The sequence below is a fragment of the Pinus tabuliformis genome, chromosome 7 (genome assembly GCF_031772625.1).
Source record: "Pinus tabuliformis cultivar Carrire ecotype Pingquan chromosome 7, CPIR1, whole genome shotgun sequence".
Classification (NCBI taxonomy): Eukaryota; Viridiplantae; Streptophyta; class Pinopsida; order Pinales; family Pinaceae; genus Pinus; species Pinus tabuliformis.
The window spans coordinates 1,308,976,923-1,309,121,101 of NC_142293.1; the positions used below are offsets into that span (position 1 = coordinate 1,308,976,923).

The 144,179-nt window shown below is 35.5% G+C and overlaps 1 protein-coding gene across 1 annotated transcript; it reads left to right on the top strand.

Moving 5' to 3' along the window:
- The first annotated feature begins 5,396 nt into the window (after nt 1–5,396).
- On the top strand, nt 5,397–83,180 carry LOC149252345 (UDP-glycosyltransferase 91B1-like). Its single transcript, XM_089454124.1, has 3 exons — nt 5,397–5,523; nt 81,408–82,529; nt 83,005–83,180. The coding sequence occupies exons 1-2, from the start codon at nt 5,397–5,399 to the stop codon at nt 82,502–82,504; spliced, it is 1,224 nt and encodes a 407-aa protein (XP_089310250.1). The 3' UTR covers nt 82,505–82,529; nt 83,005–83,180.
- Nucleotides 83,181–144,179: the final 60,999 nt, after the last annotated feature.

Below are 144,179 nucleotides of genomic sequence, written 5' to 3' on the forward strand. Positions count from 1 at the left end.
CATAGGACAATTTTATGTTGAAGTTTCACTTCGGTGTGCCATGATTGTAATTTGGGGTTTTCTCTTTTGGATGATGTTATTACTGATGTAAATGGTGACTAGGCATGTAAATAGGATGGATAGTAGTTACTGGAAGGTAGATTCATTAGACCAAAAGCTATCCTGAGGACAAATGAATCAGTTTCCTCCCTTTTAGAGGTAAGTTGTTAGGTTGCCTAGATTCTAGTTTCTTGTTTAGTTTTTGATGGATTAGTTCCTCATCTTAGGGATTCAACCCCTGAGGATGGGAAGAGGTTGAATTAATGTCTTATCTTCTTCTTCTTTCTCATTGCAAAGGGTTGGACTCAGTTGGATGCTTATGCTTTGAGTAGACATCATTTTGCATCAGTTTTCAGCAAGAGATTAATGAAAAGTTGCAGCTATTTCTTTGGGATCTGCATGGTATGATGTTCAGTTCAGTTTTATCTATTATGATCATATGTTAAAAAAAAAAAATGTACTTCATCAATCATATCATTTCTTTTAAGTGGATGTTTTCAAGTTGATAGGCAAAACCCATAATATGTATGCTCTATTTTGGGAAAATATTCACAGTTTATGGTTTCTTCAGTTTAGGAAGAATCCATGTTGCTTACATTCTCTTTCTAACTCCTCATCTATCTTGAATCAACTCATCCATCAAACCCTAGACTGTTGAGCCTTGTGCCTACCTTGCCCCATTGAACACCCTACAATTTTGACCTAATTTCCTTGCCCTAACTGTTTGGCTCCTCCTAGTCCAGCAAAACCCTTCAAAATCAAATCAAACCTTGTGCTACTATACCTAGCCTAATATTAATTTCTAGATCCAGTTAATTTGGCTGAGATCCTTATGGAGAGATCCCTCTCCTAGCCTAGTAGGGCTAGCTACTTAGCTAAGTGTGGTTTGTGGTTACCTTGGCATTGCCTTCCTTCAGCCTGAGGTTCAATCCAAGTGATAACATAGTGGCGACCATACTGGAGAATGAAAGATAAAAAGTTAATCACCCCAGTAAGATGTTTTATTTGAATTCTTAAGCTTGTGGATGATGAGTTTTAGAATCTAATCATAGGCTGAATTGGAATGTTGAATTGGAATCTAATTTTAAATTTCAAAATTAGACATTCTGGCTTCCCGAAAGTACATCGGATCCAATCCAGATCTGAATCCTCTGACCATTGTCAATGATCCTCATAAAATTGGGTGAAAATATAAGAAATCTAAGGAGAAATCTAGTGTAGCTGGAGAACAATCAAGTGAGGATTTCATTCCTCAAGTTAATTCACTCTCGAGAAGGTTAGACACTTTGCAAGACATTGAGTTTGATATTAATTTTGAGTAGAGTTTATTTCCCAATAAATCTTTAAGTTGGATTGATCAGACAATTGTTGGTTCCTTTATATCTCTTTATAACCCTGTTGACAACTTGTTTTCACACAATAAATCAGGGTCACAACTTATTCACACTCTTGATCATTTGCAGAACCTCTCTTCAAACTTAAACACTTGGGTGCAAAATAAGATTCATAGACCATCTTTCGATTTTTGAAATACTTCTTTTGCATCTACTACCACTCAAACTATCTCTCATCCTCCGCCTTCTTCTTCATATATTGTTCACACCACTCAAGCTATCGTTAATCCCCCTTTGATTATACTGAATATCCCAATCCTTGTTTTAAATCCACCACCTCCCCCACCTCCAGTTATGGCTGCCTGATATGCACCCCTTGTTTTTCCTCAAAATCCTGGTGCCATGCCCCCTGATTACCAAACCAAAATACCTTTCTTTGACGACACCCAAACTATTATAGCTCAACATCACATAGACAAGATGAATGATTTCTTTGACCTCCATGAAGTTGAAATTGAAGATGTGATGATGAGGTTGTTTGTACAAATTTTTGGAGGAGAAGTTTGGAAATGGTTCAGAGCCCTACCAGCAGCTTCTATCACTAATCTACCTGCCCTTCAGAGGCAGTTTCTAGATCGGTGGGAGGTAAAGAAGAATCCCCTTCAGATTTTGTCTGAATATGAGAACATCAAAAGAAATGTTGGTGAGAGTGTGCAAGACTATTGTGTGAGATTTAATGCAATATATAATGCTATCCCTGCAAATATCAAACCACCAGATGGATTTGATGTCGATATGGCATATCAGTTGCGTTAACATGATCCTACAACTCTAGAAGACATGCAAAAGAATGTTGTGAGTGTAGAGGCCAACTTGTTGGCCAAAAGAGCAAGAATGAGATCATAGAAGAGAGTGATTGTGAAAGAAGAAGCGTCTACTTCAGATGTAAAAATGGATACATTGATTCAAACAATGGAAAGTATGGTTGACTGATTGTCCATCACAAACAAACCTGAACCGTAGATTCGGAACCCAAACTTTAGAGGGCAGCAACAACCCCAATTCTGAATCAAGAAAAGAGAGAAAAATCCACTGGAACAACCAACACAACAACAACAGTAGATCAAAACTCCTTTACAGCAAAATTATGTTCAAGGAGTGGAAGAAGAAGAGGAGGAAGATCTGGTAATTGAAACATATCACTTCTTCACTTCAAATGGTATGCCTATATTTCTGATCAAAGATGAGGAGTATGCAGAAAGTTCCTACATTCTAAAGGATGAGGACTACATCTTAGCAAATGATGTTGTTTTGGAGGTCGAATCTGATGATTATCAGCGTGGTTACATGAGTGCTTTGAGCGCACAGCAAAGACAATATCCTTTGAGGAGCAGAGATGTACCAGTCAATCCTATTCAGAAGAGCAAGGATGTTCATTCAAATAATGATCTCTCAAACAATTAGAAAAAAGGAAAGGAGCATGCCGATCAGAATCCTAGCAAGGTAAATCAACCATCAACAAGTACAGCTGCAAAAGAGAAAGTTAATCAGAAAAAGGATAGTGCAACGAAGGAGCAAACAGATAAGAGGGAAATCGCTGTCAAAGAGGTAGAAAAAGTCACATATTTTAATTTAGAAAGTGAAATTACTAAATTAAAAGTGTCCATTCCTTTGACCGAACTTGTTAATAATAGCCATTACAAACACCATGTGTCTAGAATACTGCAAATTGATCCTTTGTCCGACATGGTGAATGTTGAGGATGATCACCCTGAACTTATTTTTGGTCTAGCTATAGAAGGTCATCTAGAAGATAGTGAAGTCCTGCCATTTTATTTCTGTCTTAGATTGCACGAGTATATTCTTCATAATGCTATGCTTGATTCTGAAGCTTCCCACAATTTGATGCCCAAGGCTATCATGGAAAAGTTGGGCCTAGATATCACCTGAAAATATCATGATTTGTACTTATTTGATTCTGGTATAGTTCGCTGCATTGGTCTCATCAAAGATTTGGTGGTTTCCTTAGATCAAATCCCAGCTAAGAATGTCTTTATGGACGTGGTAGTAGCTGATATACCACCTCGATTTGGTATGTTGTTGTCTAGATCGTGCGGAGCCAAACTCAAAGGCACTTTACAACTTGACTTCTCTTATGCTACAATCCCTGTCTTCGGTCAATTGAGGAAGTCGTACCAGGAAAAGAAGATGAAATATATGATCACTAGTAAAGAGAACCCCATAAATCATCCGATAAATGTTGTACATACAGATTTAGAGTCTTTTGTTTTCTACGCTAATAGTGAATTGAATGATGTAGATATTCAGCTTGTAGAAGTAGATGATGTACCATAAATTTCTGAAGGTTTTAGAGCAGTTCTTAATAAGGAAAAGAAAAAAGTGGCAATTCCTTCTGAGTAGTCTCCGCGGGAGCAGAAAGGTAGTGAAGAACAAAAAAATGAAGCAACTAGCAAAGGTAAGATCGAAACAAAAGCAGAATTCCAACATCTAGAAGACAAAGATGGCCTTTGGAGCATGGACTTCGATGGTGCTTTGGCTAAAGATGGTGCAGGTATTGGAATTTGGATTTGAAGTCATGTTTTTCGGCCAGACAAAGTTCCAAGTAATGTTAGAGTGTGTTCCTATAAATTAGCTTTCGATTTCTCTAACAATGAAGCGGAGTATGAGGCATTGATTATAGGTCTAAAGATTTTGAAGAAGTTGCGAAAAGGATTTCTGTTTATAGTGATTCAGAGCTAGTGATTAAACAAGTCAAAGGAGAATATCAGGCGAAGCATCCGCGGATAAGAGCTTATAGGAACGTAGTCCTGGATATCTTGAAAATGTTTTCAGAATACACATTGACAGCAGTGCCGAGAAGTCAAAACATCATTGCTGATTCACTTGCTACAGCAGCGAGCAATTTGAAAATTCCAATGAATTCTAGAAATAAATTTGAAATTCATGTCAAACATAGGCCTATTGTTCCTGATAATTTGAGATATTGGCAAGTTTTCTGGGATGAAAATGAAATTAATTCCTTTTCGTAGAATGAAGGGAAGTTTAATAATTCTTTCATTGATGATGTTAGTGATTCTAATGAACAAGACATTGAGGTAAATCAGATGGATGTTTTACAGCTGAAGGATAATCTTAAATTCCTAGATGTCTTATACCTTTAGAGGAGTTTTTTGAAACAGATGATGTGACGAGAAAACCAACCTTGGTTGCTACTGACAAAGGAGTTGAAGATGTAAACATTGGGATAGCGAACCAGCCCAAGATTGTTAAGTTATCAAAAACATTATCCCCTGAGTCAAAGCCTAAGTATGTTAAGTTTCTTTCTGAATTTCTGATTTGTTTGCGTGGGATTACTCAGATTTGAAAGTATATGACAAGAACATCATTCAACACACCATTTCTATCAATCTAGATCAAAAACCCTTTAGACAAAAGTTGAGGACGATCAACCCAAATCTGCTACCATCCATCAAGAAAGAGGTAAATAGATTGTTTAAAGCTGGTACCATTATTCCAATTAGATTCTCTGATTGGGTTTCAAATTTAGTCCCGGTATGAAAAAAGACCGGGGAGATAAGGCTGTGCATTGATTTTTGGAACCTAAATAAAGTATCCCTGAAAGATAATTATCCTCTTCCTAAGATGGACCACATTCTGCAAAGAGTAGTTGGAGCATCACGGATGTCACTACTAGATGGCTACTTAGATTACAATCATATTTTGGTGCATGAAAAAGACCAAGACAAAACTACCTTCACAACACCATGGGGGACTTTTCAGTATGCAAAGATGCCATTTGGGCTGAAGAATGTCGAGGCCACTTTTCAGTGGGCCATGGATATAGATTTCTCTAACAAGAAGGATGTTTTCTTAGTGGTTTATTTATATGACTTGACAGTATTTTCTGGTTCTGATGATGAGCATTTACACCACCTGAAGATTGTTTTTCAGAAATGCAGGGAGTTAGGGATTTCTTCAAATCCAAAGAAAAGTCTTTTTACCATGGAGGAAGGTAAACTCCTCGGTCATATAATTTCCAAATATGGTATCCGCATTAATCCTTCTAGGGTGGAGGCAATTCAGCAAATAGACTTTCCACGCAACAAAAAGGAGATCCAATCTTTCAACGGTAAGATGAACTTCTTACGCAGATTTATACCAAATTTGGCTGCGAATTTGCATGAGTTAACTAATATGTTGAAGAAGGAAAGCATTTTGAAATGGACCGAGGATGCCATGAAATCTTTCAACTTGTTAAAACTTACTTTGACCACAGCCCCTGTTTTGATCAGTCCCGATTATACTTATGATTTTATTATATTTTCATTTTCATCTGAGCAAACTTTGGTTGTAGTGTTGATGCAAAATAAGGATCAGGTCGAGCATCCCATTGCATTTTTCAGTCGGACTACCAGAGATGCTACTCTTCGCTATAACATCATTGAGAAACAAGCTTTGGCTCTTATAAAGGCATTAAAGGATTTGAGTTTACATTCTGCATTCACATACCATAGAATATGTTCCTAACGCGGTTGTCAAAGATGTCCTCATGCAAACTAATCCGGAAGGAAGAAGAGGTAAGTGGATAGCAACAATGTTAGAGTACGATCTTGAGATTAAGCCCACAAAACTGATCAAAGGTCAAGGCTTGGTAAAACTCATGGCCGAGTCAAATCTTCATGCTTTGAATATAAATCTTATTGCAACAATGTAAAATGTTGAAGATGGTAGCACACTCATTCAAGTATCAGAGATGTTTCTCAACTCACCTTGGTATTCTGATATAGTATATGTTCTTCAACATATTTCTCCTCCTCCTGGAATGTCGAAAAGTAAAGGTAGATCACTAAAGATGAAGTTTGCAAATTTCTGCATTTTAGAAAGTGATCTCTATTGAAAATATCTGGGAGGGGTTCTTCTTAATTTTTTGGTTGAAAATGAAGCTCAGCAAGTAATGAATGATTTCATAGAGGAGATTGTGGGGGTTACTTGTTTTGGAAAACAACAGTTAATAAAATCTTTAGAGCAGGTTATTATTGGCCAACTTTGTTTTCAGATTTATATAAAACAATCATGAGCTGCCACAAATGTCAAGTTTTTCAGGGAAAAAGGAAGTTGCTTCCTCTTCCTTTGAAGCCATTTGTAGTCAATGCACCTTTCCAGCAGTGGGGCTTGATTTCATAGGATAAATTCATCCTACATCATCAGCACAACACAGATGGATTTTGACAGCTAGCAATTACTTCACCAAATGGATCGAAGCCATTCCGATAAGGAAAGCTATGGACATGGTGATCATTCAGTTTTTAGAGTCCAATATCTTGTCTTGTTTTGGTTTCTCTCATAAGATTATTACAGATAATGTAGCGGTGTTTAATTCGAAGAAAATGGTTGAGTTTTGCAACAAATACAACATCACATTGGGTCATTCCATGGCATACTACCCACAGGGCAATGGACTAGTTGAGTTTTCAAATAAATCCTTGGTAAACATTATAAAGAAGATGTTGGAGGAAAATAAAAATAATTGGCATCAAAATCTTGTCAATTCTTTGTGGGTCGATAGAGTGAGCAGTAAGAAATCAATAGGTATGTCTCCTTTTGAATTGGTTTATGGTACTGATATAGTGTTTCCTACATCCGTTGCAGTCCCGATCATGAGATTACGGCAAGAAGTCGGCAGTGAAGAAGATGATATTCAGCACCGGATCAATCAAATGATTCACCTTCAACAAACAAGGGAATAGGTTTCTCAAAACACTTTCTAGCTACAAGAGAAGATAAAGAAAATTTATGATCGCAAAACCAAGGCAGAAAAGTTTCAGTTGGAAGATGTAGTGCTGTGATGGGATGCACGAAATGAAGAAAAAGGGAAACATGGTAAGTTTGACAATATGTGGAAAGGACCTTATAAAATCTCAGCCTATCGAGGATAGAATGCATTTTTATTAAAGGAAATGGATGGTCAAGAATGCTCAGGAGGACCAGTCAATGGTAGGCTCCTGAAACACTATTATTTTTTATGCAGCTTGCTGAAGTTGTTTCACTGTCATTGTATATACGAGTTTGCTTCCTTGCAAGATTTTAAGTACAATTTCATTTGAGCTTGGGGCCCAAAGTGAAGGCTATAAAACTTAAATGCTTTGTGCTTTGTTTAGTTGGTTAGTATAGAGTCAATTTTGAGTTAATTTTCAGTTTGTATCGAGTCATTTTTCAAAAATTTCAAAAAGATTTCAGTCTTTCATTTGTTTGACCATATTGGCCCAATCAGCTAGGCACTTGGTCTATGGTGTTCTTGACACATCCAAGGATCTACCATCCCCAATAAGGCCAATGTTAGTGTCAATATATGCATACTTCCATCAGGGATCAAATCTACTCTTTGCATTTTCATTTTAGGTGTCTCTTATTGAATTTTTTATCATTCCATTAGGTCATGCCAAAGTGGTCCACTGATGGTTGTCTTCTTCTCAAAAAAAATAAATTTTCCCTCATGAGGTACATTTGCTGACCCATCTCCATGTTGCATTTAGTTATAGTTTCATTGATGTTACTTTTAGAGTCAAGGCAGTTATGTTTCCATTAGGTCTTAGGTTTCATTTCAAAGGTCTTTCCATTAGGTCTTAAGGTCCATTTCCAAGGTCAAAATCATAGTTTCAAGTGTAAATAAAGGGCAACAAAGGTATGAGGAAGACCACTAAACAAAGAGTGATTGGTGGTAATTCATGGTTATTGTACAAAGATCTTATTTTATAGATGTAATTTTCATCTCAAAAACATGTTTTTGAGATGAAAACAGAGTATTTTAGTTGATTCATATTTTTTTTTATGTAATTCAAATCATTTCATGTAATAAGTGTTCCCATAAGCTGCCCAATCTTTTCTCCTTTATACAAGAAAATGAAGCCATTGAAGAAATCAGTTCAATCAAAGCATCATCCACCTCAGAAGAAACAAAGAAAGAAAAGCATTAAACAGAGATTTGAAGACAAAGTAAAAGTTCCAAAAAACATTATAAAATGGGTTTTTTTTAAGGAAAAATCAAAATCACCCTCTATATAAGATTTCAAAATCCTTTTTCAAAATTCATCATATTCATTTGACAAAGAGAGAGAAGAGAGTTGAAGGAGAGAAGGAAGCGAATTGGTGGTTGAGCAAAGTGGAGGCATTGCGCATAGACCACGGAGCATTGCACACAGGGAAAATATCAGAGGCATTGTGCATCGACCAAGGAGCATTGCGCACAGGGAAAATATCGGAGGTGTTTCGCATAGACCAGGGAGTGATACACATAGGGCAGATTGTGGAGGCGTTGTGCATATATCAGGGAGTGTTGCACATACAGACAAAGCGTTGTGCATAGAGCCTGTGTGGCAATGCATTTTTGCACGGCGTTATGCATACAGCCAGAGAACTGTGCACCTGTACAAGGTGTTGCGCATAGGGCCAACAAACACCATGACTACCCTAAAAACCATCTAAATCACTCTTTTTCTACCTAGAGCCTCTAAGCAAGTAAGTACACTCCTTGAACCATCCTCCCAGCACTCATTTCACGATTTTGAAGTTTGTTTGCTATTTAAATTTTCAAACCCTAGGTTGTCTAAAAACCCTCCCTGCTAGCCCTATTCCCTCTACCCTAATCCCCCAAAAAAAATTCCTACACCTATCCCCTATACCCTAATCCCCCAAACAAAATCCCTACACCTATCCCCTATACCCTAATCCCCAAAACAAAATCCTTAAACCCCTATTTACTAAACAGTCCCTACCAAAAAATACCCTCCTTCTCACTCTCACATCATACATATCTCATCCTACATCACACAAACTCCTCTCCCCTTCCCCTATCCCTATTCACCATAACTCACTTCTTGATTACCTTCTCTAGGGTTTCTAAAGTTTCAAATTCAAAAGACATGGATAAAGAGGATAGAGATTATGAGGAGGAAAACAGTGGCAGTGAAAGCATGGGAGATGAACCTCAGCATCAGAGAAAACCACATAAGGGAGGAAAAATTATCAGAGAGGAACCATCAAACATCAGAGAGTTACAAGCTTCTCATATAACTGTCTCTTGTTTTAGGCATCTAGGGTGTTATGAGTTTTGTGAGCAGGTACAAAGAGTTCAACATCATCCTGAACTGACCAGGCTTTTTGTAGTCAATCTCCATGATAACAAGGTAACTCTTGCCGAGGTGACATTTATAGTTTCATCCTCCATCATTGTTGATGCTACAAGGATTCCAAATGTGGGGGAAAATGGTATAAAGCACAATATTTGGATGAGCACTACTATGAGCCATACATTAAACCCAGGTACAGGAATGAAAAGAAGAGGACCTTTCCTTTCAGGTTCCTTGACAACAAGTATGCCCCTATGATGAGGATCATTATGAAGTATTTTACATGTGAGGGCAGATTTTCCAGATTGTACACCTATCATATTAGGCTTCTTATGCACTTCACAAGAGTGAAAATGATGAACATCCTGTATTTCTTATTCAGGAACATTGAGAAGATGGCCTACATTGTATAGAAAAAGCCATACCCCCAACAAATGAATAGTATTTATCACTATTCCTTGATTAAGATGATTGTGCTACATCATCTCAACCTCCTCAACATCTCCTGGGATACATTTATTGCCAATGACATCTTCAATGGTCCTCAGATTCCTCCACTAGTGCCCCAAGAAGCAAAAAGGCCTTCTAGCAGTGCCAAAGTAAAGAAAAGTGAGAAGGCTAAAGAGACTAAAGTTGTTGAGAAGCCAAAAACCTACAAAACATATCAGAGAGGGGCTAGAAAGTTGTTTGTAGTGGATAGGCAAGTGTTTACTCCACTTGATGTGGAAGGGGCCTTGCCTTCTTCATCAGCTCATAGGCAAATGCTTGCTCCACAAACTGTGGAAGGGGCTTTGCCTTCTTCATCAACACAACAGGTACAACAGGTGCAGCAGGTGCATAAAGGGAAAGAAAAGATGTTGGAGGAAAGCCTCAATGATGAAGAGGAAAGGGAATTTGATTTGATGGAACATGATGGATCAGAACAGCCACACATTCATCATGGCATTGAGATAGTCGACTTGGAGGCTCAAGATGAGGCAACAAATGAAAATATAACCATAAGGGAAAAAGATGCACAGATCCAAGCACTGATGGACAACTTGGCGAGAGCTAAGTATGTCATTTCATACCTTGAGCAAGAGAACAAGTAGCTAAGTGACAAACAAGTCCTCATGGAGCTAGAACTTCTCAAAGAAAAGAAGCAAGGTGACAAAGGCAAGTTAGTAATGCAAGAGGAAGAAACCCCAGCCACCTTGACTAAAAAACAAAGGCTTGAAAAGGAGATTGAGGAGGATTGAGAAACATGGCTTGATAGGGTGAATTTTCATTTGGAGAAGCTACTAAAAAGGGCCAACAGGGACAATCAAATCATTAGGCACATGGCTTGCCATTACAGGACCTGGAACAAGATTTGCAACATAATAGTCAAGCAAATGAAGACAAGGCTAAAACAAGCACTCAAAGGCAAAATGGAGGGTGATAGGCTTAGGTTGCTTTTTGAAGACTCCTTGGCTAACCCAAACACTTGATGGTGGTTTTCTCCACAAATTTTGAGTAAGTTTCGAGAATTTTTTCCTTTTTGAAGAATTTTGCAATTTTTGACTCAGAAAAATTTCCTCTATGCAGCGCTGCGCTTTTTCTAGGGGCATCCAAATAGGAAATGGTCTGAAATTTTGGATTCAAAATGATGAGTACATGCACCCTGTGCATTTTCTAAGCTTTTGGAGCAAAACTGGTAAACCAAAAGGTCAAAAAAAACCATAAAAAAATGACCTTTCTGCCCATGGCATTGCACACAGAAAAAGTCTTGGGAGAATCCATTTTGGAGGGGTCAAATCAACTTGAAATGGGGAACTAAAGGCATATTTGGAAATTAGATAGGACAAGATTTCTAATGAGCTATCATGAGCTCAATTTGGACACAGGGAAGACCTCCAAAAGGGTCCTGCAAAAAGTGTTGCGCATAGAGCTTGGGCACTGCGCATAGGACAATTTTATGCTGAATTTTCACTTCATTGTGCCATGATTGTAATTTGGGATTTTCTCTCATGGATGATGTTATTAATGATGTAAATGGTGACTCGGCATGTAAAATAGGATGGATAGTAGTTTCTGGAAGGTAGATTCATTAGACCAAAAGTTATCTTGAGGAAAAATGAATCAGTTACCTCCCTTTTAGAGGCAAGTTGTTAGGTTACCTAGATTCTAGTTTCTTGTTCAATTTTTGATGGATTAGTTCCTCATATTATGGATTCGACCACTGAGGATGGGAGGAGTTTGAATTAATGTCTTTATCTTCTTCTTCTTTCTCATTGTAAAGGGTTGGACTTAGTTGGATGCTTATGCTTTGAGTAGACATCATTTTGTATCAGTTTTCAGGAGGAGATTAATGAAAAGTTGCAGCTATTTCTTTGGGATCCATGTGGTATGATGTTCAGTTTAGTTTTCTCTATTGTGATCATATGTTAAAATATTTTTTGTACTTCATCAATTATTTCATTGCTTTTAAGAGGATGTTTTCAAGTTTATAGGAAGAACCCATAATATTTATGCTTTGTTTTGGGAAAATATTCACAGTTTATGTTTTTTTCAGTTTAGGAAGAATCCATGTTGCTTACATGCTCTTTCTAACTCCTCACCTGTTTTGAATCACCTCACCCATCAAACCCTAGAGTGCTGAGCCTTGTGCCTACCTTGCCCCATCGAACACCTTGCAATTTTGACCTAATTTCCTTGCCCTAATTGTTTGGCTCCTTCTGATCCAGCAAAACCCTTCAAAATCAAATCAAATCTTGTGCTACTATACCTAGCCTAATATTAGTTTCTAGATCCAGTCAATTTGGCTGAGATCCTTACGAAGAGAGCCTTCTCTTGGCCTAGTAGGGCTAGCTACTTGGCTAAGCGTGGTTTGTAGTTACCCTGGCATTGCCTTCCTTCAGCCTGAGGTTCAATCCAGGTGATAACATAAGAGATTCTCTTGTCTTTTACGAATATACTACCTTTTTTTTCCTTTTAGTTAGGGCTTCGTATATTTTTATCTTGCTAATTTTAAGAGATTCGTCAACAGCTTCCTTAATTTCTTTCCTCATACTTTTACAATCTTTGTCATACCATGGGTTGGTTTTGCTATTTCTTTCATTACTTGAAACTTCAATTGAGAACTTGTTAATACAATATGAGAGGGTTGTAGTAAAATTATGATAGAGGTCTTTTATGTTGTCTATACTAGATAAAGGAAGAAAATTAGTTTTTAATTCATTTAGAAAGGGATCATTTTTATTTCTATCAAAGATCAAGTTCTTTTGGCTATAAGGATTATCTTCTATGGTATCTCTATACATGACAAAATTGAGAGTTCTAAGTGAAGGCCTATGATCAGAGTCAAGCTCATGATCATTTAAGATGTCAAAATTTATTATTTCATTGTATAAAGGGAGATCGGAAATAACATAGTCTACCACATTGCTACCAAGCCCAGGGATGCAGGTCATCTGGCTAGAATTGGGCCACTTCTTTAGACCATTGCAAATTATGAGATCTTGAGCACTACAGAGCTTGACTAACTCTGACCCAAACAAATTCTCCCCGAGGTCTTCAGAGCTCCTTTTGTACCAGCTAGCCAAAGTAAGGTCTTCGTCTAACCAAAGAGGATTAGGGTTGAATGATTTCTTAGAAGAATAGATTGGTTGCTTGAAGTTCAAGCATTAAAGTCACCCATTAAAAGGATATTACCTTCATTGGTTAGGCTAGAAATATCATTCTCTAAATCATTGTAAGGACTATTTTTATCTAGATTCTTTTTCTTATAGAAGTTATAATTGGTGGTGGGAAATAACAGATTTCTATGTAGGTATTTTTATCATTAATGTCAATAATCTCTATCCATCTTTATTGGTTGTAAGGGTCGTTTTTATAAATACTAGCATGGGGGGTGTCACACGGAATAAGTCGATCTTGCAGACAAGATAGACCTTCCTAGAATCTAAAGAAGACCTAATGACAAGAAAACCAACCAGACACTCTCTTTCTCTAAATATGTTTTTACAAACAATGGCAAACAAGTGTTTTTAGGGCCTACCTTAGGTCCAATGCAAGTTTGTGGATGCCCTCGCTCCTTCGATCCAAATGAGCTCCTTTGTCACGAATCTGCAAACATAAACAAGGCAAACAAATTAAATAGCACCTGAAAAGCCAATTGCATAAAACATATTTAACATGAAAGTCAAGGAGTCCATGAAACAAATAACATGAGATACTTGTTGAGAAAAATGAGTTTGATTGTATTAATTCAAAAGAAGAAGAACTTTACAACCTTTGCCTTGACGCTGTACAAGCTTCTCCCAGGGTCCAGCAAGAAGTCTCCTCTACTTTGACAAGTTTCACTCACTCCCCAATGAAATCAAAAAGGTATGTGATCTCTCCTCTTAAGCTCAACTAGGAAGTCTTGATTTCACCAGCATGTACCCTCAAAAATGTTCAGATTCTAACCTCTTTGGCAACCAGCCCAATGCCTGTATTTATAGTGCAATGGAGGGAGGTTACTAGGTCCTTCTTCAAAGGGATAAAGCCCTCCTTCAAAGGGATAGCTCCTCTCATCAAGGGATTAGCTCCTTCTCTTTTGGGATGCATGAACCACCTCAGAGCGAACAATCCACGTCAAAATTCCTTCTAGAAACCTATAGAATTAACCCAAAGTGAGTTTTTTAAGATAAAACTTGCGCCTTTTGACTTTCACAGGGGTCCGCACCTACACCGTTAGGGACAGAGCGGGCAGGTCCACAGTTTTTGTAAATAGAAGGTGCGGGACCGCAGGTGACAGTGAGAGAAAGTGCGGAACCAGAGTTACATTGATTTTTAATGTCTTTCTCCCATTTTCAAAGCTTGACTTGAAGAGCTGAGGTCTGAGACTTGCTTAGGAGGACAGTACAAGTGATGATAGACCCATACTGACTGCAAATAATCATGGTGACGATATTTTTGTGTAACAGATTGCCCCTTAAAGTGCGAAGTCTGTAGTAGATGAGGATTTCATTGATCATTTAGGAAGAGTGAAGTACTTTATCATTTCGAGGATCATCTTATGGAGAGCCCGGTTGGAACCTATAAAAACATTCAATGCAAGATATATATATGAGATCATATCATCGCTGAGGTAGGCATTCCCATACTCAGATCAAAACTGACTAGAAAAACTAACTACTGCTCTGATATAGGAATGATCTTGTAAAACATCACAAGTATAGACTCAGGTGGACACAGTATGGATGCAGCCATCTATTTATGAATAGTCCATTATATAATGAATACAAAATTCCTCGCAGCCTGGATTGTGGAAACTAGATCCAGGGTCTTCATTTCTACTTCCCGAAACAGTACGATTCTATCCATGCGAATGAATGTGTTGATGTCGAACATGGTAGAAACCACTTGATTACCAGTCAATGATGTAAACTGTTAACAAGTGTGAGAGAAACCACCAATGATGTCAATGGCTCTCAAAGTACCCAGTACAATCCATGAGATGTGAATAAATGTGTTGATGTCGAACATGTCACGGAATCCTTTGATCGAAAGTCAATGATGTAAATTGTCGTCAAAGGCGAGAAACCTGCCATTGAGGCATGCAGATCTCAAGGTACTGACGATTTCTAGATCATCTTTCTAGATAATGAGCTGATGTCGATAGAAAGCGATCCGTCGTAGGCAAGCCCACAACACGAAATCATAGATTAAGTTGAAGAAATTTAGTTGCAAAGACTGACTCAGGGATGGTCAAGATGGATGACAGATATTTTGCAGATGAATGGCTTATTGGCAGTGACCTCTTGAACACATAACGACATGACAGATGGTTTGGTGACAATTGACCCAAAGTTAATACCCAAAAACCGGCTGAAGACTTTCAATGTGGTTTGATCAACTGTTAGGCAAAGGATTTCCCAACCCAGGTGAAAAAGTGTCATGTTCAAGAGTGGTTTACAAAGTATGACAAACAGACTCATTTTTCTCTCTTTTCCCCCACCATTTCTGGCAAGTACCTCTTTATTTTTGACAAGCTTGAGGAGGATAACATTTGCTTGATTATAAGCTCATCCTTCGGATGAGTCCAACTTAGTTTAAATTCGAACCCTAAGAAGGAGTGGTTCGTTCCTGTTTGTAATTGAATAGGTCCTTTACTGTGAAATTTTAACGAGTCCAGTATAGGAGAAACTCGGCGTTTTTCAATTTTAGAGAGTCTGAAAAAACTTAAGAAGACTCCAAGGTTGACCTTTTTCGTAAATTTGTGTCTCCCAAGCCCAAAAAAGTATAAAATAATACTTGAGAGAACCGCTTGATCTTTTACGACCAAGGAGTACTTTTCGTCATTAGTGCCCTTGATCCGAAAAAGTAAAAAAGCGATCAATGACACGTCGTTTTATAACCGATATTGAATTTGAAACGACAAAAATCCGGCAATCTTTTCATGTTTTTACGGTCGAAAAAGAGTTGTAAGTGGACCGTCTTTTAATTCCGTTTTAACGAGTTTAAAAGAAACACTCGGCAATCTTTTCATGTTTTAGGAGTCAGAAAAGAGCTTAAAGATGACTCTAAATGTTTTTCGTCGAAAATGATAGATTTCACTTGAATAATCCGTTATCCTGCACAAAAGCACAAACATTACTCATACCTGTTTGAAATGGATAAAAATGTCGCAAAAATACCTTTTCAAAGTGAAACATAAACAAATTTGCAATTTATTTACTCAAAAAACTTATAAAAAGGGCCTTTGTCAATTCATTTTTACCGTTTGAGTTTTGGGTGAGAAAATAGTGCTTTTGCTCAAAAAACTTCCCGTGAAGATTGCGGAAAATCCAACCATCGGAATCAAGCGCCGTCTTCTTCAGGTAATCCACATCATCCTACTCTTCATTTTTAACGTTTTCAATTTTTGTTTTAGTCATTCATTTTCATTTTTGGGAGGGTTTTTAGGCATAAAACCCACGCGCGGGGGCCCGCAGGTTCACCACTGCTGGCCTGCGGACCCCGACTTTTTCTCCATTGGGAAAAAGCTCGGGGTCCGCACCTTCCATGTAGACAAAGTGCGGTCCCACGCACTGTGTCTAACCCAGAGGGTGCGGTCCCCGTCACAAGGGTTTTTAACCCAAAAATTCTCAAAAATGGACCAATCAAAATGATTTCTAGCAATTTAATTTATCCTTATGTTTGATGCAGAGAGTACATCATGCTAGATTGGCGTGAAAGAGAGCATGAGGACGTGGATGCCGCCGCATGGAATCATCAGCCTTCACTTGATGCTTTGAGGGCATGCGGCTTGTACAAATTCTGGGCCATTCCTGGCATGAGGGCTCAGGTGGATTTCTTACAGTGGATGGTTGACAGATGGAGCATACAGGACCAGTGTTTCTTCATTGGCGTTTCTTGACTGGTTTGCCTAAGAGAGGCGAAGACTTGACTCTGTTTGGGGCTAGGGCAGGTGGCCAGTCTGTCAATAGCCTCAGGCTAGAGTACTGCAACAGCCAGGCTAGAGACAAAGGGATAGACATAAAGACCATATCCCGTCCTAAGCTCATGGTGATTGTGTTCACTGTCACCAGACTTTGCGGAGCTGCCGCATTACATATTGCCATCGGATCCCAGATGCGTATGGCAGTTGATTGCTTCCGAGGCACCATCTTCAACTGGTGCGATGCTGTGTTGGCCAATGTGAAAGGCCAACTGACCAGGGCCAAGAACGGACGACTAAAGACCTTTGGTTATGGGGCTTTAGTCATGAGTTTTGGCCTGGAGAGGGTTCCTATGTTGATCCCACAGCACCTTACTGTTGGAGCTGGGCTTCCTCGAGAGCCCAAACTGATGCGATGGGTTGCAGTTATGGCCCGTCACCCGGACGAGAGGACAGAGGTTGCTCGATTCAAACCTGAGTATTTCCAATGGCTGGAAAACCAGGTCTTTTCTATTCAGGACTTCCCTTACGCTGGGATAGATTTTCGTGGTGACCCAGACATGGTTCTTCCACCAGGAGAGCAGTGGGATGAGTCAGGTAAAATCCTTTTCAACATTTTTTCTATTTTAATTTTTTTTGTTATTTTTCCATTGTCTCAAAACTGATAGCAAAAGTTTCAAATGCAGATGTGGGTCCACAGCGACCAGCCGCTCTCCGGCCTTACGAGAGGAAGCAACCAGTTGCACCCGCGCCAGCCCCACAGGACGAATCAGCAGAGGTTTTGGCCGAGTTGGAGGGTCATCTCGAGCGCTTGACAGGAGATATTCCGGAGACCACTATAGATGACATTCCTCGTCGACTTCAGCGCTATGTGATTGGGGTCCCGGGACCTTTTAGGAGGTTCCTTTGCAAGGTGGCCCGTGCAGTGGTTTCTTATAGAGATCATCACCAGTGATAGGATGATCGCCTATTGTGGGCACATGTGACATTTTTGTTTTTTGTACTTATCATTTTTGCCGATCATAAGGTGTTTTTCAACCTATGATCGAGGACGATGTATTTTTTGACACACCCTTATATATATATCATTATTACTGGCTTATCTTGTAAATCATGTTATGGAATGGTTTTAAATTTACATGTATGATTGTTGCAAATGTCTATTTAACATTCGAGAAGCAATTGCATCTGCTAATGTATTTAAAGATCTTGGAATATGCTGATATTCAATATAATCAAATTCACGTTCCAAGAGACGCACTCTCAAAAATAATCTTAATAACACTGGATTTCTAATGGCATATACTCTATTAAGCTGTAATACAACGAGTTCAGAATCTAACCTCACTATCAAACTCAAAATCCCAAATGAAATAGATTCAGATAATAACTCAATCACTGCACTATACTCGGCAATGTTGTTCGTTGTTTGACCGAGGCTTACCCCATGCATAGATACCTACTCGTCAGAGGGCGAATAGATAACCCAAGCTGCGGAAGAGATGTTCTGTGTATTACGACAAGCACCATCAACGAAACCAATGTATGTTTGGAGAGGCATCGACATCTGCAATATCAAGAGTAAAACCAAGATAAGCAGGAATAATGACGAAAAAACACTCTCTAAGCTAAGCACACTGTTTAAACTAAAACACACCAGCTAGAAAGAAAAACTATCCTAACTAAAAATCTCCATACCCATCCGTTAAGCATAATACCTCTTCAAGTAAAGACCATTTCTGGGTTTACCCAAAGAGTCCCCGTCAAAGTCTACCAATTCATAGGCCCCTTTGGCTAGCTTTCGCTTGACAACATAGGGACCATGCCACATAGGAACGAATTTTCCAGCGCCTAATTTATCATTAGCTTGATCGTAAACTAAGACTAGATCTCCTTCCGAAAAATTTCGAGGGGTCACATTTCGATCATACTGAGCTTTCATTCGTTTTGCGTGAGTCTCGATCGCCAATGCAGCATCACGTCGATTCTCATCTAATTGAGCCAAGTATAACAAACGCTTTTCCTCTTTGGAAGTGGCTGGAAGTAACTCGATGGCCATTTGCAGTGACGGGATTTCGCATTCAATGGGTAACACAGCTTCCAAACCATAGACTAGTTGGAAAGGAGTGAACCCTGTTGATGTTTTTACTGAAGTTCGGTATGCCCAAAGCGCTGAAAATAGCATGTTGTGCCAATTCGACCGATGAATCCCAATGATTCGTCGGATCATGATAACTAAAACTTTGTTGATGGATTCAACCAGACCATTTGCTTGTGGATAATAAGGGGTTGAACTATCGTGACGTAAACCAAGCTGGCCTGTAAGTTCGGTCATCATAACGTTTCGAAAATGGTGCCCATGATCAGTGATTATCGCTTGCGGGACACCAAACCTAGCAATTATATGATTGAACACGAAAATTGCAGCTGTCTTGCCGTCTGCCTCAAATGTAGGCATCGCCTCGGCCCACTTGGTAAAATAATCTACCGCAAGGATGATATACGCATGCCCCCCGGCCGAGTGAGGGTTACATGTAATAAAATCGATACCCCATTTGGCAAAAGGACCAACGGCAATTATAGGGTGGAGAGGAGCAGGTGGAGCGCGCATCTTTCGATCAAAAATTTGGCAGTTATGGCATTTTCAGACCGCCGTAATACAATCTTTAAATAAAGACGGCCAAAAGTAGCCAGTGCGCAATATCTTTTGGGCTGTGGCAAACCCAGACATATGACCACCACACGCTCCAGAGTGACAGTCATTTAGAACCCTTTCAGCTTCCTCGTGAGTTAAGCAACGCCGAAAAACAAAGTCCGCCCCACGGCGATAAAGAGTATCTCCAATAATCCTGAATTGTTGGGACTGGAATCGAATTTTTCGACGTTCTGACCTTGAAATTTCTGGCCGAAAGGATTGGGTCTGGAGATAAACGATGATATCCCCATACCACGGATCTAAAGTGCTGATTAGAAACAAGGATTCGTCCGCAATGGGTTCCTCCGCCACAGTTTCCGTGTCAGCACGCGGGAAGTCACACATTAACTCCGCAAAAACTAAAGATTTCTTAGACTTGGATTTCTCAAATTCCAAGTCGAACTCCTGCAGGATAACGATCCATTTAGAGTACTTGCCCCCTAGCAATTGCTTGGTCAAAATGTAGATCATAGTGTTGCAATCCGAAATTACAGTAGTTTTACGTAGTAAAATGTAGTGACGAAAACGTTGGACAGCTTGAACAGCTGCCAATGCCAATTTCTCCACATGTGAGTACTTTAGCTCAGTTGGATTTAAAGTTCGACTAAGGTAATATATCACATGTTCAGTTCCGAATTCATCTTCCTGAACTAAGACCATTCCAATGGTGGAATGAGAGGCGGCGAGATACAAGAAGTAATCCTGGTTGTAGTTGGGAGGATGCAACAACGGTGCATGGGTCAACACGTGTTTGAGTGCATCAAAAGATTTCTGAGCTATCTCATCCCAATAGAATGGAGTATTTTGCTTCAACAACCGGGTAAAACCCTTTGTAACCTCGGCGTAGTTAGGAATGAATCGTCGTAAAAAGTTTGCTTTCCCCTGCAAACTTTGGAGTTGGCGAAGACTCGAAGGAGGAGGCAATTTGATGATAGCTTCGACCTTCGAGGGATCGACGCGAATGCCGGCTTTCGAAACTACAAACCCCAGCAATCGACCTGTTTCTATACAGAAGACACATTTGTGTGGGTTCAACCGAATCCGATAATGCCTACACCTCATACAAATTGCTCGTAAATGGACGAGGTGATCAGCTCGATGTAATGAATGAGTGGGCAACTCATCGAGATACGGTTGCACAATGTGCTTGATGTCATGAAACGCATAAGACATTGCCCTTTGAAAAGTTGCTACGGAATTCTTGAGCCCAAAAGGTAACTTGCAATAAGCAAATGTCCCCCATGGACAAATGAAAGCCGTTTTTGGTTGATCGGCAGGTAGAATATTGATTTGATTGTATCCGGAAAAACCATCCATGAAGGAGAATATTTCGCTGCCGGCACAATCATCAATGATTTGATCGATATAGGGTGTTGGGTAATTGTCCTTTGGACAGGCTCGATTAATGTCCCTATAATCGATGCATATTCTTATTGTTCCCTGTTTTTTGTTAACCGGAACAATATTCGATACCCAATCCGTTAACGGGATCGGATAAATGAAACCTGCTTTCAATAGTTTCTCAACTTCTGCTTTAATTGCAGCAGCTTTTCGTGGGTGAATCTGACGCAAACATTGCCGGACGGGTTTAGCGTCTGGGTAAGTCTTGATCTCATGAACAAAAATCGCGGGATCAATCCCTAGCATTTCCTCATAGGACCAGGCAAACACGTCGCGGAATTCTTGAAATAGGGCCTTATATAGTTGAATTTCGTCATCTGTACACGAGGCACCTATATGAATGTTCTCAACAATTCCGGGCTTAACCGAAATGTCAATAGGAATATTTCGAGAGATGTTTCCCAAATTTAACTCTGAATCGGGATGTTTCATTGGATTCTGAGGTTCCTTGACATATTCAGTTGTAAAAATTGATGAGAAATCATTTTCAAAACAATCATTCTCGGGTAAAAACGAAGATCTGTGATGGAGATCTTCCCATGGTAAATCATCTACACATAGGATTTCACGAATTTTCTCGTCAGAGTGAACAAGTTCAGAAAACGTGATTAAATCCGAGTTTGATGTGAAAAGTGATTCCTCACGGACCACATTCATGAAGTCATTTTTGGTTGAAGATGGGTCGGCAAATGACTGCACGGCTTCATAAGCAATTTCATATGGACTCAAAGGCATGGCATTACCAAATGAGTCTATCTCAGATTCAGAAGGAACGATCCAAGGATCATCATAAACAATGGTGTCTGATGTAATCATATGAATGGTTGCAAATGAAGACGATGCGTTGATCGGAGGAAAAGGAAAAGTTCCCAGTAAACCGGCATCTTTAACTAGTCCTACTCCAACATCCTTATATGGGATAGTCGTTTTACCGACATGCTGAATACTCTCAGAAGAGGCTGGGTCGGATGAAAAGTAAGCCAGCTGGTCTATTGTTACGATCTTTCCATTATGTGGGAACTTTATTACTCGAAAGACCGATGAAACGACCGCTGTCATAGCGTAAGACCAACTTCGACCCAAGAGAAGGTTGTAATCCAGAGGGGCATCAACCACCTCCACATCTAGACTAACGGTTTTTCCTTCAACCCCTATAGGCAAATCCTGTAGAATGCCAAAAGGATGAAACCCACGGCCATCAAAGGCCTTTAGAATCGTCGGGGATTGATTTAGCGAAGGAGAACCAAGCGATCTCCAACACTGTATCGACATAATACACGTTGAAGCTCCCTCATCAATTACAGTCTGATGAATAGGCCTGTTTTTGACTATCACTGGAATCTGGAAAGCCATTTGATGGGGCAAACGCGGTGTACTATTTTCTAGATCGAAAATCATTAGGTTCGAGTCCTGAACGTCAACAGCTACTATAGCCGACAGAAGTAATTTACGTTGTGCTGGACATGATTGCAGCACTTCCAAAGCCGACATTGCTGAGGGTGAAACAGCTAAATCCTCAACAATGTTATAATTCTGAGCCGCTCTCGCATGTGGATTGAAAGCTGACTTTCGAAGTATACCCTTGGCGGGCGGTTTGATTACCAAGTCTGGATTAGGTTTCTCGATCTGTAGTGGATCGGAACCGGGAGCTGAGGTTGATGGATTAGAATGAGAAGATTCTGCTTCTTTACCATCAACAGGACTTTTTCTACCATAATCTTGCGATCGAGTCGCAATCCTAACATGGGACATCATTAGAATGGGTTCTTCATTGGCACTCGAGGACGAACCTATCATCTTACTGTCTTGAGTCGGAAAAGGATCCTTCAAAACAGCAGGAGTTTGGGAACCCTTGACAATCTTCGCAACCTCTGCACGATGAGGGCAGTCTCTTGTAAAATGTTCATCGTCACAAATGAGACAAGGATAACGAGGTTTGCGTTTTTCATCATTGGATTCCGCCTTTTTAGGTTTCTCCTTTGAATTTTTGTCCGTTTTATTCTTCTTCTTTCCTTTCTTCTTCCCACCGGATTTTGATTTGGCTGTAGATGACTCTACAACGTGAATATCGGCGGAGATCTCTGCAGAAGAATCTCCTGTTGGGGAATCAGGCAAGGTTATGATAGGAGAAGATTTCTTCTTACTTTTAGTGTTAACCGTACCAATCATACCATCGGCGGCATGAGATCCCGAAGGAGCTGCAGTGATTTGATTTTGCTTGGGAAGATCGGGGATGTTTTCGTGTAACGTACCTGACTGAGTATAGACCAAGTCAAGGTACTGTGCTTGAGCAATCACTTGCTCCTCAGTAACAACTCCGACTTTAGCTACATCTTCAGTGATCTTTGGCAACAAAGATTTTACAAACCACTCGGCCAAGATCTGATCCGGAATAAATACCTTCACTAAACGTTGTCGACGTCTCCACTCATGAATATGATCTGAAATGTAAGTGGATGTCGATTGCTTTAACGAAGTTAACAATTCCGTGCCATTGTCATATCGGACTGGCAACTGAAAATGAGTTAAAAACGAGGTTGCTAACTGACTAAAATTATAAAAAGTGCCTCGCGGTAACTCAATGTACCACCTGGCTGCGAGACCAATTAGAGTGCGCTGGAAAAGTCTAAGATGATTGAATCATCTGAAATGGAGTTAGACGCACACCAGAGGTGGTAAGTCATCACATGGTTCGACGGGTCCTCTCCTGATTTACCTTCAAACTTGGGAATGTCACTGGGCAACTTATTCGGCATTGGCGGCCAAAATGGAAGATAATTAATGGGATCGTTCGTTAGGCGCGACAAGTCAGGTAAGTCCAAAGTTGCGATAAACGGTAACTGCCGATTAGGATCCCTAAAACTCTGGGTCATGAGACCAGCCCCAGGAGGAGGATATCCAGGATAACTAGGAATAGGAATTGCGTTTGGGATATTGTATCCTCCCGAAAAACCAGGATTAACCGGACCGTACTGGGGTTGTTGAGGTTGTTGATAAGTGTACCCAGGATACGGTTGATACTGATAGACTGGCTGTTGCACAGCAGGACCGAATTGGTACTGTCCCTGGTACGGTTGATAAGTAAATTGTGGTTGACTTGTGACAACCGTACTTGAACCAGGTTGTCCTACAGGCATCTGAACCGAAGTTTGAATCGTAGATCCAGACGGTGGTAAAGATATCTGAGGAGTAGATACAGGAACAGTAGAAACCAGAGCTGTCGATACTCCAGAAGTAGGTGGGGTAGATTGAACAGATGTTGCGGCAGTTGTAGCAGTCGTTTGAGGTGGAGTACGAGGTGTACTAGGCCCAGGCTGAGAAACTACCGAAGGTACAGAAGTTTGAATGTTAGACTGGACTGGTTGCTGGGGTGAACCAGAAACTAAGGGTTGTCCAATTTGAGATGACAACTGTACACTTGGCTGCAACACCTGTTGAGTTTGCGATGGATCCCACACTATATTCATTCCGGGGTACTGACCCATAACAGGTTGAGAATACTGAGGACCATAACCAGGTTGAGGGTAGGATTGATAATTGAAAGGTACATTTCCCGTTCCTTGAACATACGTTTGACCGGAGGGTGGTTGGAAACCTTGGTTCGAGTACTAACCTTGGGGTTGATACCCTTGAGGCACGTACTGATACTGGGGTTGACCTTGAGGTATAAATTGATACTGAGGTTGACCTTGGGGTACATATTGAGTCTGGGGTTGACCTTGAGGACCGTACTGTCCCATAGGTATGTACTGTCCTTGAGGTTGCCCCCCAGATGCAAATTGTGTACCTTGAGGTTGCCCCCCAGGCGTTAATTGAGGCTGCCCCCAAGCGGTAACTGGTCACCTTGAGGTTGAGGATTGGGAATAGAACCTAACATCATAAGAATGTCTTCTACGCTCAATGGCTTAGTACCATTGTTTCCAGTTAATAACCCTTGCTCAATGGGTTGAGGAGATGCTCCCGAAAAAGTACCAGAAAGGGACTGATACCCGGAGGGAACAGAAGGACCGCCGTACAAAAAGGATTCGAGCGATTGAGTAAACATGGATGACTGTCCTAACATATTTACGGGAGTATAAAAAACCTCTAGGTGTTGGGTGATAAGGAGTGTGAGGTGGTGAAAAACGTAACCCTGAGTTTTCTAAGAAATTAGTCAAAGAAAGATACCAAGAACTGCTCCTAGGTGGACTGTAAAAAATTGATTCACGCTCCCTCAGCTCAATAACAGGTTGATTTTCAGGGATAGGGATGCCTACTTCTTCTTCCGGAGCAAGTTCTTCAATAGCAATAAGTCTAGAAGGAAGATCTTGGGTGATTACTCTTTCTACCCTAGGTGAACCAGGACCACTAGAAGTCAGAGAAACAAACCCCGATGTCGGAGTAGCAGCAAATTCACTTTCAGGCTCGGATATTTCAGGTTCCTCACCTATATCACTAGTAGATGAAAAGCTACCAGTAACTTCGGAAACAGACACTGACTGTGGATTATAATCTGCCACTAACGGTTGAAAATCAGGATGTACTATCAAAGAAGATTCTCCTTCTTCAGGTGACCCAACTCTACTGTCTCTAGGAGTTACGAGGACTTTCAAGCCTTCAATCTGGCTCGGTACTTCCTCAGGAGGTTGGCCCCGAAGTCTACGGGACTTCCTCAGTAACTCAGCCACGTTTACAAACTCAGGAGACTGGCCCCGAAGTCTACGGGACTGCCTTGGTAATTCAGCCACAGTTAAAGACTTTTAACTACTTCACATGCAAACAAAGTAAAATCTCAATGAAAACCACCTAAAGTCTCTAAAGAACCAAACAAATTTGAATCACACGCCTAAAGAATCTAGGAGATCAAACACACACAAACAGTAACTTTCCGTACTGAAAACACTAGTTGGTGATGAAATCCAACGTCGCAGAGTTCAATACAGAAATGGCGGTTGGAACAGTTACCCCGGCAACCTGCTTAATGAATAGACTAGCACAAGTTCCTCCACTTAACCGTCTCGAGTGAAGAGAACCCCCCAGAAAATCCAAGTGAGTCTAGCCGACGTCTGCTCCAGGTACAGTGGGATCTTCCCACCACTGTCACCTCAGGAAGAGTCCTAAAGAATATGGCCACTAAGGTTACCAACTGAGACAAATATACCTGGGGGAACAGTCTACGATCCGATACGCACGCAAGGGCAGAGTAGCAAGCTCAATCCCCTTGAAGGCTCCTTGACATAATCCAAGGTTTACCAACAAGTGACCTCAGGCTCCTCGACAATGGTTAATCTGAGGTTTACCGTTTTTAATACGTGAATATCTGGCGTCGTTCCCAATGAGGAAGGATTGATTCCCACACTGGTTCGGACACAATCTCGTGCTTCTCCTTTAAGAGGAGCTTTCCCAGAGCATAAATGCAACAATTGGATTTCTTCCCTACCACAAGATACAGCTACTTGTTTGTTTTTACTGTCTTGGAGAGTTAATTACTCTCCTACTCCAAGACACTAGCCTAAGCTAAGTTGGTGTATCAGAGCCCTAGAAATAAAAAGTTACTAGATGAATTTTACTTTAAGCGTTAATTTTTATTGGTTTTTGTTTAAGTCAAAAGGTGCGGAGATGAAACTCGTGGTATGAAGACTCGACTCAAAATCACTAAAAATGCACCTAAGATGATTTAAACAATATTTTTCTCTTCGATGAACTTCTAAACTAAGAAAGAGTTTGAGAATGCAAATACTTTGTAAACACAAATCTTTCTCAATCAAACAAATTAAAAGAAGAGCTTTTGTCCTTTTCCAATGCACTCAAAACGAGACAACTAGTTATTTCACAAAAATTTCCCTTTTTCGTTTCAAAGCACTCAGTCACTACAAAACAAACTTTTTCCAAAAGAGATTTTTATATTTTCTTATAAAACACTCAAAACTAATGAAAATGACTAACTTTGAGATCTATAAATTATAAAAACCTATTTGAAGTCAAAGCCTACTAAATGTCTTTTTTAAGGATGTTTTACTTAGCTAGATGTAATTTGAAGTCAAAGCCTACTAAATGTCTTTTTTAAGGATGTTTTACTTAGCTAGATGTAAGCTAAGGACCAATTTATGCAGAATCACAAATAAGTCAAGAACAACCAATTTTGTTTTCTTTTTTAAAATGAAAATCCAAACTTTTAAATACAAGCTTTTCGAAGTTTTGTAAAGATAAAACTCAAAGCGGATTCCTCAACAAGGGGAGATTTCATAAATGGTCAGACTCATAAGAAGGCTGGTAGACACTAAGGTGATCTGAAGTCCCTACAGCTTCTAAGCTTAGAGCCACTACACAACCAAAATGAAAAACAAACCCAACAAGCAAAACTCCTAGGAATTTCACCTAAAACCCTAACACTAACGAAATCAACCTAAGGAAAGCTTCTGACAAGTTATATGTAGGTCTGGGCAGTGGATAACAATTTCTAAACACAAACTAAGCTGACTAACAAAGGAAATCTTAGGTTTTTCAAAATTTTGACAGGGTCCGCAGGCTCACAGTTGACACAGGTGCGGTCCCGCTCTGTGCTAAAAGCCAAGCTGCGGGTAGGTACGCACTGTGTCAAAGGGTTAGGGTGCGGTCCTCTCCCAAAGCTATGAAAAACGAAAAATAACCCTGGATCTACAAACTCTACCCAATTTTACACACAACAAGTCAAAAACAGAAACAAAAACATAGTTTCTCAAGTCAAAGTAAAAACAAGGAAAACAATCAAGTCCCCAGCGGAGTCGCCATTTTGTCACACGGAATAAGTCGATCTTGCAGACAAGATAGACCTTCCTAGAATCTAAAGAAGACCTAATGAAAAGCAAACCAACCAGACACTATCTTTCTCTAAATATGATTTTACTAACAATGGCAAACAAGTGTTTTTAGGGCCTACCTTAGGTCCAACGCAAGTTTGTGGATGCCCTCACTCCTTCGATCCAAATGAGCTCCTTTGTCGCGAATCTGCAAACACAAACAAGGCAAACAAATTAAATAGCACCTGAAAAGCCAATTGCATAAAATATATTTAACATGAAAGTCAAGGAGTCCATGAAACAAATAACATGAGATACTTGTTGAGAAAAATGAGTTTGATTGTATTAATTCAAAAGAAGAAGAACTTTTCAACCTTTGCCTTGACGCTGTAAAAGCTCCTCACAGGGTCCAACAAGAAGTCTCCTCTACTTTGACAAGTTTCACTCACTCCCCAATGAAGCCAAAAAGGTATGTGATCTCTCCTCTTAAGCTCAACTAGGAAGTCTTGATTTCACCAGCATTTACCCTTAAAAATGTTCAGCTTCTAACCTCTTTGGCAACCAGCCCAATGCCTGTATTTATAGTGCAATGGAGGGAGGTTACTAGGTCCTTCTTCAAAGGGATAAAGCCCTCCTTCAAAGGGATAGCTCCTCTCATCAAGGGATTAGCTCCTTCTCTTTTGGGATGCATGAACCACCTCAGAGCGAACAATCCACGTCAAAATTCCTTCTAGAAACCTCTAGAATTAACCCAAAGTGAGTTTTTTAAGATAAAACTTGCGCCTTTTGACTTTCACAGGGGTCCGCACCTACACCGTTAGGGACAGAGCGGGCAGGTCCGCAGTTTATGTAAACAGAAGGTGCAGGACCGCAGGTGACAGTGAGAGAAAGTGCGGAACCAGAGTTACATTGATTTTTAATTTCTTTCTCCCATTTTCAAAGCTTGACTTGAAGAGCTGAGGTCTGATACTTGCTTAGGAGGACAGTACAAGTGATGATAAACCCATACTGACTGCAAATAATCATGGTGACGATATTTTTGTGTAACAGGGGAGATGTTCTTCTTAATGTAACAAGCTATACCTCCAATGCCTCTACGGGAGGATCCCTTGTTCTAGGTAGACCATAGTGCAAAGCCATATATGTTAGGGACCTTAGATTCTCCATGCTCCTAAGTTTCAACAAACAATATAATATCAACATAATTTGAGATCCAACTTAGCTTGGGGCCTTTGTTCCATGGAAAGCCCTGACAGTTCCAAGAAAGAATCTGGAGCATGTTGAATTGTTATTTATAACTATCTTTTTTGTTTCTATCTCGAATAACGGCTTTTCTATTTCTTATTATTGCCCATTTTCCTTCCTTCCTAGCTTCCTTTATCTTTTGAATCTCATTTCTTAATTTTGCTTGATCTTCTGGAATGAGATCTTCATTTATAAATATTTGTGTTTGTTAGGTCCCTATAATACTAGTAATTCCCCCATTACTATTGTTGTTGTATCCCTTATTGTTATTGTTGTGCCCCTATTGCCCCCATATTGTTATTATTGTGCCCCATAGAATCCCTCTATTGTTATTTTTGTGCCTTTATATTATTATTGTTAGGTCGGCTTGGTTATATTGTGACCCCTTAGACTCTTATATATAGAAAGGAGGTTTTGTCATTTGAATCATCCAATAATTGTTCATTTGTGTAATGTAAAGGAGGTTTCCCCCTCGAAGAGGCTGAATTCTAAGGCGTTGATCTATCTTTTCTATCTTTTTGTGAGTTGGTTTCATAACATTTGGTATTATAGCTTTGGATTCTAGGGTTTTGCTGCTCCAAATAGGGCATCGTGGAATTTTCACTATAACTTTTTTCTATGATGTTTCAGAAGCTAAAAGAACACCCATTTGAGACAATATCGTGCTGAACCTCAGGTCCGAATTTCAGATTTTGTCTCGCTATATTTTCAGATATATGATCTGAGGAAGTTAGGGTTTTTGCAAGATCCAGAATTTCATCTAAAACAGGTCATCATGGAATTGTCGCTATACCACTTTTGCTATGAAGTTTCAGAAGCTAAACAAAAAACCCATTTGAGAAGAAATTGGTCTGAACCTCGGCTCTGAATTTCAGATCCTATCCCGCTACATTTTCGGAGATATAATCTGAGGAAGTTAGGGTTTTTGCAGACCCTTGAATTACATTCCAAACAGGTCACCTTAGGAAAATCATCATAACTTTCACTCTGAGAATGAGATTCAATTTTCGTAAGAAGTTACAGAAAGAGGACGGACTATAGTTTTTTTTGGTATCATTTTCAGAACCTAAGGTTGAAACAGTGACCCACAGCATGTCATACAAGTTCGTTGTACTGAACTAGTCTATACATAGGTCATCGTGGGAGATTTGGCATAACTCTTCATTGGAGAATCGAATCTTGATCAGAATTGCAGGGTTAGAAATACTAGTTAGAGGGTTACCACAAGAAGAAATATCAAACCTGGGAGATCCAAAATTACAGAGATACATCAGATTCAATATCGAGCTCCTACAAAGTGAAAAAAGGTGTGTAGTTTTTTTTTTAATTTTTGCATAATCTTGGTTTGAAAAATTAGTTTGAAGGAATTCAAAGGGCATAGTGAAGCATTATTATCCGTAATTGATGCCCCAAAGAAATAAAATGGAAACACCTAGTAAGCAACTGAAAGCTCTAGCATGACTCATGAAGAAGAGGAAGAAATGCAACATGATATATCAAAATTACGAGACCAAGTGCAACAAATTTCACTCGCACAAAGAGTAACAGAAAATAAGATGGATGGTTTAAAGAAAGACATATAGGCTAAGGTGGATGGTTTAAAGAAAGACGTGGAAGCTAAGATGGATGGTTTAAAGAAATGCGTAGAAGCTAAGATGATTGACGTGGAAGCTAAGATGGACAGCGTGGAAGCTAAGATGGACAGCGTGGAAGCTAAGATGGATGGTGTTGAAGCTAAGATGGATGGCGTGGAAGCTAAGGTGGATGATTTAAAGAAAGGCACGGAAGATTTGAAGACAGATTTAACAAAGTTTCTACAAAAAATTCTTACTAATGGCAAAAGGGTAGTAAAGGAAAATCATGATGAGAACAAAATAAATGTTAATCCTAATTTCATAGACTCTAGCATTGGATCAAAGAACCACCATGTTCCAAAGATCGATATGAGGAAGTTTGATGGCAAGGATCTTGGAACATGGATACTACAGATGGAGCAATTTTTCTCTCCATAATGTGCAAAACACATAAAAGGTATTCATTGCAACTTTATATTTGGAACCCAATCAGTTTGTATGGTATCGATGGCTTTTCTCTCGTAAACAAATTGTCACTTGGGCTATTTCTACAGATGAAATGATAGCACATTATGAGGATACAAAAAGCAACACTTTTGTTAGCCAATTTCTAAATCTCAAACAAAAGAGTTCAATGATGCAGCACATTAAGGACTTCCAAAAATTGAATATAAGTGTAAAAGACATTCCAGAGGAGCATAGGATCGATGTGTTCAGAGGGAATTTAAAAGATAACATCCAACATGAGGTTCGCCTTTGGGAACCAGATTCATTGGAGAAGGCATTCAGGTTGGCAAGAAAAATTATGGCAACAAGGAAGCCTACCACTCACAATCATAAAGATGGAAGTGTTGCTACCCCTAGCCATCCACAACCTACAAGGTTAACACCACAACAATTGGAAGAAAAAAGAGCAAAAGGGATTTGTTACAGTTGGGATAGCAAATACACTAAAGGTCATAAGTGTTCCGAGAAGAAATTATTTACATTGTGAAGAGGAGGAAGAAAAGGAACAAGAAACATCAAAAGAAGAGGATATACACCAGGAAAAAACCCTAGAAAAAGAAGAAATGAATCCGACCATATCTTGTAATGCATTGGCTGGAATTACCACTCCTCAAACTATCAAGATAGAAGGGCATATCAAAAAGAAAAAGGTAATAATGTTGATTGATTCTGGAAGTACCCATAATTTTATTCATTGTAAGACAGCCAAGGAATTGAATTGCTTCTTATATCCAGCACCAAAGTGTCAAGTGATGGTTGGAAGTGGAGGAACCATAAATTGCTCAGGAAAGTGCCATAATATCAAGCTATCCATGGGAGAATATGTATTGAATAGCCCAATGCTTTCCATTCCAATGGGTGGTGTTGATGTTGTACTAGGAGTCCAATGGCTACAATAGCTTTTAATTTTCAAGAAATTATCTTCAGAAGCAAAGGAAGTTGAATTAAGGGGTATTGCAGGGAAACTGGGAAAGATAATCAGCTGTAACGGAATGACAAAGCTTCTAAAGAAAGAACAATGAGGCATAATGGCACAATTATGTTCACTAGAGGTTCCCACATCGAAATCATCAATTTCTCCAGATCTCCAAAAAGTCTTGGACAATCATTCCAAGGTATTTGAGGCTGCCAAAGGCCTCCCACCTATTTGTGATCATGATCATGCTATCAATTTGATTCCAGGAAGTGTTCCTCCAAACATCAGGCCTTACAGATATCCCTACATCCAAAAGAGTGAAATTGAATGTATGGTCATAGAAATTCTAGAGGCTGGTATAATTCAACCTAGTCAAAGTTATTTCTCTGCTCTAGTAGTATTAGTTCACAAGAAGGATGGATCATGGTGCATGTGTCCAAATTATAGGGAGCTCAACAAGCTCACTATTAAAGATAAATTTCCCATTACTGTCATTGATGAATTATTGGATGAATTGCATGGATCAATTTACTTCACCAAGTTGGATCTTCGTTCAGGATATCATCAAATCAGAATGAAGATTGAATACATTCCAAAAACAACATTTAGAACTCATGAGGGTCATTATGAATTTTTGGTCATGCCTTTTGGCCTTACGAATGCACCTTCTACATTTCAAGGTTTGATGAATTCCATTTTCAGACCCTTCCTTAGAAATTTTGTGTTAGTATTTTTTGATGATATACTAATCTACAGCAAGTCTTGGAAGGATCATGTCCAACATGTTGACATGGTGCTCAAACTATTGGAGGAGAAACAATTATATGAAAAAATATCCAAATGTTTCTTTGGAGTACAAGAGGTGGAATATCTAGGTCATATTGTATCTCATGAAGGTGTTAAGGTAGACCCTAGCAAAATTAAAACCATTAAGGAATGGAAAATCCCCACATCCATAAAGCATCTATGAGGATTTCTCGGGTTGACAGGGTATTATCGCAAGTTTGTTAAGAATTATGGGAGAATAGAAACACCTCTAACAACATTATTGAAGAAAGATACATTTTCATGGACTCCAGAAGCAACAAAGGCCTTTGAACATCTTAAAGAGGCAATGTGCCAAGCACCAATCTTAGCTACATCGGACTTCACAAAAACCTTTACTGTAGAATGTGATGCCTCAGGAAATGGAATTGGTGTTATTTTAATGCAAGAAAAAAGACCCATTGATTTTGAAAGTCATCCAATCAAAGGAAATTATTTACACAAATCTATTTATGAGAAGGAAATGTTGGCAATACTACATGCACTTAAGAAATGGTGACCCTACCTAATGGGAAGACACTTCAAGGTAAAAACAGTTCATGATAGTCTTAAATACTTTTTAGAACAAATATTATCTTCAGAAGAGTAGCAAAAATGGGTCACAAAGATGTTGGGTTATGAATTTGAAATCATCTACAAAAAAGGGAAGCAAAACGTTGTGGCAGATGCACTCTCAAGAAAGGATGAGGATGTGGAAGCATTTCTTTGCGCCATTTCTATTATCCAACCAGATTGGATAAACGAAGCAAGGGATGAATGGAAGAATGACGAGGGAGTGTGGGCACTCATTCAAAAGATACAACAAGATCCTAGTACATCTGATACATTTAGCTGGAAAAATGATTCATTATGGTACAAGGATCGGTTATACCTATGTAAGAATTCCCAACTCAAACAAAATATTCTTAGGGAGTTGCACACCTCTCCCTTAGGAGGGCACTGAAGATTTCTAAAAACATACCACAGGGTTAAGAAGGATTTTTTTTGGGATGGCCTTAAATCAGATATTCAAAAGTTTGTGGCAGAATGTTTGGTTTACCAACAAAATAAAGTTGAAACAATTAAGACCTCGGGGCTATTACAACCTTTATACATTCCAAGCCAACGTTGGGAGGAGGTAGTTGAATTTGCAAGCTATTTTTTTCCCAAATTTTTTTATATTTTTCATTGTATATGTCTAGTGTAGATCCATTTTAGCTTCGGACCGAGAGGGATCAAATCTCTTTTCACTCTAAGAGAGATGTTTTCACCTTAAGAAATATTTGATTCCTTCGTCTTTGCATTTGGACGTAGATCCAGAGTTAAGATGGATTTAGATCAGTTTAATTATTAATTATAGTCCTAGTTATAATAAAAAAAAATTACGGAGTAAAAATGTTAAAGAGGACATCAAAACATCTCTACCATGGGAGGGGAATTCAATAATTATGGATAAACCTATAGGCCCATGGAAAAATTGCAAGTGGAGAAAGAGGTGTGGAGTTTCTGACTAGAGTGAGGCATAGTTTTGACGAAGAGTGAATGGGCTCTTGACAATGTTAGGCTCTGATATCCTTGTCAAAATGAAAAATAAGATTAAATGATAACCATGAGATTTTTATTCACATGGTGTATATTTTTTAAGTACAGAGACCGTCGTCATGATAATCCCTTTAAAGGCAAACAACTATCCATCAAATATGTTATTTTAGATGAGATGTTCTTTTCTTAATATGATACCCATATGAAGGAGGAGGAGTTGGTGGATTATGCATTGGAGGAGTGGGTTTCTTACAAATTTGGGCTAGCACAAGAATTTTATCCATTAAAATTTGGAACTTAGATGGAAAGGTCACCATGCCTCGATTTTCAAGTCAACCTAGATCCATTACAAATATCCACAAAATACCTAAAGAAAACATGCTCTGATACCAATATGATCGATCGTGGATATTCGATTGGATAGCTCGTCACAACAAATCTGAATGAAAAAAGTTGAGAATGAAAAAATAAAATATCACACACACATTTCACACAAGAGTTTCTCTAGGTAACCCTCTCAGGAGAAAACCCCAGCTAGAAGGTGAGGTCGCTCTGCTCTCTTTATTTGGAAATATAGTTGCGAGTACAAAGAAGTATGGCCTGTGTCCTGTGGGTTTCTACAGTGCTCAAGTATTCTCTTTGTGCTCTACCTCCTATCCCTTTTGGATATTTTTGGTCAACTATGGAACAAATGCACTTGAAAGAAATAGAATCCCTTTTCCTCCTAGTGGCCCGGTCATAATTCAACCTGATCGCCTCCTATTGGTTAGGTTTGACTACCTCAATTCTTAGAAAAGGTTACAATATAGACTCTTCTAGAGTCCTCTACATCGTAATCACATGGATAGCTCCTTTTCCATGAATAAGAGGGGCTAACATGGCATCCTCTCAAATTAATAGGAAGGTGAAATTCTGAGTGGCATAACTTTTGCATACAGACTCTACTTGACATGATTCTTACACTGTTGAAAAGGCCTCTATGTGTATAATAGTATGAAAATGTATGGCGCTAAAGCAATAATGTCTTACCCACAAAAAACATCATTTGATGCCTCAAAACGTTATCATAATTTTCAGACCTTGTTTTGCCAAATTGGGTCCCCTACGTAAAAACGGTCCCATCAACTTATTCCTCTACTTTTTCCACAATGAAAGCTTCGAGATGGATGAAAAACAATATAATGATCCAATCTGGATCAGTTTTAGTGGTCAATCTGATGACGATTGTAGCTTGAGAAATTGTGCCAAATAGTGTTGAGGATGATTGCATGTTATGCTTGACTATTTGAGGTTCTCAATGGAGATGGGGATGTTATATTAGACAGAGGATGGAGACTTAGAGATGGGTTTCCACATTGGTCCTTCAGGTGGTCTCTTCCAAATTTTTCTAAGTGGAGTGTTTCCAAGGATGGAAACAATTTTGATTTGGGGAGGATGTCAAGCCCTCGCACCCATGGTCTCATCACTGGTGAGCACCATGCTAAGATCACATGGCATGGGCACACATGGAGTCATCAATTTAAACTGCATTCCGTGCAAACAACCTAAGTTTCAGGTTCTTACCAATGTGTGATGTGGTGGGACAATTCAGTATGGTTGTGTAATGGGGTGGAACAACCAATGGATGCATTGGGATGATTATGTAATTGCAGGATAATGTGTTATTGGGGTTTAGGTGGGACGACGATATGAGTCACCTCAAACACACATGTGACCAAATTCATGAACCGAGGTCGACCAAATGAGCGCTTGATTATGATGAGATATCGATTAATGAGATAAACAAAGTGTTAGCTTGAGAGTCAAAATGGTGTGAGCCATGTGCCAAATGTTTGAAACAAAACAACATGAGCATTTGGTTCACTAGCACAACTCTTTTTTAGATGATAGGCATGGTGTATTTCAGAATAGACCTTCCACAATTTGCATTCTTTAAAATATAAAAAATTATGATTGGTCTAGATTTAATAATGTGAAAATATTCTTAGTCGTATGCATGATTCAACGAATGAATCGAAATGTTTCCAAATAAATTTTTAGTTTCAAATCACCTTACCTTTACAAATTGGTAGAAAAAGAATTTTGAAATATATGGAATGTTCTCCTAATACTGACTATGAAATATACTAGCACAACCACATTAATAAATGTGGTTTATATATTTTGATAGGTGTATATCAATCACATCCACAACCACATTAGTAAATGTGGTTGATATATGCTGATAGGCGTGTATGATAGAGATTAAATATTAATATTGATATTGATAATAATAATAATAATAATAATTGTTGTTGTTGTTATTATTATTATTATTATTAATATAATAATTTAGAAAAATTATAATAATATTATAATATTATTATAATACAATAATAATAATATTATTAGTATTTAATATATTAAATCTTGAGATTAATATTATAAACTCTAATATACTATTATACATATTAAGCTTTATAATCATAATTTTAATATAATAATAATATATACTCTTAGTATTTAGTTTTATTGTATTATAATCACAATAATAATTAATATTATTATATTATAATTATCATATATAGGAATAATGTTATAAACCCTTTCATTAATATTATAAACCCCAAGATTATAAACCCTCGGATTAATATAACAAACCATACATTTAATATATTAAACCCTAGGATTATAAACTCTAAGATTAATATTATAAACCTTAATATTAATATTAAACCCTATAGTTAATATTATAAGCCCTAGGATTATAAACCCTCGGATTAATATTAAACCTTTATATTATAAATTATAAATCTAATATTAAACCCTAATATCATAAATCTAATATTAGGAACCCTAATATTATAAATCATAATATTGAACCTCAATTTCGTAATGTCGCAATGTGATATTGAATAAATTGCAAAGTAATGAAACATTGAGACAATGTCTCTCAAATTCATTGTCACATTAAGACAATGTTTATCGTAATGTGATGTTTAATACATTAATATTATAAACCCTAAAATAATATTATTTATCCTAGGATTGAAACTATAAACCCTAGTATTATAAACCCTATGATTATTAATCCTAGGATTGATATTACAAACCCTAGGATTGATATTATAAACCCTAGGATATAAAACCTTAGGATTAACATTATTTTGTTATTGTTGGATGACCCATAAGGTTTGAACCAAGAACCTCGGGGGACATAACTCCTCACTATCAAGGCGATTTCTGATCGAGCTACCCCATGGTCTCTAGGATTAAATATATAAACCCTAAGATTAATATTATAGACCCTAATATTAAATCCTAATAATATAAATCATAATATTAAACCCTAATATTATAAATTATAAACCAATATTAAACCCTAACATTAGAAACCTTAATATTAAACGTCAAATTTTTAATGTTGCTATGCGAGATTAAATAAATTGCAATGTAATGTAACATTGAGACAATGATTGTGTGATTGATTGTCACATTGAGACAAGGTTTATCACAATGTGACATTGGATAAATTAATATTATAAACCCTGGGATCAATATTATAAACTCTATGGTTAATATTATAAACCCTGGGATTAATATTAAACCCTAGGATTAATATTACAAAACCTAGGATTGATATTACAAAACCTAGGATTGATATTATACCCTTGGATTGATATTATAAACCTTAGGAATAACATCATAAAGCCTAGGACTTTAAACCCTAGGATTAATATCATAAATCCTATGATTAAGATTATAAACCCTAGGATTAATATTATAAACCTTAAGTTAATATATTAAACCCAAGGATTACAAAAACTAAGATTAATATTATAAACCCTAAGTTTAATATATAAAGCCCTAAGTTTAATATAAACCCTAATATTATAAACCCAATATTAAATCCTAATATTAAACTCCATTTTTGTAATCTTGTAATGCGATGTTGAATAAAATGCAATGTATTGTAACATTGCAACAATGATTGTTGGATTGATTGTCACATTGAGATAATATTTGTCACAATGTGATTTTGGATAGTTTTTTGTACCATTCCAATGTCACAATATTAAACCCTAATGTTAAACCAAATATTATAAACTCTAACATTTTAAAACCTAATATTTTAAGCTCTAAGATTAATATATTAAACCCTAGGTTTAATATATTGAACTCTAGGATTCTAAAACCTAATATTAATATTATAAACCCTAGGATTGATATTATGTACCCTTAAATTAATATTATAAACCCTAAGATCCATATTAAACTTTAGGATTACAAATCGTAGGATTAATATTTTAAAACCTAAGATTAATAGTACACACCCTAAGATTATTAACCCTAGGATTATTATTATAAAACCTAGGAATAGTATTATAGACACTAAGGTTAATATTATAAACCCCACGATTAATAGTAAACCCTAGGATTAATATTACAAACCATAAGATTAATATTAAACCCTAATATTATAAACTCAGTATTTAACCCTGAGATTAATATTATAAACCTTGGAACTAATATTAAACCCTAGGATTGATATTACAAACCCTAAAATTAATATTATAAACCCTGGGATTAATATTGTAAACTCTAGGATTTTAAACTATAGGATTAATGTAGTAAACCCTATGATCAAGATTATAAACCCTTGTATTAATATACTAAACCTAGTATTAATATTACAAACAAAAAGTTAATAAATTAAACCTAAGGACTATAAATCATAAGCTTAATACTATAAACCCTAAGATTATAACCCCTAAGCTTAATATATTAAACTCTAAGCTTAATATAAACCCTAATATTAGACCCTAATGTTATAAACCCAATATTAAGCCAAAATATTATAAACCCTAACTTTAAACCTCAATTTTGTAATGTCACAATATGACGTTAAATAAATTGCAATGTAATGTAACATTTTGAGAATAATTGTTGGATTGATTGTCATGTTGAGACAATATTTGTCACAATGCAACGTTGGATAGATTTTTATGTACCATTTGAATATCACAATATTGATCCCTAATATTAAACCAAATATTATAAACTCTAGCATTATAAAACCCAATATTCTAAACCCTAAGATTAATATATTAAACCCTAGGTTTAATACATTAAACCCTAGAATTAAAAACCCTAAAACAAAAACTACACCCTATGATTAATATTATAAACCATAGGATTAATATTAAACGCTATGATTAATATTAAATGCTAGGATTTTAAACCCTAGGATTAATATTATAAAACCTAGGATTAATATTATAAACCCTACAGTTGATATTATAAACCCTAGAATTAATTTTATACAAACCCTAAGATTAATATTACAAACCCTAAGATTAATATTAAACTCTAAGATTGATATTATAAACAATAGGATTAAAAACCCTAAAATTGGCATTATAAACCCTAATATTAATATTATAAAACCGCAAAATTAATATTACCAACCCTAGGATTATAAACCGTAGGATTAATATTATAAACTCTAGGATTATAAACCCTGAGATTTACCATCATCTCATATATTAAAGCCTATGATTTACCATTATTTGATAGCACAATCACATTAGTAAATGTGGTTGATATACGCCAATAGACAACATTTTCCATCTTTTATATGTCAATAAGTTTATGAAAATAGAGTAATAACCATATATCAACCACATTTATATTAGGATTAATATTAAAGATAATATAATTTATTATTATATTAAAATAATATGAATTATTTCAATAATAATATTATTAATAATACATCTTTTTATTAATATAACATGTATTTTACTATTATCAATATCAATATTATTTTAATAACATCAATATATATTAATAATATAATTTAAAGTTAATAATATAAATATTTTATTAATGTTTTAATAATGTTATATATATCTTAATATATTAAATATTATTAATTATTAATTATTAATAAACTAATTATAAAAACCTAATATTATCAACCTAAAATTTTAAACATAATATTATAAAATATATAAATGAAATACCCTCCAATATGCCTCAATCATGGGACGACTTAGATATTTGATTCTCTATTTATCATGGAAAACCAAATAAACCGTGAGATTTTCGTTGTACTCATTTTACACGTTGTTGAAGGCGTGCACATCGTTTGGGTTCAATGTGGATGTGCCAAATCTTAACTGCGCTCATGTAATTTACTAGGCTATGAGCAGAATTATGAGGAAGCATAAGCCCTGGTATTCTGCAGAATATCGACAATTTCTTTTCTTTGAATTCCCTTCCCTTTATGTACCAATTCCCAAACAACATTTATATGTATGGGTATGAAGTATAATAAAAATAAATTTATGTGGGACTCATTTGGAATAGTGTGTGATAAAACAAATCCACACATGAATTCCAAAAAAGTCGTAATAGTTAACTAATTCTATTGATCATGAATGAAAGGGTCTTAGTAACTAGGTCACTAAATTGATAGGAGATGAATACCAAAGAGGTAATATAAGTATCTTCTAAGAGCAACTAAATGCATATTCCAAAATGAAACCTACAAAAATAATACTAGAATAATAATCTTTAAATCTTAACCAAATCAAATAACCTTGAAATAACATAAGAATTAGATATTTTCTGGAATGAAAATAGATGAAATAGGGATGGCCAAAATTTTCTCATTTTGATAAAAACTAAGGTAGAAGGTTATTGAGGTTGAGCTTTCATTTTCAAGGTAAAGATTCATGGATCGAAACAGTTTATGGATTGAATATATGTGAGTTTCTTTATAAGAAAATTGTTTCTCTATGACAAACAAAACTATGGAACTATGCTCAGTACTAAGAAAGTACAAACAACAATTTTAGGGTGTTGTTAGGGTTAACTATTGGCTTTAGATGTAAACATTGTACAGGATGAAGAAGGTGCAATTTTATCACAACCACTTACAAGATGATGTCATATTTGTAAAAGAAAAATAAATTAAAAAAGATATAAACATCCATAATATAGATTTTTCTCGACTAGTTTAATCAATTTGAATGTACTGTTTAAAGATGAAGTTAACTTTGAAATCTCTGCATGAAATCAAGCTTAGTACTCATCTCCTTGTGCTAACAACTTCTATAAAAAAAAATGTCAAACAAGAAAACTCATCATCCTCTTAGTATTCGTATTCCAGTTAAATCAAATATGAACAAGGGAAAATATTTCAAAACCTTTACCATATCACAAGTCTTAGGGAGGACTCAAGGTGACATTGCCAAGAAGTTTCCATGCTCTACTAAGAATGCTTTCTTCATTTCACCAATAAATTACTAAGAGGAAACAACAATAATGAAATAACTAAGAACAATGTAACATGAATATTAAATTGAGGAGACAAATCTATGTCTAAGATCTAGAATTAGAAGAATGCCAAGATAGATGTGAGTAGTCCCAAATCTAGAACGATATTTGAAGTTTAAAACCTAAGTAATTGCAAGCATTGGGTTCTAGTTCAACCAGAGAAATTCTCAACAAAGTGTAGGGTAAGAATAATATCATTGTTTTTTCCTCTTGCCGCTATACTTGAAAATTGGAAACTAATTACTTGCAACCAAATGAAACTATTTCCAATTGGCTTAAGGGCTTTTATCTCAATTTAATATATTATTCTTTGGTTTAAAACTGAAAAATTGTATGCATGCCTAAGGATATTCTCTTGAAATCAAATCTTTTCCATTCATTTATTAAAAATCAAAATTTCGCAAACCCACATCCATAAACTAAAATAATTATTGCTATAAGCTTAACTATTAACCTAGATAAACATGGTTGTAGAAGATAAAGAGATTAAATTTAAATAAAATCCTTAACTTTTCGAGTTACGAAGCCTTGGGTATCAATCAGTGCCTCTACATGGGTGATATGTTTCAATTCACATTATGTCTACAACCAATATGGGTGATATGCTTGAATTCATAGCAATATGTTTGAATTCACATTATGCCTACAACCAAAGTGGGTAATATGTTTGAATTCACATTATGCCTACTATTAGCATAGATCCATTTTAACCATGGATCTAACATGAGCCAGGAGGATTCAAATTTCTTCAGATGAAAACTTATTTTAGAGTGCAAAAAAGTAATGTGTTAAATTTTATTGTTTAAATTATATTTTTGAATGTTATAGAAATTACATAACATGTGCTTTGACCCATTTTATCAGCACGCATTACTAGTTTTTTGTTATTAATATATTTTCAATATACATCAATATTAATTCATAATAAAATATTTTTTCATAACCCACATTAGATATTTTATTTTATACAACATTAAAATATCTCTTTTATCATTTTTTTCTATATATAAATATATATGAAGTTGATATCATGTGTTAAAATATTTTTGGAAAGTATGAAGTTTAAACATCTTACTCATTACTTGACATTAAATTATATTAAGTCATATGACAAAGAATTAAATAGGCATAGTATATATATATATTGGACATTGTTTTTCTATTTAGAAAATATTTTATTTTTATTTTAAAGAAAACTAATATACTTACACATAATTTTCATAATAAACTATAAAATGAACTTCTCAACTCAATAATCCCCACTAATTTAAATTCACGCGATTAGTTTAAATTCACATGATGGTTACAATAATCTCCCCTAACATTACAATAATCTCCCCTAACATTACATAGCCAAGCCACTATCAATGTATAGGAATTCGAATGGACTTTTTGCTAATCCAAATCGACGTTTTTCTAATATTATGGTTAGGAATTCGAATGGACATTTTCCTAATTCTAATGGACTGTTTTCTAATATTGTGGTTAAGAAAATCTCGAAAATCCTGTGCCTCATTGAATCTGCTTCTCCTTTCTGTGCCGCATTGAATTTCTTGGCGTTAATGTGGGTTTTATAAGAATGTGGGGATAATTTTGATTCCTGCTCATAATCCACTGCGTTTTTCCATCCACCAGAATGTAGGTGCCAGTGGTTCCCGTGGCCTATCATGTTACAACTCTATCTCGTGGTTCCCGTGGACTTTCTTCTACCTTTAATTAATTCAATTATGAAGTTTAATGTTAATTTAGTATATATGATTACCGCGATCGGTATCCCTCTCACACCAACCCCGGGCTTGGCTGTTATTTTCTACTTTAATTTATTTTATAATTGCTACAGTATTAATTATTTTCATTTGTTGCGTTGTTTCACGATTCCCTGCAGTTATTTGGTTCAATAAGTTTTAAAAATCACACTAAAAATAATTTTTTATCATTGTGATTAGTCAACATTTTAATATAAATATGGTTGGTTAACTTTTATTTAAATTTAAACTTTAATTACTGCATTTATAATTTTATCTATTTTCTAAAACACTACCAACTCTTCTTATGAGCTCTTTGTTTCTTGAGACTCTGGCTTTTTGGACTTTGTCATCTCTCTTGCAGTTACTTGATTCAGTCATCGAAAAGTCTAAAAAAATCACACTAAAAACAGTTTTTTATCATTGTGATTAATCCACTGTTTAATATAAATATGGTTAGTTAACTTTTATTTAAATTTAGACTTTGATTACTGCATTTATAATTCTATCTATTTTCTAAAAACGATCAACTCCTCTTATGAACTCTTTGTTTCTTGAAACTCTGGCTTCTTGGACTTTGTCATCTCTCTTGCAGTTACTTGATTCAGTTAAAAGTCTAAAAATCACACTAAAAATAATTTTTTATCATTGCAATTAATCAACGCTTTAATATAAATATGGTTCGTTAACTTTTATTTAAATTTAAACTTTGATTACTGCATTTATAATTTTATCTATTTTCTAAAAAACTACGGACTCTTCTTATGAGCTCTTTGTTTCTTGAAACTCTGGTTTGTTGGACTTTGTCATCACTCTTGCAGTTACTTAATTCAGTCATCTAAAAAATCTAAAAAATCACATTAAAAACAATCTTTTTATCATTATAATAAATGCTTTAATATAAATATCATCAGTTAACCTTTATTTAATTTTAAACTTTGATTACTGCATTTATAATTCCATCTCTTTTCTAAAAAACGGCCAACTCCTCTTATCAGCTCTTTGTTTCTTGAAACTCTGGCTTCTTGGACTTTGTCATCTCTCTTCCTCTTCATGCGATGTCTCCCCCTCTACTGCTATCAGCGAGTCTGTTGTCGACAAAGGGCATGTGGTAGTATCTACCTTCAGGATTTCAACGAAATAGGGTACGGTTTAGGTTTTAACAAGGGCTTGATTTTAGTTATCGAGCTAGGGTTTGCAATGATGGGTGGTTGTGTCAACTTTTGGCAAGCAAACAGCAACGGATTTCGAATAAATATAAGGCACCCCAACATTATAGCAGAGAGGAAAAAATTCATTGATTTTATGTTATCTCTAAACTATCATCTTTTCACTTTATATTATGCATACTACTATGGTAATTTTTTGCAGATACATATTTCATATAATAGAACATGCCATATTATGTGTTTTTTTGGCGGCCATAATATTTACTTTAAGTGGCCAGCCCGATCAACTATGTATTGTATTATTGTATTGTGGTAATAATGAAGTCATATATATATTATTTTATTTGGATGGTCAAAAGTGGTGGGTAAAAAGATAAAAAAAAATTGCAGATGTAGCTTTTGAATAATGTTTTTGATAGTGGAAATTGATTCAGCGCCATTAAAAATATCCAAAACACTTAAAATTATAAATTTTGACAAATTTTATTTAGATTTACAAAAATCCCTGTCGGATTTTTTCAAAATATAACTAGAATTTCCATAACTTTTGGAGAAAAAAAACATAATTATTAAACTTGTATAACATAATTATCTCTGGATCACCCCATTAATTTATGTTTTTATTGTAGTGCACGGTTTTTTCCGTTTATGATTTTATACTCGTATTAATACTTGAATTCCTGCATAACACAACATCATATCAAAGGGTGCTTCATATCCAATCTTTGTTATTTCATTTATGTTAATAAATTCATAATTTGAGTGGTAGTTCAATTTTTTTTCTATCAGTGTTATTTTATTTATACTAATAAATTATAATTTGAATGTTTTATAAATTTATTATATTTTAATATTGAAATAATTTTAATTATAATTTTAGTAAAAAATAATGCTTTTTTAATTTTTTGGTTATTGATTTTTATTGTGATGATGATGGTGGTGGGTAAAGTCCACTAAGACCAAATTTTGATCTATTGGACCTAAACAAACAAATTATTTAGTTTGATTTAAAATTTTATTCCTATGCTCAAAAAGCTTGGAAAGAAGCCTCCCGAGCTCACTATAATTTTGACATTATAAAAGGCTAGGAAGGTCAGTATTGCAACAAAGATTATGAAACTTAGATCTAATGTGGTTGTAAACGGGGCACTCTAAGAGGAAGTGATTTTCATCCTCGATGTTCATATTCTCACAGAGATGGCAGATCCTGTCCATCCATGGTGTTTTAGGATGCCCAACGACCCGTTTCACTATGGATCTCATGAGAGTTCATTATAATCTTGGCTATATTAATTTTCTTCTTTGAGCTAGTTAAAACAGAGAGATACTTTTGATCTTCTAGGGTGGAATTGATGACCTCCTTATAATATCTTAATTTTCATTTAGCTGCTAAATCTTTCTCACACCACATTTTTTTTTTGAATTTAGAAGTAACAATATTTTTAATGTTATTAATGTTTTGCAATGCAACATTCTCGTTAATCTCCCAATGGTTTAACCAAGCCCTGGTGTCTTTATACCAACCTCGTTTGAGCCTTAGGTGGTTTTGGATGGAATTTAAAGCTAGCTTAAGATGTCTTTGGTCTCCTATGTTATTGAGTTTGTGCTTGTACAACAGAAGCCTAGTCATAGCTAGGCTCTCGATAGGGGAAAGACCCACTTCTATAAGGAGAATAGGATAGGGTGTATTGCTTTTAATTTTGAGGTTATACATTATAAAACGCTTCTAGATTTGCTCAATCTTTCTCCAGGATTCTCTAGAGATGCTACAACCCCAAACCTCACATCCATATAAGATAACAGGAGTGACTAAAGTTTCAAAGAGGAACTTCTTTCTATCCCACATTACGAGGTTTGTCATTTTACAATTATTTTCAAGACCAAAATAAGCTTTCCACCCTCCATTAATCCTTTTCTCAATGCTATAGTTCCAGTTGAGATTGTGATGAATATCAATTCCTAGGTACTCGTAAGAAGACACTTCCTCCAAGTTACTATTGTCATACATAAAATTAGTGTAAGTGTCCTTCTTGGATTTGATAATCATAACTTTTGTTTTGTCAGTGTTGACATTCATACCCATGGTAGAGAAGAAATCCTTAAGAATTCTAAGTTTCTTATCAAGATCAAAAGGGCACCCTGCGAGAAGAACAATATCGTCAGCATAGAGAATAAGGATGATGACTATCCTAGCTAAGATTGTGCCAACACAGCCTTCTTCCTCTAAATAACCTTCTAGCTTATCGATGTAAATGCCAAATAGGGTATGGAGAGGGGGAAACCTTGTTTAACTCTGATATTACACTTAATATCTTTCAACCACCCCTCATTGCTCTTTAACTTGGCAATTACATTCTCGTATAACCTTATAACGGCAGCTCTCAACTCGAAAGGAACCTTTAGCTCTTCTAATCTATTACATAGTTTGTTTCTAGGAACCGTATCGAAAGCCTTTCTAAAGTCCACAAAGCAACAAAAGAGATTGGATTTATCATTGCGGCATTCCTCCAAAATTATCCTAAGCGTAACGAGGTGGTCCGTTGTTGAGTGTTTCCTTCTAAAACCCTCTCGGCCTTTAACCCACTTACCTTCAATTTCAATCCATATGCTCAACTTCATTTCCAAAATAATACCATATAACTTGGCTAAGAGAGGGTTGATCATAATTGTCTAATAATTAGAGGGGTTATTTGTATCCCCACTTTTAAAAATAGGGATAATGAGGCTCTGAGTCCATAGTTTAGGGAACCCTTGCTTGACTGCTTGATTGAAAAGCTTGTGGATGTGGGGCATGAGGACAGGACCTCCGATTTTTAAAATTTTTGCCTGGTAACCTTCAATGTCCTTAGCTTTTCCATTTGTCAGGCATTTAACCCCAATATCAATGTCTTCTAATGAGAAAAATTCTTTCGTTGTGAGCAAGGTTTCAAAGTCCATGACATTTGGAGATTCATAAAGCTTTTTAAGATAGGAATTCCAATAGTGTAAAACAATTTTATTATTATCTTTAGTTTTTCTAGTTAGAATCTCCCTCTAGAATTTCTTAGGAGCTACCTTAGAGAGGTGTAAGATGTTAGTGTCAGTATATGCATACTTCCATTAAGGTTCAAATCTTCTCTTTTCATTGTCATTTTAGGTGTCTCATACTGAATTTTTGATCATTCCACTAGGCCAAGCCAAAATGGTCCACTGATGGTTGTCTTCTTTTTAGAAAATCAAATTTTCCCTCGTGATGTACATTTGTTGACCCATCTCCATGTTGCATTCAATTATGGTTTCAGTTATGTTATTTTTAGAGTCAAGGAAGTTATGTTTCCATTAGGTCTTAGGGTTCACTTCCAAGGTCTTTCCATTAGGTCTTAGGGTCCATTTCCAAGGTCAAAAGCATAGTTTTAAGTGTAAATAAAGGGCAGCAAAGGTATGAGGAAGACCAATAAACAAAGAGTGATTGGTGGTAAGTCATGGTTATTGTACAAAGATCTTATTTTACTGATGTAATTTTCATCTCAAAAATATGTTTTTGAGATGAAAACAAAGTATTTTAGTTTATTCATATTTCTTTTACGTAATTCAAATCATTTCATGTAATAAGTGTTCCCATAAGCTGCCCAAGCATTTCTCCTTGCTGCAATAAAATGAAGCCATTGAAGAAATCAATTTAATCAAAGCATCATCCACCTGAAAAAAAACAAAGAAAGAAAAGCATTAAACAGAGATTTGAAGACAAAGTAAAAGTTCCAAAAAACATTATAAAGTGGGTTTTTTCTAAGGAAAAATCAAAATCACCCTCTATATAAGATTTCAAAATCCTTTTTCTAAATTCATCATATTCATTTGACAAAGAGAGAGAAGAGAGTTGAAAGATAGAAGGAAGCGAATTGGTGGCTGAGCAAAGTGGAGGCATTGTGCATAGACCAGGGAGCATTGCGCACAGGGGAAAATATTGGAGGCGCTGCACATAGACCAGGGAGTGTTGCACATAGGGAAAATATTTGAGGCATTGTGCATAGACCAGGGAGCGTTGTGCACAGGGCAGATTGTGGAGGTGTTGCGCATAGAGCAGGGAGCGTTGCGCATAGAGCATGTCTGCCAGTGCATTTTGCACAACGTTGCGCATACAACTAGAGCGTTGCGCACCTTTACAAGGTGCTACGCATAGGGCCAACAAACACCAATACTACCCTAACAACCATCTAAATCACTCTTTTGCTACCTAGAGCCTCTAAGCAAGTACACTCCTTGAACCATCCTCTCAGCATTCATTTCACAATTTTGAAGTTTTTTTGCTATTTAAATTTTCAAACCCTAGGTTGTCTAAAAACCCTCCCTGCTTACCCTATCCCCTATACCCTAATCCCCCAAACAAAATTCCTTCACCTATCCCCTATACCCTAATCCCCCACATAAAATCCCTACACCTATCCCCTATACCCTAATCCCCAAAACAAAATCCTTAAACCCCTATTTACTAAACAGTCCCTACCAAAAAATATCTTCCTTCTCACTCTCACATCATACATATCTCATCCTACATTGCACAAACTCCTATCCCCTTCCCCTATCCCTATTCACCATAACTCACTTCTTGATTACCTTCTCTAGGGTTTCTAAAGTTTCAAATTTAAAAGACATGGATGAGGATAGAAATTATGAGGAGGAGGAAAACAGTGGCAGTGAAAGCATGGGAGATGAACCTCAACATCAGAGAAAACAACATAAGGGAGGCAGAATTATCATAGAGGAACCATCAAACATCAGAGAGTTACAGGGTTCTCATATAACTTTCTCTTGTTTTAGGCATCTAGGGTGTTATGAGTTTTGTGAGCAGGTACAAAGAGTTCAACATCATCCTGAGCTGACCAGGATTTTTGTAGCCAATCTCCGTGATAACAAGGTAACTCTTGCCGGGGTGACATTTACAATTTCATCCTCCATCATTGCTGATGCTACAAGGATTCCGAATGTGGGGGAAAAATGGTATAAAGCACAAGATTTGGATGAGCACTACTATGAGCCATACATTCAACCCAGGTGTAGGAATGAGAAGAAGAGGACATTTCCTTTCAGGTTCCTTGACGAAAAGTATGCCCCTATGATGAGGATCATTATGAAGTATTTTACATGTGAGGGCAGATTTTCCAGATTGTACACCTATCATATTAGGCTTCTTATGCACTTCACAAGAGTGAAAATGATGAACATCCCATATTTCTTATTCAGGAACATTGAGAAGATGGCCTACATTGTACAGAAAAAGCCATACCCCCAGCAAATGAATAGTATTTATCACTATTCCTTGATTAAGATGATTGTGCTACATCATCTCAACCTCCTCAACATCTCTTGGGATACATTTATTTCCAATGACATCTTCAATGGTCCTCAGATTTCTCCACCAGTTCCTCAAGAAGCAGAAAGGCCTTCCAGCAGTGCCAAAGTAAAGAAAAGTGAGAAGGCTAAAGAGACTAAAGTTCTTGAGAAGCCAAAAACCTACAAAACATGTCAGATAGGGGCTATAAAGTTGTTTGTAGCAACTATGCAAGTGTTTATGAAAGTTGTTTGCAGCAGATATGCAAGTGTTTACTCCACTGGATGTGGAAGGGGCTTGCCTTATTCATCATCTCATAGGCAAATTCTTGCTCCACAAACTGTGGAAGGGGCTTTGCCTTCTTCATCAACACAATAGGTACAACAAGTGCAGTAGGTGCATAAAGGAAAAGAAAATATGTTGGAGGAAAGCCTCAATGATGAAGAGAAAAGGGAATTTGATTTGATTGAACATGATGTATCAAAACAGCCACACATTCATCATGGCACTGAGATAGTCAACTTGGAGGCTCAAGATGAGGCAACAAATGAAAATATAACCATAAGGGAATAAGATGCACAGATCCAAGCACTGATGGACAACTTGGCGAGAGCTAAGTATGTCATTTCATACCTTAAGCAAGAGAACAAGCAGCTAAGTGACAAACAAGTCCTCATGGAGCTAGAACTTCTCAAAGCAAAGAGGCAAGGTGACAAAGGCAAGTCAGCAATGCAAGAGGAAGAAACCCCAGCCACGTTGACTACAAAACAAAGGCTTGAAAAGAAGATTGAGGAGGATATAGAAACATGGCTTGACAAGGTTAATTTGCAATTGGAGAAGCTGCTACAAAGGGCCAATAGGGACAATCAAATCATTAGGCACATGGCTCACCATTACAGGACCCGGAACAAGATTTGCAACATAGGAGTCAACCAAATGAAGACAAGGCTAAAACAAGCACTCAAAGGAAAAAAGGAGGGTGATAGGCTTAGGTTGCTTGTTGAAGCTTCCTTGGCTAACCCAGACACTTGATGGTGGTGTTCTCCACAAATTTTGAGTAAGTTTTGAGAATTTTTTCCTTTTTGAAGAATTTTGCAATTTTTGACTTAGAAAAATTGGCTCTATGCACAGTGCCACTAGCGCTGTGCTTTTCCTAGGGGCATCCAAATAGGAAATGGTCAGCATTTTTGGATTCACAATGATGAGTACATGCACCCTGTGCATTTTCTAAGCTTTTGGAGCAAAACTGGTCAACCAAAAGGTCAAAAAACACCAAAAAAATGACCTTTCTGCCCATGGCGTTGCGCACAGAAGCAGTCTTGGGAGAATCCGTTTTTGAGGGGTCAAATCAACTCCAAATGGGAAAATAAAGGCATATTTGGAAAGTAGACAGGACAGGATTTCTAATGAGATAGAATGAGCTCAATTTGGACACCGGTAAGACCTCCAAATGGTCCTACAAAAAGTGCTGCATATAGAGCTTGGGTGTTGCGCATAGGACAATTTTATGTTGAATTTTCACTTCAGTGTGCCATGACTGTAATTTGGGGTTTTCTCTTTTGGATGATGTTATTACTGATGTAAATGGTGACTAGGCATGTAAATAGGATGGATAGTAGTTACTGGAAGGTAGATTCATTAGACCAAAAGCTATCCTGAGGACAAATGAATCAGTTTCCTCCCATTTAGAGGTAAGTTGTTAGGTTGCCCAGATTCTAGTTTCTTGTTTAGTTTTTGATGGATTAGTTCCTCATCTTAGGGATTCAACCCTTGAGGATGGGAGGAGGTTGAATTAATGTCTTATCTTCTTCTTCTTTCTCATTGCAAAGGGTTGGACTCAGTTGGATGCTTATGCTTTGAGTAGACATCATTTTGCATCAGTTTTCAGCAAGAGATTAATGAAAAGTTGCAGCTATTTCTTTGGGATCTGCGTGGTATGATGTTCAGTTTAGTTTTATCTATTGTGATCATATGTTAAAAAAAAAATTGTACTTCATCAATCATATCATTTCTTTTAAGTGGATGTTTTCAAGTTGATAGGCAAAACCCATAATATGTATGCTCTATTTTGGGAAAATATTCACAGTTTATGGTTTCTTCAGTTTAGGAAGAATCCATGTTGCTTACATTCTCTTTCTAACTCCTCACCTATCTTGAATCAACTCATCCATCAAACCCTAGACTCTTGAGCCTTGTGCCTACCTTGCCCCATTGAACACCCTACAATTTTGACCTAATTTCCTTGCCCTAACTGTTTGGCTCCTCCTAGTCCAGCAAAACACTTCAAAATCAAATCAAACCTTGTGCTACTATACCTAGCCTAATATCAATTTCTAGATCCAGTTAATTTGGCTGAGATCCTTACGGAGAGATCCCTCTCCTAGCCTAGTAGGGCTAGCTACTTAGCTAAGTGCGGTGTGTGGTTACTCTGGCATTGCCTTCCTTCAGCCTAAGGTTCAATCCAAGTGATAACATAGTGGCGACCATACTGGAGAACGAAAGATAAAAATTTAATCACCCCAGTAAGATGTTTTTAAGCTTGTGGATGATGACTTTTAGAATTTAATCATAGGCTAAATTGGAATGTTGTAAAGCAATATCTTAAATTTCAAAATTAGACATTCTAGCTTCCCGAAAGTACACCGGATCCAATCTAGATCCAAATCCTCTGACCATTGTCAATGATCCTCATAAAACTGGGTGAAAATATAAGAAATCTGTGGAGAAATCTAGTGTAGCTGGAGAACAATCAAGTGAGGATTTCATTCCTCAAGTTAATTCACTCCCGGGAAGGTTAGACACTTTGCAAGACATTGAGTTTGATATTAATTTTGAGTAGAGTTTATTTCGCAATAAATCTTTAAGTTGGATTGATCAGACAGTTGTTGGTTCCTCTATATCTCTTTATAACCCTGTTGAAGACTTGTTTTCACGCAATAAATCAGGGTCACAACTTATTCACACTCTTGATCATTTGCAAAACCTCTCTTCAAACTTAAACACTCGGGTGCAAAATAAGATTCATAGACCATATTTCGATTTTTGAAATACTTATTTTGCATCTACTACCACTTAAACTATCTCTCATCCTCCGCCTTCTTCTTCATATATTGTTCACACCACTCAAGCTATCATTAATCCCCCTTTGATTATACTGAATATCCCAATCCTTGTTTTAAATCCACCACCTCCCCCACCTCCAGTTATGGCTGCCCGATATGCACCCCTTGTTTTTCCTCAAAATCCTAGTGCCATGCCCCCTGATTACCAAACCAAAATAACTTTCTTTGACGACACCCAAACTATTATAGCTCAACAACACATAAACAAGATGAATGATTTCTTTGACCTCCATGAAGTTGAAATTGAAGATGTGATGATGCAGTTGTTTGTACAAATTTTTGGAGGAGAAGTTCAGAAATGGTTCAAAGCCCTACCAGCAGCTTCTATCACTAATCTACCTGCCCTTCAGAGGCAGTTTCTAGATCAGTGGGAGGTAAAGAAGAATCCCCTTCAAATTTTGTCCGAATATGAGAACATCAAAATAAATGTTGGTGAGAGTGTGCAAGACTATTGTGTGAGATTTAATGCAATATATAATGCTATCCCTACAAATATCAAACCACCAGATGGATTTGATGTTGATATGGCATATCAGTTGCGTGAACATGATCCTACAACTCTAGAAGACATGCAAAAGAATGTTGTGAGTGTAGAGGCCAACTTGTTGGCCAAAAGAGCAAGAATGAGATCATAGAAGAGAGTGATTGTGAAAGAAGAAGCATCTACTTCAGATGTAAAAATGGATACATTGATTCGAACAATGGAAAGTATGGTTGACTGATTGTCCATCACAAACAAACCTGAACCGTAGATTCGGAACCCAATCTTTAGAGGGCAGCAACAACCCCAATTCTGAATCAAGCAAAGAGAGAAAAATCCATTGGAACAACCAACGCAACAACAACAGTAGATCAAAACTCCCTTACAGCAAAATTATGTTTAAGGAGTGGAAGAAGAAGAGGAGGAAGATCTGGTAATTGAAACATATCACTTCTTCACTTCAAATGGTATGCCTATATTTCTGATCAAAGATGAGGAGTATGCAGAAAGTTCCTACATTCTAAAGGATGAGGACTACATCTTAGCAAATGATGTTGTTTTGGAGGTTGAATCTAATGATTATCAGCGTGGTTACATGAGTGCTTTGAGCGCACATCAAAGACAATATCCTTTGAGGAGCAGAGATGTACCAGTCAGTCCTATTCAGAAGAGGAAGGATGTTCATTCAAAGAATGATCTCTCAAACAATCAGAAAAAAGGAAAGGAGCATGCCGATCAGAATCCTAGCAAGGTAAATCAGCCATCAACAAGTACAGCTGCAAAAGAGAAAGATAATCAGAAAAAGGATAGTGCAACGAAGGAGCAAACAGATAAGAGGGAAATCGGTGTCAAAGAGGTAGAAAAAGTCACATCTTTTAATTTAGAAAGTGAAATTACTAAATTAAAAGTGTCCATTCCTTTGACCGAGCTTGTTAATAATAGCCATTACAAAAACCATGTGTCTAGAATATTGTAAATCGATCCTTTGTCCGACATGGTGAATGTTGAGGATGATCACCCTGAACTTATTTTTGGTCTAGCTCTAGAAGGTCATCTAGAAGATAGCGAAGTCCCGCCATTTTATTTCTGTCTTAGATTGCATGAGTATATTCTTCATAATGCTATGCTTGATTCCGAAGCTTCCCACAATTTGATGCCCAAGGCTATCATGGAAAAGTTGGGCCTAGATATCACCTGAAAATATCATGATTTGTACTTTTTTGATTCTGGTATAGTTCACTGCATTGGTCTCATCAAAGATTTGGTGGTTTCCATAGATCAAATCCCAGCTAAGAATGTCTTTATGGACGTGGTAGTAGCTGATATACCACCTCGATTTGGTATGTTGTTGTCTAGATCGTGCGGAGCCAAACTCAAAGGCACTTTACAACTTGACTTCTCTTATGCTACAATCCCTGTTTTCGGTCAATTGAGGAAGTCGTACCAGGAAAAGAAGATGATATATATGATCACTAGTAAAGAGAACCCCATAAATCATCCGATAAATGTTGTACATACAGATTTAGAGTCTTTTGTTTTGTACGCTAATAGTGAATTGAATGATGTAGATATTTAGCTTGTAGAAGTAGATGATGTACCATAAATTTCTGAAGGTTTTAGAGCAGTTCTTAATAAGGAAAAGAAAAAAGTGGCAATTCCTTCTGAGTAGTCTCTGCAGGAGCAGAAAGGTAGTGAAGAACAAAAAAATGAAGCAACTAGCAAAGGTAAGATCGAAACAAAAGCAGAATTCCAACATCTGGAAGACAAAGATGGCCTTTGGAGCATGGACTTCGATGGTGCTTTGGGTAAAGATGGTGCAAGTATTGGAATTTGGATTTGAAGTCATGTTTTTCAGCCAGACAAAGTTCCAAGTAATGTTAGAGTGTGTTCCTATAAATTAGCTTTCGATTTCTCTAACAATGAAGTGGAGTATGAGGCATTGATTATAGGTCTAAAGATTTTGAAGAAGTTGGGTGCGAAAAGGATTTCTGTTTATGGTGATTCAAAGCTAGTGATTAAACAAGTCAAAGGAGAATATCAGGCGAAGCAACTGCGGATAAGAGCTTATAGGAACGTAGTCCTGGATATCTTGAAAATGTTTTCAAAATACACATTGATAGCAGTGCCAAGAAGTCAAAAGATCATTGCTGATTCACTTGCTACAGCAGTGAGCAATTTGAAAATTCCAATGAATTCTAGCAATAAATTTGAAATTCATGTCAAACATAGGCCTATTATTCCTGGTAATTTGAGATATTGGCAAGTTTTCTAGGATGAAAATGAAATTAATTCCTTTTCGTAGAATGAAGGGAAGTTTAATAATTCTTTCATTGATGATGTTAGTGATTCTAATGAATAAGACATTGAGGTAAATCAGATGGATGTTTTACAGCTGAAGGATAATGTTATTCCTAGATGTCTTATACCTTTAGAGGAGTTGTTTGATCAAGATGATGTGGCGAGAAAACCAACCTTGGTTGCTACTGACAAAGGAGTTGAAGATGTAAACATTGGGATAGCGGACCAGCCCAAGATTGCTAAGTTATCAAAAACATTATCTCCTGAGTCAAAGCCTAAGTATGTTAAGTTTCTTTCTAAATTCTCTGATTTGTTTGCGTGGGATTACTCAGATTTGAAAGTATATGACAAGAACATCATTCAGCACACCATTTCTATCAATCCAGATCAAAAACCCTTTAGACAAAAGTTGAGGAGGATCAACCCAAATCTGCTACCATCCATAAAGAAAGAGGTAAATAGATTGTTTAAAGCTGATACCATTGTTCCAATTAGATTCTCTGATTGGGTTTCAAATTTAGTCCCGGTACGAAAAAAGACCAGGGAGATAAGGCTGTGCATTGATTTTTGGAACCTAAATAAAGTATCCCTGAAAGATAATTATCCTCTTCCTAAGATGGACCACATTCTGCAAAGAGCAGTTGGAGCATCACGGATGTCACTACTAGATGGCTACTTAGATTACAATCAGATTTTGGTGCATGAAAAAGACCAAGACAAAACTGCCTTCACAACACCATGGGGGACTTTTCAGTATGCAAAGATGCCATTTGGGCTGAAGAATGTCGGGGCCACTTTTCAGTGGGCCATGGATATAGATTTCTCTAACAAGAAGGATGTTTTCTTAGTGGTTTACTTATGTGACTTGACAGTATTTTCTGGTTCTAATGATGAGCATTTACACCACCTGAAGATTGTTTTTCAGAAATGCAGGGAGTTAGGGATTTCTTCAAATCCAAAGAAGAGTCTTTTTACCATGGAGGAAGGTAAACTCCTCGGTCATATAATTTCCAAAGATGGTATTCGCATTAATCCTTCTAGGGTGGAGGCAATTCAACAAATAGACTTTCCACGCAACAAAAAGGAGATCCAATCTTTCAACGGTAAGATGAACTTCTTACGCAGATTTATACCAAATTTGGCTGAGAATTTGCATGAGTTAACTAATATGTTGAAGAAGGAAAGCATTTTGAAATGGACCGAGGATGCCATGAAATCTTTCAACTTGGTAAAACTTGCTTTGACCACAGCCCCTGTTTTGATCAGTCCCGATTATACTCATGATTTTATTATATTTTCATTTTCATCTGAGCACACTTTTGTTGTAGTGTTGATGCAAAAGAAGGATCAGGTGGAGCATCCCATTGCATTTTTCAGTCGGACTACCAGAGATGCTACTCTTCACTATAACATCATTGAGAAACAAGCTTTGGCTCTTATAAAGGCATTGAAGGATTTTCGAGTTTACATTCTGCATTCACATACCATAGCATATGTTCCTAACGCGGTTGTCAAAGATGTCCTCATGAAAACTAATCTGGAAGGAAGAAGAGGTAAGTGGATAGCAACAATGTTAGAGTATGATCTTGAGATTAAGCCCATGAAACTGATCAAAGGTCAAGGCTTGGTAAAACTCATGGCCGAGTCGAATCTTCATGCTCTGAATATAAATCTTATTGCAACAATGTCAAATGATGAATATGGTAGCACACTCATTCAAGTATCAGAGATGTTTCTCAACTCACCTTGGTATTCTGATATAGTATATGTTCTTCAACATATTTCTCCTCCTCCTGGAATGTCGAAAAGTAAAGGTAGATCACTAAAGATGAAGTTTGCAAAATTCTGCATTTTAGATAGTGATCTCTATTGAAAATATCTGGGAGGGGTTCTTCTTAATTTTTTGGTTGAAAATGAAGCTCAGCAGGTAATGAATGATTTCATAGAGGAGATTGTGGGGGTTACTTGTTTTGGAAAACAACAATTAATAAAATCTTGAGAGCAGGGTATTATTGGCCAACTTTGTTTTCAGATTTATATAAAACAATCATGAGCTGCCACAAATGTCAAGTTTTTTAGGGAAAAAGGAAGTTGCTTCCTCTTCCTTTGAAGCCATTTGTAGTCAATGCACCTTTCCAGCAGTGGGGCTTGATTTCATAGGATAAATTCATCCTACATCATCAGCACAACATAGATGGATTTTGACAGCTAGCAATTACTTCACCAAATGGATCGAAGCCATTCCGATAAGGCAAGCTATGGACACGGTGATCATTCAGTTTTTAGAGTCCAATATCTTGTCTCGTTTTGGTTTCCCTCACAAGATTATTACAGATAATGTAGCGCGTTTAATTCGAAGAAAATGGTTGAGTTTTGCAACAAATACAACATCACATTAGGTCATTCCATGGCATACTACCCACAGGGCAATGGACTAGTTGAGTTTTCAAATAAATCCTTGGTAAACATTATAAGGAAGATTTTGGAGGAAAATAAAAATAATTGGCATCAAAATCTTGTCAATTCTTTGTGGGTCGACAGAGTGAGAAGTAAGAAATCAATAGGTATGTCTCTTTTTGAATTGGTTTATGGTACTGATACAGTGTTTCCTACATCCGTTGCAGTCCCAATCATGAGATTACGGCAAGAAGTCGGCAGTGAAGAAGATGATATTCATCACCGGATCAATCAAATGATTCACCTTCAACAAACAAGGGAATAGGTTCCTCAAAACACTTTCCAGCTACAAGAGAAGATAAAGAAAATTTATGACCGCAAAACCAAGGCAGAAAAGTTTAAGTTGGAAGATGTAGTGCTGCGATGGGATGCACGAAATGAAGAAAAAGGGAAACATGGTAAGTTTGACAATATGTGGAAAGGACCTTATAAAATCTCAGCCTATCGAGGATAGAATGCATTTTTATTAAAGGAAATGGATGGTCAAGAATGCTCAGGAGGACCAGTGAATGGTAGGCTCCTGAAACACTATTATTTTTTATGCGGCTTGCTGAATTTGTTTCACTGTCATTGTATATACGAGTTTGCTTCCTTGCAAGATTTTAAGTACAATGTCATTTGAGCTTGGGGCCCAAAGTGAAGGCTATAAAACTTAAATGCTTTGTGCTTTGCTTAGTTGGTTCAGTCTAGAGTCAATTTTGAGTTAATTTTCAGTTTGTATCGAGTCATTTTTCAAAAATTTCAAAAAGATTTCAGTCTTTCATTTGTTTGACCGTATTGGCCCAATCAACTAGGCACTTGGTCTATGGTGTTATTGACACGTCCAAGGATCTACCATCCCCAATAAGGCCAATGTTAGTGTCAATATATGCATACTTCCATCAGGGATCAAATCTACTCTTTGCATTTTCATTTTAGGTGTCTCTTATTGAATTTTTTATCATTCCATTAGGTCATGCCAAAATGGTCCATTGATGGTTGTTTTCTTCTCAGAAAAAATAAATTTTCCCTCATGAGGTACATTTGCTGACCCATCTCCATGTTGCATTTAGTTATAGTTTCAGTTATGTTATTTTTAGAGTCAAGGCAGTTATGTTTCCATTAGGTCTTAGGTTTCATTTCCAAGGTCTTTCCATTAGGTCTTAAGGTCCATTTCCAAGGTCAAAAGCATAGTTTCAAGTGCAAATAAAGGGCAACAAAGGTATGAGGAAGACCACTAAACAAAGAGTGATTGGTGGTAATTCATGGTTATTGTACAAAGATCTTATTTTATAGATGTAATTTTCATCTCAAAAACAGGTTTTTGAGATGAAAACAGAGTATTTTAGTTAATTCATATTCTTTTTTATGTAATTCAAATCATTTCATGTAATAAGTGTTCCCATAAGCTGCCCAATCTTTTCTCCTTTCTACAAGAAAATGAAGCCATTGAAGAGATCAGTTCAATCAAAGCATTATCCACCTGAGAAGAAACAAAGAAAGAAAAGCATTAAACAGAGATTTGAAGACAAAGTAAAAGTTCCAAAAAACATTATAAAATGGGTTTTTTCTAAGGAAAAATCAAAATCACCCTCTATATAAGATTTCAAAATCCTTTTTCAAAATTCATCATATTCATTTGACAAAGAGAGAGAAGAGAGTTGAAGGAGAGAAGGAAGCGAATTGGTGGTTGAGCAAAGTGGAGGCATTGCGCATAGACCACAGAGCATTGCACACAGGGAAAATATCAGAGGCATTGTGCATAGACCAAGGAGCATTGCACACAGGGCAAATATCGGAGGTGTTGCGCATAGACCAGGGAGTGCTACACATAGGGCATATTTTGGAGGCGTTGTGCATATATCAGGGACTGTTGCACATACAGACAAAGTGTTGCGCATACAGCCTGCGTGGCAATGCATTTTTGCATGGCGTTGTGCATACAGCCAGAGAACTGCGCACCTGTACAAGGTGTTGCGCATAGGGCCAACAAACACCATGACTACCCTAACAACCATCTAAATCACTCTTTTGCAACCTAAAGCCTCTAAGCAGGTAAGTACACTCCTTGAACCATCCTCCCAGCACTCATTTCACGATTTTGAAGTTTGTTTGCTATTTAAATTTTCAAACCCTAGGTTGTCTAAAAACCCTCCCTGCTAACCCTATCCCCTCTACCCTAATCCCCCAAAAAAACTTCCTTCACCTATCCCCTATACCCTAATCCCCCACACAAAATCCCTACACCTATCCCCTATACCCTAATCCCCAAAACAAAATCCTTAAACCCCTATTTACTAAATAGTCCCTACCAAAAAATATCCTCCTTCTCACTCTCACATCATACATATCTCATCCTACATCGTACAAACTCCTATCCCCTTCCTTTATCCCTATTCACCATAACTCACTTCTTGATTACCTTCTCTAGGGTTTCTAAAGTTTCAAATTCAAAAGACATGGATAAAGAGGATAGAAATTTTGAGGAGGAGGAAAATAGTGGTAGTGAAAGCATGGGAGATGAATCTCAGCATCAGAGAAAACCACATAAGGGAGGAAAAATTATCAGAGAGGAACCATCAAACATCAGAGAGTTACAAGCTTCTCATATAACTGTCTCTTGTTTTAGGCATCTAGGGTGTTATGAGTTTTGTGAGTAGGTACAAAGAGTTCAACATCATCCTGAACTGACCAGGGTTTTTGTAGTCAATCTCCATGATAACAAGGTAACTCTTGTCGAGGTGACATTTACAGTTTCATCCTCCATCATTGTTGATGCTACAAGGATTCCAAATGTGGGGGAAAATGGTATAAAGCACAATATTTGGATCAGCACTACTATGACATACATTAAACCCAGGTACAGAAATGAAAAGAAGAGTACCTTTCCTTTCAGGTTCCTTGACAACAAGTGTGCCCCTATGATGAGGATCATTATGAAGTATTTTACTTGTGAGGGTAGATTTTCCAGATTGTACACCTATCATATTAGGCTTCTTATGCACTTCACAAGAGTGAAAATGATGAACATCCTATATTTCTTATTCATGAACATTGAGAAGATGGCCTACATTGTACAGAAAAAGCCATACCCCCAGCAGATGAATAGTATTTATCACTATTCCTTGATTAAGATGATTGTGCTACATCATCTTAACCTCATCAACATCTCCTGGGATACATTTATTGTCAATTACATCTTCAATGGTCCTCAGATTCCTCCACTAGTGCCCCAAGAAGCAAAAAGGCCTTCCAGCAGTGCCAAAGTAAAGAAAAGTGAGAAGGCTAAAGAGACTAAAGTTGTTGAGAAGCCAAAAACCTACAAAACATATCAGAGAGGGGCTAGAAAGTTGTTTGTAGTGGATAGGCAAGTGTTTACTCCACTTGATGTGGAAGGGGCCTTGCCTTCTTCATTAGCTCATAGGCAAATGCTTGCTCCACAAACTATGGAAGGGGCTTTGCCTTCTTCATCAACACAACAGGTACAACAGGTGCATAAAGGGAAAGAAAAGATGTTGGAGGAAAGCCTCAATGATGAAGAGGAAAGGGAATTTGATTTGATGGAACATGATGGATCAGAACAGCCACACATTCATCATGGAATTGAGATATTCGACTTGGAGGCTCAAGATGAGGCAAAAAATGAAAATATAACCATAAGGGAAAAAGATGCACAGATCCAAGCACTGATGGACAACTTGGCGAGAGCTAAGTATGTCATTTCATACCTTGAGCAAGAGAACAAGTAGCTAAGTGACAAACAAGTCCTCATGGAGCTAGAACTTCTCAAAGAAAATATTCAAGGTGACAAAGGCAAGTTAGTAATGCAAGAGGAAGAAACCCCAGCCACCTTGACTACAAAACAAAGGCTTGAAAAGGAGATTGAGGAGGATAGAGAAACATGGCTTGATAGGGTCAATTTTCATTTGGAGAAGCTACTAAAAAGGGCCAACAGGGACAATCAAATCATTAGGCACATGGCTTGCCATTACAGGACCCGGAACAAGATTTGCAACATAAGAGTCAAGCAAATGAAGACAAGGCTAAAACAAGCACTCAAAGGCAAAAAGGAGGGTGATAGGCTTAGGTTGCTTGTTGAAGCTTCCTTGGCTAACCCAAACACTTGATGGTGGTTTTATCCACAAATTTTGAGTAAGTTTTGAGAATTTTCTCCTTTTTGAAGAATTTTGCAATTTTTTACTCAGAAAAATTTCCTCTAGTGGCACTGCGATTTTTCTAGGGGCATCCAAATAGGAAATGGTCTGAATTTTTGGATTCAAAATGATGAGTACATGCACCCTGTGCATTTTCTAATCTTTTGGAGCAAAACTGGTAAACCAAAAGGTCAAAAAAAAACCATAAAAAATGACCTTTCTGCCCATGGCGCTGCGCACAGAAAAGTTGCAGCTATTTCTTTGGGATCCATGTGGTATGATGTTCTGTTCAGTTTTCTCTATTGTGATCATATGTTAAAATATTTTTTTACTTCATCAATTATTTCATTGCTTTTAAGAGGATGTTTTCAAGTTTATAGGAAGAACCCATAATATTTATGCTTTGTTTTGGGAAAATATTCACAGTTTATGTTTTTTTCAGTTTAGGAAGAATCCATGTTGCTTACATGCTCTTTCTAACTCCTCACCTGTCTTGAATCACCTCACCCATCAAACCCTAGAGTGCTGAGCCTTGTGCCTACCTTGCCCCATCGAACACCTTGCAATTTTGACCTAATTTCCTTGCCCTAATTGTTTGGCTCCTTTTGATCCAACAAAACCCTTCAAAATCAAATCAAATCTTGTGCTACTATACCTAGCCTAATATCAGTTTCTAGATCTAGTCAATTTGGCTGAGATCCTTACGAAGAGAGCCCTCTCTTGGCCTAGTAGGGCTAGCTACTTGGCTAAGCGTGGTTTGTGGTTACCCTAGCATTGCCTTCCTTCAGCTTGAGGTTCAATCCAGGTGATAACATAAGAGATTCTCTTGTCTTTTACGAATATACTACCTTTTTTTTCCTTTTAGTTAGGGCTTTGTATATTTTTATCTTGCCAATTTTAAGAGATTCATTAACAGCTTCCTTAATTTCTTTCCTCGTACTTTTACAATCTTTGTCATACCATGGGTTGGTTTTGCTATTTCTTTTATTACTTGAAACTTCAATTGAGAACTTGTTAATAGAATATGATAGGGTTGTAGTAAAATTATGATAGAGGTCTTTTATGTTGTCTATACTAGATAAAGGAAGCAAATTAGTTTTTAATTCATTTAGAAAGGGATCGTTTTTATTTCTATCAAAGATCAAGTTCTTTTGGCTATAAGGATTATCTTCTATGGGATCTCTATACATGACAAAATTGAGAGTTATAAGTGAAGGCCTATGATCAGAGTCAAGCTCATGATCATTTAAGATGTCAAAATTTACTATTTCATTGTATAAAGGGAGATCGGAAATAACATAGTCTACCACGTTGCTACCAAGCCCATGGATGCAGGTCATCTGGCTAGAATTGGGCCACTTCTTTAGACCATTGCAAATTATGAGATCTTGAGCACTATAGAGCTTGACTAACTCCGACCCAAACAAATTCTCCCCGAGGTCTTCAGAGCTCCTTTTGTACCGGCTAGCCAAAGTAAGGTCTTCGTCTAACCAAAGAGGATTAGGGTTGAATGATTTCTTAGAAGAATAGATTGGTTGCTTGAAGTTCAAGCATTAAAGTCACCCATTAAAGGGATATTACCTTCATTGCTTAGGCTAGAAATATCATTCTCTAAACCATTGTAAGGACTATTTTTATCTAGATTCTTTTTCTTATAGAAGTTATATTGGTGGTGGGAAATAACAGATTTCTATGTAGGTATTTTTATCATTAATGTCAATAATCTCTATCCAACTTTATTGGTTGTAAGGGTCGTTTTTATAAATCCTAGAATGGGGGGAGATGTTCTTCTTAATGTAACAATCTATACCTCCAATGCCTCTACGGGAGGATCCCTTGTTCTAGGTAGACCATAGTGCAAAGCCATATATGTTAGGGACCTGAGATTCTCCATGCTCCTAAGTTTCAACAAACAATATAATATCAACATAATTTGAGATCCAACTTAGCTTGGGGCCTTTGTTCCATGGAAAGCCCCGACAGTTCCAAGAAAGAATCTGGAGCATGTTGAATTGTTATTTATAACTATCTTTTTTGTTTCTATCTCGAATAACGGCTTTTCTATTTCTGATTATTGCCCATTTTCCTTCCTTCCTAGCTTCCTTTATCTTTTGAATCTCATTTCTTAATTTTGCTTGATCTTCTGGAATGAGATCTTCATTTATAAATATTCGTGTTTGTTAGGTCCCTATAATACTAGTAATTCCCCCATTACTATTGTTGTTGTATCCCTTATTGTTATTGTTGTGCCCCTATTGCCCCCATATTGTTATTATTGTGCCCCATAAAATCCCTCTATTGTTATTTTTGTGCCTTTATATTATTATTGTTAGGTCGGCTTGGTTATATTGTGACCCCTTAGACTCTTATATATAGAAAGGAGGTTTTGTCATTTGAATCATCCAATAATTGTTCATTTATGTAATGTAAAGGAGGTTTCCCCCTCGAAGAGGCTGAATTCTAAGGCGTTGATCTATCTTTTCTATCTTTTTGTGAGCTGGTTTCATAACATTTGGTATTAGAGCTTTGGATTCTAGGGTTTCGCTGCTCCAAATAGGGCATCGTGGAATTTTCACACTAACTTTTTTCTGTGATGTTTCAGAAGCTAAAAGAACACCCATTTGAGACAATATCGTGCTGAACCTCGGGTCCAAATTTCAGATTTTGTCTCGCTATATTTTTGGATATATGATCTGAGGAAGTTAGGGTTTTTGCAAGATCCAGAATTTCATCTAAAACAGGTCATCATGGAATTGTCGCTATACCACTTTTGCTACGAAGTTTCAGAAGCTAAACAAAAAACCCATTTGAGAAGAAATCGATCTGAACCTCAGCTCCGAATTTCAGATCCTATCCCGCTACATTTTCGGAGATATAATCTGAGGAAGTTAGGGTTTTTGCAGACCCTTGAATTACATTCCAAACAGGTCACCTTGGGAAAATCATCATAACTTTCACTCTGAGAATGAGATTCAATTTTCGTAAGAAGTTACAAAAAGAGGACAGACTATAGTTTTTTTGGGTATCATTTTCAGAACCTAAGGTTGAAACAGTGACCCACAGCATGTCATACAAGTTCGTTGTACTGAACTAGTCTATACAGAGGTCATCGTGGGAGATTTGGCATAACTCTTCATTGGAGAATCGAATCTTGATCAGACTTGCAGGGTTAGAAATACTAGTTAGAGGGTTACCACAAGAAGAAATATCAAACCTGGGAGATCCAAAATTACAGAGATACATCAGATTCAATATCGAGCTCCTACAAAGTGAAAAAAGGTGTGTAGTTTTTTTTTTATTTTTGCATAAGCTTGCTTTGAAAAATTAGTTTGAAGGAATTCAAAGGGCATAGTGAAGCATTATTATCAGTAATTGATGCCCCAAAGAAATAAAATGGAAACACCTAGTAAGCAACCTGAAAGCTCTAGCATGACTCATGAAGAAGAGGAAGAAATGCAACATGATATATCAAAATTACGAGACCAAGTGCAACAAATTTCACTCGCACAAAGAGTAACAGAAAATAAGATGGATGGTTTAAAGAAAGACGTATAGGCTAAGGTGGATGGTTTAAAGAAAGACGTGGAAGCTAAGATGGATGGTTTAAAGAAATGTGTATAAGCTAAGATGATTGACGTGGAAGCTAAGATGGACGGCGTGGAAGCTAAGATGGATGGTGTTGAAGCTAAGATGGATGGCATGGAAGCTAAGGTGGATGATTTAAAGAAAGGCACGGAAGATTTGAAGACAGATTTAACAAAGTTTCTACAAGAAATTCTTACTAATGGCGAAAGGGTAGTAAAGGAAAATCATGATGAGGACAAAATAAATGTTAATCCTAATTTCATAGACTCTAGCGTTGGATCAAAGAACCACCATGTTCCAAAGATTGATATGAGGAAGTTTGATGGCAAGGATCTTGGAACATGGATACTACAGATGGAGCAATTTTTCTATCTCTATAATGTGCAAAACACCTAAAAGGTACTCATTGCAACTTTATATTTGGAACCAAATCAGTTTGTATGGTATCGATGGCTTTTCTCTCGTAAACAAATTGTCACTTGGGCTATTTTTACGGATGAAATGATAGCACATTATGAGGATACAAAAAGCAACACTTTTTTTAGCCAATTTCTAAATCTCAAACAAAAGAGTTCAATGATGCAGCACATTGAGGACTTCCAAAAATTGAATATAAGGGTAAAAGATATTCCAGAGGAGCATAGGATCGATGTGTTCAGAGGGACTTTAAAAGATAACATCCAACATGAGGTTTGCCTTTGGGAACCAGATTCATTGGAGAAGGCATTCAGGTTGGCAAGAAAAATTATGGCAACAAGGAAGCCTACCACTCACAATCATAAAGATGGAAGTGTTGTTGCCCCTAGCCATCCACAACCAACAAGGTTAACACCACAACAATTGGAAGAAAAAAGAGCAAAAGGACTTTGTTACAGTTGGGATAGCAAATACACTAAAGGTCATAAGTGTTTCGAGAAGAAATTATTTTACATAGATTGTGAAGAGGAGGAAGAAAAGGAACAAGAAACATCAAAAGAAGAGGATATACACCAGGAAAATACCCTAGCAAAAGAAGAAATGAATCCGACCATATCTTGTAATGCATTGGCTGGAATTACCACTTCTCAAACTATCAAGATAGAAGGGCATATCAAGAAGAAAAAGGTAATAATGTTGATTGATTTTGGAAGTACCCATAATTTTATTCATTGTAAGATAGCCAAGGAATTGAATTGCTTCTTATATCCAGCACCAAAGTGTCAAGTGATGGTTGGAAGTGGAGGAACCATAAATTGCTCAGGAAAGTGCCATAATATCAAGCTATCCATGGGAGAATATGTATTGAATAGCCCAATGCTTTCCATTCCAATGGGTGGTGTTGATGTTGTACTAGGAGTCCAATGGCTACAATCCTTGGGTACAATAGCTTTTAATTTTCAAGAAATTTTCATGAAATTCTCTTCAGAAGGAAAGGAAGTTGAATTAAGGGGTATTGCAGGGAAACCGGGAAAGATAATCAGCTCTAACGGAATGAAAAAGCTTCTAAAGAAAGAACAATGAGGCATAATTGCACAATTATGTTCACTAGAGGTTCCCACATCGAAATCATCCATTTCTCCAGATCTCCAAAAAGTCTTGGACAATCATTCCAAGGTATTTGAGACTCCCAAAGGCCTCCCACCTATTCGTGATCATGATCATGCTATTAATTTGATTCCAGGAAGTGTTCCTCCAAACATCAGGCCTTACAGATATCCCTATGTCCAAAAGAGTGAAATTGAATGTATGGTTGTAGAAATGCTAGAGGCTGGTATAATTCAACCTAGTCAAAGTTATTTCTCTGCTCTAGTAGTATTGGTTCACAAGAAGGATGGATCATGGTGCATGTGTCCAGATTATAGGGAGCTCAACAAGCTCACTATTAAAGATAAATTTCCCATTACTGTCATTGATGAATTATTGGATGAATTGCATGGATCAATTTACTTCACCAAGTTGGATCTTCGTTCAGGATATCATCAAATCAGAATGAAGATTGAATACATTCCAAAAACAACATTTAGAACTCATGAGGGTCATTATGAATTTTTGGTCATGCCTTTTGGCCTTACTAATGCACCTTCTACATTTCAAGGTTTGATGAATTCCATTTTCAGACCCTTCCTTAGAAATTTTGTGTTAGTATTTTTTGATGATATACTAATCTACAACAAGTCTTGGAAGGATCATGTCCAACATGTTGACATGGTGCTCAAACTATTGGAGGAGAAACAATTATATGCAAAAATATCCAAATGTTTCTTTGGAGTACAAGAGGTGGAATATCTAGGTCATATTGTATCTCATGAAGGTGTTAAGGTAGACCCTAGCAAAATTAAAACCATTAAGGAATGGAAAATCTCCACATCCATAAAGCATCTACGAGGATTTCTCGGGTTGACAGGGTATTATCGCAAGTTTGTTAAGAATTATGGGAGAATAGCAACACCTCTAACAACATTATTGAAGAAAGATACATTTTCATGGACTCCAGAAGCAACAAAGGCCTTTGAACATCTTAAAGAGGCAATGTGCCAAGCACCAGTCTTAGCTACATCGGACTTCACAAAAACCTTTATTGTAGAATGTGATGCCTCAGGAAATGGAATTGGTGCTATTTTAATGCAAGAAAAAAGACCCATTGATTTCGAAAGTCATTCAATCAAAGGAAATTATTTACACAAATCTATTTATGAGAAGGAAATGTTGGCAATACTACATGCACTTAATAAATGGTGACCCTACCTAATGGGAAGACACTTCAAGGTAAAAACAGATCATGATAGTCTTAAATACCTTTTAGAACAAATATTATCTTCAGAAGAGTAGCAAAAATGGGTCACAAAGATGTTGGGTTATGAATTTGAAATCATCTACAAATAAGGGAAGCAAAACGTTGTGGCAAATGCACTCTCAAGAAAGGATGAGGATGTGGAAGCATTTCTTTGCGCCATTTCTATTATCCAACCAGATTGGATAAACGAAGCAAGGGCTGAATGGAAGAATGACGAGGGAGTGTGGGCACTCATTCAAAAGATACAACAAGATCCTAGTACATCTGATACATTTAGCTGGAAAAATGATTCATTATGGTACAAGGATCGGTTATACCTATGTAAGAATTCCCAACTCAAACAAAATATTCTTAGGGAGTTGCACACCTCTCCCTTAGGAGGGCACTCAAGATTTCTAAAAACATACCACAAGGTTAAGAAGGATTTTTTTTGGGATGGCCTTAAATCAGATATTCAAAAGTTTGTGGTAGAATGTTTGGTTTACCAACAAAATAAATTTGAAACAATTAATACCCTAGGGCTATTACAACCTTTCTACATTCCAAGCCAACGTTGGGAGGAGGTAGTTGAATTTGCAAGCTATTTTTTTCCCAATTTTGTTTATATTTTTCATTGTATATGTCTAGTTTAGATCCATTTTAACTTCGGACCGAGAGGGATCAAATATCTTTTCACTCTAAGAGAGATGTTTTCACCTTAAGAAATATTTGATTCCTTCGTCTTTGCATTTGGACGTAGATCCAAAGTTAAGATGGATTTAGATCAGTTTAATTATTAATTGTAGTCCTAGTTATAATATAAAAGAAATTACAGATTCAAAATGTTAAAGAGGACATCAAAACATCTCTACCATGGGAGGGGAATTCAATAATTATGGATAAACCTATAGGCCCATGGAAAAATTGCAAGTGGAGAAAGAGGTGTGGAGTTTCTGACTAGAGTGAGGCATAGTTTTGACGAAGAGTGAATGGGCTCTAGACAATGTTAGGCTCTGATATCCTTGTCAAAATGAAAAATAAGATTAAACGATAACCATGAGATTTTTATTCACATGGTGTATAGTTTTTTAATTACAGAGACCGTCGTCATGATAATCCCTTTAAAGGCAGACAACTACCCATCAAATATGTTATTTTAGATGAGATGTTGTTTTCTTAATATCATACCCATATGAAGGAGGAGGAGTTGGTGGATTATGCATTGGAGGAGTGGGTTTCTTACAAATTTGGGCTAGCACAAGAATTTTATCCATTTAAATTTGGAACTTAGATGGAAAGGTCACCATGCCTCGATTTTCAAGTCAACCTAGATCCATTACAAATATCCACAAAATACCTAAAGAAAACATGCTCTGATACCAATATGATCGATAACCTGTCGTGGATATTCGACTGGATAGCTCGTCACAACAAATCTGAATGAAAAAAGTTGAGAATGAAAAAATAAAATATCACACACACATTTCATACAAGAGTTTCTCTAGGTAACCCTCTCAAGAGAAAACCCCAGCTAGAAGGTGAGGTTGCTCTGCTCTCTTTATTTGGAAATATGGTTGCGAGTACAAAGAAGTATGGCCTGTGTCCTGTGGGTTTCTACAATGCTCAAGTATTCTCTGTGTGCTCTACCTCCTATCCCTTTTGGATATTTTTGGTCAACTATGGAACAAATGCACTTGAAAGAGATAGAATCCCTTTTCCTCCTAGTGGCCCGGTCATAATACAACCTGATCGCCTCCTATTGGTTAGGTTTGACTACCTCAATTTTTAGAAAAAGTTACAATATAGACTCTTCTAGAGTCCTCTACATCGTAATCACATGGATAGCTCCTTTTCCATGAATAAGAGGGGCTAACATGGCATCCTCTCAAATTATGGTGGTGAAAATAGGAAGGTGAAATTCTGAGTGGCATAACTTTTGCATACAGACTCTACTTGACATGATTCTTGCACCGTTGAAAAGGCCTCTATGTGTATAATAGCATGAAAATGTATGGCGCTAAAGCAATAATGTCTTACCCCCAAAAACATCATTTGATGCCTCAAAACGTTATCAGAATTTTTAGACCTTGTCTTGCCAAATTGGGTCCCCTACGTAAAAACGGTCCCATCAGCTTATTCCTCTACTTTTTCCACAATGAAAGCTTCAAGATGGATGAAAAACAATATAATGATCCAATCTGGATCAGTTTTAGTGGTGAGTCTGATGACAATTGTAGCTTGAGAAATTGTGCCAAATAGTGTTGAGGATGATTGCATGTTATGATTGACTATTTGAGGTTCTCAATGGAGATGGGGATGCTATATTAGATAGAGGATGGAGACTTAGAGATAGGTTTCCACATTGGTCCTTCAGGTGGTCTCTTCCAAATTTTTCTAAGTGGAGTGTTTCCAAGGATGGAAAAAATTTTGATTTGGGGAGGATGTCAGGCCCTCGCACCCATGGTCTCATCACTGGTGAGCACCATGCTAAGATCACATGGCACGGGCACACATGGAGTCATCAATTTAAACTGCATTCCATGCAAACAACCTAAGTTTCAGGTTCTTACCAATGTGTGATGTGGTGGGACAATTCAGTATGGTCGTGTAATGGGGTGGAACAACCAATGGATGCATTGGGATGATTATGTAATTGCAGGATAATGTGTTATTGGGGTTTAGGTGGGACGACTATATGAGTCACCTCAAACACACATGTGACCAAATTCATGAACCGAGGGCGACCAAATGAGCACTTGATTATGATGAGATATCGATTAATGAGATAAACAAAGTGTTAGCTTGAGAGTCAAAATGGTGTGAGCCATGTGTCAAATGTTTGAAACAAAACAACATGAGAATTTGGTTCACTAGCACGACTCTTTTTTAGATGATAGGCGTGGTGTATTTCAGAATAGACCTTCCACAATTTGCATTCTTTAAAATAAAAAAAATTATGATTGGTCTAGATTTAATAATGTGAAAATATTCTTAGCTGTATGCATGATTCAACGAACGAATTGAAATGTTTCCAAATAAATTTTTAGTTTCAAATCACCTTACCTTTACAAATTGGTAGAAAAAGAATTTTGAAATATATGGAATGTTCTCCTAATACTGACTATGAAATATACTAGCACAACCACATTAATAAATGTGGTTTATATATTTTGATAGGTGTATATCAATCACATCCACAACCACATTAGTAAATGTGGTTGATATATGTTGATAGGCGTGTATGATAGAGATTAAATATTAATATTAATATTGATAATAATAATAATAATACTAATAATTGTTGTTGTTATTATTATTATTATTATTATTATTATAATTTAGAAAAATTATAATTATATTATAATATTATGATAATATTATTATAATACAATAATAATATTAATATTAGTATTTAATATATTAAATCTTGAGATTAATATTATAAACTCTAATATACTATTATACATTTTAAGCTTTATAATCATAATTTTAATATAATAATAATATATACTCTTAGTATTTAGTATTATTGTATTATAATCACAATAATAATTAATATTATTATATTATAATTATCATATATAGGAATAATGTTATAAACCCTTGCATTAATATTATAAACCCCAAGGTTATAAACCCTCGGATTAATATAACAAACCATACATTTAATATATTAAATCCTAGGATTATAAACTCTAAGATTAATATTATAAACCTTAATATTAATATTAAACCCTATAGTTAATATTATAAGCCCTAGGATTATAAACCCTCAGATTAATATTAAACCTTTATATTATAAATTATAAATCTAATATTAAACCCTAATATCATAAATCTAATATTAGGAACCCTAATATTATAAATCATAATATTGAACCTCAATTTCGTAATATCGCAATGTGATATTGAATAAATTGCAAAGTAATGAAACATTGAGACAATGTCTCTCAAATTCATTGTCACATTAAGACAATGTTTGTCATAATGTGATGTTTAATGCATTAATATTATAAACCCTAAAATTAATATTATTTATCCTAGGATTGAAACTATAAACCCTAGTATTATAAACCCTATGATTATTAATCATAGGATTGATATTACAAACCCTAGGATTGATATTATAAACCCTAGGATTAAAAACCTTAGGATTAACATTATTTTGTTATTGTTGGATGACCCATAAGGTTTGAACCCAGAACCTCGAGGGACATAACTCCTCACTATAAGGTGATTTCTGATCGAGCTACCCCATGGTCTCTAGGATTAAATATATAAACCCTAAGATTAATATTATAGACCCTAATATTAAATCCTAATAATATAAATCATAATATTAAACCCTTATATTATAAATTATAAACCAATATTAAACCCTAATATTAGAAACCCTAACATTAGAAACCCTAACATTAGAAACCTTAATATTAAACCTCAAATTTTTAATGTTGCTATGCGACATTAAATAAATTGCAATGTAATGTAACATTGAGACAATGATTGTGTGATTGATTGTCACATTGAGACAAGGTTTATCACAATGTGACATTGGATAAATTAATATTATAAACCCTAGGATCAATATTATAAACTCTATGGTTAATATTATAAACTCTGGGATTAATATTAAACTCTAGGATTAATATTACAAAACCTAGGATTGATATTATACCCTTGGATTGATATTATAAACCTTAGGAATAACATCATAAAGCCTAGGACTTTAAACCCTAGAATTAATATCATAAATCCTATGATTAAGATTATAAACCCTAGGATTAATATTATAAACCTTCAGTTAATATATTAAACCCAAGGATTAAAAAAACTAAGATTAATATTATAAACCCTAAGTTTAATATATAAAGCCCTAAGTTTAATATAAACCCTAATATTATAAACCCAATATTAAATCCTAATATTAAACTCCATTTTTGTAATCTTGTGATGCAATGTTGAATAAAATGCAATGTATTGTAACATTGCAACAATGATTGTTGGATTGATTGTCACATTGAGATAATATTTGTCACAATGTGATTTTGGGTAGTTTTTTGTATCATTCCAATGTCACAATATTAAACCCTAATGTTAAAGCAAATATTATAAACTCTAACATTTTAAAACCTAATATTTTAAGCTCTAAGTTAATATATTAAACCCTAGGTTTAATATATTGAACTCTAGGATTCTAAAACCTAATATTAATATTATAAATCCTAGGATTGATATTATGTACCCTTAAATTAATATTATAAACCCTAAGATCAATATTAAACTTTAGGATTATGAATTGTAGGATTAATATTTTAAAACCTAAGATTAATAGTACAAACCCTAAGATTATTAACCCTAGGATTATTATTATAAAACCTAGGAATAGTATTATAGACACTAAGGTTAATATTATAAACCCCACGATTAATAGTAAACCCTAGGATTAATATTACAAACCATAAGATTAATATTAAACCCTAATATTATAAACTCAGTATTTAACCCAGAGATTAATATTATAAACCTTGGGACTAATATTAAACCCTAGGATTGATATTACAAACCCTAAAATTAATATTATAAACCCTGGGATTAATATTGTAAACTCTAGGATTTTAAACTATAGGATTAATGTAGTGAACCCTATGATTAAGATTATAAACCCTTGGATTAATATACTAAACCTAGTATTAATATTATAAACAAAAAGTTAATAAATTAAAACTAAGGACTATAAATCATAAGCTTAATACTATAAACCCTAAGATTATAACCCCTAAGTTTAATATATTAAACTCTAAGCTTAATATAAACCCTAATATTAGACCCTAATGTTATAAACCCAATATTAAGCCAAAATATTATAAACCCTAACTTTAAACCTCAATTTTGTAATGTCACAATATGACGTTAAATAAATTGCAATGTAATGTAACATTGTGAGAATAATTGTTGGATTGATTGTCATGTTGAGACAATATTTGTCACAATGCAACGTTGGATAGATTTTTATGTACCATTTGAATATCACAATATTGATCCCTAATATTAAACCAAATATTATAAACTCTAGCATTATAAAACCCAATATTCTAAACCCTAAGATTAATATATTAAACCCTAGGTTTAATATATTAAACCCTAGAAATATAAACTCTAAAATAAAAACTACACCCTATGATTAATATTATAAACCATAGGATTAATATTAAACGCTATGATTAATATTAAATGCTAGGATTTTAAACCCTAGGATTAATATTATAAAACCTAGGATTAATATTATAAACCCTACAGTTGATATTATAAACCCTAGAATTAATTTTATACAAACCCTAAGATTAATATTACAAACCCTAAGATTAATATTAAACTCTAAGATTGATATTATAAACAATAGGATTAAAAACCCTAAAATTGGCATTATAAACCCTAATATTAATATTATAAAACCGCAAAATTAATATTATCAACCCTAGGATTATAAACCGTAGGATTAATATTATAAACTCTAGGATTATAAACCCTGAGATTTACCATCATCTCATATATTAAATCCTATGATTTACCATTATTTCCTAGCACAATCACATTAGTAAGTGTGGTTGATATACGCCGATAGACAACATTTCCATCTTTTATATGTCAATAAGCTTATGAAAATAGAGTAATAACCATATATCAACCACATTTATATCAGGATTAATATTAATGATAATATAATTTATTATTATATTAGGATAATATGAATTATTTCAATAATAATATTATTATATATAATTATTACATTAATATTATTAATAATACATCTTTTTATTAATATAACATGTATTTTACTATTATCAATATCAATATTATTTTAATAACATTAATATTTATTGATAATATAATTTAAAGTTAATAATATAAATATTTTATTAATGTTTTAATAATCTTATATATATCTTAATATTATATCATTATGTCGTAATGTTATATTAATAATATATTAAATATTATTAACTATTAATTATTAATAAACTAATTATAAAAACCTAATATTATAAAAATTAATATTATCAACCTAAAAGTTTAAACATAATATTATGAAATATATAAATGAAATACCCTCCAATATGCCTCAATCATGGGACGACTTAGATATTTGATTCTCTATTTATCATGGAAAACCAAATAAACCGTGAGGTTTTCTTTGTACTCATTTTACATGTTGTTGACTCGTTGCTTTCAAATCAGAGGAGCATTACTTTAGAATGTGGAGGCGTGCACATCGTTTGGGTTCAATGTGGATGTGCCAAATCTTAACTGCGCTCATGTAATTTACTAGGCTATGAGCAGGATTATGAGGAAGCATAAGCCCTGGTATTCTGCAGAATATCGACAATTTCTTTTCTTTGAATTCCCTTCCCTTTATGTACCAATTCCCAAACAACATTTATATGTATGGGTATGAAGTATAATAAAAATAAATTTCTGTGGGACTCATTTGGAATAGTCTATTGATCATGAATGAAAGGGTCTTAGTAACTAGGTCACAAAATTGATAGGAGATGAATACCAAATTTGCGTATTATTATGCAAATAATGGAAAGAGAGGTAATATAAGTACCTTCTCAGAGCAACTAAATGCATATTCCAAAATGAAATCTACAAAAATAATACTAGAATAATAATCTTTAAATCTTAACCAAATCAAATAACCTTGAAATAACATAAGAATTAGATATTTTCTGGAATGAAAATAGATGAAATAGGGACGGCCAAAATTTTCTCATTTTGATAAAAACTAAGGTAGAAGGTTATTGAGGTCGAGCTTTCATTTTCAATGTAAAGATTCATGGATCGAAACAGCTCATGGATTGAATATATGTGAGTTTCTTTATTAGGAAATTGTTTCTCTATGACAAACAAAACTCTGGAACTATGCTCAGTACCAAGAAAGTACAAACAACAATTTTAGGGTGTTGTTAGGGTTAACTATTGGCTTTAGATGTAAACATTGAACACGATGAAGAAGGTGCAATTTTATCACAACCACTTACAAGATGATGTCATATTTGTAAAAGAAAAAAATAAATTAAAAGAGATATAAACATCCATAATATAGATTTTTCTCGACTAGTTTAATCAATTTGAATGTATTGTTTAAAGATGAAGTTAACTTTGAAATCTCTGCATGAAATCAAGCTTCGTACTCATCTCCTTGTGTTAACAAATTCTATAAAAAAAAAAATGTCAAAGAAGAAAACTCGTCATCCTCTTAGTATTCTTATTCCAGTTAAATCAAATATGATCCTCTTAGTATTCTTATTCCAGTTAAATCAAATATGAACAAGGGAAAACATTTCAAAACCTTTACCATATCACAAGTCTTAGGGAGGACTCAAGGTGACATTGCCAAGAAGTTTCCATGCTCTACTAAGAATGCTTTCTTCATTTCACCAATAAATTACTAAGAGGAAACAACAATAATGAAATAACTAAGAACAGATGTAACATGAATATTAAATTGAGGAGACAAATCTATGTCTAAGATCTAGAATTAGAAGAATGCCAAGATAGATGTGAGTAGTCCCAAATCTGGAACGATATTTGAAGTTTAAAACCTAAGTAATTGCAAGCATTGGGTTCTAGTTCAACCAGAGAAATGCTCAACAAAGTGTAGGGTAAGAATAATATTATTGTTTTTTCCTCTTGCGGCTATACTTGAAAATTGGAAACTAATTACTTGCAACCAAATGAAACTATTTCCAATTGGCTTAAGGGCTTTTATCTCAATTTAATATATTATTCTTTGGTTTAAAACTGAAAAATTGTATGCATGCCTAAGAATATTCTCTTGAAATCAAATATTTTCCATTCATTTATTAAAAATCAAAATTTCTCAAATCCACATCCATAAACTAAAATAATTATTGCTATAAGCTTAACTATTAACCTAGATAAACATGGTTGTAGAAGATAAAGAGATTAAATTTAAATAAAATCCTTAACTTTTCGAGTTATGAAGCCTTGGGTATCAATAAGTGCCTCTACGTGGGTGATATGTTTCAATTCACATTATGTCTACAACCAACATGGGTGATATGCTTGAATTCATAGCGATATGTTTGAATTCACATTATGCCTACAACCAAAGTGGGTGATATGTTTGAATTCACATTATGCCTACTATTAACATAGATCCATTTTAACCATGGATCTAACATGAGCCAGGAGGGATCAAATTTCTTCAGATGAAAACTTATTTTAGAATGCAAAAAAATAATGTGTTAAATTTTATTGTTTAAATTATATTTTTGAATGTTATAGAAATTACATAACATGTGCTTTGAGCCATTTTATCAGCACGCATTAAACTAGTTTTTTGTTATTAATATATTTTCAATATACGTCAACATTAATTCATATTAAAATATTTTATTCACAACCCACCTTAGATATTTTATTTTATACAACATTAAAATATCTCTTTTATCATTTTTTTCTATATATAAATATATATGAAGTTGATATCATGTGTTAAAATATTTTTGGAAAGTATAAAGTTTAAACATCTTACTCATTACTTGACATTAAATTATATTAAGTCATATGACAAAGAATTAAATAGGCATAGTGTATATATATATATATAGATATGACATTGTTTTTCTATTTAGAAAATATTTTATTTTTATTTTAAAGGAGGCTAACATACTTACACATAATTTTCATAATAAACTATAAAATGAACTTCTCAACTCAATAATCCCCACTAATTTAAATTCACATCATGCTTACAATAATCTCCCATAACATTACTTAGCCAAGCCACTATCAATGTATAGGAATTCGAATGGACTTTTTTCTAATCCAAATCGACAGCCAAGCCACTATCAATGTATAGGAATTCGAATGGACATTTTTCTAATTCTAATGGACTGTTTTCTAATATTGTGGTTAAGAAAATCTCGAAAATCCTGTGCCTCATTGAATCTGCTTCTCCTTTCTGTGCCGCATTGAATTTCTTGGCGTTAATGTGGGTTTTATAAGAATGTGGGGATAATTTTGATTCCTGCTCATAATCCACTGCGTTTTTCCATCCACCAGAATGTAGGTGCCAGTGGTTCCCGTGGCCTATCATGTTACAACTCTATCTCGTGGTTCCCGTGGACTTTCTTCTACCTTTAATTAATTCAATTATGAAGTTTAATGTTAATTTAGTATATATGATTACCGCGATCGGTATCCCTCTCACACCAACGCCGAGCTTGGCTGTTATTTTCTACTTTAATTTATTTTATAATTGCTACAGTATTAATTATTTTCATTTGTTGCGTTGTTTCACGATTCCCTGCAGTTACTTGATTGAATAAGTTTAAAAAATCACACTAAAAATATTTTTTTATCACTGTGATTAATTAACATTTTAATATAAATATGGTTAGTTAACTTTTATTTAAATTTAAACTTTAATTACTGCATTTATAATTTTATCTATTTTCTAAAACACTACCAACTCCTCTTATGAGCTCTTTGTTTCTTGACACTCTGACTTTTTGGACTTTGTCATCTCTCTTGCAGCTACTTGATTCAGTCATCAAAAAGTCTAAAAAATCACACTAAAAACAGTTTTTTATCATTGTGATTAATCCACTGTTTAATATAAATATGGTTAGTTAACTTTTATTTAAATTTAGACTTTGATTACTGCATTTATAATTCTATCTATTTTCTAAAAACGATCAACTCCTCTTATGAACTCTTTGTTTCTTGAAACTCTGGCTTCTTGGACTTTGTCATCTCTCTTGCAGTTACTTGATTCAGTCAAAAGTCTAAAAAACACACTAAAATTAATTTTTTATCATTGCAATTAATCAACGCTTTAATATAAATATGGTTAGTTAACTTTTATTTAAATTTAAACTTTGATTACTGCATTTATAATTCTATCTATTTTCTAAAAAACTACGGACTCTTCTTATGAGCTCTTTGTTTCTTGAAACTCTGGTTTCTTGGACTTTGTCATCTCTCTTGCAGTTACTTAATTCAGTCATCTAAAAAATCACACTAAAAATAATCTTTTTATCATTATAATGAATGCTTTAATATAAATATGATCAGTTAACCTTTATTTAGATTTAAACTTTGATTACTACATTTATAATTCTATCTATTTTCTAAAAAACAACCAACTCCTTTATGAGCTCTTTGTTTTTTGAAACTCTGGACTTTGTCATCTCTCTTCCTCCTCATGCGATGTCTCCCCTCTACTGCTATCAGCGAGTCTGTTTTCGACAAAGGGCATGTGGTAGTATCTAGCTTCAGGATTTCAACGAAATAGGGTAGGGTTTGGGTTTTAACAAGGGTTTACAGTTGATTTTAGTTATCGAGCTAGGGTTTGCAATGATGGGTGGTTGTGTCAACTTTTGGCAAGCAAACAGCAACAGATTTCGAATAAATATAAGGCACCCCAACATTATAGCAGAGAGGAAAAAATTCATTGATTTTATGTTATCTCTAAACTATCATCTTTTCACTTTATATTATGCATACTATGGTAATTTTTTGCAGATACATATTTCATATAATAGAACATGCCATATTATGTGTTTTTCTGGTGGCCATAATATTTACTTTAAGTGGCCAGCCCGATCAACTATGTATTGTATTATTGTATTGTGGTAATAATATATATATATATATATATATATATATATATATATATATAATTTTATTTGAATGGTCAAAAGTGGTGGGTAAAAAATTAAAAAAAAATTGCGGATGTAGCTTTCGAATAATGTTTTTGATAGTGGAAATTGATTCAGCACCATTAAAAATATCCAGAGCACTTAAAATTATGAATTTTGACAGATTTTACTTAGATTTACAAAAATCCCTGTCGGATTTTTTCAAAATATAACTAGAATTTCCATAACTTTCAGAGAAAAAAAAACATAATTATTAGTCCCTGCCTGGGACTCTTAGCAATCGATCGTGCGTTGACTGCCTATTAATCTCTTATTTGACCAAAAAATATTGCTATACATCACAATTTTAACCAAAGTTTTCATATTAAAAAATAATATAAAAATTATTATGTAATTGCTGATTGGCCAACAAAGTTGAGGGTCTTATTGCCGGCTTCGCAGGTTTCAAAACTGGTAAAAGTAAGATATCCTAAGTTTTTGGTAAGGTTGCTGAATTTCCAAATCCAAATTTCGTGGCTTTTTAGTTTTACCCAAAGTTTTCGGAGGTCTTATTGCCGGGGATATCCATTGAACATTGTGACAATTCATCTTACCCAAAGTCGAGTTTGCAGAATGTTGTGACAATTAATTTTATCCAAAGTACATTTTATGACAACTGATTTTAAGTTCGGGGCAAAGTTTTTTTAGTATATGTTGGAGACTTAGAGCAGGTGGCAGCTTTTGGTCATGCACAACAGCCAGCTGTTGGTGTCAGGAGACTTCTAGCAGGGGACTTCTAGCAGGTGGCAGTTGCCGGTGCTTGTAATACCGTGTTGAGGGCAACCGTTTTCCTTTCTAATTTAGGAGATTATGCCAAGGAGATTATGCTAAAGAAAACACAGGACCAGGACCTGTGAACCCTGGCATCGATCAGACCGTGAAGACCGTGGTTGGCTCTGTCTATCTCAAATTTGATGGAAAAACCCCTTGAGATTCTTCATTTCCGTGATCGAAAGGTTTGTATGGTTATCCCCGTTACAATGTGCCGTCCAAAGAGTCTCATGGCGCAGCCTTAGTCTTTTGTGGAATACAATTTATTCCGGCAGTTTTTTTCATAGTCTTCTCCCCAGCCACCCGCGCTCATTCCTTCCACCCAGCTAAATTGCGAAACCCAGGAATAACTGTTGAGGAGGTGGCTGCTCCGCCCCGTGGTTTCCCATCTTCTGCTATCTCGTTCAGCCTGTACGAAGCGCGGGGTGAATTGCCTGCGTACAGAGAAGTACCTGGGCAACTCTCTCCAGCGTTTCGGACGGCTAGATGCCTTGAAGGATGCCTGGCAGTGGCTGTGAAATCGTCGTTTGAAGACGAAGATAAGTATATTCGTTATTTCCAGGACGTCACCAGTGTCCCGGTGCTTTCTGTCGGCCCACTTATGCCAGTCCTTCAGCCCGTTGCCAGGGGCAGCAAGGGCTCGAATCTGATGGAATGGCTGGACAAGCAGAGGGAAGCGTCCGTCGTGTTTGTGTCGTTCGGCAGCGAGACGTTTCTGTCGAGAGAACAAGTCCGCGAGCTGGCGCTGGGGTTGGAAGCGAGCGGTCTGATGTTTCTGTGGTCTCTGCGTTCTCCAGAGGCCGACCCGTTGGGGCTCCTTCCTGAGGGATTCCAGACTCGAACTCGGGACATGGGGATTATCACTGGGGAATGGGTGCCGCAGCTGCGGATCGTCTCACACCCGGCAGTAGGCGGGTATCTGTGCCACGCCGGCTGGAGTTCCGCCATGGAGGCGCTGAGCTTTGGACTGCCCCTCATACTTGTGCCCATCAAGTTTGATCAGTTTTTGAACGCGCGGCAAATAGCGGCGGAATTGAAAGCCGGTATTGAGATCGAAAGGGAAGACGATGGCTCTTTTCTAAAGGAAAATGTCTGCGAGACTGTGAGAAGGGTTATGGTGGGGGACGAGGGGAAACATTTGAGATTGAAAGCGGCAGAGGCCCGTGACATTCTAGTGGGCAATAATGGGCGCCAGCAGAGCTACATCGATGACTTTGTTCAACGGATCGAACAGTTACGAGGAAAGAAAAATATGGAAGCGGCCGAGAACATTAGGAACTGAGATGTATTGATGGATTGATACCTGGGTAAGTGAGTTGTTTTTTATTTTAATCAAAGTAAATTTGATAATATTGGTCAATAATTTGGAGGAAGTCCAAAATCAAATCCGCATAGGATTAAAATTCTCTGGTTTATTTAAAAAAAATTAATAATAATGTGAATTATATGTTAATTTGGGCCAGATCAAGATCAAACCTTTCGAATTATTTATTGAGAAACTTTTCTTTTAAACTCGACAACTCAACCTGGCAAATCAGGGATGTGGCTGGAAAGCTTGACTGTTTTTGGAAGACCCTCTCTTTTTCGAAATGTTAGAGTGTTGGGTATTCTTTACATTCACAGGCGAAGATCCTATAAGTTGTAATATAAAGATTTCTCTCTTACCTGAAATATCCAAGTAGAGGCTTGATGTTATTATAGTTGTACAACTACTCGTCATTGATCTTTTCTAAAAGAGAAATCTAAACCTTTTAGTAGAATTTTTTCTTCGTTGTGCACCAGATGATTTTGAAGGCGAATGACATAGGTTGCAGCTGTGAACTTAGTATTGCTGTAGGGTTCGTACGCAGTTACTAGTGGTTCTTTGAACCTTTCGTTTTGCTCCGGACTTTTCGGTTTCTCCAAAAATGTTCTTGCTGACAAAAGAAAATGATGCTGAAACAGAGAACCATTATTGATATTGTTGTTAGTCCCCGCCGTGCATTGCTGTAGGGTTCGTAGGCAGTTACTAGTGGTTCTTTGAACCTTTTTTTTTTGCTCCGGACTTTTTGGTTTCTCGACAAAAGAAAATGATGTTGAAACAGAGAACCATTATTGATATTGTTATTAGTAGCTTCCACAATCACGGTGCGGATAATCATTGAAATGGAATTATTTTTAGTGTGATTTTTTAGATTTTCCATATTGGCATTCGTTAATTTAAATATTGAACTTTATTTATGTGTTTTTTTAATTAAATTGATTAATTAAGAAAATATCATATGTTTTTTTGTTTTTTAGAGATAAATTTTGTTTTTTAGAGATAAATTTTGAACCATGATATTGTAACATATATTATTTTATTATTTAAATATATGATAAAGTTAAGAATTTTTACATATATTAATTCCTTTTATAATAATAATAATTTATAATTTAATTAATTTTTTATTTATTTTAACCACTTAAATATATTATGAAATAAGTCTTTTGAGTTTATGATGAATTTATGTTTATCACTATTAATATATATTTTTAGTTAAATTATTAAGAGGGTTAAGTCGTTTAGAGGGTTTGGCTAACAAAAAAAATCAATCAAAACAATAATTATCTTTACTCGTTGTAGTGCTCTTTGCACATGTGGCTTGGGGTGTCTTTGTTTGGGTGAATGTTACATTTGCACTTAGGGGTCAATTGTTCTAGTATTTTCATTGTTCCAGTGGTGGAAGATTGAAGTGATTTTTTGGTTCGTGTGCTTAATGCTATCAATTCTTACTTCTTTGTTTCTTACTAGATTGACTGTATAAGTTTAAATCAACTAGTGTACTATACTTTCTTCCTATTGGACTGAATTGGGGGGTGGGACGAAATTGATTGGGGAATCCTTTCTTTGCATGCTTATGTACTGTATAAGTTTAAATCAGCTAGTGTACTGCACTTTCTTCCTATTGGACTGAATTGGGGGGTGGGACGAAATTGATTGGGGAATCCTTTCTTTGCATGCTTATGTATTGTGAAAAGTTGGCGAGATTTCTCCAGCAACTTTCAAATTTTCTAGCTCGATTTCCCAATCTCTCCTGCTATTTCAGGGCTTTTGTCCCACTCTCCAAGGCTGCATATGGAGGTGGTTGTTGATATACTGGGATCCTTCCGTATAAAAGTATCTTATCTTATCTGCAATTTGTTCGGTGAATTTTCAGTGAATTTTATTTTTAGCTAGACGTGTTAGTTGGTATGAAGAGCATGGCGCCTCAAACATGAGGCTGCCTCGCATGGTTATTTTTGAACGTGGAAAGCATGGCGCCTCAAACATGAGGCTGCCTCGAACATTACTTAGCTTTCAAGTATGTCTTTTAAATATTTTTTTCCATCGTGGAGAATATACTAAAAATATCTATAAAATTGGTATTCCACAATATTCTTTATCTTATCTCTTTGCTTAATATATACACGCAAATATTGATAAATCTTATCTGTTTTCTTAATATATGCACGCAAATAATTGAATTTATCATATGTTAATATGCTTCTTCATTTTTAAAATCTTTAAAAATGGTGAAGGCATTTTCTCTATCTATATTTAAAATAGAAAAAAACCCAATCAATTTGAAATTGATATTAGGATTTATAATAATTAATTTAAATTTTAATCGTTATGAATTACATTTGGGCTTTATTTGAGACTATTTTAAGTGATATGTTTTATTCATTATAAGAATTTTTTTATTTTATTTTTTTTAATTCCATCTTCATATCTAAATTTACTTATAATAACTTAAAATAAAACATATAATTCATTTCACATTCCTAACCTTAAAATAACAAATTCTTTTGACATTCCTAACTTTTAAATAACAAAATCCAAAATCCAACTTTTAAATAACAAAATCCAAAAACAAAATCCAAAATCCAACTTTTAAATAACAAAATCCAAAATCCAGGCAACGTGAGAAACATAAATTATATCTATATATGCGTTCATTTAATATTCTGAAAAGTTAATTCCCAAATTCCCAATGATAATTGCACAGGAATATATGTTAATATCTTTGATTGAGATTATTAGACATTGATCTCATTTTGTGTATGTGCATCAACAAAAGAAGCCTATGTAGGGACATCAACATCTACATTCTCTCTTCTTTTCCATATAACAAAAATATTGATAATATTTATGAATATTTAACCGCAGGTTTTGCACTGGAGATTGGAGATTGTGCTGCTATTAACTATTTTTTTCTTTTAACTTTTTTTAACCTTTTTGGATTACTTTTCACTTTTATGATTAGAACAGTTCTAGTATTGACATTAACATTCCCAAGATATACCTCAAAGGAAAAATTCTGCTATTAACTATTTTTTTCTTTTAACCTTTTTAACCTTTTTGGATTACTTTTCACTTTTATGATTAGAACAGTTCTAATATTGACATTAACATTCCCAAGATATACCTCAAAAGAAAAATTCTGTTACAAAAACTTACGTCTCTCTCATTAATTTCTCACTCTAAAATGTATTGCATACCCACACTTAGCCTTTCTTGGCACACTCTTAATCCCCACGGCCTGCGATTCCTACAACAAGAGGTTGCAATATGCGTGTACTAAATACAAATACAGGAAGCAACATATTTCTGCATCCCAACGGTATTATACAACTAATTTTCATGTTAAAATTTGGCCACCTTCCGTGGAAGTAATTGGCTGGTCGAAACGAGAAGTCTTTAAATAGTCTACTGACATGTTGACTGTTTTCACAACGTGTTGAGCTGACTTAAATAGATGGAGAGCGTTTGTATTGTTGTTGTGGCAGACCCATGAATTTTTTTAACAAATTACACATTGAATTCGCATGTTGTTGTATTGTTGTTGTAGCAGACCCTGGCTTGTTGTGGCAGACCCCAGCAGGGACTACCGGTTGTTGTGGCAGACCCCGGCAGGGACTACCGCTGCATGCAACACTTGCTAAACTTGTATAACATAACTATCTCTGGATCACCCCATTAATTTATGTTTTTATTGTAATGCACGGTTTTTTCCATTTATGATTTTATACTCGTATTAATGGTTGAATTCCTGCATAACACAACATCATATCAAAGGGTGCTTCATATCCAATCTTTGCTATTTCATTTATGTTAATAAATTCATAATTTGAGTGGTAGTTCAATTTTTTTTCTATCGGTGTTATTTTATTTATATTAATAAATTATAATTTGAATGTTTTATAAATTTATTATATTTTAATATTGAAATAATTTTAATTTTAATTTTAGTAAAAAATAATGGTTTTTTAATTTTTTGGTTATTGATTTTTATTGTGATGATGATGGTGGTGGTTAAAATCCACTGAGACCAAATTTTGATCTATCGGACCTAAACAAACAAATTTTTTAGTTTGATTTAAGATTTTATTCCTATGCTCAAAAAGCTTGGAGAGAAGCCTCCCGAGCTCACTATAATTTTGACATTATAAAAGGCTAGGAAGGTCAGTATTGCAACAAAGATTATGAAACTGAGATCTAATGTGGTTGTACGCGGGGCACTCTAAGAGGAAGTGATTTTCATCCTCGATGTTCATATTCTCACAGAGATGGCAGATCCTTTCCATCCATGGTGTTTTAGGAACTGCCCAACAACCCATTTCACTATGGATCTCATGAGAGTTCATTCTAATCTTGGGTATATTAATTTTCTTCTTTGAGCTAGTTAAAACAGAGAGATACTTTTGATCTTCTAGGGTGGAGTTGATGACCTCCTTATGATATCTTAATTTTCATTTAGCTACTAAATCTTTCTCACAACACATTTTTTCTTTGAATTTAGAAGTAACAATATTTTCAATGTTATTAATGTTTTGCAATGCAACATTCTCGTCAATCTCCCAATGGTTCAACCAAGCCCTGGTGTCTTTATACCAACCTCGTTTGAGCCTTAGGTGGTTTTGGATGGAATTTAAAGCTAGCTTATGAAGTCTTTGGTCTCCTATGTTATTGAGTTTGTGCTTGTACAACAGAAGCCTAGTCATAGCTAGGCTCTCGATAGGGGAAAGACCCACTTTTATAAGGAGAATAGGATAGGGAGTATTGCTTTTAATTTTGAGGTTATACGTTATAAAACGCTTTTGGATTTGCTCAATCTTTCTCCAAAAATATCTAGAGATGCTACAACCCCAAACCTCACATCCATATAAGATAACAGGAGTGACTAAAGTTTCAAAGAGGAACTTCTTTGTATCCCACATTACGAGGTTTGTCATTTTACAATTATTTTCAAGACCAAAATAAGCTTTCCACCATCCATTAATCATTTTGTCAATGCTACAGTTCCAGTTGAGCTTGTGATGAATATCAATTCCTAGGTACTTGTAAGAAGACACTTCCTCCAAGTTACTATTGTCATACATAAAATTAGTGTAAGTGTCCTTCTTGGATTTGATAATCGTAACTTTTGTTTTGTTAGTGTTGACATTCATACCCATGGTAGAGAAGAAATCCTTAAGAAGTCTAAGTTTCTTATCAAGATTAGAAGGGCACCTTGCGAGAAGAACAATATCGTCAGCATAGAGAAGAAGGATGATGACTATCCTAGCTAAGATTGTGCCAACATAGCCTGCTTCCTCTAAACAACCTTCTAGCTTGTCGATGTAAATGCCAAATAGGGTAGGGAGAGGGGGAAACCTTGTTTAACTCCGATGTTACACTTAATATCTTTCGACCACCCCTCATTGCTCTTTAACTTGGCAATTACATTCTCATATAACCTTATAGTGGCAGCTCTCAACTCGAAAGGAACCTTTAGCTCTTCTAATCTATTACATAGTTTGTTTCTAGGAATCGTATCGAAAGCCTTTCTAAAGTCCACAAAGCAACAAAAGAGATTGGATTTATCATTGCGGCATTCCTCCAAAATGATCCTAAGCGTAACGAGGTGGTCCGTTGTTGAGTGTTTCCTTCTAAAACCCTCTCGACCTTTAACCCGCTTACCTTCACTTTTAATCCATATGCTCAACTTCGTTTCCAAAATAATAACATATAACTTGGCTAAGAGAGGGTTGATCATAATTGTCTAATAATTAGAGGGGCTATTTGTATCCCTACTTTTAAAAATAGGGATAATGAGGCTCTGAGTCCATAGTTTAGGGAACCCTTGCTTCACCGCTTGATTGAAAAGCTTGTGGATGTGGGGCATGAGGACAGGACCTCCAATTTTTAAAATTTCTACCTGGTAACCTTCAATGTCCTTAGCTTTCCCATTTGCCAAGCGTTTAACCCCAAAATCATTGTCTTCTAATGAGAAAACTTCTTTCGTTGTGAGCAAGGTTTCAAAGTTATCCATGACATTTGGAGATTCATAAAGCTTTTTAAGATAGGAATTCCATTCGTGTAAAGCAATTTTATTATTATCTTTAGTTTTTCTAGTTAGAATCTCCCTCTAGAATTTCTTAGGAGCTACCTTAGAGAGGTGTAAGATGTTAGTGTCAGTATATGCATACTTCCATCAAGGGTCAAATCTTCTCTTTTCATTTTCATTTTAGGTGTCTCATACTGAATTTTTTATCATTCCACTAGGTCATGCCAAAATGGTCCACTAATGGTTGTCTTCTTCTCAAAAAATCAAATTTTTCCTCATGAGGTACATTTGTTGACCCATCTCCATGTTGCATTCAGTTATGGTTTCAGTTATGTTATTTTTAGAGTCAAGGAAGTTATGTTTCCATTAGGTCTTAGGGTTCATTTCCAAGGTATTTCCATTATGTCTTAGGGTCCATTTCCAAGGTCAAAAGCATAGTTTTAAGTGTAAATAAAGGGCAGCAAAGGTATGAGGAAGACCAATAAACAAAGAGTGATTGGTGGTAAGTCATGGTTATTGTACAAAGATCTTATTTTACTGATGTAATGTTCATCTCAAAAACATGTTTTTGAGATGAAAACAAAGTATTTTAGTTTATTCATATTTCTTTTACGTAATTCAAATCATTTCATGTAATAAGTGTTCCCATAAGCTGCCCAAGAATTTCTCCTTGCTGCAATAAAATGAAGCCATTGAAGAAATCAATTCAATCAAAGCATCATCCACCTAAAAAGAGACAAAGAAAGAAAAGCATTAAACAGAGATTTGAAGACAAAGTAAAAGTTCCAAAAAACATTATAAAGTGGGTTTTTTCTAAGGAAAAATCAAAATCACCCTCTATATAAGATTTCAAAATCCTTTTTCAAAATTCATCATATTCATTTGACAAAGAGAGAGAAGAGAGTTGAAGGATAGAAGGAAGCGAATTGGTGGCTGAGAAAAGTGGAGGCGTTGCGCATAGACCAGGGAGCGTTGTGCACAAGGCAAATATTGGAGGCGTTGTGCATAGACCAAGAAGCATTGCGCATAGACCAAGGAGCGTTGCGCACAGGGAAGATTGTGGAGGCGTTGTGCATAGAGTAGGGAGCACTGCACATAGAGCATGTGTGCCAGTGCATTTTTGCATGGCGTTGCGCATACAACCAGAGCGCTGCACACCTTTACAAGGCGTTGCACATAGGGCCAACAAACACCAATACTACCCTAACAACCATCTAAATCACTCTTTTTCTACCTAGAGCCTCTAAGCAAGTAAGTACACTCCTTGAACCATCCTCTCAACACTCATTTCACGATTTTGAAGTTTGTTTGCTATTTAAATTTTCAAACCCTATGTTGTCTAAAAACCCTCCCTGCTTACCCTATCCCCTATACCCTAATCCCCCAAACAAAATTCCTACACCTATCCCCTATACCCTAATCCCCCACACAAAATCCCTACACCTATCCCCTATACCCTAATCCCCAAAACAAAATCCTTAAACCCCTATTTACTAAATAGTCCCTACCAAAAAATATCCTCCTTCTCACTCTCACATCATACATATCTCATCCTACATCGCACAAACTCCTCTCCCCTTCCCCTATCCCTATTCACCATAACTCACTTCTTGATTACCTTCTCTAGGGTTTCTAAAGTTTCAAATTTAAAAGACATGGATAAAGAGGATAGAGATTATGAGGAGGAGGAAAACAGTGGCAGTGAAAGCATGGGAGATGAACCTCAGCATCAGAGAAAACAAAATAAGGGAGGCAGAATTATCAGAGAGGAACCATCAAACATCAGAGAGTTACAGGCTTCTCATATAACTGTCTCTTGTTTCAGGCATCTAGGGTGTTATGAGTTTTGTGAGCAGGTACAAAGAGTTCAACATCATCCTGAGCTGACCAGGATTTTTGTAGCCAATCTCTGTGATAACAAGGTAACTCTTGCTGGGGTGACATTTACAGTTTCATCCTCCATCATTGCTGATGCTACAAGGATTCTGAATGTGGGGGAAAAATGGTATAAAGCACAAGATTTGGATGAGCACTACTATGAGCCATACATAAACCTAGGTGCAGGAATGAGAAGAAGAGGACCTTTCCTTTCAAGTTCCTTGACGACAAGTATGCCCCTATGATGAGGATCATTATGAAGTATTTTACATGTGAGGGCAGATTTTCTAGATTGTACACCTATCATATTAGGCTTCTTATGCACTTCACAAGAGTGAAAATGATGAACATCCCATATTTCTTATTCAGGAACATTGAGAAGATGGCCTACATTTTACAAACAAAGCCATACCCCCAGCAACTGAATATTATTTATCACTATTCCTTGATTAAGATGATTGTGCTACATCATCTCAACCTCCTCAACATCTCCTGGGATACATTTATTGCCAATGACATCTTCAATGGTCCTCAGATTCCTCCACCAGTTCCTCAAGAAGCAGAAAGGCCTTCTAGCAATGCCAAAGTAAAGAAAAGTGAGAAGGCTAAAGAGACTAAAGTTGTTGAGAAGCCAAAAACCTACAAAACATATCAGAGAGGGGCTAGAAAGTTGTTTGCAGCAGATATGTAAGTGTTTACGAATGTTGTTTGCAACAGATATGCAAGTGTTTACTCCACTTGATGTGGAAGGGGCTTGCCTTATTCATCATCTCATAGGCAAATGCTTGCTCCACAAACTATGGAAGGGGCTTTGCCTTCTTCATCAACACAACAGGTACAACAGGTGCAGCAGGTGCATAAAGGAAAAGAAAACATGTTGGAGGAAAGCCTCAATGATGAAGAGGAAAGGGAATTTTATTGATGGATAATGATGTATCAAAACAGCCACACATTCATCATGGCATTGAGATAGTCAACTTGGAGGCTCAAGATGAGGCAACAAATGAAAATATAACCATAAGGGAAAAAGATGCACAAATCCAAGCACTGATGGAAAACTTGGCGAGAGCTAAGTATGTCATTTCATACCTTGAGTAAGAGAACAAGTAGCTAAGTGAAAAACAAGTCCTCATGGAGCTGGAACTTCTCAAAGCAAAGAGGCAAGGTGACAAAGGCAAATCAGTAATGCAAGAGGAAGAAACCCCAGCCACCTTGACTACAAAACAAAGGCTTGAAAAGGAGATTGAGGAGGATAGAGAAAAATGGCTTGACAAGGTTAATTTTCATTTGGAGAAGCTGCTAAAAAGGGCCAATAGGGACAATCAAATCATTAGGCACATGGCTCACCATTACAGGACCTGGAACAAGATTTGCAACATAGGAGTGGAGCAAATGAAGACAAGGCTAAAACAAGCACTCAAAGGCAAAAAGGAGGGTGATAGGCTTAGGTTGCTTGTTGAAGCCTCCTTGGCTAACCCAGAGACTTGATGGTGGTCTTCTCCACAAATTTTGAGTAAGTTTTGAGAATTTTTTCCTTTTTGAAGAATTTTGCAATTTTTGACTCAGAAAAATTGGCTCTATGCACAGCGCCACTAGCGCTGCACTTTTCCTAGGGGCATCCAAACAGGAAATGGTCAACATTTTCAGATTCACAATGATGAGTACATGCACCCTGTGCATTTTCTAAGCTTTTGGAGCAAAACGGGTCAACCAAAAGGTCAAAAAACACCTAAAAATGACCTTTCTACCCATGGCGCTGCGCACAGAAGCAGTCTTGGGAGAATCCGTTTTTGAGGGGCCAAATCAACTCCAAATGGGAAAATAAAGGCAGATTTAGAAAGTGGACAGGACAGGCCTTCTAATGAGATAGATTGAGCTCAATTTGGACACCGGGAAGACCTACAAAATGGTCCTACAAAAAGTGTTGTGTATAGAGCTTGGGCACTGTGCATAGGACAATTTTATGTTGAATTTTCACTTCACTGTGCCATGACTGTAATTTGGGGTTTTCTCTTTTGGATGATGTTATTACTGGTGTAAATGGTGACTAGGAATGTAAATAGGATGGATATTAGTTACTGGAAGGTATATTCATTAGACCAAAAGTTATCTTGAGGACAAATGAATCAGTTTCCTCCCTTTTAGAGGTAAGTTGTTAGGTTGCCTAGATTCTAGTTTCTGTTTAGTTTTTGATGGATTAGTTCCTCATCTTAGGGATTCAACCCCTGAGGATGGGAGGAGGTTGAATTAATGTCTTATATTCTTCTTCTTTCTCATTTCAAAGGGTTGGACTCGGTTGGATGCTTATGCTTTGAGTAGACATCATTTTGTATCAGTTTTCAGCAAGAGATTAATGAAAAGTTGCAGCTATTTCTTTGGGATCCGTGTGGTATGATTTTCAGTTCAGTTTTATCTATTGTGATCATATGTTAAAAAAAAAAAATGTACTTCATCAATCATATCATTTCTTTTAAGTGGATGTTTTCAAGTTGATAGGCAAAACCCATAATATTTATGCTCTGTTTTGGGAAAATATTCACAGTTTATGTTTTCTTCAGTTTAGGAAGAATCCATGTTGCTTACATTCTCTTTCTAACTCCTCACCTATCTGAATCACCTCATCCATCAAAACCTAGAGTGTTGAGCCTTGTGCCTACCTTGCCCCATCGAACACCCTGCAATTTTGACCTAATTTCCTTGCCCTAACTCTTTGGCTCCTCCTGATCCAGCAAAACCCTTCAAAATCAAATCAAACCTTGTGCTACTATACCTAGCCTAATATCAGTTTCTAGATCCAATCAATTTGGCTAAGATCCTTACGGAGAGATCCCTCTCCTGGCCTAATAGGGCTAGCTACTTGGCTAAGCGTGGTTTGTGGTTACCTTGGCATTGCCTTCCTTCAGCCTAAGGTTCAATCCAGGTGATAACATAGTGGCGACCATACTAGGGAACGAAAGATCAAAAGTTAATCACCCCAGTAAGATGTTTTATTTGAATTCTTAAGCTTGTGGATGATGAGTTTTAGAATTTAATCATAGGCTGAATTGGAAAGTTGTAAAGCAATATCTTAAATTTCAAAATTAGACATACTGGCTTCCTGAAAGTACACCATATCCAATCCAGATCTGAATCCTCCGACCATTGTCAGTGATCCTCATAAAATTGGGTGAAAATATAAGAAATCTGTGGAGAAATCTAGTTTAGCTGGAGAACAATCAAGTGAGGATTTCATTCCTCAAGTTAATTCACTCCTGGGAAGGTTAGACACTTTGCAAGACATTGAGTTTGATATTAATTTTGAGTAGAGTTTATTTCGCAGTAAATCTTTAAGTTGGATTGATCAGACAGTTGTTGGTTCCTCTATATCTCTTTATAACCCTGTTGAAGACTTGTTTTCACACAATAAATCAGGGTCATAGCTTATTCACACTCTCGATCATTTGCAGAACCTCTCTTCAAACTTAAACACTTGGGTGCAAAATAAGATTCATAGACCATATTTCGATTTTTGAAATACTTCTTTTGCATCTACTACCACTCAAACTATCTCTCATCCTCCGCCTTCTTCTTCATAGATTGTTCACACCACTCAAGCTATCGTTAATCCCCCTTTGATTATACTGAATATCCCAATCCTTGTTTTAAATCCACCACCTCCCCCACCTCCAGTTATGGCTACCCGATATGCACCCCTTGTTTTTCCTCAAAATCCTGGTGCCATGCCCCCTGATTACCAAACCAAAATACCTTTCTTTGACGACACCCAAACTATTATAGCTCAACAACACGTAGACAAGATGAATGATTTCTTTGACCTCCATGAAGTTGAAATTGAAGATGTGATGATGAGGCTGTTTGTACAAAGTTTTGGAGGAGAAGTTCAGAAATGGTTCAGAGCCCTACCAGTAGCTTCTATCACTAATCTACTTACCCTTCAGAGGCATTTTCTAGATCGGTGGGAGGTAAAGAAGAATCCCCTTCAAATTTTGTCCGAATATGAGAACATCAAAAGAAATGTTGGTGAGAGTGTGCAAGACTATTGTGTGAGATTTAATGCAATATATAATGCTATCCCTGCAAATATCAAACCACCAGAAGGAATGACTTTGCTTAAGTTTCCAGATGGATTTGATGCTGATATGGCATATCAGTTGCATGAACATGATCCTACAAATCTAGAAGACATGCAAAAGAATGTTATGAGTGTAGAAGCCAACTTGTTGGCCAAAAGAGCAAGAATGAGATCATAGAAGAGAGTGAGCGTCAAAGAAGAAGCATCTACTTCAGATGTAAAAATGGATACATTGATTCGAACAATCGAAAGTATGGTTGACTAATTGTCCATCACGGACAAACCTAAACCGTATATTCGGAACCCAAACCTTAGAGGGCAGCAGTAGCCCCAATTTTGAATCAAGTAAAGAGAGAAAAATCCACCGGAGAAACCAACGCAACAACAACAGCAGATCAAAACTCCCTTACAATAGAATTATGTTCAAGGAGTGGAGGAAGAAGAGGAGGAATATCTGGTAATTGAAACAAATCACTTGTTCACTGCAAATGGTATGCCTATATTTCTGATCGAAGATGAGGAGTATGCAGAAAGTTCCGACATTCTAAAGGATGAGGACTACATCTTAGCAAATGATGTTGTTTTGGAGGCCGAATCTGATGATTATCAGTGTGGTTACATGAATGCTTTGAGCGCACAGCAGAGACAATATCCTTTGAGGAGCAGAGATGTACCAGTCAGTCCTATTTAGAAGAGGAAGGATGTTCAGTCAAAGAATGATCTCTCAAACAATCAGAAAAAAGGAAAGGAGCATGCCGATCAAAATCCTAGCAAGGTAAATCAGCCATCAACAAGTACAGCTGCAAAAGAGAAAGACAATCAGAAAAAGGATAGTGCAACGAAGGAGAAAATAGATAAGAGGGACATCGGTGTCAAAGAGGTAGAAAAAGTCACATCTTTTAATTTAGAAAGTGAAATTGCTAAATTAAAAGTGTCCATTCCTTTGACCAAGCTTGTTAAGAATAGCCATTACAAACACCATGTGTCTAGAATACTGCAAATTGATCCTTTGTCTGACATGGTGAATGTTGAGGATGATCACCCTGAACTTATTTTTGGTCTAGCTATAGAAGGTCAGCTAGAAGATAGCGAAGTCCCACCCTTTTATTTGAGTCTTAGATTGCATGAGTATATTCTTCATAATGCTATGCTTGATTCCGGAGCTTCCCACAATTTGATGCCCAAGGCTATCATGGAAAAGTTGGGCCTGGATATCACCTGAAAATATCATGATTTGTATTCATTTGATTCTGGTAGAGTTCGCTGCATTGGTCTCATCAAAGATTTAGTGGTTTCCTTAGATCAAATCCCAGCTAAGAATGTCTTTATGGACGTGGTAGTAGCTGATATACCACCTCGATTTGGTATGTTGTTGTCTAGATCATGGGGAGCCAAACTCAAAGGCACTTTACAACTTGACTTCTCTTATGCTACAATCCCTGTTTTCGGTCAATTGAGGAAGTTGTACCAGGAAAAGAAGATGAAATATATGATCACTAGTAAAGAGAAGCCCATAAATCATCCAATAAATGTTGTACATACAGATTTAGAGTCTTTTGTTTTGTACGCTAATAGTGAATTGAATGATGTAGATATTCAGCTTGTAGAAGTAGATGATGTACCATAAATTTTTGAAGGTTTTAGAGCAGTTCTTAATAAAGAAAAGAAAAAAGTGGCAATTCCTTTTGAGTAGTCTCCACAGGAGCAGAAAGTCAGTGAAGAACAAAAAAATGAAGCAACCAGCAAAGGTAAGATCGAAACAAAAGCATAATTCCAACATCTGGAAGACGAAGACGGCCTTTGGAGCATGGACTTTGATGGTGCTTTGGGTAAATATGGTGCAGGTATTGGAATTTGGATTTGAAGTCATGTTTTTCAGCCAGACAAAGTTCCAAATAATGTTAGAGTGTGTTCCTATAAATTAACTTTCGATTGCTCTAACAATGAAGCGGAGTATGAGGCATTGATTACAGGTCTAAAGATTTTGAAGAAGTTGGGTGCGAAAAGGATTTATGTTTATGGTGATTCAGAGCTAGTGATTAAATATCAGGCGGAGCATCTGCGGATGAGAACTTATAGGAACGCAGTCCTAGATATCTTGAAAATGTTTCCAGAATACACATTGACAGTAGTGCCGAGAAGTCAAAACATCATTGCTGATTCACTTGCTACAGCAGCGAGCAATCTAAAAATTCCAATGAATTCTAGCAATAAATTTGAAATTCATGTCAAACATAGGCCTATTGTTCCTGATAATTTGAGATATTGGCAAGTTTTCTGGGATGAAAATGAAATTAATTCCTTTTTGCAAAATGAAGGGAAGTTTAAGAATTCTTTCATTGATGATGTTAGTGATTCTAATGAACAAGACATTGAGGTAAATCAGATGGATGTTTTACAACTGAAGGATAATGTTATTCCTAGAGATCTTATACCTTTAGAGGAGTTGTTTGATCAAGATGATGTGGCGAGAAAACCAACCTTGGTTGCTACTGACAAAGGATTTGAAGATGTAAACATTGGGATAGCGGACCAGCCCAAGATTGTTAAGTTATCAAAAACATTATCTCCTGAGTCAAAGGCTAAGTATGTTAAGTTGCTTTCTGAATTTTCTGATGTTTTTGCATGGGATTACTCAGATTTGAAAGTATATGACAAGAACATCATTCAGCACACCATTCCTATCAATCTGGATCAAAAACCCTTTAGACAAAAGTTGAGGAGGATCAACCCAAATCTGCTACCATCCATCAAGAAAGAGGTAAATAGATTGTTTAAAGTTGGTACCATTGTTCCAATTAGATTCTCTGATTGGGTTTCAAATTTGGTCCCGGTGCGAAAAAATACCGGGGAGATAAGGTTGTACATTGATTTTTGGAACCTAAATAAAGTATCCCTGAAAGATAATTATCCTCTTCCTAAGATGGACCACATTTTGCAAAGAGTAGTTAGAGCATCACAGATGTCACTACTAGATGGCTACTCAGATTACAATCAAATTTTGGTGCATGAAAAATACCAAGACAAAACTGCCTTCACAACACCATGGGGGACTTTTCAGTATGCAAAGATGCCATTTGGGCTGAAGAATGTCGGGGCCACTTTTCAGTGGGCCATGGATATAGCTTTCTCTAATGAGAAGGATGTTTTCTTAGTGGTTTACTTAGATGACTTGACAGTATTTTCTGGTTCTGATGATGAGCATTTACACCACCTGAGGATTGTTTTTCAGAAATGCAGGGAGTTCGGGATTTCTTCAAATCCAAAGAAGAGTCTTTTTACCATGGAGGAAGGTAAACTCCTCGGTCATATAATTTCCAAAGATGGTATTCACATTGATCCTTCTAGGGTGGAGGAAATTTAGCAAATAAACTTCCCACGCAACAAAAAGGAGATCCAATCTTTCAACAGTAAGATGAACTTCTTACGTAGATTTATACCAAATTTGGCTGAGCATTTGCGTGAGTTAACTAATATGTTGAAGAAGGACAGCATTTTGAAATGGACCGAGGATGCCATGAACTCTTTCAACTTGTTAAAACTTGCTTTGACCATAGCCCCTGTTTGATCAGTCCCGATTATACTCATGATTTTATTATATTTTCATTTTCATCTGAGCACACTTTGGTTGCGGTGTTGATGCAAAAGAAGGATCAGGTGGAGCATCCCATTGCATTTTTCAGTCGGACTACTAGAGATGCTACTCTTCGCTATAACATCATTGAGAAACAAGCTTTGGCTCTTATAAGGTATTGAAGGATTTTTGAGTTTACATTTTGCATTCACATACCATAGCATATGTTCCTAACGCAGTTGTCAAAGATGTCCTCATGCAAACTGATTTGGAAGGAAGAAGAGGTAAGTGGATAGCAAAAATGTTAGAGTATGATCTTGAGATTAAGCCCACGAAATTGATCAAAGGTCAAGGCTTGGCAAAACTCATGGCTGAGTCGAATCTTCATGCTCTGAATATAATTCTTATTGCAACAATGTCAGATGACGAAGATGGTAGCACACTCATTCAAGTATCAGAGATTTTTCTCAACTCACCTTGGTATTCTAATATAGTATATGTTCTTCAACATCTTTCTCCTCCTCCTGGAATGTCGAAAAGTAAAGGTAGATCACTAAAGCTGAAGTCTGCAAAATTCTACATTTTAGATAGTGATCTCTATTGGAAAGATCCGGGAGGGGTTCTTCTTAATTGTTTGGTTGAAAATGAAGCTCAGCAGGTAATGAATGATTTTCATAGAGGAGATTGTGGGGGTTACTTGTTTTGGAAAACAACAGTTAATAAAATCTTGAGAGCAGGGTATTATTGGCCAACTTTGTTTTCAGATTATATAAAACAATCATGAGCTGCCATGCAAATGTCAAGTTTTTCAAGGAAAAAGGAAGTTGCTTCCTCTTCCTTTGAAGCCATTTGTAGTCAATGCACCTTTCCAGCAGTGGGGCTTGATTTCATAGGATAAATTCATCCTACATCATCAGCACAACACAGATGGATTTTGACAGCTAGCAATTACTTCACCAAATGGATCGAAGCCATTCCAACAAGGCAAGCTATGGACACAATAATCATTCAGTTTTTAGAGTCCAATATCTTGTCTCGTTTTGGTTTCCCTCACAAGATTATTACAGATAATGCAGCAGCATTTAAGTCGAAGAAAATGGTTGAGTTTTGCAACAAATACAACATCACATTGGGTCATTCCATGGCATACTACCCACAGGGCAATGGACTAGTTGAGTCTTCAAATAAATCCTTGGTAAACATTATTAAGAAGATGTTGGAGGCAAATAAAAATAATTGGCATCGAAATCTTGTCAATGCTTTGTGGGATGATAGAGTGAGCAGTAAGAAATCAATAGGTATGTCTCCTTTTGAATTGGTTTATGGTACCAATAGAGTGTTTCCTACATCCCTTGCAGTCTAGGTCATGAGATTACTGCAAGAAGTCGGTAGTGAAGAAGATGATATTCAGCACCGGATCAATCAAATGATTCACCTTCAACAAACAAGGGAAGAGGTTTCTCAAAACACTTTCCGGCTGCAAGAGAAGATAAAGAAAATTTATGACCGCAAAACCAAGGCAGAAAAGTTTCAGCTGGAAGATGTAGTGCTGCGATGGGATGCACGAAATGAAGAAAAAGGGAAACATGGTAAGTTTGACAATCTGTGGAAAGGACCTTATAAAATCTCAGCCTATCGAGGACAGAATGCATTTTTATTAAAGGAAATGGATGGTCAAGAATGCTCAGGAGGACCAGTGAATGGTAGGCTCCTGAAACACTATTATTTTTTATGCAGCTTGCTGAAGTTGTTTCACTGTCATTGTATATACCAGTTTTCTTTCCTTGCAAGATTTGAAGTACAATGTCATTTGAGCTTGGGGCCCAAAGTGAAGGCTATAAAACTTAAATGCTTTGTGCTTTATTTAGTTGGTTTAGTCTAGAGTCGGTTTTGAGTTAATTTTTAGTTTGTATCGAGTCATTTTTCAAAAAATTCAAAAATATTTCAGTCTTTCATTTGTTTGACCGTATTGGCCCAATCAGCTAGGCACTTGGTCTATGGTGTTCTTGACACCTCCAAGGATCTACCAACCCCAATAAGGCCAATGTTAGTGTCAATATATGCATACTTCCATCAAGGATCAAATCTGCTCTTTGCATTTTCATTTTAGGTGTCTCATACTAAATTTTTTATCATTCCACTAGGTCATGCCAAAATGGTCCACTGATGGTTGTCTTCTTCTCAGAAAAAACAAATTTTCCCTCATGAGGTACATTTGCTGACCCATCTCCATGTTGCATTTAGTTATAGCTTTAGTTATGTTATTTTTAGAGTCAAGGCAGTTATGTTTCCATTAGGTCTTAGGGTTCATTTCCAAGGTCTTTCCATTAGGTCTTAGGGTCCATTTCCAAGGTCAAAAGCATAGTTTCAAGTGTAAATAAAGGGAAACAAAGGTATGAGGAAGACCAATAAACAAAGAGTGATTGGTGGTAATTCATGATTATTGTACAAAGATCTTATTTTACTGATGTAATTTTCATCTCAAAAACATGTTTTTGAGATGAAAACAGAGTATTTTAGTTGATTCATATTTTTTTTGATGTAATTCAAATCATTTCATGTAATAAGTGTTCCCATAAGCTGCCCAAGCATTTCTCCTTGCTGCAAGAAAATGAAGCCATTGAAGAAATCAGTTCAATCAAAGCATCATCCACCTGAAAAGAGACAAAGAAAGAAAAGCATTAAACAGAGATTTGAAGACAAAGTAAAAGTTCCAAAAAACATTATAAAATTGGTTTTTTCTAAGGAAAAATCAAAATCACCCTCTATATAAGATTTCAAATCCTTTTTCAAAATTCATCATATTCATTTGACAAAGAGAGAGAAGAGAGTTGAAGGAGAGAAGGAAGCGAATTGGTGGCTGAGCAAAGTGGAGGCATTGCGCATAGACGAGGGAGTGTTGCACACACGAAAATATTGGAGGCGCTGCACATAGACCAGGGAGCATTGTGCACAGGGCAAATATCGGAGGTGTTGCACATAGACTAGGGAGTGTTGCACACAAGGCAGATTGTGGAGGCGTTGCACATATAGCAGGGAGAGTTGCACATACAGACAGAGCGTTTCACATAGAGCCTGTGTGCCAATGCATTTTTGCACGGCGCTGCGCATACAACCAAAGAACTGTGCACCTGTACAAGGTGTTGCGCATAGGGCCAACAAACACCAAGACTACCCTAACAACCATCTAAATCACTATTTTGCTACCTAGAGCCTCTAAGCAAGTAAGTACACTCCTTGAACCATCCTCCCAGCACTCATTTCACAATTTTGAAGTTTGTTTGCTATTTAAATTTTCAAACCCTAGGTTGTCTAAAAACTCTCCCTACTAACCCTATCCCCTATACCCTAATCCCCCAAACAAAATTCCTACACCTATCCCCTATACCCTAATCCCCCACACAAAATACCTACACCTATCCCCTATACCCTAATCCCCAAAACAAAATCCTTAAACCCCTATTTACTAAATAGTCCCTACCAAAAAATATCCTCCTTCTCACTCTCACATCATACATATCTCATCCTACATCACACAAACTCCTCTCCCCTTCCCCTATCCCTATTCACCATAACTCACTTCTTGATTACCTTCTCTAGGGTTTCTAAAGTTTCAAATTCAAAAGACATGGATAAAGAGGATAGAGATTATGAGGAGGAGGAAAACAGTGGCAGTGAAAGCATGGGAGATGAACCTCAGCATCAGAGAAAACCACATAAGGGAGGCAGAATTATCAGAGAGGAACCATCAAACATCAGAGAGTTACAAGCTTCTCATATAACTGTCTCTTGTTTCAGGCATCTAGGGTGTTATGAGTTTTGTGAGCAGGTACAAAGAGTTCAACATCATCCTGAGTTGACCAGGCGTTTTGTAGTCAACCTCCGTGATAACAAGGTAACTCTTACTGGGGTGACATTTACAGTTTCACCCTCCATCATTATTGATGCTACAAGGATTCCGAATGTGGGGGAAAATGGTATAAAGCACAATATTTGGATGAGCACTACTATGAGCCATACATTAAACCCAAGTACAGGAATGAAAAGAAGAGGACCTTTCCTTTCAGGTTCCTTGACGACAAGTATGCCCCTATGATGAGGATCATTATGAAGTATTTTACATGTGAGGGCAGATTTTCCAAATTGTACACCTATCATATTAGGCTTCTTATGCACTTCAAAAGAGTGAAAATGATGAACATCCTATATTTCTTATTCATGAACATTGAGAAGATTGCCTACATTATACAGAAAAATCCATACCCCCAGCAGATGAATAGTATTTATCACTATTCCTTGATTAAGATGATTGTGCTACATCATCTCAACCTCCTCAACATCTCCTGGGATACATTTATTGCCAATGACATCTTCAATGGTCCTCAGATTCCTCCACTGGTGCCCCAAGAAGCAGAAAGGCCTTCCAGCAGTGCCAAAGTAAAGAAAAGTGAGAAGGCTAAAGAGACTAAAGTTGTTGAGAAGCCAAAAACCTATAAAACATATCAGAGAGGGGATAGAAAGTTGTTTGTAGTGGATAGGCAAGTGTTTGCTCCACTTGATGTGGAAGGGGCCTTGCCTTCTTCATTAGCTCATAGGAAAATGCTTGCTCCACAAACTGTGGAAGGGGCTTTGCCTTCTTCATCAACACAACAGGTACAACAGGTGTAGCAGGTGCATAAAGGGAAAGAAAAGATGTTGGAGGAAAGCCTCAATGATGAAGAGGAAAGGGAATTTGATTTGATGGAACATGATGGATCAGAACAGCCACACATTCATCATGGCATTGAGATAGTCGACTTGGAGGCTCAAGATGAGGCAACAAATGAAAATATAACCATAAGGGAAAAAGATGCACAGATCCAAGCACTGATGGACAACTTGGTGAGAGCTAAGTATGTCATTTCATACCTTGAGCAAGAGAACAAGCAGCTAAGTGACAAACAAGTCCTCATGGATCTAGAACTTCTCAAAGAAAAGAGGCAAGGTGACAAAGGCAAGTCAGTAATGCAAGAGGAAGAAACCCCAGCCACCTTGACTACAAAACAAAGGCTTGAAAAGGAGATTGAGGAGGATAGAGAAACATGGCTTGATAGGGTCAATTTTCATTTGGAGAAGTTGCTACAAAGGGCCAATAGGGACAATCAAATCATTAGGCACATGGCTTGCCATTACAGGACCCGGAACAAGATTTGCAACATAAGAGTCAAGCAAATGAAGACAAGGCTAAAACAAGCACTCAAAGGAAAAAAGGAGGGTGATAGGCTTAGGTTGCTTGCTGAAGCTTCCTTGGCTAACCCAAACACTTGATGGTGGTTTTCTCCACAAATTTTGAGTAAGTTTTGAGAATTTTTTCCTTTTTGAAGAATTTTGCAATTTTTGACTCAGAAAAATTGGCTCTATGCGCAGCACCACTGGCGCTGCACTTTTCCTAGGGGCATCCAAATAGGAAATGGTCAAAATTTTTGGATTCACAATGATGAGTACATGCACCCTATGCATTTTCTAAGCTTTTGGAGCAAAACTGGTCAACCAAAAGGTCAAAAAAACCCTAAAAAAATGATCTTTCTGCCCATGGCGCTACGCACAGAAGAAGTCTTGGGAGAATCCGTTTTGGAGGGGTAAAATCAACTTGAAATGGGAAACTAAAGGAATATTTGGAAATTAGACAAGACAAGCTTTCTAATGAGCTATCATGAGCTCAATTTGGACACCGGGAAGACCTCCAAAATGGTCCTACAAAAAGTGTTGCGCATAGAGCTTGGGCGCTGCGCATAGGACAATTTTATGCTGAATTTTCACTTCACTATGCCATGATTGTAATTTGGGATTTTCTCTCATGGATGATGTTATTACTGATGTAAATGGTGACTAGGCATGTAAAATAGGATGGATAGTAGTTTCTAGAAGGTAGATTCATTAGACCAAAAGTTATCTTGAGGACAAATGAATCAGTTTCCTCCCTTTTAGAGGCAAGTTGTTAGGTTGTCTAGATTCTAGTTTCTTGTTCATTTTTTGATGGATTAGTTCCTCATATAAGGGATTTGACCCATGAGGATGGGAGGAGTTTGAATTAATGTCTATATCTTCTTCTTCTTTCTCATTGTAAAGGGTTGGACTTAGTTGGATGCTTATGCTTCGAGTAGACATCATTTTGTATTAGTTTTCAGCAGGAGATTAATGAAAAGTTGCAGCTATTTCTTTGGGATCCATGTGGTATGATGTTCAGTTCAGTTTTCTCTATTTTGATCATATGTGAAAATATTTTTGGTACTTCATCAATTATTTCATTGCTTTTAAGTGGATGTTTTCAAGTTGATAGGAAGAACCCATAATAGTTATGTTTTGTTTTGGGAAAATATTCACAGTTTATGTTTTTTTCAGTTTAGGAAGAATCCATGTTGCTTACATGCTCTTTCTAACTCCTCACCTGTCTTGAATCACCTCACCCATCAAACCCTAGAGTGTTGAGCCTTGTGCCTACCTTGCACCGTCGAACACCCTGCAATTTTGACCTAATTTCCTTGCCCTAACTATTTGGCTCCTTCTGATCCAGCAAAACCCTTCAAAATCAAATCAAACCTTGTGCTACTATACCTAGCCTAATATTAGTTTCTAGATCCAGTCAATTTGGCTAAGATCCTTACGGGGAGAGCCCTCTCTTGGCCTAGTAGGTCTAGCTACTTGGCTAAGCATGGTTTGTGGTTACCCTGGCATTGCCTTTCTTCAGCCTGAGGTTCAATCCAGGTGATAACATAAGAGATTCTCTTGTATTTTACAAATATACTACCTTTTTTTCCTTTTAGTTAGGGCTTCGTATATTTTTATCTTGCCAATTTTAAGAGATTCATCAACAGCTTCCTTAATTTCTTTCCTCATACTTTTACAATCTTTGTCATACCATGGGTTGGTTTTGCTATTTCTTTTATTACTTGAAACTTCAATTGAGAACTTGTTAATAGAATATGAGAGGGTTGTAGTAAAATTATGATAGAGGTCTTTTATGTTGTCTATACTAGATAAAGGAAGCAAATTAGTTTTTAATTCATTTAGAAAGGGATCATTTTTATTTCTATCAAAGATCATGTTCTTTTGGCTATAAGGATTATCTTCTATGGGATCTCTATGCATGACAAAATTGAGAGTTCTAAGTAAAGGCCTATGATCAGAGTCAAGCTCGTGATCATTTAAGATGTCAAAATTTATTATTTCGTTGTAGAAAGGGAGATCGGAAATAACATAGTCTACCATGTTGCTACCAAGCCCATGGATGAAGGTCATCTCGCTAGAATTGGGCCACTTCTTTAGACCATTGCAAATTATGAGATCTTGAGCACTACAGAGCTTGACTAGCTCCAACCCAAACAAATTCTCCCCGAGGTCTTCAGAGCTCCTTTTGTACCAGCTAGCCAAAGTAAGGTCTTCGTTTAACCAAAGAGGATTAGGGTTGAATGATTGCTTAGAAGAATAGCTTGGTTGCTTGAAGTTTGAGCATTAAAGTCACCCATTAAAAGGATATTACCTTCATTGCTTAGGCTAGAAATATCATTCTCTAAACCATTGTAAGGACTATTTTTATCTAGATTCTTTTTCTTATAGAAGTTATAATTGATGGGGGGAAATAAAATATTTCTATGTAGGTCTTTTTATCATTAATTTCAGTAATCTCTATCCAACTTTATTGGTTGTAAGGGTCATTTTTATAAATCCTAGCATGGGGGGAGATGTTCTTTTTAATGTAACAAGCTATACCTCCAATGCCTCTACGAGAGGATCCCTTGTTCCAGGTAGACCATAGTGCAAAGCCATATATGTTAGGGACCTTAGATTCTCCGTGCTCCTAAGTTTCAACAAGAAATATAATATCAACATAATTTGAGATCCAACTTAGCTTGGGGCCTTTGTTCCATTGAAAGCCCCGACAGGTCTAAGAAAGAATCTGGAGCATGTTGAATTGTTATTTATAACTATCTTTTTTGTTTCTATCTCGAATAACGGCTTTTCTATTTCTGATTATTGCCCATTTTCCTTCCTTCCTATCTTCCTTTATCTTTTGAATCTCATTTCTTAATTCTGCTTGATCTTTTGGAATGAGATCTTCATTTATAAATATTCGTGTTTGTTAGGTCCCTATAATACTAGTAGTTCCCCCATTACTATTGTCATTGTATCCCTTATTGTTATTGTTGTGCCCCTATTGTCCCCATATTGTTATTATTGTGCCCATTAGAATCCCTCTATTGTTATTTTTGTGCCTTTATATTATTATTGTTAGGTCATCTTGGTTATATTGTGACCCCTTAGACTCTTATATATAGAAAGGAGGTTTTGTCATTTGAATCATCCAATAATTGTTCATTTGTGTAATGTAAAGGAGGTTTCCCCCCTGAAGAGGCTGAATTCTAAGGCATTGATCTATCTTTTCTATCTTTTTGTGAGCTGGTTTCATAACATTTGGTATCAGAGCTTTGGATTCTAGGGTTTCGTTGCTCCAAATAGGGCATCGTGGAATTTTCACTATAACTTTTTTCTGAGATGTTTCAGAAGCTAAAAAAAACACCCATTTGAGACAATATCGCGCTGAACCTCGGGTCCAAATTTCAAATTTTGTCTCGCTATATTTTCGGATATATGATCTGAGGAAGTTAGGGTTTTTCCAAGATCCAGAATTTCATCTAAAACAGGTCATCGTGGAATTGTCGCTATACCTCTTTTGCTACGAAGTTTCAAAAGTTAAACAAAAAACCCATTTGAGAAGAAATTGGTCTGAACCCTGGCTCCGAATTTCAAATCCTGTCTCACTACATTTTTGGAGATATAATCTGATGAAGTTAGGGTTTTTGCAGACCCTCGAATTACATTCCAAACAGGTCACCTTGGGAAAATCGTCATAACTTTCGCTTTGAGAATCAGATTGAATTTTCGTAAGAAGTTACAGAAAGAGGACGGACTATAGTTTTTTTGGGTATCATTTTCAGAACCTAAGGTTGAAACAGTGACCCATGGCATGTCATACAAGTTCGTTGCACTGAACTAGTCTATACAGAGGTCATCGTGGGAGATTTGGCATAACTCTTCATTAGAGAATCGAATCTTGATCAAACTTGTAGGGTTAGAAATACTACTCAGAGGGTTACCATAGGAAGAACTATCAAACTTGGGAGATCCAAAATTATAGAGATACATTAGATTCAATATCGAGCTCCTACAAAGTGAAAAAAGGTGTGTAGTTTTTTTTTTATTTTTGCATAAGCTTGGTTTGAAAAATTTGTTTGAAGGAATTCAAAGGGCATAGTGAAGCATTATTATCAGTAATTGATGCCCCAAAGAAATAAAATGGAAACACCTAGTAAGCAACCTGAAAGCTCTAGCATGACTCATGAAGAAGAGGAAGAAATGCAACATGATATATCAAAATTACGAGACCAAGTGCAACAAATTTCACTCGCACAAAGAGTAACAGAAAATAAGATGGATGGTTTAAAGAAAGACGTATAGGCTAAGGTGGATGGTTTAAAGAAAGACGTGGAAGCTAAGATGGATGGTTTAAAGAAATGCATAGAAGCTAATATGATTGACGTGGAAGCTAAGATGGACGGCGTGGAAGCTAAGATGGATGGTGTGGAAGCTAAGGTGGATGATTTAAAGAAAGGCATGGAAGATTTGAAGGTAGATTTGACAAAGTTTCTATAAGAAATTCTTACTAATGGCGAAAGGGTAGTAAAGGAAACTCATGATGAGAACAAAATAAATGTTAATCCTGATTTCATAGACTCTAGCATTGGATCAAAGAACCACCATGTTCCAAAGATCGATATGAGGAAGTTTGATGACAAGGATCCTAGAACATGGATACTACAGATGGAGCAATTTTTCTATCTCCATAATGTGCAAAACACACAAAAGGTACTCATTGCAACTTTATATTTGGAACCAAATCAGTTTGTATGGTATCGATGGCTTTGCTCTCGTAAACAAATTGTCACTTGGGCTATTTTTATGAATGAAATGATAGCACATTATGAGGATACAAAAAGCAACACTTTTTTTAGCCAATTTCTAAATCTCAAACAAAAGAGTTCAATGATGGAGCACATTGAGGACTTCCAAAATTTGAATATAAGGGTAAAAGATATTCCAGACGAGCATAGGATTGATGTGTTCATAGGGACTTTAAAAGATAACATCCAACATGAGGTTCGCCTTTGGGAACCAGATTCATTGGAGAAGGCATTCAGGTTGGCAAGAAAAATGGAAAGAAAAATTATGGCAACAAGGAAGCCTACCACTCACAATCATAAAGATGGAAGTGTTGCTACCCCTAGCCATCTACAACCTACAAGGTTGACACCACAACAATTGGAAGAAAAAAGAGCAAAAGGGCTTTGTTACAGTTGTGATAGAAAATACACTAAAGGTCATAAGTGTGCCGAGAAGAAATTATTTTACATAGATTGTGAAGAGGAGGAAGAAAAGGAACAAGAAACATCAAAAGAAGAGGATATACACCAGGAACAAACCCTAGAAAAAGAAGAAATGAATCCGACCATATCTTGTAATGCATTGGCTGGAATTACCACTCCTCAAACTATCAAGATAGAAGGGCATATCAAGAAGAAAAAGGTAATAATGTTGATTGATTCGGGAAGTACCCATAATTTTATTCATTGTAAGATAGCCAAAGAATTGAATTGCTTCTTATATCCAGCACCAAAGTGTCAAGTGATGGTTGCAAGTGGAGGAACCATAAATTGCTCAGGAAAGTGCCATAATATCAAGCTATCCATGGGAGAATATGTATTGAATAGCCCAATGTTTTCCATTCCAATGGGTGGTGTTGATGTTGTACTAGGAGTCCAATGGCTACAATCCTTGGGTACAATAGCTTTTAATTTTCAAGAACTTTTCATGAAATTCTCTTCAGAAGGAAAGGAAGTTGAATTAAGGGGTATTGCAGGGAAACCGGGAAAGATAATCAGCTCTAACGGAATGACAAAGCTTCTAAAGAAATAACAATGAGGCATAATTGCACAATTATGTTCACTAGAGGTTCCCACATCGAAATCATCCATTTCTCCAGATCTCCAAAAAGTCTTGGACAATCATTCCAAGGTATTTGAGACTCCCAAAGGCCTCCCACCTATTCGTGAACATGATCATGCTATTAATTTGATTCCAGGAATTGTTCCTCCAAACATTAGTCCTTACAGATATCCCTATTTCCAAAAGAGTGAAATTGAATGTATGGTTGTAGAAATGCTAGAGACTGGTATAATTCAACCTAGTCAAAGTTATTTCTCTGCTCTGGTAGTATTGGTTCACAAAAAGGATGGATCATGGCGCATGTGTCCAGATTATAGGGAGCTCAACAAGCTCACTATTAAAGATAAATTTCCCATTACTGTCATTGATGAATTATTGGATGAATTGCATGGATCAAATTACTTCGCCAAGTTGGATCTTCGTTCAGGATATCATCAAATCAGAATGAAGACTGAAGACATTCTAAAAACAACATTTATAACTCATGAGGGTCATTATGAATTTTTGGTCATGCCTTTTGGCCTTACTAATGCACCTTCTACATTTCAAGGTTTGATGAATTCCATTTTCAAACCCTTCCTTAGAAATTTCATGTTAGTATTTTTTGATGATATACTAATCTACAGCAAGTCTTGGAAGGATCATGTCCAACATGTTGACATGGTGCTCAAACTATTGGAGGAGAAACAATTATATGCAAAAATATCCAAATGTTTCTTTGGAGTACAAGAGGTGGAATATCTGGGTCATATTGTATCTCATGAAGGTGTTAAGGTAGACCCTAGCAAAAGTAAAACCATTAAGGAATGGAAAATCCCCACATCCATAAAGCATATACGAGGATTTCTCGGGTTGACAGGGTATTATCGCAAGTTTGTTAAGAATTATGGGAGAATAGCAACACCTCTAACAACATTATTGAAGAAAGATACATTTTCATGGACTCCAGAAGCAACAAAGGCCTTTGAAAAACTTAAAGAGGCAATGTGCCAAGCACCAATCTTAGCTACATCGGACTTCACAAAAACCTTTATTGTAGAATGTGATGCCTCAAGAAATGGAATTGGTGTTGTTTTAATGCAAGAAGAAAGACCCATTGATTTCGAAAGTCGTCCAATCAAAGGAAATTATTTACACAAATCTATTTATGAGAAGGAAATGTTGGAAATACCACATGCACTTAAGAAATGGTGACCCTACCTAATGGGAAGACACTTCAAGGTAAAAATAGATCATGATAGTCTTAAATACTTTTTAGAACAAAGATTATCTTCATAAGAGTAGCAAAAATGGGTCACAAAGTTGTTGGGTTATGAATTTGAAATCATCTACAAAAAAGGGAAGCAAAACATTGTGGCAAATGCACTCTCAAGAAAGGATGAGGATGTGGAAGAATTTCTTTGCGCCATTTCTATTATCCAACTAGATTGGATAAACGAAGCAAGGGATGAATGGAAGAATGACGAGGAAGTGTGGGCACTCATTCAAAAGATACAACAAGATCCTAGTATATCTGATACATTTAGCTGGAAAAATGATTCATTATGGTATAAGGATCGGTTATACCTATGTAAGAATTCCCAACTCAAACAAAATATTCTTAGGGAGTTGCACACCTCTCCCTTAGAAGGGCACTCAAGATTTGTAAAAACATACCACAAGGTTAAGAAGGATTTTTTTGGGAAGGCCTTAAATCGGATATTCAAAAGTTTGTGGCGGAATGTTTGGTTTGCCAACAAAATAAAGTTGAAACAATTAAGACCCCGGGGCTATTACAACCTTTATACATTCCAAGCCAACGTTGGGAGGAGGTTTCAATGGACTTTATCACAAGTTTACCCAAGTCCAAAGGAAAGAGTGTTATCATGGTGATAATTGAAAGACTTACCAAGTATGCACACTTTTGTGCATTATCTCATCCATTTAAAGTGAGTACGGTTTCTACTGCATTTATGGAAACAATTCAAAAGCTATATGGAAACCCAAAGATTATTATAAGTGACAGAGATCCCATTTTCACTGGAAATTTTTGGACAAAATTATTTTCTTGTCTTGTTACTCAGTTAGCTCATAGCTCATCTTATCATCCTCAATCTGATGGGAAAACTGAGATAGTAAACAAATGTTTGGAAGGATATCTTCATTGCTTTGTCTCTGATAAACAGACACAATGGATCAAGTGGTTGCCTATGGCTGAATGGTGGTATAACACTTCCTTCCATATTGCAAAAAAAATGACTACATTTATGGTACTTTATGGATATCATCCACCATCCATCACATCATATTTAAGAGAAAATTCTAAGGTTCAAGCAGTGGAAGATCACATCGAGCATCAGCAACAAGTTCTCCAACTCTTAAAGGATAAACTCACCTTGGCACATAATAGAATGAAACAATAGGCAGATCAACATCGCAGTGAAAGAAGTTTTGATGTAGGTGATTGGGTATTCCTACGGCTAAAACCATATAAAAAAATTTCCCTCAAGCAAGCTAAGAAGGATAATAAATTATCACCAAAGTATTATGGTCCATACAAGGTGTTGTAAAAGATAGGTACTATGGCATACAAATTGGAGCTTCATGTAGCTTCCCGAGTGCACCCAGTTTTCCATGTTTCATTCATAAAGAAGGTTATAGGTGACAAGCTTCCAGTTCAAACAATATTTCCAGAACTTGATGAGGAAAGAAAATTCATATTGGAACCTAAAGCAGTCAAAGAAACAAGAACTTGACAGCTACGAAATCGATCAATTTCATAGTATCTCATCAAGTGGGAGAACTTACCCATTGAAGATTCCACATGGGAGGATGAGAATTTTATACAAAAGCATCCAGAACTACTCAAGCGTTGAGGAAAACACTTTTTTGAAGGAGAGGGGCATGTTAGGTCCCTATAATACTAGTGATTCCCCCATGACTATTGTCGTTGTATCCCTTATTGTTATTGTTGTGCCCCTATTGTCCCCATATTGTTATTATTGTGCCCAATACTCTATTGTTATTTTTTTTCCTTTATATTATTATTGTTAGGTCAGCTTGGTTATATTGTGACCCCTTAGACTCCTATATATAGAAAGGAGGTTTTGTCATTTGAATCATCCAAGAATTGTTCATTTGTGTAATGTAAAGGAGGTTGCCCCCTCAAAGAGGCTGAATTCTAAGGCGTTGATCTATCTTTTCTATCTTTTTGTGAGCTGGTTTCATAACAGTTCCAAGAAAGAACTTGGAGCATGTTGAATTGCTATTTATTACTATCTTTTTTGTTTCTAACTCGAATAACGGCTTTTCTATTTCTGATTATTGCCTATTTTCCTTCCTTCCTAGTTTCCTTTACCTTTTGAACCTCCTTTCTTAATTCTGCTTGATCTTGTGGAATGAGATCTTCATTTATCAATATTCGTGTTCCTTTTAGACTTGAGGTATTACTAAGTATGTCATACTTATGGTCAGTAGAGCTCACCTTTATTCAGATCAAACTTCCTTTATTCTCAGTTAATTTCCCCAACCTTGTTTCTTCTGTGAGACACGTTGTTTCAATTTGTAATCTATTATGTAATTATGTCTGGGATATGGCTAAATTATCCTCATCTGCATCCTCTTTCAAATCGAAGATTATAAGGTTCAAGGCCCTTTTGTTACACTCATGATCTAATTCTATCAATTTTTTCATTTCATCTTTAATTGGTTTGATATCTAAATTACCTGCCACACTATTTAGGGTGAGGTGGCATTTTTCTTCTAGTTCTTTAATCATGTCCTTCATGTAAGGCTCTCTAAAGTATCAGCATCTCCTTGTTGGGATGTTTGGTTCATATCTTGGTTTTTTTCTATAACCTGCAACCTAGTCTCCATTGCCTCCATTTTATTCTCCAATAGTTCTATTTTATTTTATATTTGTTTTTGGATCTTGTCTTCAAGGGATGTGAATTTATTTTTCAGCATGGCTTCTAACTCTATTTGAAGCTTGACTTCTCTTGCTTCTCTATGTTTCTCTAAAGACTTTATATACTCATAAAGGCTTTGTAGAGTAACTATGCTAGGTCTACCTTTGGTAATCTTTGGTAGCTGTGGTGAATTATTCATACTTGAAAATATATGAGCAGATATGTATTAGAAAAAGATAAGGAATGTGTGCACCTGATATCAGCAAATCGCACGTGCCCCAGATTGGATCGAACTGCAGCCCGCAGACCGGATTGGATCTAGAAATATGAATGGTTGAGACCACAAAGATTGGAAAGAACCAGGCCACAGACTGCACGTGCCTTGGAACTGCAGCCCGCAGACCGGATTGGATTGATTCCAGTGATTTCGGATAACCTGTGACAAGGTTATGAGCTTCAACAAAAATCTGTGTCACAAAACCTCTTCCCGCGAGTGCTCCAGACTTCCACAACAAACTTTTTGATCCACCGAAGGGTGTCATCCACAGTACTAGTTCAAAAACCACTGCAGCCCTAACACACTGGTCTGTATCAAAACTGTAGCCACCAAAGACCTCGCTATCACAAAAATGGTGTCCAGAAGGAATTGTTGTGTCAGGAAAGAACTCATTGTACCAGAAATCATGCCCAAAAGAACTTGTTGTCACAGAAATATAGCCCAGAAGGATTTGTTGTCTCAAAAATGATGTCAAGAGGACTCCCTGTGTCAGAGATAATGCCAGGGAGATTCAGTGCGTCACAAATTATACCCATAAAATATATGAGCACCGCAAACCCGATTCGCATCTAAATCATAAGCACCGCAGACCTTAATTGCTCTCCTCACATTTAAATCATGAGGACTCGTTGTGTTAGAGATAATGAATAAATTTTATTGTATAGTATATAAGTTATATAATAAATTTAATGTTTATATTAAAATAATAATTAATAGTGTTATTATCAACCTTACATAGTATTAGTAATATTCTGAAATTAAATTATTATATAATATTAATTATTAATAACAATAATATTAATAAATATTTTTTTTTTATCTATTAGACTAACCTAAGTACCCACGGGGGATTTGAACCGGTGACCTATCACAAGGAGTGCATTAACAGCGCACCCATTCACCGTCAATCCAAAGCCTCGTGGGCATAATATTAATAAATATTATTATTAATATAAAATATAAATAATTTTTTTAAATATGAGTATAATTAATTTTTTCAATAAATAATAAAATTGCAAAAAACCTTAAAATATAAATAATTTTTGTAAATTTTAAAGAAAAATATTGTCAAAAAATAGATGATAAAGTAAGAAAGAAAGTAAGGAAAAAATAGATGATAAAGTAAGAAAGAAAGTAAGGAAATAATGAAGCTCTGTAAAATAATAATTTTTATAAAATTATTTATTTTTATGATCAAGTGGAATAGAAAATAAATTGTAATTTTTTTATAAACTTTGAAATATATAGTTGAAATACACGTTAACTATAATCATAATTATTAAATGTATGGTAGGGATTTATAAACCCTAATATTAAAACTTAATAATTAAAACCTAATATTAAACCTAATAGTATATATCTTAATCTATATATTAAACCATGTATATTAAACATATTATATTAAAAACTCAATATTATAAACCCTAGCACAACCTCAAAAGTGGTTGAATAATTTTGTAATTTCTTATTAAGACATTAAGTGTAACTTTAGACAACCAAAATTGACCATAATTGAATATGATTAATATAGTAAACCTTATTATTATTATTATTATTATTAGTAGAAGCCAACTCTATTAATATTAATAATAATATGATAGGGTTATAAAAGACGGTGATGGGTTGTATTGTGTGTACTGTTAAAGTACATTCCAACCATGTCAAGGGCTGGTGTCACCCAATATTGGTGTGATCCCTGATGGTTTTGATGACTTAGATGTCCCTGGGTCTTGGTTTCTCAAGCCAAAGGTTACGCATGCATTCATTTGTGGACTCACACAACTTAACCAAAAAACAAAAAAAAAAATATAATAGGGTTGACTGAGTTTGATTATGCTCATCTCTTAATATTATATTCAATCATAAAATAATATTATTAATATACCCGTAGTAGTAATCATTAGTATTATTATTATTAAACAACTTTACTAATACTAATATTTACTTTCATAGGCTTTCCACAATTTTAGTTGTTTAAAAAAAAAAAAAAAATGAATAATATATATTAGGGTTTTTAATATTAAGTTTATAATATAGAATATTAGTTTTTATAATATTAGGTTTAAAATATTTAATTTTAATTTTAAAGTTTATAATATCAAGTTTTAAAATAAGGGTTTATAAATCCTTATTATATACTTAATAATTATTAATGTGATTAATATATGCTTATTAGCATATATTAACCACATTTATGAATGTGATTGTGCTAGTTTATATACCATGATGTGTTTGAACAACTACCTTCACAAAAGAGATAGGTCTTTGGTGAGGTGTCTAGACTACATGAAGGAAAGGCAAGAAGTGGAAAAAGTAGTTGGAAAAAATCTGGACAGTAAGTCACCCCTTACTAGGTGAGGCAAGGTGTTTGGGCCATTTCCTTGCATCAGTGTACCACAAGGCGCTTAAGTGTGCACATCATTCCATTAATGAAGAGAAATTTTAAGGTTTCAGCTATGGTGACTGCCTAAATGTGCAATATCATAGAAAGAGATCACATTCGCAGGTCAAGTTTTGTTGGGCAAATGTTTTACGACGTGTGATGAGGTAGTGTTGTGATGTGTGATGGGAGGAGTTGTGAGATGTTCGATGAACATAAAGTTGTGCAATGTCACATAGAGATATCATTCCATAAGTGCAAAGAGAGATCACTCCACAAAGTTATGTGATATCGCAGGTTGAGTTATGACATACAAGAACAAGAGTTGCAGCATTGGATGAGTTGGATCAAATTTTGAAGTTTGGTTCAGTGAACCGAAATTTGGTTATGAGCCAAATTTGGGTTTTCCATATCATAGAAATTTGAGGATCATGCCATGGATCTTAGTTGGATTATGGGTGTCATTGGGCCATGAAGTGCAACAAGTGTTAGATAGTTGTATGGAGAGATTCTTGCAATGGTTGAGGTGTGCAAGTGACAATCCACATTGGTAGACTTGGACATCCAAGTTGAGCCTATGAGTCTTCTTTGTACATGGCTATGAGTCGAGACTGATGTACTGGCCAAGTGTACATGGCTATGAATCGAGATTGTTGTATTGGCCAAGTGTTGAGCTTGAGAAACTTGACATTATACTTGTATATTATTGTTATATATCGGGTGTTAGGTTGTGGGCTGCCAATTGCAAAGATATCTTGTACTTGTGTTATTGGTGTATGTCTATATTGTATTGCACATTGTATGAAACACTTAACTGATAAACATAACTAGAAACATATTCAGGTATAGAAAGCTAAGTTGGGCACACCCTATGGAGAAAAAATGTTGGTTCCGCACATCTAGAGAGCGTGTAGCACACCTACTTGGATGAGGAGTGCTCTAGGGTCATGACACATATTCTCATCAAATTTTTGTAAACATTGTTCTTACACTAAATATGATGCCTTCATTCAAAGTATGTCATGTCCAATTCTTCACAAAATAATTAAATATAGTAAAGAGCACAATCTACTTAATAGATATTTTGGATTTTTCATGGGTATTTAGATCTAAGTTAATTAATGGTTTTTTTTAGAACTTGGTTATATAATTTTAGGTGAGATTGTAATTTTTTCTTGATTAACATATGTTTTAGAATGCATAAATAGATTCCACACTCTAAAAATATAATACAACTCAAACTTAAGATTCTAAAAAAAATAGACCATATTTCTGCCTAAAAAAAAAAAAAAAACTTAAAAACTTTTATTACTTGGACTATGCTAAATAAATATGGTGCCTTTGTGAAACAATCAAAATTAAATATTTTTAAAATATTTTTAAGGATTTCATCCTATTGTAAAGCTCCAATTTATTTATTTTTTAAATACAAATTTTATCAGAAAATAAATTATTTTTTCAATTGATTATATTGTTTGTTGGGAGGTAAAGCTCCACTTTAATATATTCTTTTTCTTCAATTTAATTGGGATATCTATTATTATTAAATAGGTTAAAATTTTAATGGAGAAGTTATATGGTCAAAATTCAATAAAAACACTGATTTTTATATAATCTTATAATATCTCTTCATATGATGGACACAAATTTTCAATATTAATAGGATGATTTATATGACTAATGTATGGTTTAAGAAATCAATATTTAGAAGTATTTATATGTCAAAATGTGCCTAGAAATAGAAATTTAAAGATATTTATTTGGAATCACTTAATTTAGAGCATACCAATTTTAATATAACTTAAAAAAATAGTATTTTCTTTACCTAAAATTTAACTTTAAAATTCAATTACAATCAATAAATTTAACTATTTTAATATATATTATTAAAAAAATCAATATAAAACTTTCAATATAAAACTTTTAATTTGTATTAAAATAGTAAAGCGAAAAGAGAAATGAAAACACTCATAAAAGGCATTAAAGTAAATTCAGAGTTGTATTGGTTGTTCGAAATTCCTCCGGGTAAAATATGAGGAAAATATATGCAATTTATGAGTAGTAAGTCTACGTAAAGATAATTCTATAATATTTAAATAAAGAAAGGAAATTTCAAAAAAAAATTATTTAAACAAGGAAAGGAAATTTCAAATGTTTTTTTTATCAATAATAGTGAGAAATAAAATTTTTTTATATGTAGTATACAATTTATATTAAATTCTAATTATTATTTTTTTTTCCATACATTAATTTATTTTATGTTATTTTCTATTTAATTTATATTTTAAATATATTTTAGAATGTTTATGTTATTTTCTATTTAATTTATATTTTAAATATATTTTAGAATGTTTAATTTTATTAGATTGTGTTTTAAAGAATAATAATTATTTGTTTATCTTTTTTAAAAAGAGTGTTTAGGAATGGATATTCCCAATATGATGTTAATTTTATGAAATGGGCTTATGGTTCTCATTATACTTGGTGCATTGCATACACTTTCATCACTTTATAGATCATGTCATGAAGTCAACACAAGGTTAAGTGTCATTTGAATATTGGAGATGGCATAGGGACATACACTAGGATTCAATAAGAGAATTCTATTAGATTGGAAGAGTTGGAGGAAAAAAAAGTCAGTATTGACCACAAGCTAACCAATTTAGCAAGGAGATCAACCAATATCTCTTTCTCCTCACATGAAGGTAGTAACCAACTAACACAGATGCCTAGAGGTCTAGCACAACGAGCATGTTTTTATAAGTTTATATTTATGAGATGCTCTAGTTAGATGAGGTCTTAACAACCACAAGTTTCTAAAAAATAATTATTGGTTTGGTTTCCCTTCGGGAAGACCAATAACAGAAAAATTTTGGTCTATGTAATCCTCCTTTGACGTAGTGCAAAATTCCTAACTTGAAAAAAAATAATTATTCTTTTATTTAAAAAAATGAGAATGTACAAAATCTTTTATATATATATATATATATATATATCATGATTTTATTATTGGATTTTATCATTATGAACTTTACAAATTAAATATTATCATCAATTAATTGGGTTTTATGAATGTAAAGTAATGGGCTATTAATAATTTTGTATCTTAGAAAGTTGAATGCCAAATTCAAAAATGCACTTATCACTTTTCTTTCTCATGCAAATATTTAAATTAGCTTGGATCAATCTTAACCCTGGATTTATCAAGCTTAGAGAGGAATCAAGCCTCTTAAGGTGCAAATCTCTTTCACAGTGCAAGACTTGAAGAAATGTTTGATCTTAAGAGATTTGATTCATCTCAATGTCTGATATATGTGTGTGTGTGTGCACGCGCGCGTGCACCATGTATCAACTCCATGTCCAACATGGAAGGAATCACATATCTCCTTGATTTTGAGCAACACACACATATCATATTAATAATTGAATAAATTACACATATCCTTGTTATTAGGAAGTAATTGAGATATAAAATTATTTGATTTAAGGTAGGCATTGAAATATATATTTTTTTTAATAAACACTCATAAATATTGTATTAGAAAAGGCTATTTCCTAAGTTCATATAAGCATTACAAAAATATCCATGAAAGAAAAGAGGATAGTTTTAAAATTTTGAAGTCCAAACCTAGGAATTTCTTATGCTTCACATAAACCACATACATCATAGAACAAAGAAAGGTGGCAGACGAGGTGAGTTATGGTTAACATTAAAATATACATTTTTTATCTTTTTATATATAGATATATATGAGTTAATATTGAAATATATTAATTAAAATAGATATTGAAATAGTTATATAAGGCATACATTGATGTATTAGTAAAATAATTACACATTTTCCTTCCATTAGAAAGTGAAAATATAACTATTTTTTTTTAACTTTCAAACACTTTATCTTTCATTACATAACGTTGATATGAAATCATACCATTAATATGGATATAGAAATATTTTATTTATGGCTGAGAGAGATATTATTTTTTAAATACCACATGCCAACTCTATGTTAAGTATAAAAGAAATTACACATCTCCTCCATACCAGGTTGTAATATCAATCAACAAACTAAGCGTAGTGAGAGTGGGATTATTCATGTTTTATATTACTTTTGATTATACCCAACATTGTTTTTTAATTTAGTGAATATTTTATTTTTATTTTAAAGGGATATGTGTCAATAGAAAGAATTACACATCTCCCTCATATGAAGTTGTACAATTCTCCTTTCAGCATAATCAACTCCATTCATCTTTGTTATCATCAATTCAATATGTCTATATACCCATCCGCAACATTAAATACATCACATAGTCCACAACCCCATAATCCCACAAATGCATCAGCTTGAACATCTTGTATTCTCTAACACCTAATTGGAATCATGTAATGGTCCTTGAGGATGCCATTTCATATCCATAATTTAGCTCCCACACTTTGCCATAAATATTAGTTCCCCTTCGTTTTACATGGATGTTTGTTAATGATTATACAAAGTCAAAAATTCAAACATATATGTTGATTAATTTTAAATAGGCAATGGACCTTGTCAAAATAACAAAACCTAGAACCATCATGTTCATCTAACACACTCTTTCACTTTCTTATTAATGTTTTGATCCATGCTCACATATCCCTTTATGTTTATAAAATGAAGTAAGAGCTATATTTTATCGTGCCTCATCATAACACTAAAATCCATGAGAAGTGCCATTTAAAACCTTCAATACTTAGAGAAGTTATTTTATACCTCAATGGAATTCTTAAGAAATTTATATATGAGGTAATAGAACTTTTTTATCATGATATCTATTCACTATGAATTATTCCCCAATATATGTTCCAACATGTTGGACATAGTGTTTTTAGTATGAAAACCAATGTCATTTATGCCCAACGGTAAGTCAAATGAAGAATTAGTGTCATTGATGTCATTCAAAGGAAGTAGCATGATATTTTAATGTCTTGACAATATCACATCAAATGATGTCAAAGTGGATGAAAGTTTATTGATATTTTGTTAAACTTATGATGCTTACATGAATATATGGATGCATCATTGGATAGTCCTCTCTGAGACCTTTCTAATGGTATATGACACTTGGTCAAAATCTTTTTGGATGAGAAGATATGTCAGTTTGAAGTTGGCAGTAACAATAAGGGAAAAAACACCAAACTTTTAAATAAAAACACCAATTTTTTAAATGGCATGCATCTTTGGATTGGATCCATCACTTTGAAGGAAGTTGATGGAAAATGGCATGTGAACATGCATACTGGTTAATGAATTTAACATTTGAGCATCTTTGAGTGGATATGGCCATTGGAAAACACATGAACAGTGGATGAAGTGTCAACATGTGTGACAGTTAATGAAGGTTGTGCCCCCCACATCGTCCAAATTAGTAGTGACACATGGTAAGTGTCAATTAGACCTTATATTTGGATTCTGCGTGGAGCCCTTGATGTAGGAGATTATGACATGGCACCCATAACGTGGATGCTAAGTCGACAGATAGAAAATAGATTGATGGCTTACAGTGACACATGGGGGTTCAGGATTGGCTTAAAGATGATGACATAGGCACAATGACATGGTAGGTGATAATGATATGGTATCTTGACATGATGACATGTGGCATGCTGAAGTAGAATTTTTTATTTTCCAGTGGGGGTGATTTATGGTGACATGTGGCACCACTCAGAGAGTGTGACATGGCAGGTGTGACATCATGATGACATTAGCATGAAGGTGACCAGTGACCAGGGAAAATTTTAGGGGCTAATATTCGCAAGTGGGATAATTTTCCATGCTTTTTCCTAAAAAAAGATTCATCAATTTCCATTTTTTCTAAAAATATTTTGCCCAAATTTTATAGTATAAAATTATTTTACCTTAAAAATCGCTAAAATTTTATATAGAGACTATAAAAAATTATTATAGGTTTGAATATTTTTACAGAAATACCATCAAATATTTTATAGATGACATATCATGGACTAGTGAAATCGCCAAAGTTTCTAAACGTTAAGATAAATTTCCATCCTTAAAATTTTCCCTGCCAATGACCCTTAGGTCCAGGTCACATGGTGTGGTCCCATGATGTTTCTCGAAGGTCAACCCTTTACCCAAATTTTCTCTCACTCATGTATAAATTCATGGTCACATGGATTGTGGTGATAATGAATTGGGATGAGTGAAAAGTAAAACATGAAGGCTCTACTTTCGTGGTTTTTCTAAGGCAAAACAGTTTCAATAATTTCAAAATTTGAGTCTTTATGTGGTTTGGGTTCTTGGTTTATTACTTGGATCCATGAGCACAAATACTTTGACATGCATCCCTGTGTTTTGATTGGATCCCGGTACATGACTTGACTCTTGGTGAGTGCAAACATTTTGATGCGGATGTTTGTGGTTTGATTGTTTCCTAGTTTATGACTTGGCTTTGTGAGCGTAAATATTTTGATGAGGATGTCTATGGTTTGATTGGCTCCTAGTATATGACTTAGCTCCTGATGAGTGTAAAAATTTGATATGGATATATATGGTTTTATTAGATCCTGGTACATGAATTGGATTGCGGTGAGAAAAAACATTTTGACGTGTGTGTTTGTGGTTTGATTGGTTCTTAGTTTATGACTTGGCTCTGTGAGTTCAAACATTTTGATGACGATGTTTGTGGTTTGATTTTTTTCTGGTATATGACTTGTCTCTTGGTGATTACAAACAGACATGGTTCTATGTAGTTTGATTGGCTCTAGATATATGACTTGGCTCATGGTTAGTGCAACCATTTTAACCTGGATGTTTGTGGTTTAATTAGTTCTTGGTTTATGAATTGGCTTCGTGAGTGAAAACATTTTGACAAGGATGTTTGTGGTTTGATTAACTCCTTGTATATGACTTGGATTTTATTGAGCAAAAACATTTTGATGTGGATCTATGATCTGTCAAGTGCAAACATTTTGATACGGATCTTTGGTTTAGTGAGGAAAAATAGTTTGATGTGGATTTATATGGTTGATTCACTCTTGCTTTATAATTTGGCTCCACATGATTAGCAAAGTGTATGACCTGATTCCTTGAAGATTAATTAGCACCTCATGATTGACCCAAAAACATATCCTGGTGTAAAAAAGTATCACTTGACGCAATAGTATGACATGGATATATCGACACTCCAAGATATGTGATGATGTCCTCAGTTGATATGAATAACCATTGTGAATTCATGAATGAAGTTTGTAGTAGCGTAGTTGGTGAAGCACATTGACGCATCATGGGAGGTCGTACGTTCGAGCCCAGTCGGGTAGGTCATTTTATTATTTCCACAAAGTCCAATTTTTTCAAATATTTAGGAAAACCAAAGGTGATGATTTTGTAAAACATCTGCCAAAAAGTGCAATTTGTAGGAAACGGACCAAAAAGGCGCAATTTGTAGAACAATTAAGTTTTATAAAGTTTTTTTGGGTTAATTTGATTGAAAATTGAATTTTGAAAAAGGGGTCTTGGTTAAAATTATTTTCTGAATTGAATGAGGCAATTTTTAAACAATTTTTGAGATCAAGAGGTCATGGTTATTTCCATTATGCTTTAAAACTTATGAACAAGTTTTTGAGATGAAGAAGGTATTAAATATTTATGAGTGAAGTACAAACTGGTTTGGTTGTATAATGGGTTTGTAGATCCAGTTTGAAATATTGTGAAAAGTGATCCAAAATAGTTTCAAGAACAAGGTGGGTGCCTCCAACAAGGTTGGTTCCTTAATCAGGTTGAATCCTATTACAAGACATAGCTTTCATATCATCGAGGTTGGTGCCTTAATCAGGTTGAAGCCTACTCCAAGATGATGGTTGCATATCATCGACATTGGGGCTTCAATCAGGTTGTAACCTACAACAAGTCATTGATTACACATTTTGGGGGTTGGTGCCTACAAATTTACTTTTATGGTAGTGGTTCCTCCAACTAGTCGGTTCCTATAAATCTATGTAATCAAAATTGAAGAAGACAAAAAGAATTTTTGGTTTTCTCCCACAAGGTTTTCCACATACATCTGATGCTCTCTTATGATGTTGTGACGATGTTTGCTAGAAATATTAAGAGGGGGTGATTTATTATTTCACTTAATTTTAATTAATTTTGCACTTTCGGAGCATTAAATATCGTTAGAACAAATCAGATCACATAAACAACATCATATCACATCACATTAACAATACACAAGAAATTGAAACCCAATGCAGGAGAAAACCATGGAATTCTTTCTAATATATTTGATGAGTACAATAATTTATCAGCGCCAACTCCCTGAAAGGATGCACCAAAAACCTAGCTTTACCAACATTGATTGGAAGGACATTTCAACACCTTGCTAGCATCAATTTGCTTCCATAGCACCACCCTACCACCCAAAAGTATTTTCACGCACCAACCTAAAGGATACTTAAATATCCACACTGAACCACCCTACCACCCTGAAAATGGAGGATAGAAGAAGAATTTTTTGACACCCATACCAAGGATAATGACCCACTTACAAAAACATTCAATTATTGATACTTCATTGTTATCTCTACTAATACTGTTGGGAAAAATACTAAGAGGGGGGGGGGGTGGGGTTTGGGGGGTTGGGGGGGTGAATCAGTATTTTCAAATCAGTAACCTTTTCATTTCATATTCTGATTTCTGTATGTGACTTTACTGAAAGGAACCTGCATGTGTACGTGAATATTCTTACGACAACTAGCGTACATCTAGTAAACTTTCAGTTAATTCATCATTTGTTTATCTTCAACCAGTGTATCAGTACTTTATTAAAAATTAGATAGATAGTAACCATGTGTGGTAAGAAAAAAATAAACCATCACACATAAGAAACACACATGAACACTAGGATTTAAGGTGGAAACCCAATGTGGGGAAAAACCACCTGTTGTTGTCATCTTTGACTTCTTTTTAATATAAAGAAAAATATTTTTACAATATTGTATTGGTGCAAACTCATACCAATACACAGACACCCACCTGAAGAAGGCTACAACCTTCACTCGTTCTCCAGCTACTACTGGAAGGGAGCTCCAACCCCTTGATCTGATTACCAACTAGTATTGGCAGGAAGCTTTGACTTCCTCACTGAAGGCTCCAACTCTTAGCAACATCTATGGACCATGTTTCATAAATTTTCACACTAGATCCACCTGCTACAACACATCATAACTTGTAGGCCACGTTTCATCAAATTTTCAGATTGGGCCCACTAACAACACTTCATCTCAATATCAATATCAAACTGTAACTCATCATTGTAACAAAATCATCAATCTTTGACACAACTGAATCAACCAACCATTGAAACCCAATCAATTGAAACTTAATCAAAACTCAACCAATAAATTGGAATAGATAGATCACTGTAACCAAAATATCGAACATCATACTGCACATCACAGAAACCATATTCTGTTACTGCAAATCCTGATCAACCATCTGTCAAAATGTATATGCTACTTTGCTACAGCAAACCCACGTGTGTACGTATGAATCAAACATGCATAAAAATGTTAAACTTCTGAAGACTAAAAACTGGACCACTGCCATTTTGAAAAAAAAACATTGAATCATACTCAGATCTACTACAACACTCTGAACCAATCACAAAACTTCCTCTGATCTTCAATCACAATCAACAAGTAATATTAACATTCTTCAATCAATCAATCCACAATCAAAACATCATTATTTAAACCTGGATCATCAAGAAGACTCCATTGATAGACAACAGAAACACATCAGAACTGATATAATTGATCAGACACCCTTTCATAAAAAAAAAACCATACTTTCTGTACGTGCTTTCCTCAAAGAATATCTGCATGTGTACGCGCTTTTTAGGAAACAAACCCACATGTATGCGACTTACCATAAACACATTTGTGTGTGTACGTGCCTTGTAGGCTATAAAACCCGGGTACAGATCTGCAAATTCATAATCACTTCTTCGTTGCAACATAAAACTTTAGTCATACCCAGATCTCGACATACATAGACAAATCACGCGTTAAAAGTGCATATTTTCTTTAGATCTAACTATTCATAAGATTTCCATCTCTTACACCCCTTACACACTTTGACCTTCACCACCTTATATAGTTTATCCTTTTTCAATACCATGAGTCAAAACTACACTAGTGTCGGTGGCAATCTTGGACGGGATCAAGTAACCATCACTGCGCTCAATATTGTGGTTTAATACCATGGTAAGGACCCTTGGTATTCTTAAATTAGTGCATCAACATGTATGTGACTTTTATTCTTTATACCTGCGAGTATACACAACTTGGCCTTGGCGAACTCGCGTATAGATCTTCAAATATTCACCTTTATCAAACTTCTGATTCTAATCTGTAAACCTTTGTCCCTTCATTCTTTTATTCTGTTCCATCACTCTGTCACCTCTGAAATGACATGTGGATTCATCTCATTACCATATACTTGTTATGTTACAAGTGATTTTCCATCACGGACAGCACATGCATCATAATGCCAACAATCTCCCCCTTTGGACATGATGGAAACCATGTTGGTGTTGATCACCTCAACTTGTAGAAACCTGTTAGATACATCAAATAACCGTTATTAAAACACCAATATACTCTCCCCCTTTGACATTAAGGGAAAAGGGTGGATGAAATCTCCCCCTTTGGATCTGATTTGCACTATACTATGCATGCTCCCCCTGAGCACATGCTAAATCTTCAAATAGATTTTAAAATGAAGAACATGAATCTATAACTCAACTGAGTATGACCTTCTTATCACCAGGGAATCATACTTACATCAATCACCCAACCAAGTGGGGATAGATATTTGACTCCACCACGCAAACAAGTGGGATTACATTTTTGACACTACCACCCAACCAAGTGGGATTGCATTTTTGACATTACCACCCAACCAAGTGGGATTACATATTTGACATGACCTCAAAAGTCTATACATGACTGAATATGAAAATTATTACATCATAGGTCTCCACATGACATTTACATAAAATGATATAAATGACATTTATAACAAAGACCAAAGACCTAAACATGACCATGATAGTTATCAACAACTATCATACACCATATATGATCTGCACCATAAGCATCTGTGAGCAACATCAAGAATAGCAACCCGTATATGTCCATCATCAATTCACAAGATAAGACAATGTATCTTTAATATCATCAACCTGTGACTAAGTATGCTGCATATAGATTTTCATATATATCTGCTATCAACTCATCCTCTTGACCTTATCAAGATCAACTTGCTCTTTTTCCTTAGTAGAAAAAGCCTTAATCTATGTTCATCGAAAACATAGCCTTTCATGAATCAACTAAGCATATGCCATATCTCCGAGCATCAATGCCTATTTCTTAACAAAACCATTCACATAATATCATATACATGTGAAAGCACCATAGTCATCATCCATGACCACAACATCATCATCAAATCATCGTAGCAAGAACTACATGTTCTTTCCACAACAACCCTCAATATATCAAACATGTATCATCACTAGGGAGTTTTCTAACATCCCACATCTGATAAGCATCAACCATGATAATCAACATATATGAGAACTAATATTATCATCATAAAGTAAGATAGGAATAATTATTCATCATTCCTTACCATCATCATTATGTGACTAAGTAAGCCATGTCTCCAAATAGCCATGTCTTCATGAAACCTACAATAACACCATTCTCTTGGCCAATTTTCTTCATACAAGAAGATATTTTATACCAACATCATTTACCAATATGAAACTTAAGTAATCATCCATGTGATCCTTATCTGTAATGTATCCATCATAGAGATAGCAATATGTATCTAGATTCTCATCAATGAGAAAAGAAAACCATGAGCTCACAATCATTTGTCAAACTTTCTTGATACCATCAAAAGCAACAATCCTCAAACAATATACCATGTGAGAGATAAGAACTATAGGAATCCTCATCCATAACTACACCATATGAAATTTATGCATCTTTGAAGGCATGATGACAGCAGCATAAAATTAATGAGTGACACTTATCATCATCAAATAATGAAGTTGTGTACTCAAGCTTTGTTTTTCTCCTTGAACTTATGAAGATCACCATGTAAGAAACATAACATATGTACTATATGCATCATCAAAAGAATCATCCATAAATCTAATCAGTAGCATCAAAACAACTATGTGGCTCAAGCAATATAAGTATCATCTATGATTTCATCATAGGCAACCCATGACCACAGCATAGCATGATGCATCATTTAAAAACTTCAGCAACATAAGAATCATCACCATTGATAAGCATCATTACGTACCAAGGACTTATAAAGCAAACATAATGTTAACAATGCATTATTAGAAGCATAGAAAATTCTCCCCCTGAACCTGTGTCAATTGTGCACTATCAGATCTGATCATTTCATGTATCAGTAAGAATCATCAAGGCATCATCACCAACTAGTTATACATCAAGTCATCAACATCTTATGAGGGACAAAAGAACTTATAAATAACATCAATATATTGTAATCATCAACAATCAAAACAGAAAATACAATTGATAATTGATTGAACCATATCAAACCCTTTTCCTCAGTTTGTCCCACTATTTCTTCATCAAACCAAAATATGTGTGATTGTGCAGTTTATAACTTGCGTATACACATGACTTATCTTCATAAGATCCGCATGCAAAAAGTGAAATACTGAAATTTCACACTTTCAACTCCCCCTGAGTCTATTATGACTATACCTGGTCCTAGAACTTTTCCTGAAACATCAGTTCCAAGAAATACACTACCATGATGGTTCTTCATGAGAGACTCCAGTTTACTGTTATCTCCAGCCATGTGATGAGAACATCCACTATCTATGTACCATTCATCTTCGTCTTCAAATGAGCATAGAGAAAGACCACACCTTATCTGTTCTTCCTTTTCTTGCTTATTGGTGGATCCATCTTTTTCATATTTTCTGATATCAATGTTCTTATTTGGTTGCTTACCATATTGTCTATGACGATCCATAGACTTGTTTCTGCATTCTTTTGCTACATGCCCAAACTTGTTACAAGCATAACATCTTATATGTTTCATATTCCTTCTATTGCAATCAATGGCTTTGTGACCAAACATATTGCAAGAAAAACAATATCCCTTAAAGTACCTGGAAGCTGATGATATTTCTGTGAGATGGTTATTAGCTTGAAACATTATACTTTTGCAACTAGCTGCAACATGTCCAAAATTATGACATATAGAACATTCAAAATTATTTATCAGAGGAAAATTTTGATTAACACTTCTATAGTTAGGAGGAAATTATTTCCTTTGAAGACTTTATTTCCTTGTTTGTTGATGGCTTGACTTCTTATATCCTTGCCGAGAATTTCATATTTTGCATTAGAATTCCTTGCCTCAGCTTGTGAGCTAGATTCACCTTTAACGGTTTCATGAAAACCAAGACCAAATTTGAGGGCAGGAGACCTTTGAATACTAAGAATATTATCCAAAATCTTAGTACTATCTTGAAATCGCAAATGTTTATCCTTTTCTTCTAATTTACCTTTTAGGATATTTACCTCAACCTGATATTGCTTTTCCTTTTCTAGATACTGCTTCTTCATGATTTCTTCAACCTTTCTTCCTTCCTCCACTTGTTGTTTTAATTTGAGAATCTCATTTTCTTGTTCTTCAAATGCTTGAAGTAGTTCTTCATTCTGCTTATTTTATTTTTCAAGATCTTCTTTTAGAGAGACGACCTCAGCTTCAAGACCTTTACAGTAACTGGTTCTTTCTTTAAGTTCCTTGGTTGTTGTATCCTTTTCATTCACTTGATTTCTTAATGATGTTACTTCATCCTGCAGCCTTTGACATTGATCTTCCTTTTCCTTGTATTGCTTCCTTATTTTGTTTCCTTCCTCCAACTGAGTTTTTAACCTGGTAACCTCTTCTTTGTAGGTACATTCCCTTTTATCAAATAGATCTTGTTGATCTATAATTTTATCTATGAGCCTTTTAACTTCTAGTTCTATTGTCATTAGATTTCTTTCACTTTTACCCACAAGAGAAAATTTAGTTGTTTCATTGTCATATTCATTATCTTCAATATTGCATGAACAGGGAAAGGTACTAGCAGAGAACCAAAAATCAATACCTAATAATTATTTTGCTTGATCATCTTCATTCTTAGGTGATTCTAAATCTGAATATTTGCTTCCATTTAATAGCCAATCGTCTTTATCATTGTCGCTATCTCTTTGAGATGTCTTCTTATTTTGAGCTGCTTTCTTCTTTTTCTTCCTTCCCATTGTCTTGACGAATCTCCTTCAAGTGATCAAGATTCTACCAAAGGACCTATTTTGATACCAATTGTTGGGAAAAATACTGAGAGGGGGGTGAATTAGTATTTTCAAAACAATAACCTTTTCATTTCATATTCTGATTTATGTATGCGACTTTACTGAAAGGAACTCGCATGTGTACGAGACTGTTCTTAAGACAACTAGTGTACATCCAGTAAACTTATGTTTTAGTTAATTTATCATTTTTTTATCTTCATCCAATGTAGCAGTACTTTATTAAACATTAGATAGACAATAACCATGTGTGGTAAGAACAAAATAAACCATCACACATAAGAAACACACACAAACAGTACGATTTAAGGTGGAAACCAAATGCAGGAAAAAAACCAATTGTTGTTGTCGTCTTTGACTCATTTTTAATATAAAGAAAAATATTTTTACAATCTTGTACTGGTGTAGACTCATACCAGTATGTAGGAACCCACCTGCAAAAGGCTACAACCTTCACTCGTTCACCAGCTGCTACTAGAAGGGAGCTCCAACCCCCTGATATGATTACCAGCTACTACTAGCGGGAAGCTTCAACTTCCTCACTGAAGGCTCCAACCCTCAACAACATTAGTAGACCATGTTTCATAAATTTTCATACTGGATCCACCTGCTACAACACATCATAACTTGTAGGCCATGTTTCATCAAATTTTCAGATTGGACCCACTACTAACACTTAAGCTCAATATCAATAATCAAACTGTAACTCATCACTATAAAACAATCATCAATCTCTGACACAACTGAATCAACCAATCACTAAAACCCAATCAACTAAAACTTAATCAAAACTCAACCAATCAATTGGAACAATCAAATCACTGTAACCAGAATATCAAACATCATACTGCACATCACAGAAACCATATTTTGTTACTACAAATCCTGATCAACCATTTGTCAAAATGTATACGCTATTTTTTTGCAGCAAACCCACATGTGTACGCATACTTTATGAAGCATACCTTCATACAAATATTAAACTTTTGAAGATTGAAAACTGGACCACTGCCATTCTCAAAAAAAAATGGATCATACTCAGAACTTTTGCAACACTCTGAACCAATCACATAATTGTCTTTGATCTTCAATCACAATCATCCAGTAATATTAACATTCTTCAATCAATCAATCCAAAATCAACACTTCATTGTTTAAACCTGAATCACCAAGAAGTCTTCATTGATATACAACAAAAACACATCATAACTGATATAACTGATCAAACACCCTTTCATAAAAATAAAAAAACCCTACTTTCTGTACGCACTTTCCTCAAATAATATCCATGTGTGTACGCTCTTTTCAAGAAACAAACTCGTGTGTACGCAACTTACCAAAAACACATCCGCATGTGTACACGCCTTGCAGGCTATAAAACTTGTGTACAAATCTGTAAATTCATAATCACTTCTTCACTACAACATAGAACTTTAGTCATACCTAGATCTTGACATACACAAACAAATCACGCATTAAGATGCCATCAACACAAATCAAATCATCTCACAATCATGATAGTGATCTTAGATCTATTGGATCTTATCCATCATAAAACTCTCAGGTGCATAATTAGTTTAGATCAAGCAAAGTGTCAAAAACCCATAACATGCATATTGGCTTAGATCTAACTATTCATAAGATTTCCATCACTTACACCCCTTACACAATTTGATTCTCACCACCTTATATAGTTTATCCTTTTTCAATACCATGAGTCAAAACTACACTAGTTCTAGTGGAAATCTTGGACAGGATCAAGTAGTTGTTACTACGCTCAATATTGTGGGCTAATACCATGGTAAGGACCCCTGATATTCTTAAATTAGTGTGCTAGCATGTACACTACTTTGCTTCTTTGTACCTGCGAGTATACGCGACTTGGCCTTGACGAGACCACATATAGATCTTCAGATATTCACCTTTATCAAACATCTGATTCTGATCTGTAAACCTGTGTCCCATCATTCTTCCATTCTCTTCCATCACTCTATCACCTCTGAACTTACCTATGGATTCATCTAATTACCATATACTTGTTCTGTTACAAGTGAGTTTCCATCAAGTACAACACATGCATCATAATTCCAACAAATACATGCCTATATCACTATATTCAAGTTTGTTGAATAAGTTTGACTTTTGATATATAAATTTTACTTCATTAACCCTTGTAGTAAAAATTGTAAAGAATTCACCTTATTCTTTGCAATGTAAAATACTAACAATTTTAATAAAAGAAAGCTTATACCTGAAGACTTCATATCAGCTTGGAAGTGGTCTATTCATTATGATCTTCTCTGCCACTATGTAAGCCTCTTCTGCCACTGGTTTTCTATAGAATCTACCTCAAATTTTCACCATAATTACTCTTCAATTCCTCCCATGGAAATAATTCTAATTAACCCTTTGAAACTAGGTCTCAAACCACCCCTTAATTCTACTTTCAATCAAGCCCTTGGCTGTCTCATTTTATAGCTTAAACAACATCTTAAGTGTACCCTTAACTGTGGATAATACAAACCTTATAAGTTTTCTTTGATTCTACCTCTAGATATCCTTCTAAATAGGCGTCAACATTGTCCTTTGAAGTTGCCCAACTAGGCATAAACTTGGTCTACAAACTGTGTAACTATGGCCTGATATGATCTTCCTCTACATTATAAACAAGCCTTATGTGTTCTCTTGTTTTAGACTTATATAGGCCTCACCACTATAGCACCAAAAAATTTCACCTTGACCTCTTCGCTACTTCCTAAATAGAGGTTGTTGTAGTCCTAACCAGTCCTTATTGTGGCCCTTTCTCTGTCACCTAAAAAAGGCCTAAACTCGGTCGTACAACTCAACTTTTAACCAAACTAAACCTCCACAAAGAGCTCGGTTTGGGAAATATTTGACCTCAAAGAAAAACAAAATGCAGTGTTCTTGACTTTTCAAATGCTTCAAATGTGGCCTCAAATCAAGCCTTAGATCAAGCCAAATTTTCTTCAAATGTGACCTCAGATCAGGCCCTTGTTTTCCTCAGAAAAATTAGTCTAGGATCAGCTAATAATGGGCCATAAACATATATAAAAAGACAAAAAGATGCCCAAAACAAACTTCTCCTTGGCCTCTACTTTTGATCTTCGACTTGCTCCACAACCTAAAGATTTTATATATAATTCACATCAATGAATGAAGAAATGATGATACTTTTGCTGGCATATGAGTGTCCTATTTATAAAAAAAATGAGGGGGAATAAAAGGAGGAAATTTTCCCTAATAATTTCAAAATTAATTTAACAATTACCCTCATCATGAGGGTGACCTAAACATCTATTTAAAATCATTTCCAAAAATAGAATCCTCCTCTTAAGGGCTGACTTGATCAATGAAAAGGGTGAGAGGGAGGCCTTTTTGCAACTTCCAAGACCCATACTATTTACTCAAAATTTTACATAAACAACATTTATTTTTACGCCAAGTATTCGGACCAATCATAGAGCTACATTTACAATTAATTTTGGGGCACCTTGGCCAATACTTTGGGGCTCAAAACTTTAATAGGGAATATCTCCTCAATCGTGATGAGCCACATGGTGTACCATGTATGGTTATAAATGACATGATGAGTAATATCATATGATGATGATCTAGCATGCATTCTAACAATCATATTCCATAACAAGAGTGGAGAAAGTGGGGCTTTTTCTAGCTTCTACTAGAGTTGACATCATTAAAAATAAATTTTCAATAATATGCCCCTTTGGAATTGATGGAAACACTCATACTCCCCCTGTGATTGTTGTTCCCCCTGTTTCCATGCATCTAATCTTTCTCTCCCTCTTTGACATAAATGGAAAAGGTGACTCCCCCTGATGAAGTATCTCCCTCTTTCTTCCCACTATATGCCTTTATCCCCCTTTCTTCTTGGTTTGTTTGAATGTAGATCAATGTGAATCCAGATTTACTCCAAGTTTCTGCCACGTATACGTAAATGTCTCTCATGGAAGAGGCTTGATAAGATGTTAGTTATTTTTTCCTTTGTCCCAATGTATTCTACCTTGATATTATTTTCTACGACTTATTCCTGAAGGAAGTGGTGCTTGATAGGAATATGTTTGGTCTTGTTGTGCATCATATGATTATTGGAGATACTTATGATGCTAGTGTTGTCATAGAATATCGAAATGGTCCCATTATACTTCACTTGTACATATTGCATAGTTTTCTTCATCCAAAGGACCTAAGTGCCACATGTTGATGCAACTACATATTCTACTTATGTTGTAGACTAGGAGATTAAACATCGCTTCTTGCTCAACCATGATACTAGACAATCACCTAAGTAGAAGGATGCTCCACTGGTGCTTTTTCGTTACATCAACACTTCCTACCAAATATGCATTTGTATAGGTTGTCGTAGTTAATTTGTTCCCTTTTGGGTACCATAACCCAAATTATGTTGTTCCTTTGATATATATAAAGATCCTTTTTACAGCTAAAACATGGGATTCTTTTCATGGTGCTTGAAATATTGCTACCTATCCAACTACCTGCATTACATATGATCTTGAAGCTTTCACATATAGTAGGTTTATGAGAAGAGTCTTCGGCGAAAATCACATCATAATTCATTTGTCAATGCGTTTCAAACCAACGAGTATGGTTCATCGTCGGGACGAGTTGAAGAAACAGATCATAGCTGCATGTTAAATAGAGAGAGTAGGTCCTCAAACGGTTAAATTTGACTGGGAAATGGCTATATTTGACTGGACAACTAGGTTGGAAAAACGGCTACTAAGTTTGACTGGGCACCAAGACCAAGAAATAGGGAAAGGAAAAAAATAATTATTTGATTAGTTTTTGTTTTTGTTTAATTATATTTATAACCATATGCTAGAGTATGACTTAATAATCTATTAATAGGCCTTTTAATTAAAATTAAAAGGATAAATAGTTAGTTAGTCAATTTAAGGGATAGTATGTTATATTTAATTGAATTCCAATAACTAATACAACAAATTAATTTATAAAATAATAAGAAATATTTTTAATTAGATAACCCTTTAAATTAGTTAAATAATGACCCCCTACTAACTAAATGGAATCCAATGATATTGGACAATTAACAATTTTTAACTACTTAATAATAAATATATATATATATATATATATATAGATAAGTCCAATAAGTAATAAGGTAAAAATTACTCATTGGGCAGAAAATAATTAAAAATGTTAGATTGGTTTGTTATAATTATTACCTTAAGGTTGAGCAATAATCTATTAATAGGTATATAGTTCGTTAATTAATTTTGGGGGTTAGTATGTTATATTTATTACCCTAAAAAGTAAAAGTTTGAATTTAATTAACAAGAACCATAACTTACTACTAGATTCATTTAATATTAATAAAGAATTAAATTTATATGAAATAAGAAAAAGTAGATAACCTCATAAATTAGGTAAATAATTACCTCATACTAACTATCAACATAATCTGATTTTAACCTAATAAAATTAATATGGAACTAAATTAGAAAGAATATAGAATTTACCATAGGTTAGTTAATTCAATATTAATTTTATTTAATTATATCTAAACGGTTGGAAAAAATCATACTATTGGAATTCTTTCCTCAATGTGAAGGAACAGACAATGCTTGTTTCAATAGTTTACTATGTCAATTAAAAGGATTTCGAACATTAAAATAAAACCTAGAAAATGTAAAAAATGTGGGGGGACCAAAGACGAGAAGGAAAAAAGGAAACAGACGGTCTCGAAGATGAGGGGGAAAACAAAGAAGACCAAAGAGAAGAACCACCCAAGGGGCAGGGGTGGGATGGGGAAAGGGGCAGCTAGAAAGAAAGGGCAGGAATCCAACAGCTGTTAATTTTCCAGCCATCATCCCTATTGATATTCCTCGGCCTTTTTTCAATTTTGATGGCCTCCCTAAATTTTTGGTGATGAAAGTGAGCAATCTTGGCAATGACCTGGGCCTCCTCAATGCAAATGTGATGCTTTATTTTTTCTGCGTGCTCTACCAAGGCGGAAGACAGGGTCCTCCCATGCTTAATGTCAGTTGAGTGTTCATGAATCCTTTGATTAATAGAACATCTCGTCTCACCAACATAGGGGGTCCTCTCCCTATTTCTTGGTCTTGGTGCCTAGTAAAACTTAGTAGCCGTTTGTCCAGCCTAGTTGTCCAGTCAAATATAGTTGTTTCTCAGTCAAATTTAACCGTTTGAGGACTTGCTCTTGCTATTTAACATGCAGCTATGATATGTTTCTTCAACTCGTCCTGACGATGAACCACACTCGTTGGTTCGAAACGCGTTGACAAATGAATTATGATGTGATTTTCACTAAAGACTCTTCTCATAAACTTGATATGGATCACAGAAGCCTCAATTCAACAATATAGTAGGTTGCTAGTCATCAATCTATAGAGTCTCTGATCTCCTTCCTTGGATTCATCGAACTTGGTCTGATAAATGAATGTGCCTTCATCTTCTTGAGATATCTAGGGTCCGAAGAACAAGGTCAACTCCTCACCAAGTAGAGATATCTCAAACTCATTCTACGTATCTTTAGAATACCTCTTACTCTATTTGTCATCATCGCTTCCAAATATGATGCCATCCACGTATACTTTAATGATAGCCATGTTGTCTTATATATATATATATATATATATATATATATATATATACGCACTTCCCATTTTGAATCCTTGTTGTTGTAAATAATTGCCTATTCTTGTGTGACAAGCTCTAGGTGTTTTTTTATGACCATACATTGTTGTTGTAAATAATTTCCTATTCTTGTGTGCCAGGCTCTAAGTGCTTGAAATCAAAAGAAAAAGACCTCAACCCATGCTGCCAAGGAAAAGGTGGCTAGTAAAAAGTCTTCTCCCAAAAATCCTCAACCAACTCCATATTCATCTAAGACCTTGGTAGTTATTGATACCATGGAATATAACGTAGTGGAGGACATGAACAAAACCAAAGTCAATATCTCTCTTCATGAGCTCCGTAAGCTTAAACATCAACAGAAAGTATTTTTGAAAGAATTGAATGCAATTCTTACTTCTCCTCTTCCACTACTGTCATATCCCACGTTGCCATAGGAATGGGTAAACCCCCTAATGGCTCATCAAATAAGGTCAATCCTACTGATTTTATCTTAATTGGTGACAGATCCAATTCACATACTCCCCCTTTCCTCTTGACTTATGAAATCTTCAATAAAAATTTGCACAATTTCTTAATAGATTCAGGGGCCTCTTCAAACATAATGTCGAGAACAGTCTGTTCTAAATTAAATGTCTCACCCCAAAAGTATGTTGTTCATATTGTGCAACTTGATAGGACAAAAGTTGAGGTCTTAGGAGAAATGAACTCGGTCACCATTAGACTCTCTTCTAATCCGAAAATTTTGTCAAGTGATTAACATATTAGTTGTTGATATACCCGAGTTCTATGGTTTAATTATGAGCAGAGATTGGTATAAAAATCTCCATGGATATTTTGCAACAGATTGGTCTCACATGTGGCTCCCTTACAATGGAAAGCCAAACCAAATCCGAATTGACCGAGAAAAGAATTTGAAACACAGTAATTGATTTTTAAGGTGAGAATGAGATAATAGCTTTCAACAATAATATCATTGGAAATTATTCCACTGAGTCATTTTTAGAGAATTTCAATGCACGAGTCTCCTTTTTTGGACAACTATGTTACTTCCCAGATTGAGAACTTTTCTCAAACAGATTCTTCCAAATGTATAAATCTTGTATATAAATCATTAGTTAAAACTTTGTTTTGAACATTGTATTTTGATGGATCTAAATCCAATATGGTGCAGGAGCGATTTTATATTAATCAGTCCAAAAGAAGAAAAAAAACAAGCTAGCATGTAGGTTAGAATTTGAATGCACAAATAATATTGCTGAATATGAGGCATTGATTCAAGGTTTGTATAAAGCAATAGGCCTCGATATCAAATATCTTCAAGTCTTTGGAGATTCAGAAATTGTTATCAAGCAAGTAAGAAACACCATTCATTATCTCTTTGGACATTTAAAACATTATCAATCATTAGTCTAGGATCTTACTTCACATTTTTTAGCATTCAACATCTCTCCTATACCTAGAATTCAAAATGCAAGTGTTGGCCTTCTGGCTAACATAGCATCCAAGCTTATACCATCAAAATATTACAGTCCAAATAGGTTTTCCATAGAATTGATTTTTAGACCATCCATTCCCGATAATGTCACCAATTGGCAAGTCTTTAATGATGATGAGGATATCATAAACTTTTTAACATCAGAAGGGTCATATGATGACCAGATAATAGATGAAAATGAGCATGATAATCAGTTGAAATAGAAGTCTAATGAGAATCCCATACCTAAATATGTGGTAAAACTGGAGGATCTTTATGATCTTAAGGACAGATTCAAAAAGGTTACTAATTCTAAAATCCAAAGTTCAACCTTAAGGTTTGAACTAGTAAACCTTGGAACTGATGTCAAACCTCAAAACATCAATCTAGGACTTGGTCTCTCTCCTGATGAAAGATCAACCTTTATTCATTTGTTAAGAAAGTACAAAGGTATCTTTTCTTGGAACTATGATGATCTTAAAACATATGATACCTCTATTATACAACACACCATTCCCATGATATCCAATGACAAACCTGTACAACATAAATTAAGGAAAATTCATCCCAATTTAGAAAGTCAAATCAAATCTGAGCTGAATAAACTCCTTAAAGCCAAAATTATATTTCCTGTTAGGCATTCAAAATGGGTTTCAAACTTAGTACTTATCAGGAAGAAGAATGGTGACATTCGCATCTGTATCGATTTTAGAAATCTCAAAAAAGCATGTCAAAAGGACAATTTCCCATTACCAACCATGGAACAAATACTGCAATCAGTGGTTGGTTCAGAACTAATGTCTTTCCTTGATGGATTTTCAGGATATAACCAAATCCTTGTCCATCTAGATGATAGATTAAAGACTACATTTAGGACTAAATGGGGAACCTATGCCTACCAGAAAATTCCTTTTGGTTTAATTAACGCAAGGGAAACTTTCCAAAGAGCTATGGATATAGCCTTTAAAGGTCTGATAAACAAAATTGTTGTCATCTATTTGGATGATATCACTGTTTATTCCAAGAACAAAAACAACCATTTACATGACTTAAAGTAGATCTTTGAACGTTGTAAGAAATATGGAATCTCATTAAATCCAAAGAAGTCTTATTTTTCTCTAAGTGAAGGTAAACTTCTAGGGTTTATTGTATCCAAAAAGGGCATTTGTATTGATCCAGACAGAATAAAAGAAATTGCTGAAATTTCTTTACCCCACAATAAAAAATCTATGCAGTCTTTTCTAGGTCAGATAAATTTTGTTAAAATATTTGTCCCTGACTTTTCCCAAATTGTTTTACCATTACAAACCATGATTAAGAAAAATTCAATCTTTAAGTGGGGACATAACGAAAGAGAAGCTTTTGATCTTATCAAACAAGCCATTATGAATGCTCCCTCTTTAACAACTCCAAATTTTTCTAATCATTTCATTTTGTATACATTTGCTTCTAAAACATCATATGTTGTTGTTTTAACACAACTCAATGATCAAGAAATCGAAGCACCCATCTCTTTCTTTAGTTCTAATTTTCAAGGTGTTGAACTAAATTATTCAAAGGTGGAGAAACAAGCTTTTGCTGTTTTCAAATCTGTAAAGCACTTTAGGCCTTTTCTCCTCAAAACCCATACTAAAATAATAGTCTCATTCTCAGCAGTGAGACAATTACTTATGCAAAGGGAAGTAGGAGAAAAAAGGGAAAATTGGGTAACAACTCTGCAAGAATATGATATTGACATTAGACCAGCCAAAATTGTCAGAGGACAAGGTTTTTGCAGATTGCTTACAGGAGCTTCCAACCTACCAGCAGATGAGGACTCAGGTAACACTGTACATATATCAGAGGTAAGCCTAAACGATATAGAGTCCCAATATGTTGATCTTATTTTCTATTTGAAAAATGGATATGATCCTACTAAACTCAATCATAAAAGGAAAATGGATTTAAGATTGAAAGAAAATCAATATGAAATCATTGATGATGTGTTATTCAGAAGAAATTATGATTCTGTATTATTAAGATTCCTTGAAAACTCTAAAGCACAGAAGGTTTTGCAGGAACTCCACGATGGATCATCTGGTGGACATTTTGGAGGAGATACTACTGCACATAAAGTCCTACATGTTGGGTATTATTGGCCAACCTTGTTCAAGGATACCAATGAATACGTAAGGAAATGAAAAATATGCCAAACTTCTGCTAGGATATAACGAAAACCTTCCTTACCTCTACAACCATTCAACATTGAACAGCGTTTTGAACAATGGGGATTGGATATCATTGGTGAGATTGTTTTTCATTCCTCAAAACAACATAAGTATATCCTTACAGCTATAGCCTATTTTACTAAGTGGGTGGAAGAAATTCCTCTAAAGGTAGTCAATTTTGATGCTATCATTGAATTCATTGATCAATTCATTATTACTAGATTTGGCTTACCAAATGCACTTATGTTTGATAATGCATCTTACTTTTCAGGAAATAATATGAATGAATTTGCTCTTAAGATGGGTTTTAAACTTAAATATTCTGTTAACTACTACCCTCAAGGAAATGGTTTAGCATAATCAACCAACAAGAACCTCATAAGGATTATTAAAAGGACTATTGATCAAAGTCAAAAGAATTGGCATAAATCTTTGACATTTGCAGATCAGATAACTCAGAAGGCCTCAATAAGCACTTCTCCATTCAATCTAGTATATGGAAAACAAGCTATCATTCCTTCAAATCTAGTTATTCCCTCTTTAGCCCTAGTCCAATTTATTGAAGAAACACCTTCTTCTTCTCTACAACTAAGACAGACTCAAATTCTTAAACTAGAAGAAGAAAGGGAAAAAGCTAAGCTTACACATACCCGCCATCAACAATTAGCCAAATATTCTTTTGATGCAAATTCTATTTCCACAAAATCATTTCAAACTGGAGATCTCATTTTGAAATGGGATAAGGCACATGAGGAAAAGGGAAAGCATACCAAATTCCAGAAAATGTGGCTTGGACCATTTCAAATTGCTAAACAAGTAGGCCCATCAACATTCATATTGCAAGATTTATCAGGAAAGAGAGATTCTTTTCTTGTTAATGGGCTTATTTTGAAATGAAAAAACAAAAAAAACTTAGAAGATTACATCTTCTACTGTACATTATTGCATTTACTTTTTGTGTTTTCTTAGGAAAATAATGTTAAATAGCATCACTTTTGGATTTACAATAAAATCTGTTGAAATATTTTGATCTTTCGCTTTCAAAGTAGAAATTCTTAAGGAAATTATCACGACATTGGAAATTAGCTAAGTATCATAAAAATCCGAAATTTTCTTTTCCATTGAAGTTATATATTCTTTGAAAACCTTAACTTTATAAAATCCTTTAATCTGTTATCAATCAAGAAAGGTTATCTTTAACAAAGTAAAGATTGATTACAATTAAGCATCTTTAACTCTAAAATTGTCATCTTGAACTCTTAAGGAGTCAATGATTCTCCCCATCCATTAAATTTACTATTTTTAGAGTGTAATTCAAAAATATATTAACCTTAAAAGATAAGGGGTCTCATCATGAGCCTTCTTACCATGTTCATAGGGAAATAATAGATTAACATTACCAACACTAAATACCAAACCAGGGTAATGGCTTATGATTATTTTAATCTTAAGACAAGGGGTCTCGTCATGAGCCAGCTTGTTCAATTCAATTATAACCAGTGAATGGCATTGTCACTTTCTGGTCACCATACCAGGAAAATGGCTTTTAGGTAATAAAAAATTGGTAAAAGAAAAAAAGTAAGTAAATAAATAGGAAAAAAAATGAAATATATATATGCTTTTGAAATTATCTCTAAAGACTGCACTCTTATATGGATGGGATTCTAAATCATTGATGGTTGAAAGGTAACCCTGTCGAGGTTATGGACACCTGCTGGTAGTAGTGGCACTACCTGTGACAAATGAGTATATCAAAATTCTAAGTTGTAAAAAGACCCCTACTTTATCTTTACAACTAATTCATGACTGATATAGACAAAAAGGGTTTTCGTCTATAACAGGATATAAAAAGAATTGTAATTAAGTGAGTTTGTTTTTTATGTTCAGAGTAATGTTACTTATCCAAATGTTTCAAAAATATCTTCTTTCCTGAATTATTTTTACTTAGAAAAGTTCTAGAAATTAACTCTTCTTCTGATTTTCTTCTTACTCCAGTTCTTCTATTTCTTTCTCCTTTGTATTTATTTCTCCTTTGAAGACGTGCTTCCCTTCTTGGCCTTTAGCCCATGCATTTAATAAACTATTACATTAACGGCTTCCACTATCTCACTGAGTCTCATATTATAGCATTTGTATGCCTTCATCTACCCGGGAATCAAATTTTCCAACCTTTTTATCTTCCCCTTTTATATATAATTTTCTCTTGAAGACTCTAAAGTTTCTAACATTTGTTGGTCTTCCCTTACATAGTTCACATGGGGTCTTATCATTATTATTTCTTAGTATTCCTTTGTTAAGAATATGAAATTTGTTTCTACTTCTTATAACCAAAGTATGTCACTCAGTTTGGAGTCACCCAACATAGTTTTAGCCATTTCCTCTAATGTTCTCTTCTTCCTTTGGAAACGCTATTTTTCTAAGGTGTCATGTTTGTCAAGAATTTTTTTTTTATACCTTATTCTTCACTAAAGGGTTGGGGTTCTTCTGACGCAATTTCTCCTTCATTATTTGATTGTAAGCACTTGATTTTTCAAATCAGTCTCATTTTCAACCATCTCTTTGTAAACCCTGAAGAATTCAAATGCTTTCGACTTCTTCTTCAGTAAATTGTTTTGTTTTGCAACAACCCCCCATTTATTTTTCTTAATACTTAGGTGATTGTTGCACAAATAAATGGGGACCCTTAAAAAATTAAAAAACATAATAATACAATTTTAATTTGAAGATTTTCTTAGGAATAAAATTGATTTTATTTTATTAATAAAACCTCATTAAAACTTAAATGACCAAATAAGGCCACTTTAAAGGAAAATTCGGCAATATCGCATATCGCAAAGTCTCAAGAGTATAAAAGTTCATCTACCGAGTCGAGACTTGTGATTGCCATAAAGATAGCCCTAGGGGAACCCAAACATATTCGTTCTTTATAAAAAGCTTAAAGTATTAATAAGAATTCCTTATGGCAGAAGCTTCTCGCATCGCAATCCTATGACAAACAGGAAATATATCCAAAATGCCTTCCTCTTGTGAAATGTGATAAGTCAACAAACCCGATGAAACATTAAACTATATCATTAAAATACAAATGCATTTGGATGTATCGGAAGAATGCCTATTCTCCGCTCATATCATTCCAAATGGCTTTGATTGCGATCAATCTATTCAGTAAACAAAATCGCCCAAGGAAATCATAAAGCTAAAACAAAAGCTCTGCTTAAATATAAACCTGAGGGCCCGCTACACTGCCACATCACTTATCGCAATCGCAAATCACTAAAATATTTTGGAAATATCTATTCTTTGTTATCCCAAAATCGCCAATTGCAATATTGTGATAATGTGATTATCGCAATCGCAAATCTCCCATGCTTAACACACTAATACGTTGATATCGCATATCGGCACAGCACTTAAAGAATGAACTTGTTTTATCATCCGAAGAAATCTTGTGATGCGATATATTAATGAATAATAAATAAACCATGCAGAGCCATGATTTTAGTTAATTAATGGGTTTTAACGGTATTTATGGTTTCAGGGCCCAAGGAGATTTGGTGACCTATTCAGATTGATTTTCATTAAAACCTTTCTTTCCATCATTTGAAATCTTTATGTGTTCGCATGCTTTTACGTTTAACTCCTATTTTCTCTTCATTTTCTCTGTATTCTTTGTGTTGCATGATTTCTCCTGAAAGAGAATTGTGCAGCAAAATGACTAAGTCTAAGAAAGGAAAAGCCAC

Excerpts from the sequence above, each read along its gene's own strand:
- LOC149252345 (XM_089454124.1), top strand. The coding sequence starts at position 5,397 with ATGGAGGAAGGTAAACTCCTCGGTCATATAATTTCCAAATATGGTATC. Across the intron at positions 5,524-81,407 it reads GGAGATCCAATCTTTCAACG|GTTTGTATGGTTATCCCCGT; the intron begins GTAAGATGAACT and ends CGTGATCGAAAG.